The 125,740-nt window shown below is 43.7% G+C and overlaps 1 protein-coding gene across 2 annotated transcripts; it reads right to left on the bottom strand.

Moving 5' to 3' along the window:
* Positions 1-5,353: 5,353 nt before the first annotated feature.
* On the bottom strand, positions 5,354-124,730 carry SH3RF2 (SH3 domain containing ring finger 2). 2 transcript variants are annotated; one of them, XM_029942179.1, is made up of 10 exons: positions 123,903-124,730; positions 111,147-111,633; positions 60,939-61,208; positions 57,647-57,742; positions 49,302-49,625; positions 19,809-19,900; positions 18,380-18,550; positions 12,056-12,291; positions 8,225-8,583; positions 5,354-5,698 (listed from the first exon to the last, which is right to left on the bottom strand). In XM_029942179.1, the coding sequence occupies exons 2-10, from the start codon at positions 111,522-111,524 to the stop codon at positions 5,423-5,425; spliced, it is 2,202 nt and encodes a 733-aa protein (XP_029798039.1). In that variant the 5' UTR covers positions 111,525-111,633; positions 123,903-124,730; the 3' UTR covers positions 5,354-5,422. The 2 variants fall into 2 exon arrangements, with proteins under 2 accessions (XP_029798039.1, XP_029798038.1); XM_029942178.1 differs by having other exon boundaries at positions 12,038-12,291; positions 123,903-124,729.
* Between the last annotated feature and the right edge of the window lie 1,010 nt (positions 124,731-125,740).

Raw genomic sequence — 125,740 nt, 5'->3', positions numbered from 1 at the left:
GACTCTGAGGACCTGCTTCTGGTTTCTGTAGGTGGCTCCCCAGAGGTGCCAGGCAGGGCCCGGAGGAGAGCTGCCTAGAAAGTCCTGTAACTCAAACCATTTGGCCACAGTCACAACCCATATTTCCCCTTTTGGGGAGCAGCTGGGTCTCTCTAAACAACTGTACTGGGAAGAGTTCTAATAAAACTCCCTCTCAACTAGAACTTCTTAAAATCTGACACGTTGTACATCAAAATCCCAATTCCCAGCAATGACCCAAAGCCTTAGAATCCTAGTGACAGAGGCCAGATGGGAGTTGGAATATTCAGCAGGGTATCGATGGCCTCAAGTTGTAATAACCGCTTTGACTAGTGTTTACTGAGCAGATCTATGAGCTGCACTGAAAATTCCATATGGTACATGTGTGGAAATCTCACAAGGGAATGATAAGCACTGAGTTCAGGACAGTGGTTGTGAGGGAAGTGGGGAGGAGGGGAGGAAGGAGTGAAGTTGGATGAAGCACACAGCAGGCTTAATTGGGATTGATAATGACAATTAAAAAAAAAGCTAGATGGTAGGTGCATGGTTATTTGTTTTATGATCAGTTATATATGTATATATATGTGTGTGTGTGTGTGTGACACACATACCATTTAATTTAATAAAGGGAGAAGGCAGAAAGAAGTCCCCAAATCCAGTGAAATTAACAACACCACTCTGTGAGGCCCATACATATTTCATCTCTCTTGAGAACCCCTGAATCCCCCGTCTCTCAGAGCCTGATTCAGGATGAGTGGTGGATAACAGTTACTGAATGAATGTACAGGCGGACAGGAGAATCTGCAATGCTCCACCCCCATCCTTGTCACTTTTGGTCCCACCTCTGTGGTGTTCTATGTGTCAAAGTGAAGGTCAGCAGGCAGAAGGGCTTCCTGAGAACATTTTGTTTCTGCTCTAGTCTAGGACACAATACTATGGCCTGGCAAACAGATGGCTTGCTCATTTAACATTGTTCTATTTCAAGTAAAATGTCCTTGCAAGATTTATTCTCAGGGACACCAACCTGCTGGCAAGGATCTTTGGAGTTAACTCCTCTGCTTTGGTCTTGCCTGCCAGATGCATTCCCTGAGCGACTGTCATTCATGGTCACCTGAGAGGCTGCTGAAAGAGCTACTCCCTTCTCTTGGCCAAAGGCACAACCAGAGTCTTTACTGCAAGACGTAAACAAGAGAAGTACCCGTGGCAGCAGCTGCTGGCCCTGGATAGCCTAGCTTGCTCAGCACTTGCTCCCAGTGGGGAGAATTAATAGGACTCTGCTCTTCCGCCGGCCATAGCTACTTACTGGCTGGGAAGGGAGTCCAGGGGCTGTGAGGCTGATCTGTATGGGCAAAGACAAGCAAGTAGATGAGAATCATGCCTACTCATCATACTGGAACAAATGACTTCCATGACTGCCCAGCTGATGCTAGAGGAGCTGGGAAGCTAAATGAAATGTTTGCTTAAAGAGGTGGACCAGTGAGCAAGGAACTGCCCACCCTCCAAGTCCATGCCTTTCCTAAGCCAAGGGCCTTGATAGAAGTGATTGTCTAGGGGCTGGACAGTGGCTAGGATTTGGGCTGGGAAGAGTGCTCACTGAGGGACCTCTCTGGGCCTTATTCTGTCTAACAGGGCAACAGTGAAGATATTTAACAACTACTATGGTGTAGTCACTAGCCAATGAGAATGAAGAAGAGCTTTACTGTTGAAGATCTCAGCTGTACCTGGCCTGTGCCCTTCAGCAGTTGATGGGGAAAATGGGAGGAAAGGATGAGGGGGCAGGAGTGGGGAGAGGCCTTGGGGAGCTCAGGGCATCCACTGTTCACTTATCACGATAGGCTTAGTTCAGTACGTTAGCAACCAGTGTGGCCACATTCCCAACCAACTATACAGTATGAGAAAGGTGGATCTGATTCTCATATATCAGAATCACTTGGGGAGTACATTGAAAACACAGGTGCCCAGTCCCCACTTCAAAACTGTTGAGCTCTGTCAGGCTAGGCCTACTATACTTGGGAGACATGAGTCCCTGGATCTGCTGCTCTCTAAGGGTCCAGCTCTAACTGTCAGTGCATCTCTGAAGATTTTGCAGTGAAGTCCAGCTCACAGACTATAGGAGAACATGCCTCGTTCCAGTAGAGGTCATGTGAGTGAGTGAAGCAGGCTGATGGGGCTGTGGCAAACTGAAGAGTGCATGTCTGTCTAACTAAAGCTTGACCCTGGCCCAGCACCCCTGGATCACCGTTGCTCTGGAATGAGGGCCTGACATGTGAAGTTTCAAGAGAAGCTGGAAGCCAGTGAGCCAAGTGTTGAGTCAGTCCTGAACCTCACCAATTCACAGCTGGGGCACTGCTTCAAAGTCTACCTGCTCCAAAAGCCCTAGGTGAGGTTCCTGATGCTGTTTAAGGAGACTTTTCCTCAAGTGTGGCCCTAAGAGTCTGTCCCTAGCTGCTTGCACTCGTCCATCAACTCTCAGATGTCCCCCTGACCCCATCCTCCCCAATCGCAGTCTGCCCTCAGCAGCTTTCCCAGCACAGAGATGCCAGGGTCTTATGAGGCAAAGGGGTCTCTTCCTAGTGACTCTGAGTCTTAGCTGAGGAGTGGAGCTCTCACAGGATGAGATGCTTGGCCTCAGAAATTGCTTGTGTCTACCTAGGATCCCTGGAAGGTTCCACAAAGAAGTGGATTCCTCTGACAGAACTTGGCTTGATTAATACATTTAAACCCAAGGGTTAAATGCTTCTATCTCTGCTTGGGATGCCATTCGCCATACACTTTTTTCTGACTCCTACATGTCCTTCAGGACCCAGTCTAGTCTGTGTTCTGAACTCCATGATGGAGCTATTCTAGTTTCCTTCTAGCAGCTTCACCCTGGTCATGCCCTTGCTTTAGATTTTCTCACCTGGAGAAAATCCACCTGGAGTCACCCGCTCCCTTAAAAACATCCAAATTTGACATGGGGTGTGCACCATGTCACTCTGTAATTTATGTCAGTTAATCCTTATGTAGCCCAATGAGATTGGCACTATTATGATTCCTATGTAGGAAATCTAGGATCAGAGAGGTTAAGTAACTTTCCCAATATTACATGGTTAGTAAGTGGTAAATGGGGATTGGATTTGAACTTAGCCTGTGTGTAGCAGAGTCTACACTTGTAACCACTGTACTGTGTCATGTCCCTATAGCCTGAAGTCAGTGGCCTGAGATCAAGGGTAGTCTCTTAATTCATAAATTATAGTTTCACATTGGGCTATGAAGTCAGATACCTTGAACTCAGGGTGTGGGCAGCTGTCAAACTCAGCCGGCTATAGTCTGTGGTTAACTTTCAAGCCTTGGTTTCCTTGGCTCTATACTGAGGACAATAATAGTTGCCTTATAAGGTTACAGTGGACATTACAGGAGAGGATGTATCTGCTGTTCTCGCTGCAGTGCCCTGCACACAGGAAATGTCTGAAACACATTGGTGGAGCGAATGATGGGAGGTGCCATTTGGTTCAACTTTACTTGGAAAAGAAACTCTCCTGCTCCTTTCAAATCCTCATATGTCCTATAGAGATGGGGTCTGGTTTGGGAGGGAGGAAGTTTGATGTTGGGTTTTGGTGAGTCTGGACGGAATGAGGGTGTCACCCTTGTGGAGCTGTTCACATTTCTCAGAAAGGCTACCCTAGACAGAAGGTGGGCAATTGGAAGAAAATTCTTTTTTATTTGGTTGTCAAGGATTGTCTCCATTACTCCTGTACAACACACTTGTCAGCCACAATAATTAAAAATTAACTGGATCCGTTTCTACTGAGGCACAGACTAAATGTTTGCTTGGCTGGTCATCTCAGAAACCTGCCACTCTGGTGGTAGAGTAGCTTGCTAAACTCATTGCTCAACTCGAGGGTGTTCTTGTGAGTAGAGAAGCAGCTTAGGTACTGACACACACTGTGTGTGCGTGCGTGCATGCGTGTGTGTGTGTGTGTGTGTGTGTGTGTGGTGGGGGTGTTATGTAAAAGATAAATATTTCAATCCCAGAATTTCAAGAGCTGTCCATGGAAAAGGTATAATTAGGCCTGACTGTTTTTTTTTAAATGACATCCAGCCTTAGTGGCAAATGGCATTTACGCACTAAGGTGCCCACATTGATGGGCATGTTATAAATGTTAAATCACAACCGTTATGTCTAGTGAGAATTAGTGGGTTGTTTTACAACGTTGCCTCAGCTCTCTGGGTTGCCCCCTCAGCCCTGTTTGTAAGGTGTTCGCTTCGGCCCCATCTCTGTACAGTCACCTGCTTTTGCAGACTCCTCCCTTCTGTTCCCAGGCATTATGACTGTCAAAGCTGCTCTTCCGCCTCCCTCTTCTGTCCTGACGCTTCCCTCCAAAGTGTCTTTTTCTCTCCTACTCACCATCCCCCACCTTCTCTCTGACTGCCTTTATTCAAGCCTCACCTTCTCCTCTTCCCTTCCCTCTTTCCTCTCCCACCTTCTCTGCTGTCCTCTGGGGAGTGTCCCCAGTCCAGCCTTGGACTGGCATCTTCTCACTGACCCTGCTGCTTTATCCCACAATGGGTGAAACAGCTAGTCTGCCCCAATGTGAAGAAATATGAGAAGGTAAAGGTTGTCATTATGCAAATGGAATGTCTAAACCCAAATGCCTTCCAGAGTTGTTTTGAAGCATGCCGTGTTTTCTTGGGGAAGTCAGGCTGGAGCCAGGATAAATGAATTAGCTGTAGTTCCACACAGGACCCTACCCACAGCTCTGTGCCTCCTGCTTCATCTGTCGTGTGGGATTATACATGGGAAAACATTTTAAAAGACTTAAAATGTGATCAATCATTGCTTTCTCTCTGACCTTGTTTGGACCAAATCCAATAAGCTGACTCCCTTTGGCTTTAGAGGCTTCTCAGAATGATCAGAGTATCCACCTCACATCCTTCCCCCATGTCCCCTTTGCGCCAGGATTATGACTCTATGGAGGAAACAACGTGTGGCAGCCACTAATGGTCAGCATGCAGGCTCCAAAGATGGCAGAAGCTGTCCTCATGCTTGTTGAGAACATGGTGATGAGGTCAAAGAAGCAATGTCAACACTCCCACCATTGTGATGGCCCTGGCTGAAGCCCCTTTGAGGGCACCATAGAAATGCTATAAGGGATGAGGGAAGAGGGGAGGGTGAACCAGACTGTCTCCCACTCCTTGGTCTGCGTTGTGGCCTTGCTGCATCAAAGCATTATGTGTGGAAGGTCACACGCTTTCTCTTCCCACCCAGGGCAGGAACCCCGCTCCCGCCTTTCCTCTCCCACCCACTGGAGGAACCAGGACCTGTGGTCGAGCACCCAAAGAGTGGCAGGACGCCATCAGTGGAGGCAGACTGTATTTAAACGCAATTCACCTCTTTGGGGTCTGGGAAAAGCCACCCGTAGATTCATTTGCTGGGAAACACGGTCTGTGTGGCCGCGGCAGTAGACACTGGGGTGATGGTCTTGCCCAAAGTCGACTTTCTCCGGAGGTCTGTCTGCTGTCCGGAATGGCAGCCGCTTCGGTGGGCGAATAGGACGGTCATTTCTGGGCCTGAGGGGGCTGCTTCGGGCTGGGACCCCTTCGGGGTGGCAGGCTGTTCAGGCTTTGCTGACGTGGGGTGGGCGGTGTACTGTTTGGCTGGAGGAGGGCTGTAATTCTGAAATCTCACGGTTTTGACTTGCTGCAAGAGAAAGGAGAGCACAGGCCCTGGTGAGGTGGGAGCTGTGCAGTTTTCCCCGGGACTGGAGTCCTACTGTTTCTCCACACAGGTCCCTACTTAAAACGCCTCATTTCTGTGTTCACCCTGCAAACACCTGAGTCTACTGTGAGGTTCTCCAATGCCCTGCACCCTCTGTTAGGTGCTGCGGGTCCAAGAGGGAACAAGACTGCCCCGACAGACAGACGGTGAGGACACGAGGACACGCGCTTTGGTGGCAGAAGTGGAAGACCGGAGGGGCACGCACAGGCCTATTTAACAGCAGCTGCAGTCGGGTAGTGGGGGAAGGCCTCCCACAGCCACACGATTTAAGTGGAGAACTGAACAACGATTAGAAATTTCCCAGGAGAAATGGGAGAGGCAATAACTTGAGCAAAGGGCTGAGGCCAGAGGCTACAGCCCCTTCCAGAAAGCACAAGAGCGTCACCTTCCCTCTCTCCTCGCCACCTGCTGTTCAGGCCTATCTCCAGGCCCACCTCCTCCTTGAGCCCCCCCACCCCCTCCCCAACGCCTGCCGACTCCAACTCAAAAGTTTCATGATGGCCTTCTATCATCAGAGTTTGCAAAGTGGACTCCTGCTGTTTGACTTTAGTCTGAATTTAGCATGTTTGAGAGTCTGATGTAGTTGCCAACACATAAAAGGGGAGATTGCATATTAAAGGTAGAATTTCATATGTCTCTTAAAAAATCAAGGAGCTGGTACGTTGAGGCCTGTGTCCCATCCAGGCAATAGCTGCCTGGAGCTCATGAGCCGGTCCCCCTTCATATGGGACGCATGGTCTCCTGTCGCCCAAGCCCCTCTGTCTCTCTCTCTCTCCTTTATCTTTTAAGGATTTTTTTCCTCCCTCTTTCTTTGAACTCTCCTTGTCTCTTATATAGCTACCTGTGCCAACAGGTATTTCTTTAGCGCACCCCTGATTTAGGCCCGAATAGTGTTCTGTGCTACTGCTTAGAAATGTTTTCTTTTTACGACATTGGATCCCAGTGTCCCATACTGAGAGTCCAAGTTTCTTCATACTTTTGACCCTCACCATATCTCACAGAGGTCTGGGCTCTTACTAAATGCTGACAGTGTGAGGGCGGTGTCTAACAGCTTGGAGTAAAAGGCAACTGGGGTCTAGGAAACTCTGAATTATCTGAATACTAAAATTCAGAAAAAGAATTCCCAACATTTATATCAGTTCGCACTTTTTGCCAAATGCCTTTCCTTACAAGCTTATGGCTTAGTGTTAAGAGCATGAGGTGTTTTTTTTTTTTTTTTTAAATCAGATCCAGATTCTACTCCAGACACTCAAACGTCTCACCTGTGTATCTTTGGGTAGTGCGCTTTAACTCTTTAAGCCTCCTTTCCTTGTTTTAAAATGAGGATGACAATAATAATATCTACTATAGAGGGTTGTTGAGAATAATAACTATAGAGGGTTATTGTCAGGACCCAATGAGATGAGGCATGCGCAGTACTCAGCACAGTCCCTGCCAGTTGTTAGCATTCAGTAAATGCTTAACAAAGAGGAAGAAACCACATCATCTTTTTTTTTTTTTTTGTCCTAGAATGGGTAATGGTGGTGATGGTAGAGTTGATGGTAGAGTTGATGGTGGCCATGGTGATGGTAATGGGATGGTGGTGAAGGTTATGATGATGATCGTGGTGGTGGTGGAGATGGTGTTAGTGGTGATGGTGGTGGTAGTGGGGATGGTAGTAATGGTGGCGGTGGTGGATGTGGTGGTAGGGGAGGGTGGGGGGTAGTGATGGCCAGTAAACTAAAAGATAACAACCATCTAATTTTCTTCATGTCACCTCCTCTATCTCACTCTTCCTCCTGCCTCAAGAATATTACTGAGAACATAAAACTTTTGCAAAAACTCATGGCTTCCGGCGGGAGAGGCTCTGGACTAGAAACGACAAGATCTGACTTCTGCCACAGAGGTCATAGTAAAAGTTAGTTGTTTGGGTTCATTATAATTTGGTGTGACTTTGTTAAGTCCCTTAAGTTCTTCTGTGTCGCAGTGGCCTCTTCTATATCATGAACACTTATGACCGAGCTCTGCTGAAGCACTTGACACATCCTGTCTCATTTCATCTCCATGTCAGTCCTGGGAGGCTGTTACTATTCTTACTGCCATTTTACAGATGAAGCAAAAAGAGTCTCAGAAAGGTGAGGTGTTTTGGCCAAGATACCAGATAGCAAGCAGCTGATCTGGAATTCAAATCAAGAGAAGGCTGATGACAAAGCCACATTTTTTTCCCAACTCACTCCTGGGCCTTGAAAGACGTATGTACGAAAGGTTCCTGAGGCATGAAGGAAATACAGTAACACATGTGCAGAGGAGCCTGAGGGGGTTTGTGTGCAGGTCACTGTGTGTGAGGATTCTTTTCAGGCAGTTTGAATGCCTCGTCCAGGTAAAACAAATCTCAGGAGCTGGGACACTGTGCCAGGATAGGGATATAAAGACCCCGTACCCCCACCCCCCATGACACCTCACTCCTACCTTTTCGCTGCCGTTTCTGGAGTTTTCTGGTTTCACTAGGATGGATGGTGGGGCGGAGGCAGGTGGTTTAGGTGGAGGCTCGCTCTTGATGGGGATTTCCTTGCCTTCCATGATGAGGGAACCGGCTGCGGAGCGGGTCCTGGTGTCGCCGCCCCTGCTGACACACGTGAGGGCAGGCTCCCCGGTGGGAGTGGGCTGCGGTCCCAGTTCGACCACCACCGTGGAGGAGGCAGGGGGGACCCCCTGCGGCTGGTAGAACGGGAACTGCTGAGGCCGCACCACCATGGTGGGGCTGCGTCTGAGGGAGCCCACCACCAGGGCGGGGGTCCCTGCCTGGACGGGCCTCTGCAGGGATCCATCTGGGGAATCACAGGACACAGGCAATCAGCACCGGGGGCTGCTGACGGCGGCTTCGCTCCGACTTGTGTGTGGGCCATGTGTCCTGATAGCCCAGAATAGTTAAGTGCTTTCCCAACTTGAATGTGCTCACATTCTCCCAGGGTCTTTCAAAGGTGACCTTATTCTTTTTTTAGTGCTGGTTGCTGATGCCGGCAGGAAATTACTGGCTAGCTGAATGTTTGGAAGGGGGTTGGGGCTAGTGTCAGAAGGTACATTACTTCTATTTGCCTTCTCTCTCTCTCTCTCTCTTTCTCTCTCTCTCTCTCTCTCTCTCTCACACACACACCCCACTCCTACTCTCTCACTTTGGACCTGTAAGTTGCAAAGCGAGGAGCGAAGAAGACAGACCTAAGGAGGAAGCTTCACAGTGAGAAGCAAACAGAGGCATAAAAACCAAAGAGGAAACAAAAGAAAGAGAAGGAATTGAGAAACACAAGAGTCAGTCCGCTGGGGAGGGATGAGGGGGTGGGAGACAGGGAAGCAAAGAGGGCAGGAAGCAGAGGAGGGGGGATCTGACAAGCTTGAAGAAAATCCCAACAGGAGCTGTAGGCATGTGGCGGTGAGAGGGAGGTAGGGCGGGTAGAGTTAAGGGGAAGGGTGTGCAGGCAAACGTGACAGCACATGGAAGTAAATTTGGAAAGACTGCTCCCGAGTTAGGACTGTGTATGGATGAGCTTTGCAAAGTCTCATGGCAGACTTTCTGGCGTCAGACTTCCTCCCGGGGAGCCTGAGACAGGTCAGTCACATTTCCTCTCTGCATCTCAGCCCCTCGTGGGTAAACCCAGCACCTGACGGGGCTGCTGGGAGGCTGACATTTTGCGATGTGTGCAACCATTAACACAGTGCCTGGAACATAATAAATGCCCCGTGTTTCTAAGCTTTCACTGTTTTTGGGTAAAGGACAGCAAACCCCCAAAATAAAAGGTCCAGGACTATGGTTTTATCCCTTCCTTGAGCTTTTTTTGTTTATTTTGTTTTTGTTGCTATTAATGGAGATGATCTTCCATCAGTAAAAGGAAGCCATTCCTACCCCTCAGATTCTCTAGAAGATGGGACATATGCCATTGGACATGTGTCTTGTATGTGGTAGGGACATCACTGCACTCTGGGGTGACAGGCACACCCCTGGGAAGTACCTCAGTCCACTTTTCCAAAAGCGTCTCTCAGCATTTAGGGAGCATCAGTGACATCCAGTCAGATATGTTAGTCCTTTGTGATAGCCTCTGGACACGTGTGTGAATCACAGGCATTTGTGTCCAGCACAGAGGACCTGAGCCAACATCATATTCTGCATCAGGACCCTTGATCAAGCCAGATGTGAACACGAAAAGCAGAAGGCTCGAGAAATGCAGTCAGTGTTCTCAGTGGCCACGATCAAGCCAGGCGCCATTTATACAAATCTGCCCTTTCCATGTAGACATTTATTTTTCCACTGACAGCCCTACGGGGCGCACAGTCAATTCTCCTGTCATCTGTCTTTGCTGTGGGGAGATTGATAGCTTGACCAGCCTCGCCCTGGGAAAAGGGAGAGAAAAGGCCTCTGGAACCTGAGAAAGTCAAAGCAGCACTGGGCAGACCTGTCCTTAGGCTCCTGGAAATGTGTGAAAAATCGGTTTTATGCCTCATCTATATATCTTGTCAGTTCTTATTAACAAGAGACTTAATGCTTTCTTATTTACATGTGCATACAGTGCAGTCACAACTCCAGGTCCATCAGGATCTATGCAAAGGTAGAGAGGGAGTGGGTGAAAGGAAGTGTGAGCAGTTGACAGTGGGGTACAGCCTTCAGCTCTCATAAGTGGTGTAGACTGAATGTGAACGTTCCAACACTGACTCACTGCTCACACTGGATGGGCTAAAGAGCACCTGCTTAGTGGTAGTAGCAATGATGGTACTAAAAAAATGATCACTCTATAAAAATAGCTATCACTTCTTGAAGCTTATTATGTGTCAGGCACGTTTCATCAGTCTTACATGGATTCTTTTATTAAATTAATCCAGTAGCTCTGATGAGCCCTGATTTTAATGTTTGTTTGAGAGAGAAGGAGAGAGCATGAGCAGGGGAGGAGCAGGGAGAGAGGAAGAGAGAGGATCCCAAGCAAGCTCCACACTGCCAGCGTGGAGCTCGGTGCAGGGGCTTGATGTCACAACTGTGAGATCATGATCTGAGCCAAAATCAATAGCTGAATGCTTAGCTGACTGAGCCACCCAGGCACCCTAGAAAGGTATTATTTTTATTTCCATTTTACAAATGAGAAAACTGGAGACTGAAGAGGTCCATTTGCTTGTCCAAGGCTGCTGTGGTGGGATTATTTAGTAGGTGTTTGTGTATGAGCAGGGAGAGGGAGGGGGAAGGTCATGGGGGAGTGGGGAGGAGGGGAGGCTAGGTAGAGGCAACACAGTGGGAGGTCAAGTACGTGGTGGTGGAGCAGGTGGTCAGGTAAGATCACTGGGGACGGGCAGGCCAAGATATCGGTTTTAATTTTCTAGGGAGCTCTTCTTGTGTGGCATACTGATCCACATGTTACTCTCTTGTTTTCAGTAGTCTTACTGCATTTTCCTATTTAATCATTTTTTAAGATAGCGAGAGAGCCTGCGGAGCCCAGTTTAAATCAGAATGCAGAATAAATCAAATTAACTTGGTTGGCTCATGGTCTTTTAGAGAGGTACACAAATAGAGAACCTTCGTGTTTTGTAGAACAATGGGTTCCAAACACGTTTGAAAATGCCTGAAAATGAAGCCTTATGTAGCAGTTTGATATGTTAGGAGATAAAAGCATTGCCATGTGAGCAATGTGGATGTTACACGGGTAAAAATAACAGAAAAGTGCAGAACAGTGCATGCGATGGGTATGATTCTAAGATACTATTTATACACACAGAAGCGCACTGGGGACAGGGGTTAGAGATATGAAGGAGACTTCCTTTTGTACAATAAAAAAAAATTTAAACCTCATGGGTATATTAATTAAATAACAAAGCAAGATTTGGGGATTCTAAGCATTAACTCTTCAACCCTCTTTACCCCCCCTTCCACCCAGCTCCCTGATCTTTCCCTTGTTTCCCTTTTGGCACCCCTGCGGGGTTCCTTGGAGCATAGTCTGAGAAGCACTGATCCAGCAAGTACTTTGCCCCTTTTGTCTTAACTAGAGCCAGCATCCGCCTTGGCTGTGTTCTAATTATATGCTGGCCCTCAGGGCTGCTATCATTCCACCCATTCAGTTTACATGTATGGAGTGACCAAGGGCAGTGACTTTAAGTCAGTCTGGCTTCATCCACTAAGACCAGTCACTATTTGGGAATTAAAAACTATCTTTCCAGAGGTTTATATTAAGGCCAATATCTCGCTTTTGCAAAATGTACTCTGCCTACCCCAGAGTCAGATCCCGCCATTACTTAGCTCTAGGCACGTACCTCTCTGCCACCACTTACTCTTTCTCATGCTGCTCCTCCCAGATTTCCGAAGAGAGCCCTGTCCTAAAGTCCCCGGGCTGGCTGTGTTCCTCACGGGGTTGACTATGGCCGTGGGCACAAAGACGGACTTGAAGGGACGGTTCTGGCGGGGATCACCGTCTGAAAAGCTGCCTTGGGAGGACACAGAGGAGTTGGATAACGTCCATGTGGTGTAGAGACCAGGACTCCGAGAATCTGGAAAACTAGATGTCTTTCTGGTTGTTGGAAGCGTTTGAAAGAGAAGAAATAAAGAAAATGCTCATTAAGAGTCCTGCTTAAAAAAGCTCTCAACCATAAGTGAATGTTGCCTCTTTTCACCCTCTTCCTACCATATATGCTCCCTTTATTAACCACACAGGCTTGGTCATGTGGGCCTCACCGCCTACAGCTGGGCAACGGTGCAGGTGTCAGAGGGCAGGGAGAGGGGCTCACACTGAGGCCCCACTGGAACGAGAACACTGGACTTTTGTCATCTTTCATTCTAGCTCTAATCACCCCTAACCCCATGAGTTTGGGGCACAAGGTCTTGTATGTGTTCAACTTATTTTCTGATTTCCTATTCATTGTGACTTATTGCATTGGATTTTAAACTCTTTGAAGGCAGAGATATTATATGCCTTATTTTATATCCTCTGTGTTCTACATGTATTGCATATCAAGAAAGGTTTGTTGAATGACCTCCATGATGCTTTCAGCACTGATGCCAGTCATTTGGGCTAACACACATTAAGCACTTATTGCATGCTGAGCATTGGGCATTGCTTTGGCCACCTTATCTTGTGGGTTCTTCACAACAGCCTTCTGAGGTATGTACTATTAGTGCCACTATTTTATGGATAAGAAAACAGAGATTTAGAGTTACTTGGCCAAGCATCCACTAAACCTGAGATTTGAACCCAGGTCCAGGCTGGCCCTCTGCTCTAACCCTGAATGATTAGTGTTCTACCACTGAGCACACTCCCTCCTGGCTAAGGAGAGTGTTCATCATTTAGGTATAAGGAAGCCCTGCATCCTGCTGGAAAGAAACAAACTGAAGCAGTGGGTAGGCCCTACACATGCTTTTAGAAGACCCTCCTTTTTCAGTCTTGGGCTCTGATTTTTAAGACTAGTATTAAAGTTTTATTAAACAGCAATCCCCAGTCAACTGCTTCCAGATTGCAACTCCCTGAAACCCCGTGGGGGCATGGCTGACATTTTAGGTGTCCTTCTTTCCCTTTTATCAATCCTACCCCAATATCACAGCCCCACATGAGCAGTCCATTAGTATATGAATATGTTGATATTCATATACTAATAACCTCCCTGGGAATAACCAACTCAACCAGTGATGCCCTCGCTGGTAGCCTTCCCATTAATGCCTACAGTCATTTTCCTTTATTTCTACTCCTCCTCTTCTCTCCTTCTTTTGCCAAAAAAAGTGATATGGAGCTTAACAACAAGCCAGCCAGTGGTACAGAGATAGATAAGGCATCATTTAATGTGGCCACCTTTGCCCAAGAAGCATATGCAGCCAAATGCCCAGGAATGATGCTCTCAGTGAAGGAACTTCAATCCACAGCCATCAACCTGCCTCTGGTCCCCGGTGGTGTGGTCAGTATAGGGGTGTGGGCCACCTTCCAGTTAGAGCTCCTGGACCTGAGGGCTGCAGTGGAGGGAAAGCCCTGGCCCGGGCCTCCACGGCTGCGTGCTGCATCTGCCTGTTTTTTGAATGGAGGGCCTCAAGGTGTGATGGGCTGGCAACAGGAAAGACAGTTTCCAAAACCATTCCCAGCAGCAACAAGCACAGAGTATAGCTAAGTAGGCCCAAGCGAGCCCTATTCCACAAGTCCCTTCTCTGAACAACTATTTATAGACCAAGCTGCAACCTGATTTTTCTGAGCTCAGCACTAGACCAGATTCCAAAAACTCCTAAATCCAAAGTTCTGCATCCAACACCGAATCCCTCTATGTCTTTTGGCAAAAAGCTCAGCACTTACCCAATGCTTTCTTCTAACATCACAGTACTTTGTGAACATATATTAACTAATCCCCATGACACTCCAGACCTGCAAACATTCTGATCCTTGTTTTCCAGATGGAGAGACTGAAAGAAAGGGTGTAGGGGGGAAGGAGTGCATGTTGGTCCCTGACTTGCTACACTGTGCTGCTTTGAGTGTGCGGGTCCGTGTCCCCTTTCTTCCTGGTAAGGTAAAGCTTGCAACCTGGCAATCTTTATATAGTTCTGTGTAGAAAGTTAAAAGAACTGAGTGTTGGCCCTTGTATTGCTTTTTCCATCCATAAGGCACCAGGTGGACATATGCGTCTGGTGAAGATTGCAAGAAAGAGGAACGTCCTGGCTACTGGGCAGAAGGGAAGATGTTGGGAGAACATGAAGGGCAGAGAGGCCTTGGAATCAGGACCCAAGGGAGGCTGGTGAGAGTCTGGCAGCAGGAACCTGAGGTGGGAGGTGGGGGGTCTGATCAGATGTTGCTGACTGTGCTCTTGCCATGAAAGGTCTTCAACTTGCACCCACGTTCTTTCCTCTCTGGTTCAAGCTTCCAAGCCCCAAGACAGAGCCTCAGATGGGCTCAGGCTGTTCCTTAGCTGGGGTGATGGGAGGAGGAGGAGGAAGAGGAGGGGGAGGAGAGGGCCAGGAGGAGGAGGAGCTGGTTTTTTGAGCTTGCAAAAAGGGAAGGTACTGGTGCCTCCCACCATGATTACGTATAAAGGAGGAAAGTATGTTGGCACTATTAGGAGGGGATTTGGGTGGAAACTTGACAAATGTTCTGCACAACCTGAGCCTGTGTCTGCCTCCTAGGCCTGGGGAAATATGTCATGGTGGCAGAGATTTACTTGTGATCAACTTGGCTTGACAGGTGGGCGTCACTATATAGCTCAGAGAAAGAGCTGGTGCTCTGGAGGCACAGCAGTCTTTTCTTCTCTTGGGAATTAAAAGGCTCACTTGCTGAATCTTAAAACCCTGGTATTTGGGTCAGCTTTAGTCTTCCTATATAGTTAGTCCCCAAACTCTGGCAGGCCCGTTCATTGGGACCTAATGCTAATAAAGCAAAGGTTCAAGTGCTCAGGGGTTACCTCATGCTTTCAAGCCCTGGCTCTTTTATAAAAGGCTGCCCTCTAGCCCAGGGGTGCTGGTGGTGGTGCGAGGCATCACTGCAAACAGAAAACAGAGATGGGGGAAAACCTCTCACATACACAGAACCAAAGAGCAGAAACGGGCCTTGCACATGTAGTCCAACCCACTTAGTCCTAATACAACCTGCTAAAAGTAGAAAAAACTAAGCTGACAAAGGACCACATCATTCATCCTCAAGAAGCAAACGGAGCGGGTGGATAACAACAAGGGTGATCTGCTTCCAGGTAGATAATTTGGTCATCTTAGACCCATGTCTCGTATTAGTGGTGATGGGGCCTTCCTTGTCATCAGGGGACCCTCAAGGAGAACTTCACACATAGAAAGCATCAATCCTCTGTCACCTAACAGCCTTCAGGTGAATATACTCTGGCAGGGATTTGCTCTTCTAGGAAATGCTGGTTCCCTCGAAGCAAAACCCCCATCCATGTAAATAGCTCCTTAGTATCCACATACGTTCAGGATTCTATCACCTGGAGGGGAGGGACAGATTGAGCGGCAACCTACAGCTGAAACTCCATCCACTGTCTGACATAAAGTGTCTCTGAACAGGTGAGTCTAGATGCTCATGGCTTGCCTAAGGACAAAATACATGTACCTAGGAGAAAAGCCAAGAAGGAGACAAAAGGAAGCTGGAGCCTTGAAATACACTGGAATGGAATTCTCCATGCTTTCTAGTGAGGGGTAACATTTGTCCAGATTTAGGAGAGTCTCTGTTTATACCTCCTCTCCTTGTATATTAAGAGTCTCAGTCTCTCTCTCTCTCCCTCTCCCTTCCCCCCTCCCCCTCCCTCCCCCTCTCCCTCTCCCCTTTTCTCTCCCTCTCCCTCTCCCTCCCTCCCCCTCCCTCCCTCTTTTTCTTAAGTGTCCTAGTTTGGGGGCAACTGGGTGGTACATTCAGTTAAGCATCTGACTTTGGCTCACTGTCATTCTTCCCAATGCAACTGATCCTACTGCAATATGGTCTCATCTCGTCCTAGGATTTTAAATATGTTCTCAAGCCTGGACCTTTTTGCTTAAATGCTGGGCTTGTATACTCAACCATTTGCCAACATCTCTACCAGGATTGCTAACAGGCATTTAAAACGTAATCCACTGCTGAGCTATTGCTTCCCCTTACATCTCAGAATCCATTCCTCTTGGTTCCCCCCTCTAGCTCAGTAAAAGGCAACTCCATTTTCCAGGAACTTGGAGCAAAAAACTAGGATTCACCTTGACTCCTCTATTCTTTCACACTCGATATTTGATTTGTCAGAAGATCCTGCTGTGTCTACCTTCAGAGTATATCCAGAATCTAACCCCCTCTCTCTCCATTCACCGTCACCTCTCCCCCAGAGTATCACAGTATCCTCTTAGTCTCTGTTTACATATTTCCTTTCTACAGTTTACTCTCAACCCAGCAACTACAGGGATTTGGGGTAAAATGTAAGTTAGGTTATGTCATTCTTAGGCTCAAAACCTTGCAGTAGCATTAAAACCAAATTCCTCATTATGACCTAGGAAATTCTATATGATCTGGCCCACCTGTTCCCATTCTGGCCTCATCTCCTGCTAACATCCCCCCCATTTGCTCTAACCCAGTCCTACTGGCCTTCGTGTCAGGTACACGCCTACTTTAGGGCAATTGTATTTGCTGTTCCTGGGTCTGGAATATACTTGCCTCATTGCCTTTTTCTCAGTATGGCCATTCCTGACCAACCCATTAAAACTTTAATCACCCCCTCTCCACAAATTCTATCCCTCTTTTCCTCTTTCTCTTCTTTGCCCTTACCATCAACACACCATATATATTACTTATATACCTTGTTTATTATCTGTCCCACTAGAATATAAGTTCTGGTGGGTGGAGATTTTGTGTATTTTGTTCACTGATGTTTCTCCTGTGTCTAAAAAGGTGCCTAGCACATAGTTTGTGCTCAATCAATATTTGTTGAAAAAAGCATCAGTTATAGACACCCTTAGTTTGCTTTTGGAGATTTTTTAACTTTCTAACAAATTGTAAGAACCTTTTATTGAAGGAAATAAATTCTGCTCCAATATTTTGCCATGTGAAGAATCTTTTTATCTAAGCCTGGATCTTTGAAACCCAGACTTTGCCTGTACTTTTCCTAGAAAGAGGATTCTACCACCTCACCAACCAACCTTATTGGAAAAAATCTGTGTGTTAGAAAGTGCAACCTTTTACAGAACCAGCTTCTAAGTTGTATCCGCTGGTTCCTTCCCCTCATGGAACGTATTTCCTGTCTCCACAGCCTGTTATGGTCCTTCTGACCCTGTCTTCTGCAGCTTTACCCCAGTGTCTCTATGACTGTCTACTGTGGTGTAGTGTTCTGTCTCCTCACCATCCTTGTTGCCCTCCTCCGGACACCATGCCCCAACTATATGAAGGTCCCCCAAACTGGACATATGACTCCAGCTCTGACCTCCCAGAGAGTACAATGGGTAATCACTTTCCTTGAAGTTATGTCATAGAGACAGTGTTTGATGTGTGCTGATGGCCTCACTGCCTTGTGATAGGCTATCCCTGGGGGGATGTGGGGTGGAGGAAGGAGGAGCCATGGGCAGTGCTGGGATCTATGGTGGTGGTTTAAATGAAAGGGTTGGGTGTGCCAGAGAAAGAAAAAGGTTGGGAAAGATCTTAGGGACATGGACCTACAGGGTAACAAGCCTTTGGCCTAGGGAGTGGATGGGCAGGTGGTCTGAGTCATGGAAACTCTGCCTATTGGCTTAGTGTCTTAGGAAGTTTCCTGAGGTGCTCTGGGGGGTCTTCTGATCATCACAGGCTCCCATTACTTGGCTAGACAGGAGAGCTAGGGTGCAGGATATGAATGGGATTTTGGGTATTTGTACTGTAGAAAACCTGAAACCCAGCTCTTGAGCAGGTTGCATAACTCTGTACATCAGTTTCCTCATATGTAAAAATATATCTCCCTTACAGGAAAGACTCTTGAATATAGCCAGTGAGTTAGAAGATGTGAAAGTGCTTATAAAATGTAAAGAGTTCTAAAAAAGATAACTTTCTGCAATAAAAAAAAATAAAGCGTTGAGGGTTACTAGGGCCATTTCTTGGCTCACACTCTGAAGGAGCACTGAGTCCTTGAGCAGTTGAAGCCCACAGATGGCCCCTGGCCTAGGCGACCTAACAGCCACTGCCTGAGAATGAGGGGACGCACCTGAAAATGGGGATGACGTAGTTGTTGGGGAAGATGCCGACCCGCCCAGTGACCAAGGAGACACCCCTGAGCCAGCCGTCCGGGTACTTGCCCAGGACCCTGATGCCTTCTCCCTTCTGTAGGTCCAGCTCATCGGGTCCATGGGCTGAGTAGGAGTGCAGGGCCACAAACCTGGGGAGACAAAGGGACTGGGTGAAGAAGGGGAACTTGCCTGGTGGAGGGCATGGAACCATCAAAGGGCTGACCCAGTGGTTAGTGATAACAAACTTCTTAAAGGTGAAACTTTGGTATGGAAGGCAGGTAATAGTGATAGAACCTGGTGAAGTAGTAGTGGATGGGCCCACATCCCTGCTCCTCCATAGAATGCCACACAGCTGTGGATCACTAGTGTAGACCACTTTGGCATTTTGACAAAGGGGAAACTGGCCAAGGATAGAGAAAGGAGTTGGTGACATGGAATTAGTGGGAGAGCCTTGTCTCAAACCTAGAAATTATGGCTCTGCTCAGGATGCTTTTTCATACTGCCTAGAGTGTCACCCAAGGAAATGGTTGCAGTCATCAAGTGAAAGGAAAAGAGATGTCAGAACAGAAGCCTCTCTGATCTCCTTCCTCTCCTGAGAGCGGGGATGTATTTGATCCCTGGGAATGACCAGAGGAGCTAGCTTAATGTAGGCAGGGAAGCAGACATTGGGAAGGGGAGGCAGGAGTTGATTTTAGTTTGTTAGCAGACAGTGGAATCCTGGCTGCATTGTGGGATGGAGGGTGATTGGCTTGTAACGTTGCAAAATGTCCTTGGTTTATGGCAGTGACTCTCCACTCTGTAGTCCACACAGGAGTCAGACAGATAAATCCAGTTATGAGTCAGGGGTGAAGACACTAGCGAGGGTGTGGAAGTGAGAATATATGCTTGATTAAACGCATTAAAAGTAACCCATGTTGGCTTGCTGGATTCAGGTTACCAATGTATGGCCTCAGGCTGGACATCAAGAAGTCCCTCTGGACTCCAAGGACTATGAGACATTGGAAGGTTTTTATCAAATGCATTGGGCAGGGTGTTCTCCTTTTCAGTTTTCCCCTGCTAAAATGCTATATGTACTTTCTGCTGATCCTAAAACAACATCTATTTATGACCCAACATTTTGAATCTAGAAGAAGACAATAGAAATTGCTCAGTATCCAATCTCCCAGCAATGTTTTGGTGTCCAATCTTCCAGTTTCTTCCTATTCTTGTAAAATAATCAGCTAGGATGATGTGTCTTGCCAATTTGTGTTTTCCGCCATTATTTTCTTTCAAGGATATAAAGGAAGGGGAGTAGTTGTCTCTCTGGATGGGATGGTTTGGGAACTGTGATGCTTGATGGCAGAGGGGTGGCAAAGGTGACCTCTCTGGCCAGGCCCCAGAGAGCGGAGGCCTGAGCTTGTTACTCACATGTTTGCTGAGAGGTGTTGCTGGGAGCCAGGCAGACTGACGATGGCTGTGGAATGTCCTGGGGAGGCAGGTACGGGGTGGTAAGTGCTGACCTATACAAACAGAAAAGACAGCCAAGCAGAACAAGTGAATGCCAAGCCAGACACACAGCAATGCTACTGCAGAAAGGCCTGACACAGCTGAAAACCAAGAGTCTTGACCACTGCCATGCATTGTGATCTTCTCTGTAGTTTGTGGCTACAGGCAGAGTAAGGTAGGGGTGGACTGGTTTATGGCCTGCCAGGATGGCATGCCAGGGCTGCCTTCAAAACGGCTGCTCTAATATGATAGAAGATGAAGATTCATCCAGTCACTAGTCAACAGGGCACTGCCAGGCTCCTCGATCTGTTCCCCTAGCCTCTTCTGACCCACCTCCCTGTGCCCTCGCCCCCTCTATAGAAACCTACACTCAGAAAATGATAGCATGGCTACTAATGAGAACTTGACACTGGCCAGGCATTTTTAAGTGCTTTACAAGTATCAGCTAATTTAATCCTTACTAAAGGTACTATTGACATCTCTAATTTTGGAGGAGAAATGGAGGGAAAGATCACCCAATTAGAAAGAAACCAAATTTTAAACCAGGGTAATCTAGGTTGTGAGCCCACACTTGTACTGATCACAGTATTAACACACTCATGAACGCAGACACACCAGTTCATCCAGTGACTTATGAAAGTGAATCTGAATAGTGTTTACTTTGCCAGGATGAAAGAGGGAGCAACACTCCTAAACATACTTGGAAACTACTATCCTGGCACCTTCCCTGTTTATATTATCTTGTTTATTTCCTTCTTGGCACATATTGCAGAGTTGACTACCCCATCACTAGACTGTCAGTTCTATGAGGACAGGGACTATGTCTTGTTCATCACTGTGTTTTCTTTGTGCCCAATATATATGTGTAGCCTAAAGAATAAATAAATAAATGAATGAAAAGATCTTCCTACCCAGTACACCAAGGACTAAGGTAATCTCAACCATCTCCATGTCATCCAGAGTAAACACATTCAATCTCTCTTCAGTTATCCCCGTGTAAGTGATGGTAACTATATATGTCTGCCCTTTTTAGGACTCTGCTTCTGTGGGCATAGCTATTGTTTGCATATGTGTTTGGGCAAGAGTGAGTATATTATCAAGTGCATGTGTCCCTGGTTCTGCATGTATGCTTGTTCACAACCCATGACAGTTGTGTGACAGCACTGGTCTGCATGACTAATTGTATTCACACATGTGAGTCTATGGACTGACAGTCATGTACACTGTGCGTGACTGTACATGAACTTGTGATTGTAAATGTCTCTGCAGGGTTCTATGTATGTACGTACGTATGTATATATATATATACATATATACACACACACATGCACACACATGTGTGAACTCTAGAGGCATGTGCTGGCATATGCCAGTATGCATGACTTGGTAGTTTTGTGTCTGTTCTGTGGTGATGAGTATCTGAATATATGTGTGCTGTGTATGTATGTTTGATATTTTGCAGTTATAGTTGCAGGATCAAAAAGCCATTCCAATCAGATAATAACAAGTGTTGGTGAGAGTGTAGAAATCAAAACTTTCATGCATTTGCTGGTGGGAAGGTAGTATGGGGTGCAGCTCCTTTGGAAACCAATCTGCTGGTTCCTTGAATGATTAGCCAGAAGTAGCATGTGCTGCAGTGAGTCCACGCCTAGTCCATACCCAGGAGAAATGAAAACATGTCTACATGAAAACGTGTACACAGACATTTATAGCAGCCTTATTTATAATAGCCAAAGGTGGACATAACCCCAGTATCCACTCACTGATGGAAGCACTGACAAAATGTGGTGTATCTGTACAGTGGCACATTATTCAGCCATAAAAGGAATGAAGTATCGTGGCGTGTTGGAACATGCATAAATCTGAAAGACATTACACCAAGTGAAGGAGCCAGGTACATGTGACCATATTATATAATTCCATTTACGTGAAATGTCTAGAGTAGACAAGTCTGTAGAGATAGAAACTAGGTTAGGAGTTGAGGATGAGGACGTTTATGGAGTAGTGTTCGAAGAGTACAGGGTTTCTTTTGGAAGTGAGGATACGTCGCAAAGTTGTGGTAGTGGTTGCACATATCTGAGAATGAATTAAAAACCACTGAATTGTACACTTTTTAAAGTAATCTCCACACCGAAGGTGGAGCTCAAACTCACAACCCTGACATCAAGAGGTGCACACTCTTCCAACTAAGCCAGCTAGGCACCCCTGAACTGTACACTTTAAAATGGGTGAATTGCATGGCATGGGAAGCATATGTCAATAAGCTCTTTAAAAAACTGCATAGTCACCATCCAGTGCTCTCTAACGCTGTGTAAAGTGTCTGTGCTTTGCAATCAAATACTGTCATACCAGTTCTCTTAAAGAGAGAGGAAAAGTTTGCCAGCTTTGGGCCGGGCTGCTCCTTTTCTGTGACTGGGCAAAATAAATCCTTGCTGGGTTTGGGATTTGTGCCAAGGGAGAGTCTTGTTAGGTGAACAATTAATCTTATGTTTATGGAGACTGTTGGATCACTGATTAAGCCTGATGCACTTCACGTGACACGCATGACTTCCCAGTGATAGGCTTGAGTAAAAAGCCCTCTATCTATAAACACTATTAATCATTCAGAGGAGAAAAAGATGTCAGAATGCAAAGCCATCCCTCTATGACACCAGGGTATGTCTTCCAGAGAGGGGTGGGTGGATCCTTCTTCCTGTTTGGAACACGGAACCTAGCCAGGACTGAAATCAGTGGGCTTGTGATTGGCAGATTCTTTCTAATAGGAAAGTATAGGAAGTGAGGACAGATTCTCAGGTTTTGAGGTGCCTCAGAGATGAAAGGAGAGCATCCATGAACAAGAAGGAAAGAGGCAAAGAAGGAGGGAGGAGAGAAGGGGAGACAGTGGACAGCTCTGGGGGTGGGGGAGGTGTCAGAATCTGGGACTGGACACAGTGGGAGAAAGAAATAGAGCCAGAGGGATAGAGGGAGGAAGAAAGAAGAAAAGGCATATAAAAAGATAATGGAAAAACTCTTACAACCCATAGAGAAAATGACAAACAATCCAATCAAAAATGGGTAAAATATATCACCACAGAAGATAGAGTGGCCAAGAAGCACATGAAAAGATGCTCAACACCAGTAATTATTAGAAAAATGTGAATTAAAACTACCATGAGATACCACTACACATCTATGAGAATGGCTAAAATTAAAACAACTGACCATACCAAGAATTGTTGAGAATGTGGAGCAACTGTAATTCTTACATACTGCTGGTGGGAAGGTAAAATGGTGCCACTGCATTGGAAAACAAGTTGGCTATTCATTATATAGTTAAATATACAGTTAACACACTACTTAGCAACCCTATTCATGAGTAGTTATCAAAGTAAAATGAAAACGTGTGTTCATACGAGTTGTACATGAATGTTCTTAGTGGCTTTATTTACTTTAGCCCCGAACTAGAAATAACCCAAATGCCAATCAACTGGTGAATGAATAAACAAATGGTAGTATAACCACAGGGGAATATTCCTTGGCAACACATGCAACGGCATGAATAAATCTTAACATCATCCTAAGTAAAAGAAGCAGGACACAAAAGACTACGTATTCTACTTTGCCATTTATATGACATTCTAAAAAACACCCAAACGAGCGACAGAAAACAGATGGAAGATTGCCAGTGGCCAGGGTTGAGGGGAGAGGATTGGTGGCAAGAAACTTTCTGGGGGGATGGAGATATTCCATGTCTTGATTTTGGTAGTCATCCCACGCCTTTATGCATTTGTCAGAAGTCATTGAACTGTAGACTTAAAAGGGTTGAACTTTATTGTATGTAAACTATGCTCAATAAAGCTGATAAAAACAGGAGCATGTGACCTAGTTGCACAGGAAAATCCAAGGAGCCTGATGTTGACCCATCCCCAGCTCTGGGATTGGTTAGAAAAGAGGATAGGGATGCTTCAGCTTATTACTGGGCAGTTAGCGAGCAACCCTCAGAGCAGAGGGCTACCTGAATAGGAGAGAAATCAGGAACAGAAATCTATAGATCAGACACCAGCTCAATGAATGAGGTGTAAATGAAAACGAATGAATGAAGGAACAGATAAGTGATAGGAGAAAAGAGAGCAAGGTAGCTAAAGGCCGAGAAGAGAGAGGCTGGCAGAGAAGGAGGATGGACAGAACAACACAGAAATGAAGGCCCTACTGGATAATGGGGGAAGACCAGGTGGGTGGCCAACTTCTGAGGAGGCAAGAGTGTTTCACCAGACTGAGCAAATAGGCCTGTAGCAGGTGGTTCCCTGCGGTCAGTTGTGACCTCGGGTCCCTATGCCAACAAGGAACTGGAGGCCAGATGCAAGGTCCTCCAGCAACTGGTGCTTCCTGGCGTAGTGTTTGGGGGCTTGAGCAGGATCAGGCAGGATGTGTTTTGAGGGTGAGGGTAGATATTTCTGCTACATTCTGAAAACATTTTTTCCTCTTTTTTTGAAGGAAATGACTCATTTAAAAGAAGCCTTTATCAGTAGCAGAAGAATCTGCAGCTGTGTAGCTTCTGGCTGGTTTTGGGTCCTGGGGTGTTAAATGAGGGAGGAAGCAGGCATGCAGTCTGCAGTGTTATTGCAACATTCTGTTGGCCCCATCGCCTTCACTGTCACCCATACGGGTGTGCAGGATGTGGAGCTATCTCAGAAATCTGGAGGGGAAGTCTAGCTTAGTATTTGGCCATGCGGTTCTAACATTTACTAGGGTTTGCGATTTGGACAAGTGACTCAATTCTGAGGATCCTCTATTTCCTCATCGACAAAATGAGGGCAAGAATGGTATTTCTCTCAGAGTTGTGAGGAGGATTAACTGAAGTAATCAATGTAAGTTATTTAACACACTGTAAGAGCTCAATAAATATTACTTATTTCAATGTGGAAAGAGATTGGCTACTGCATAGGGTGAGGGTGGGGTGGGTGGAGCATCCATCTCCTTTTATGCAGTAGCCCTGCAAGATTTGGCCTGACAGCGGGACCCAGGAATGGGATGGGGAATGGGAGGAAGCAACCCTATTCATCTGGAGGACAGTATCTCCAGCCGTCCTAAATGCAAGCTTACTGTCCGCCTCCAATTCATACTGTGGCCCTCAGCCATTTCCTCCAGGGCTCATGTCTTTCAGTAACTTAGTGGGCACAGGGTGACTGTCTTCCTCCAGTGTGAACTGCTCTGGAGCCTGTTGTGTTTCTGCATCTCAGTGTTCCCAGGAGCTGATAAGGGCCTCAAACCTACAGAGTATTCACCTGGGGTTAGGAGAGGGGCTGCATTTTCAAGGCAGAAAATTAGGTATTATATGATAGTTTCTGTACCTACCACTATGTATAATCTGGAGTTGGCCATCAGACTCCATAAAGTTAACTCATTCTCCTTTACAGATTAAAAGAGTGTTCAAGAGTCACAGTCACAGTTGCCTTATGTGGACTTTATTTGGTTCTAGCACTGGGGTTAATGCAGTCAACAAGACACACAGGTCTTTTTCCTCATGTGCACTTCACCTCATATACCAGGGAAGACAGTGAAATCCATAATTATGTAAGCATGAGGTGTGCTGGGGAACGGAAAGTTCAAGGTGCTCTTGGAACTGCCAGGAGAGGCTTGCCTTGATCTCCAAGAGGTTTTTCACTCTCACACCCTATGATTCCAATGTTAACTGATAGAACATTCTCATTGTTATTATCCCCATTTTTACCAAGAGGAAACTGAGATAAAAAGATGGCATGATTTTGTGAAAGTGGCCAGCAAATGGGTAGCCAGGAAGAGCTCCAGGCTCAGAGCCTTTTCTGTAGGACGCCAAAGCTAACACTTAACCATTTCTAGATCTCAGTATGGCTAAAGGGGTCAAAGATATATTCTATTCATGATGACTTCCATCCATGCCCAGGGCCCCGTGAAATGTGGAATAGATCTGACGGCAGGTAGAATAGTGTTTGTTTGTTTGTTTTTCTTTTCCCTTCTCTGGCACTACCAAGGTCCCAACAGAGTCAAGGTTCCTCCTGCCAGACTGCTGTCACCTTCCTTCTCATCCTATCTCAGAGGATGAGAATCCAGCCTGATGAGTAAGGAGTGGCCACCGACTGCTACTTATCTCTCCTCTGAGTGTTTTTACTTACGAGAAAAAGAGCTCATTTATGAGCTTGCAGCAGGTCCTTTTAGGTCTATGTCAAAAAAAAATCTTTTAAAGTACATAGATAGGTCAGCAAAGTATCTGTGAAGACCATTAAGTTTACATCTCCTAGGTAGTCATCAAAGCTTAGAATATTCCCTGTGATCTGGCTCTTGCTTTCCTCTCCAGCCTCACCTTTCTACAGTCCCTTGCTCACTTCTTCACCTCCTTCAGCCTTGGGGTTTTTGCTCTGCTCTCTGAGCAGGTCACACTTTCTGCCCCCTCCTGATCTTTGTGCACCTCCCATCCCCCATCTCTGTTATTTTCCTTTGTTATGGAAAGTTTAAATTATATTATGCACACAAATAAGTGCATATAATTTTATGTATCATTGAAAGGAGAAGAATAAAACTAACACCTGTATACATACCGCCCAATGTAAGAACCAGAATAAAAATAGAAATTGAACACTGCCTTCTACCTATTCCTCCATAATCAGATCCTTCCCTCTGCCTGCTGTAACCACAGGGCTGAAATTGGTGCTCATCATCCCAGTGCTTTTCTCTGTAATTTTACCACGTTGGCATACATCCCTAAACAACATGTTGTTTAGATTTGCCTGTTTTTGAGCACAGTATGAATGCATTCACATTGAGCGTATTCTGTGAGTTGCCCCTTTGGCTCAATACTAAGTTTTGTGGTTGATTTTCACCGCTGTCGTCTATTTCATTGTATGCATATGCCACCATTTAACCATTCCATCATTTATATGTCATTTGGGTGATTTTCAGTTTGGGGCTCTTATGAACGATGTTGCTATGAACAGTCTTGTATAAGTCCCCTGTGCCCCTATGCAAGAGTTTCTCCATGATATATACCGACAAGTAGAATTGATGGGCCATAGAGCATGAGCCTGCTCAGTTTTATTAGGTAATAACAAATTGTTTCCCGGTGTGGCTGTAACAATTTACATTTCCACCAACAGCAAATGGCAATTCCTGCTACTCCATAATCTTGCCAGCATGTGGTAATGCCGAGCTTTTTAATACCTGTCTATGGTGGGTGTGAAATATCTCACTGTGGTTTCAAATTAATTTCTCTGAGTACTAATGAGCTTGAGTTTCTTCTCAAACATATATGGGCCATTCTTGTGTCTTCTATGAAATGCCTGTTCATATCCTTTGTCTATTTTCCTCCTCTGTTGTGCTGTTATTTTCTTATTAAGTTATGTTGTTCTCATATTTTAGAGGTGAATCCTTTGTAAGCTTGTATTTTTATTCTGTGGTGTCTTTTGATAAACTGAAGTTCTTATTTTTAGTAGAGTCAAATTTACAATAAACCTTATGGTTTTTACTTTAAAAAATCTTGAATATGACTTTTTTTTTTAGTCCAAGGTCATAAAGATGTACTTCTCTATCATCTTCTAAAAGTTTTATAGTTTTGCCTTTCACATTTAATCCACCTGGAATTGATTTTTGACAAGGGAGGAATCCAATTTCATTTTTTTCCACATGGATACCCAATTAGCCCAATGCCATAGTTCATCCTTCCCTTCTGATCTGCAAAGCCTGCTCTGCCATAAATCAAGTCTCCATGCTATGTCTGTTTCTGGGCTCCAGTATTTTCCATTGGTTTAATAGAATCCCTATGCTAAATCCATGCCATCTTAATTACTACAGCTTTGAAATAAACTTTGGTATCTGATAGGGTAGGTCCTCCCCCTACCCAAATTCCATCTTCTTCTTTAGAAATATCTTGGCGATTTTCTTTTCTTCCATTTGAATTTTAGAATCACCCTTTAAGTTCTAAACAAACAACTCCCTGGGATTTGAATTTATGGATAAATCTGAGGGGAATCAACATCTTTAAGATTATTGAGTCTTCTTACTCAAGAACATGGGAAAGTTCTTCATTCATATTAGGTCTTCTTTAATATCTTTCAGTAAAGTTTTACACATTTTTCCCACAAAGGACTTGCATGTCTTTTGTTAGATTTATTCCTGGAGATTTAAAAAATTGGATTGCTGTTTGAAATGGTATTCTTTTTAAGAAAATATTTTCTATGTGTTTGTTTTCTTTTTAGAGTACAGAAATGAAATTAACTTTATTGTATTGATTTGTATTTAGTAGTCTTGCTAAACCCATATTTATTCCTAATATATTTTCCCAGATTTTTCTGAGTTCTCCATACACATGGTATCATTCACAAATAATGAATGACAGTTACATTTCTCCTTTCCAATACTTAAGCTTTTCCTTCTTTTTCTTGCTTTCCTATATTGGCCAGGTACCCAGAAGTGACAGTGTTGAGCAGAAACATAATAGGCATTCATTCTGTTCTTTTTCCGAATCTGAAGGGGAATGCCTTTAACATTGCACCATTAGGTATGATGTTTGCTGTAGATTTTTATAAATACTATTTATCATGTTAAGGAAGTTCCCTTTTATTCCCCTTTTGTGAAGATTTAAAAAAATACATAAAATGAATGGATATAGATTTTTTTCAAACATTTTTTTCTATAGCTATAGAAAAGATCACATGGGTTTTTTCCCCCTTTCATCTGTTAATGTGATAAATTACATCAATTAGTTTTGGAGAGTTAAACCAACCTTTCAATCTTGGGAAAAACCTACATCAATCATGATGTATGCTATGTTAATACCTTCCTGGGTTTGGTTTGCTAGTAAACACTTGAGAGTTTTGCATTTATGTTTAAGAGTGATGTAGAATTCATAGTTTCCTTTCTTACATTTTTGTTTTCTAGTTTTGATACTAAGGCTATCTTGGCCTCATAAAATGAGTTGGGGAATGTTCTTTTCTTCCATTCTTTGGAAGAGTTTGTAAAGAGTCAGAGAACTCACCTGTCAGGATCTGGGGTTTCTTTGTGGGAAGATTTTAAATCTTTTATGGTTTATAATACTATCCCAAAGGTCTGTTGACAGCTGTTTACCAGATGTCAAATGTTTTTCATAAATCTTGTTTGCTGAAGATAAATTTATGATCAACTTATTTTCCTGAAGACTTCTGTTGGGGGGAAAAAAGGTGGTGGCTGGAATGTCTCATAGAAGCTTGGAAATCCCTGCCACCATGGAGCCCTATAGTGTCAGTTCAAGTCTCTAGAGTCTCCAGAGTCCTACACCTTTAGTCAAGAAAAACCCTATGAGACAGTCACTGACTAGAGGATTTTTTCACTCCATGAGACACTATGCAGCCACGGCTAAGAGAATGAACTATTGGGCTGTCTGAAGTGAGTTTGAATTTTGGTAAGCTCAGACTTAATTCCTCTGAGCCATAGTTTCCTCATCTATAACAGGGGGAGATAGTCATAGGTACCTTGTAGCATTCATGTGACCATTCAATCAGAACATGCAGGCCAAGTACTTTGCACAATATCCGGCTGATATGAAGTACCCAGTAGATAGTTTCTGTTTTAACTCTGATGTGATGGGAGGCAGACAAGACTGATTTGTGAGACTAGGGTAGCAACTTTCTTAAGGGGACTGGATGTAAGAAGGAAATATTTATTCTCTAGGACACAAGGGCCAGTCACAGTAGTCCAGATTCCCTTTGAGGAAGACTAGGTTACAGGTGACTGACTGTGTGTGTGGGACAGGAATTTAGGAGCCTCTTTCCTGACCCTGGATTGGGCTAATCTCATGTATCCTAAGGCTTCTGGAGAAGGGTAAAATCTAGCACCTCTCTGTAGATGTGCTCTGCATTGGCTTCTTGGGACAAAGATGAAAATGCAACCCATGCCTTAAACCACAAAGACAGGATATTCTCTCTTTTTTTTTTTTTTTTAAGTTTATCTAGTTTTCAGAGAGAGAGAAAGAGAGAGAGAGAGAGAGAGAGAACGATCAGGGGAGGGACAGAGAGAGGCAGAGAAAAATTCCCAAGTAGACTCTGCACTGTCAACATGGAGCCCAACACAGGGCTTGAACCCATGAACCATGAGATCATGAACTGGGCCAAAACCAAGGGTCAGACACTTAACTGACTGAGCCACCAAGGCATCCCCCAAAATCCTCTTCTTTAAGCTGGGTCTTTGGTTGGGCACAGTGACCCTGGCCCCGCCACTCCACCTTTCATTTTTCTACCTCATGCTTTCCTGATTCTAGCAGCCTGCCTTGAAGGTAGGTTTTAGTACCAAAGCGGAGTCTGATGGGGTGCATACTAGTAAGGATTATTTAAATGCCAGGTTATATCTAAACCTTAATTATGACCCTTGCCCTCCTAGTCATAACAGTCCACTTGAGAAGGAGCTGCATAGCAATAATTATAATTAATCCTCTCACTGGGCTTCATTAGGCCATAAAAATTTAAACAAGCAAAGTTCCTCTTAAATTTGGTGTGTGTCCTCTCATGGCAGTTATTCGCAGAAGATGCTTGTTATGTAGCTTCTAAGTACGGAGTCCTGTGCTCACCAGCTGTAGTGCAGGCTGTATGAGAAATCTATCTGTCCTACACCAGGGTCCTGCCCTCACATTTACATCCCAAAGAAGAACAGTCTTGAATATTTAGAAATTTAGAAATACTCTACTCACTTTCGATAGACTGCATATAGTCTTTAGAAAGTGGCTTTCCATGCTGGAGAGAGTGGGGCTGACAGTTTTTGCCAGAGCTAAAGAAAATGGACCCACAGGGAGAGTTGGACGGGGAGAGTAACAGACTAAAATCAGCCAGGAGACAACATAGTGTAATTGTGAGGCACTGGGGTGCTGTGTTCAGATTCTCCTGGGTCTGGCTCCCCACTTTGTCACTCTTTGCCTAAGAAACCCTGGGCAAGCTATTGAACCTGTGCATGCCTAAATGCCTTCATCTGGTCTAGGCAAAGTTTGCTAGGTTTCCCCCAAGGACTTGTCAATTTTTATGGGTCTGTCTTTGGGGAAAAGAGCGAGACAGGCCAACTGAAGAAGCACAAAGAATTAATTTTAAAATTCCATTCTAAAGCATTGAGTGAGCCCAGAAATCATTTGACAATGTCAAATTCACTTGGTGTCTTCAGAAGGTTAACTCCTTGCCATGTGCTTGTTGTCTCTTAATACTTTTTTAACTTTCTCAAAGGACAGTACCACAACCACAGTGGACATTTCTATTAAAAATGTTTTAAATGTTTATTTTTGAAAGAGAGCATGAGTGAGGCAGGACAGAGAGGGAGACACAGAATCCGAAGTAGGCTCTAGGCTCTGAGTTGTCTGCAGAGATCCTGATGTGGCTCAAACCCACAAACCATGAGATTATGACCTGAACTGAAGTCAGATGCTGAACCAACTGAGCCACCAGGTGCCCCACAGTGGATATTTTTAAAAAGAGAAAAAAAAGAATTACTCAGTGGCCCACCACATTCTCACAGCAGTTGTCTTTGCTCCCTTTGAGTAAGTCCCTTCAATAAATGAAGGATTTATGATCTTAGAAACTGTAGGATCTGGAGACCTCATGGGCTGATACCCTTTTTGTCAGCAAGTGTGCCTTTCTCTCGTGCCTTGCTATCACAGGTGACACTTGGGAAAGCACCCCATACAAAGGGTAAGCCCACTGATGTGGTTGGTCATGTGACAATTTTTGCTTCTCATGGGATTGATAGGAAGTGGCTGCAAAGTCCTTTCTAAAGACAGGCTCAAGGATCTACAGTAAGTGAAAAGGACATGTGATAATTTCCAAGCCAGTGCTTTAAAGTCCCCTTCTGGATAGTGAGCTGGTTATCTTTGTGATTCTGCTGAAATCAGGAGAAGCTTGTCCTCTCCTGTATCAAATCAGATTTAAAAAGTTCTGATTGGCTACCATTGCAGGCCACCATCCCTGCTCAGGAGGCCCAGCCTGTGGTACTGAAGAGGCTGACTGCCCTGCGGGTGAGCACTCTGCTGTCTGCTCCCTTCCCTGAGGGAAACACACAAGCCCAGGGCCCCATGCCGTTTAGATAATTGATGCATCTCACCTTCCAGGGCACTGCATCTGACAGCAGATAAAGAGTAAAACCTTTCCAGGTGTCATGATACATGCTAAAAGGGGTTGGAGACACGGACTCAGATTCAGGATGGGATCCCTAATTTTGACCTGTCCTTCGAACAACAGTGGAGGTATTTGTATCCCCAGTCTTTCGAACAATACCTCAGCAGCAATAAAGAAGGTCAGCGTCTAAACCCTCTGGGGAAGATGTGAGGAAACCACGCCTTCTCCCAGTTCTCTCTCCTGCTGGTGGTGAGAATTTGCTAACACCAAATAATCAAGGTATATTTTTGGGAGAAGTTTTACTTCTTGTTCTTTACCTTCCCTAGATGTTCCCTAACTCAGCCTCTTCTCCCAACAGTGGTTTTCCACAAAAGGTAGATGCTATTTGTCTCAAAAGAAGGCTCTATGCCATTACGTGGAGTTTGACTAGCAGATCTCTGTTAACATTTGGAGGGCAATGATTTGTGAATGTCTGATGCCCTCTACTCAACAGTGTTCCAATCCCTACGTGAGGCAAGGTGAGCTTGAGGTCGAGGTCAAAAAGAAGGCATAGCCCCTGCCCTTGAGGAACATGTAATCTCACTGAGATAAAATGGGAGCACTCAAACAGGTTTTGGAAATCACACAACTGCAAGGGCTAAAACATATTCAAGTAATTTTTCTAAGGCCATAGCGCCAGCAAGTAGGCTGAGCTGGGAGTCAAACCTAAAAATCCTGAGTTGAGAGCCGGCTCTCTTAGAGGTCTCTTCAGTACCCAAAGCAGTGTGTGTATTTTGGAGGTTGGACCAAGCGGCCCTGGCTGTGAGGGTGGGAGGGTTCTCAGGGTTCAGGAGTCAGTGAGGGCTGAAACCCCCAGATGAGCCCTCTTTAGCTCCCTATACCTCATTTGCTGGGCTAAGCCGGGAGGATTTTGTAGGATTTCTGAGAACTCTACAAAAATATGTAAAAAGAGATTTCCCAGCCATGCAGTTTTTGTTGTTGTTTTTACACTTACATTCATGTTAGTTAACATACAAAGTAGTCTTGGCTTCAGGAGTAGAACCCAGTGACTCATCTCTTACATATGACACCCAGTGCTCATCCTAAAAAGTACCCTCCTTAATGGCATCACCCACTTAACCCACCTCCCATGGACACTCCCCGCTTCCAGGAATCCTGTTTATTCTCTATATTTAAGAGTCTCTTAAGGTATGTTTCCCTCTCTGTTTTTATCTTATTTTCTTTCCCTTCCCCTATGTTCATGTGTTAAGTTTCTCAAATTCCACATACAAATGAAATCATACGATACCTGTCTTTCTCTGACTTACTTGGCTTAGCATAATACCCTCCATTCCATCCATGTTGTTGCAAATCAGCCATGGAGGCTTTAGGGCATTCTTTTACACCTTTCTTGAGTCATGGGCAGCAGGATGTCAGGTTGGGCTTTGGCTCTGTGCAGAGGCTAGGCGCAAACCCTGAGGGAGAGGCCACTGGCCAAAACAGAGATGTCACCACCCCCAGGGTCACTTTACCCTATCACAGGCTGGATAAAATGGTTGTCCCTTTAATAAACAAACTTTTTGTCCTTGCGTGCTGTGGCCAGGGCACTCGGGTTCATACTAATGATGTGCATCTTGAAAACTACAAAGGCCCCTCCCCTTGGCTTTAGAACCCTAGTGTGTGGGAGCTGGAAGGGACCCTGAAGATCATCTCATTTGATCCCCTGAGCCTCAGAGAGGGCAAATGGTGTGCTGAAGGTCACATGTGCCAGTTGGTGGTAGAGTTAGGTCAGGCCTGCCACTGAGCGAGGGAGTCATGTCTGAGTAGCTGGTTCAAGTGGCTGATTTAATTTTTTTCCAGACAATTTTTCACTCAGTGTCCCCAAATATTTATTGAGATTACCATGTACCTGTCTCTGTCCTTATGGAGCTTACATGCTAGTGAGGGAGCAGGCAAGACAACAAAAAACACACAAAACAAAAAGCAAGAAAACAAAGTACACACTCTAGCAGCTGCAGATTAACTGTAGGCACCTGCTTTAGATAGGGTGTTTTTGGTTCCACGTTTTCCCACCTGGTTAGGATGACCTTGGCTATGAACTTCACCCAAAACCAACATGTTGTCCATCCCTTGTACCTGGAAAGTGTGCCTTTGGGGGATGCCCAGCTTCTGGGGTAGGTCCTATTCACCTGTAGCCCCTGGAAGAGAGGGAGCTGAGGACGCTGAGGATGCATGTATTTTCCCACGTACAGGAGGGAGGACGCAGTCGCAGAGGCAGAGCTGTCTGGCTTCGAGCCCGCGAGCGCAGGTGTTTTTGTCCTTCTGACAGAAGCTCCAGACACTAAAGCTCTAAAGCATGGGCACACCCTCAGCAAGGGAGGGCATCGCTTAAGCTCAAAACCCCACACCAGCCATGAACAAGGCGAGGTATGAACAAGTCAGGCAAAATGACGAGCTCAGCAGAACTTGGTGGTGACACCCTATGTCCTTGTTATGTGGCATTTGTAGAGACAGTAGCCTGCACTTACTTGCTCACCCATCTGTCCCATGGACCTTTCCTTCCTACATTCACCTACATACTTATTTTTGTCCAACCTCTCACTTTTACAAGAAAATCCTCACTGATACACTCATTTCTGTCTTCTTTCATCCCGCACCTCGGCCACTTAATCATTCATTAATCCACACATGTATTCGGTCTCTTGTTTACATTTATGGACTCACTTATATTGGTACATATACATTCACTGGGTTGTGCTCACTTCTCATTCAAACATTCTCCTGACATTTACTAAACATCTCTCCATGTCAAGCTCAACTGGGCTTAACCCTGGAGAGGTCAGGGGCCACCGCTTACGCTGTCCTTATGGAGTTCTTGGCAATAAAGCAGGATTTAGATAAATTCCAAAGCAAGGTGTGAAATGACAGATGTGCATCTGGAGGCAAAGATCACTCACTGTGGGGGTTCGGGTGGTGCTCTCTCAGGCATCCAGGGATCCTTCTTCCCTGCTGTGCCCTAGGTGACCAGATACACATGGTCTCACACAGACAGTAATGGCTTCAAAAGTTGCTAGACCCGTGGGTATTTTCATTTTAGAGGAGGAAAGAGGGGTCAGTATGCTTTCTCTCTAGAGGGTCAGGTAGTAAGTACTTTCAGCTCTGTGGGTTTCTATCACAACTACTCAACGCTGCCACTTTAGTACCACAGACAAGTCATAAAGAATGAACACGGCTAGGTGCCAATGAAACTTCATTTGTGGACATTGAAAATGGAATTTCATACAATTTTTGCAGGTCATGGGGAATTTTTCTTATTTTGATTTTCTCCTGTTTCAAACTGTAAATGCCAGGGCACTGGCTGGCTCTGTCGGTGGAGTGTGCGACTCTTGATCTTGGGGTTGTGGGTCCGGGACCCATGTTGGCTGTAGAGATGACTTAAAAAAAATAAAATCTTAAAAAAAAAAGTAAAACCTTCTTATATGGTGGGCCATACAAAACCAGGCTATGGGCTGCACTTGGTCTGTGGGCTGTAATGTGTTGATCTCCTGTTAGCTCAAAGAAATGAATGAGTAATGGATAATTTCCTGGTGCCACTGGTGGAAAGAGTTTTAGGGTCAATAGTCCTTCTCCTGCTGGGCATTTTCTCTGCTTATGTAGAGAGATGAGAGCCCAGTGAGCCCTTGATCCCAGGCATAGGGAACGTGACCTTGAAAACAAAGGATAGGTATTCTCCAACCTCATTAATGGCCAGCCCACTTGAAACTGACCCAGGAGAATGACTGAAATAATGAACTCTCTCTCTGACCCAGTGGATGCTGGTTCTCATGTCTAGGGTTTGTCTCCCGCTGCTCTCCCAGGACTTGGCACATAATAGGGCCTCAGTAAATCTTGAATGCCTGGCATGTGGCAGTCATGCCATGCTTGTGAACAGGACCACAAGGGAGGTGAGACTTCTGTAATCTGTGCTAGCTCAGGTCAAGGCCAAGGTGGCCGAGAAAGACCTACGAGCTCAGTTAGGTATCCTGAGCTGAGCCCAGTGAATGGGGATGATTTGTTCGCATTTCTGACTCTGCCCTCTGTGTCCTCAGGGTGGCCCCAGACTCAGCTGTGAGAAAGCACACCTTCCCTAGCTCAATTGTCTGCAAACAGACACACTGGTGTTTGCAATGGTTTCTGCATATGTAAGCAGGCGTTATTATGTATCTTGTGCAATTTTCCACCAGGGCTTGATTGTTTTGGAGTGGGAAAAGAGGATGAAGGATGGATATTGCATGTCCCAAAGCTTGTGCTGTGAAATATAATAAACACTTTTTTTCTCAGAAAGAAAATGGCCCATTTCCTTGGAAGTTGCCTTTTTCTTTTCTTTTTTGAGAACACTGTTCCTCTCAAAAACAAAATTCATGAAGCATTAACAATGCATTGTGGTAGCGGCTCATGTCTTGCTTTTCCACAGAAATTATCTAAGAACATGGCCCTTCTGCGCCTTCTGCAGAAATCCTTACCTATGAATAAGATCTGTTTTTTAGCTGATGCCTTGAGAAAGTATATAGCACAGTAGCCTTTTTTCTGAACAAACCCAGATGTACCCTTAGCTTAGTGTAGTTCCCGAACAGTGCCAGAGAGGGAAATATAGGATCACTGAATCATGGATTATGGGCCTGGACATGACGGCAAACTCATGGCACATGTACCTCCATTTCCTGTTCATGGGCCCATAACAGACACTGCTGCTCAATCTCCTCATTCTTCCACTGAGCCTGCTTCCTGCCCCGGAACTTCTCCTAAATTACCTCAGAATGTGAGCAGCCCCAGTCTAGCCACTTGAGTGGGGAAACAGCATCAGCTTGAAAGAGAGTCAGACCCACGTTCTGACCCAATCCTGAAATGTAACTTGTGAGTAACTTTGAGTTAGTTACTTCGCATCTCTCAGTCTTCGTTCTTCCATCCAATCTAAAATGGAAATAATAGCATCTATTCACAATACTCAGAGGCCAAGGTGTATGTAAGACCCTGGCACTGGGTCTGGTCCCTGCTACCCACGCTGTAAAATTAACTCCTGGAGCAGACTGGAAAGTAGGCTTGTTCCAACCTACTTGGTATACAGCTCCCTCCAACGTCTCCATCCAGGGGCACGTTCATCTCTGCACAGTTCAGTGACGGCACTGGCAAACCTACCCATCCCACCTTTGTAAGCTCCAGGTTTCCCCAAGGGCCTTATATTCTTGGCACGTGTTTGGAAAGAAGGGTCTGCTGTGGCTACCCAGAAAGGGCATCTGCCTTGCACAAGCCTGATGTCCTTTATCCCTTACATCAGTGGTTCCCAACTAGGGCTGATTTTACGTTGGGGATTATTTGACAATGTCTGGAGACATTTTTTTATTGCCACAACTGAGTGGTGGGTGCTACTGGCATCTAGTGGGCAGAGACCAGGGCTGCTGCTAAACACCAGACGATGCATAGGTCACTCCTGCCACAAAGAATTGTCTGGCCCAAAGTATCAACAAGGCAGAGGCTGGGAAATCTCATATGTGAGTATGTCACTTAATTCTCTAATAGGTCTACATGAAAGATGCTATTAGTTTTACCACTTTAAAATGAAGAAGCTGAGGCTTTGTAACGTCGAGCCACACAGCCAAGGTCATTGTGCCATTAAGGGGACTCAGTGCCACACATGTTCCTGTATACTGTCCTCCTTGTCCCCCGACTGCTGCTCTGTAACCCCTCTTTCTTTACCCTTCTAGTATTCTGATTATGGGAGGGGGTGGGGGAGAGGGGGTGCAGGGATGCATGCACATGTGTTGCAGCCCCAGTGGTCTTGGATATCAGTTACCCCTGCTGTTGGCTCCCAGAGCTGAAGACTTTGTGCTAAATGCCTGAGGTTCAAGCTCGGCCGCTCCGTCTTTCACCTGGGCAGGGGCGGGTCTCCTGAGTGGCTCACCTGCTGGCATTAATTAGGAAAGTGATGATGTAAAGTTCAACGTCTCATTGGAGACATGCTGAATCAAGGAAGCAAGCTGAACAGCAGGGCTAATTAGTGAACCTGCTTTGGTCACAGAAACCAGAGAGGCTTCTCCCCAGAGGACCCAAGGGAGCTTGGGCAGGGTTGGGATCCCAGGGTGGGTGTGGCAGGTGGACCCAGAGTGCTGGCATTTGCTGGTGTGACTTCAAGATAAAGGGAACTGGGATGCTGGGCTGACGAGGGGTATACTCATGAGGTCTTGCTTCACCTGTGTTTTGCTTGTTTTTTTTTTAGTGAGCTCTGTGCCCAACATGGGGCTCGAACTCACGATCCTAAGATCAAGAGTTGCATGCTCTACTGACTGAGGCAGGCGCCCTGCTCCACCTGTGTTTTTTTTTTTTTTTTAACCTAGCTGCCTTCTGTCATCCTACAGTCTCCACCTGGAGACCCCTTTGTCAGGCGGGTTTCTCTGACCTCCCAGATGAGGTGGGCCCTCTCCCACAAACTCCTTTCGGTCCTCATCCTTAGCTCACAGGATTTCACACACTCAGCAGTCTCGGATTCAAGTCTGTACAATAATTTTTTTCCTTTTGTTCTTCCCTAGGAGTCTGCAGGCTCCTAGGATTAGGGACCATGTCTGTTGTCCACTGCCTCACGTGTTCCTGGTGCATGGCTGGCACCCAGAAATTTCTTTATTGGTTACTTCACTGATGGGCTGTGGGGAGCTGGGGCAGCCACACAGGGGAGGATGGGCCTCACACCAAGAGCAGAAAGGTACATGCAGAAAATGGCGGACAGGCGGCCCTGTCTCAGCCTTCACCTGGTCTCCTGTGTCCAAAGCCTTTCTTCCTGGAGTCATTCTTGGCTTCCTTTCCATAGGTTTCCCTTGGGATTTCAGTGGGGGTTTGAGCTGAGCAAGTACAACTGCCCCAGGAGCCCCATAGATAGGAGCCAAAAGTCACACCCTTCCCCACTTCCGAAATGGTCACTGCTTACCGAGGGAGCAGAGGGGCTTTTGGAAGCATCTGCACTGAGGCAGGCTCTAACAGATCATCCTTCTGAAGCGTGTGGCTTGTGAATGTCATTCTCAGCAAGGCCTGGGCATGCGGGATGTTACAGCTTCATGACCTGACCCAACATTAATAACAGAGTGCACGTTTATTAAGCTATTTATCACGGCCAAACCCAGGCCATTATCTCATGGACATGTAGTGCCTCGTTTGATCCTCGTAGCAATCTTATACAGTTAAAAAGAAATTTCCACCAATTCCATTTCACAGATGGAAAATTGAGGCCCAGAGAGATTCTGTAATGTGCCTCAAATTAAACTGCTCAGTAAGAAGCCGAGTGAGAGTTTCAGCCCAGATCCGGGGGCTCCCCAATCCCACGATTTCTCACAATACTGCCTGTGCCGAGAAACACTGTTAAAAAAGCTCTTTGCCTCAGAGGGCTCTGCCTGACACCTGCCGGGGCTGGGAAAGCTTCGCAGTAGTGGGAAGGAACGTAGGTCTGTCTGTGATGGGGTGCTGGAGTCCAGGAGGGACTGCAACAATGACCTTCCTTATAACAGGCGCAGGTTTTCACGGTGCTCCCTAGCTTCAGAAAGCACTGTTAACTAGGTAAGCACCACAATCAATTCTCTTTCAGACGAATTTTATCACTCCGTCTAACTAACAAGAAAACTGGGATCTGGAGGGGTTGTGCAGCTAGTGGGTGGGCGTACTCAGATTCTCTTTGGCCTCCCTGCTGACGTAATCGCGCATCAGTGATGATGGCACCTGTCTTGTGCTAATAATGGCTACTGCAACCTGGGACTGTGTGACTCAAGGATGAGACATTAAATGATATGTCGTAAGGACTCCTAATTCTGTCTTACCTTGCATTTGCTGTACTTTTTTGGGGGAGACCTTGAATCTGTCACAGAAGCACCTTTCTCTGCCAGTTTTCTTATGTATAAAATGAGACAAGAACCTCCCCCGAGCCCCCCTGCCCCACATCTGCTAGTAGTTGTGAGAAATGTACTTTAGGAAAGTCAGGTGGGAAAAAAGGACCCCTGGGTTTTCAAAGCTGTGTGGTTCATTGCCTGCTTTAAGTCAGGGCTTCTGCTCAGTCGCACACATGACGATTTATTCTAACAACTCTGCTTGGAGGAAAGAAGGTAGTAGCAGTGGCTATAGGTAGAAGCAGTAACCCTGCCTGGAAGGACCTGCCCATTTTGCAGATGAGGACACCTAGGCTCAGTGGGGTAAGGTACTCAGTTCACTGTTCCTCGGGTATTAGAAGAATACTCTGGTTTCTCATCAGATCATATAAATCATTTGCCCTTTGGTGTTAGATGGCAAAACTATGGCATGAAGCTTTGCCTGACTCCGAGTCTTCTTCTTGGTACTAAGCTGCCTTCCTCTGTTGGGAAACATAGAAACCAAACTAACAATAAGCTCCTTCAGCATTTTCAGTATTTCATTTCTCACAATCGATGCGATGGGAAAAGTTTTTCCTTGGAACTCATGAAATCCTTCATGTTCTGATTTATGTTCTGTCCCTCTTCTGGACCCAAGGAGTATAACACCAGTATATAAGCCTAAGTTTGGAAAGATGAAATCAACATTCATTCCCACATGAGTCCTGAAGCCCTTTCTTCTTCAGGCTGGAGAAACCTAGGCCTTTTCTCCTGGCCGTAGCCCAGGGCTGGGGTCCAGACCTCAGGACAGGCCGAAGGGTGAACACATGACTGACGAGGCCAGGATGATGAGGCGGGCCTGAGGGCAGCGATAAGGATGTAAACAAGAAGACTGGCACAGGCAGGCGGGGGGAGATTAGCTCTGCTGGCAGCGGCCAGTGGAAAAAGGGCAGCAGTTTAGGGATGGCAAACACGCCAAGTCTGAAGGTGGTGAGAAGTGAGTTCTGTCTTTGAGCTAGGGGAACGCCCAGGAACAAACAAGAAAGAAAGAGAGAGAGAGAAGCAGAGAGAGAGAAACAGAGACAGAGACAGAGACAGAGACAGAGGGGATATAGTGGTTGAGGCATGAACTTTGGATTCCTCAGTATATGCTGAGCACTTATGGTACACAGGTTTGGAAATCACTGTGAAATACTTTAGGTATGACTCACAGTATAGCATGTTACATATTTAGCACTTAGAAAGTAGTAGTCAATCTTGTAGAAGGATTATAGCTTGAAAAAATTTAGGAGGAATGATAGATTTGGCATCTCACCATTTTGCAACCTGAAATGAATGTTCATGAATAGCACCTCAAACCATGAGATAAAATGCTAATGGGGAACCTTATGATGGAGAAGACTGACAACACCTGAATCTGAATCAACTTTAATGCAAAATGAGAGACATTCAGAAGAATGAATCTGGACCCCTACCTCACAACACAAACAATAACTAACTCCAAATGTATCATATCCAAATATAAAATGATAAAACTCTTAGATGAAAATGTAGGAGTAAATCTTTGTGGACTTGGATTAGGCAATGGATTCTTAGATATGACACCAAAAGTACAAACAACAAAGAAAAGAATAGATAGATTGGACACCATCTAGCATTAAAACTTTTGTGCTTCAAAGGAGACCACCAAGTACATGAAAAGGCAACCAGAGAATAGGAGAGCATTTTTGTAAGTCATATATCTGATAAGGGACACATACCTAGCATACATAGGTACAGAATTCTTTGGTTTATTTATTTATTTTGAGAAAGGGGGCAGAGAGAGAGAGGGAAAGGGAGAATCCCAAGCATGTCCCGCATTGTCAGTGCAGAGCCTGATGTGGGGCTCCATCTCACAAATCATGAGATCGTGACCTGAGCTGAAATCTCACACTTAACTAACTGAGCCACCCAGGTGTTCCACCCACAGGTACAGAATTCTTAAACTCAATTATAAGATAAGTGACCCATTAAACAATAGCAAAGGATATGAATAGACAGTTCTCTACAGAATGCATATCCAGTAAACACATGAGCAGATGCTTAGCCATCAAGGAAATGCAAATCAAAACCACAAAGGATACCACTTCATACCTATTAACATGGCTATAATAAAAAAGGCAGATAATAAAACAAGGGTTGGTGAAGATGTGGAGAAATTGGACCCTCATAAACCATTGGTGAGGATGCGAAACGGTGTAATCTCTTTGGGAAACAGTTGGCAGTTCGTCAGTTAGACATAAAGTTACCATATGATCTAGTAATTCCACTCCTAGTTATATAACCATATGAAAACATGGGCCCACACAAAAACCTGTACACAGCAGGATTGTTTATAATATTAAAAACTGAACAAACTCCAGATGTCCATCAACTGATGAGTGGATAAACAAAACGTGGTACCCCGATAGTCTACACAAGAGAATGTTATCAACCATAAAAAGGAATGACGTACTGATGCCTGCTCTAACAGATGGACATGGAAACACAACGTTAAGTGCAAGAAGCTAGCCACAAATGACCAAAAACTGTGTGATTCCACTAAAATCAAATTAACAGAATAGGCAAATCTATAGATACATAAAATAGTTGGTGTTGCCTGCGGCGGAGGAGGGGGTGGAGGGAAATGAGGAGCATGGGGGTGATGGATAAGAGGTGTGGGGTTTCTTTTTGGAAGAATGAAGATGTTTTAAATTAGGATAATGGATATATCACCCTGTGAATATATTAAAAGCCAATGAATTGTGCACTTAAACAAAATTAGACAAAGCCACAAAAAAAGTATTTAGCACTGTCGATGAGGTATTCTTGCCAAAATCAAGTCTGAAGCTGGTTAAGCCTCAAGATCTAACTACCAGTTTACAGAAAGCACAGGGGAGAGAGGCATGTGTTAAACAGTGCTGCAAAGAGGCAAGTGGTATTACCCAGAATGCAAAAATCCAATAAGACAAATGACTTGGCCTCTGTAACATATTCATGGCAAAGGACAAGACAAGGAGAGAGAGGGAGCTTGTGGAATAAAATCTAAAAGCCATATCAACCCAATTCCAAGTGTTTACCTCATTTGGATGCCATTTTAACAAGCCAATTGTAAAAAAAAAACATTTATAAGGCAAATATGGACATTTGAACACCAAATAAATTAGGGCAAGTGCTCTCAAAAATAAGCAAATAAAGATAAAAAAAGAAATCATTGCCCATTTTCTAATGTGCAATAGTGGGATCATGGTGATATTAAACTCTTAGAAAAAAAATACTAAAATTTGCAGAGAGACATTGAGATATATGTGGATGAAGTAATAGGATGTCTGAGCTTTTCTTCAAAACAACCCAGTTGGGGAGCAGGTTCATGAGTGGGGATATAACTGAAATAAGACTAGCCCATGGGTGGATAATTACCGAGACTTGGTGTTATGTATATGAGGGTTTATTACAGTCTTCCTTCTTTTTACACGTTTAAGATTTTCTTATAAAAAAGTTAAAAAAAATGTACAGCATAGTGATTGAAGAGAAATCTAGCAACCGACTAAGAAATTGTGATGTGATGGCTAAAAATTTTAACAATAATCACAAAACTCCAAATGCTAGCCAAGCACTTAATATCCCCTTTGCATCTTCTGATTTTCCCAACAACCTTTCAAGGTCAAGGTTATTCCTATTTCTGATGGGCCCCTAAGCTCATAGTGGCTACTGACTCTCGCACAGTTTCACCATTGCAATGGGAAGGAGGCTTTTGGGTCCAAGGCCAGAGGGATTTCTCCTGCACAAAACACTGCTTGTCTAGGTGGCTCCTGATAGTTCTTTCCCTGGTTGGGGGGTGGGATCTGGCACAGTAGAGGGCAGTAGGCACTGTGTCGTCTTAACCTGTGTCCTGTTTTTGCTTTCACACATCCACCAGGAACTCCTGCTAAGGCATTACTGATAATCTATGAGAACAGTTTAAGGGGCTGTCTCCAGCCAGGGGTATACTCTTGAAAGTTTAACAATTTCCAAGCACCTATTAGGTTCCACACAAGGCACTTTGGGGCAGATAAAGATGACATGGAACCAAATGGTTTGATGGGGCAGGTATCTATTAAATGGAGCCTTCCACTTTTTACCCGCAACCCTTAGGGACCATTCCTTCAGTTCACCAGTGTTAGGATAACTTAATTTATAAGTAGGGATTTGTTGAGTGAAAATTGTAAGGATGGAAAATTTATATCAGGAGATATTAACATAAGACTATAAGCATAGGCTATATCTATTTCTGTAAATTACCTTAGAAGCAGGGTTAGCTAGAATCTTAAGCATCAGTTAGCCCTGAGATGGTGTCCCACGGAAAGAAATGGTCTTAACACTAAGTAAACGCCATCTTTCCTGGTAGTCCTGAGTACCATGAAGTTGGGTGGAGAAACTCCCATGAAAGACAAAGGGAGGGGGTCTAGACTTGTGGTTCAAGATGCTGAAAGTTACTTTATTCAGATTATTTCAAATATAGGATTTAAAGAAAAGACAGCTTTACAGAATTCAGAATTCCCCAAGTTGTGTGACAGCTCATCTCTCCAGGAGCCCAGGAAGCATGCTTGGACTTGTCATTATCAATGGGATTGAAGATGTATGGGGAATGGAATCACACATCAGTGATCTGCCTTTTTCCTCTCTTTCTTATTTCTTTTGTTTTTTGGGTAATGAGAAGTAGGGACGGGGATTGGTGATTATTTTAAAAAGTCAGAGGTCCCTGACTTTGTTTTTAACTCTTGAGGCAAAATGTGTTATTAGAAACCTTTACTGGGGTTTTGGAAAGTCAACTGTAACATAAGAGAATAAAACACCATCTGTGCGCTTAAGAAGTATTCAATCTTAGTGAGCATGGTGATAGGATATACATGGGGTATTGATGGTACGAAGAAGAATGTGTTATAACTTGAGTATAAACAGTGTGCTGTGAACACAAGGGGAGTATTACTTTGCAGGGGAGACCTGGCAAGAGGTTCCTTGAAGAAGAGATGCATATATGGGTTTGGGGTGTGATTAAGATTGTGACAGGTGAATGCACCAAAAATAAATTCCAAGAGAAACAGCCTTTTGTTCATTGTCCATAATAATGCAGGCACCATACCGGTACAAGGACAAAAAGCAGAGGGGTGGCCTAGAATATACATACTGTGCTTAAAAATGTCAAGTAGATCAGGCCGCCTGGGTGGCTCAGTCGGTTGAGCAGTCGGGTCAGGTCATGGCCTCACTGCTGGTGGGCTCAAGCCCTCCATTGGGCTCTGTGCTGACAGTGCAGAGCCTGCTTGGGATTATTTCTATGTCCTCCCCTGCACATGCTCTCTTTCTCTCTCTCTCTCAAAATAAATAAATAAACAGTAGTCTGTCCTCAAATCCTGTTTCTAATTTTGAGACTTTGAACAAACTACTAATATTTTGTCCCTGAATTTTCCTATTTGGTAAAATGGGCATACCAGTGCCTACTATGAATAGTGTGAGGATAGTCATAATGTCTGTAAGTCATCATTATAGATTCTAGCTTTTAGTGCCCATTCAATAAACAGCAGGTATCACTTCCACTGGCAGTTTGGGCAGGAGAAGCAGCTTAATGGATTGGGCTTTCAAGACATTGCGGCAGAGTCCACAACTGGAAGAATGCATGGGAGGAAGGGGTGCATAGGGTGAGGTGTAGTGATTGAGCATGAGCTCTGGGAGACCAGGGAGGAGACTGAAGCAATAGTCTAGTCAAGAGATGAGGACCAAAGGAAGGCACTGAGATGGAATGGACATGACCACTCAGTTGGGAAAATGAGCTTGCTGACTAACTGATGTAAGAGGTGAAGGAAAGAGAAAACTCTGGAATGATGACAGGCTTTCTAGTTACCCAGCAGTTCCACTAATGTGCATCTGTGATTCAGGAGGAACGGCAGGCTGAAGGAGGGGGTTCTGGGGATTACTAGGGAGGTGGCAGGGCAGGATGGGAGGTAGAGGGTATATGTAGGGAGCAGAACCTCTTAGGAAGCCTGGCGTTAGAGAAAACAAGAATGCCTTGTTGTTCTGGAAGTGTGGGAGACAGGGGGCAGGCACCCTCCACATCATGAACAAGTGAACTTTACAGTCTCTAGGGTGGGCCTGGCCGTCGACTTTCACTGCTCAAGGACATCTTTCTAATGCATGCCCCCTGCAGTTGACTTTCTCCTCCTAAGGCCTCCCCTCTCAGTGCAGACCTTGAGATCATCTTCAGGACTCTCCCAGAGGCCACTGTATGTGTTCCAGACCTCCTATTTTAACCTCCTTGCCACAATTTCCCAGGGAATCTACTGAGCCTCTTCAGGTCTCCTCATGAATTGTTTTCAAGTACACTTGTATTTAGTGCAAAGTTCATCTTTGAGGCCATTTCTTGACATTTTGCCAAGTGTGTCATGTGGTTTCCCACAGGTGAGAAGATACAATGACAACAGGAAAACAAAATTCCTTGCTCTGGCTTCTCTTTTCATATACCTCTGTGAACATAAAACTGGTATCATTTATAATATATGGAAGATAACCATCAGACCGCATAATAAAAACATACAGTGTTACTCAGTTCAGAGATGGGTAAGAGCTTGCTTGAAGCCCTGGACCCCAAGCCTCGCTCTCTCCTCCTTACAGAGGCGGATTAGCAAGCACCAAATTGGGACCTTCTTGATATCATCGACGGGCTTGGAGAAAATTGGAAAGGAGCTGACTTTCTGAGTCTACAGTTCTGTGTTGTTAAATTCTGAGTCTCTGTACTGCTTATGGCAGTGAGGGTGCCATCAGGTCCTCAACCCATGTTAGGAAGTCCTAACTCCACTGTAGGCAGTCATTTATTTTTTGTGGCGCTGCCAGAAGTGTTCCTTGATGGTGAGAGCTTACTCTTGATGCCTTCAGCAGCATATACAATGAACAGAGTTGGTAGTTCATAAAAGAACAAAATGATAGTAAACAAAAACGTTTAGGTGTAAAAGACTTAGGGCAAATTCTTTACTGGAGAATGGGGTAGGCGGTGAAGAGAATGCTGGAGGGCCTGGATGTCTAAAGGGAGTCAGGTGATGAGTCTGAGAGAATAGAGGCTACAGACATCAAATATGAACTCCACTGACATGACAGTGTTGCCCGATGAGGTCTCTGTTGATGGCATAGTGTAGTGACAAGAGTGTGTGTTCTAGAATCAGACAATTCTAGGATTAATCCAGGCTCTCATTGTTTACTAATTACATGAACTATGGGAGTGTTTTTAACAACACTTGGGCAAACATGTAGAAACACTTATGATCCACAGGCATCTGAATTGAGAAAGGCTATCAGGACTGTGCAAAGGTTCCCTGGGAATAGGGTATACAGATGCAAAATTTTGGAATTCTCACCATCTGTGAAAACTAGGAAGAAACAGTATTTTACTTTATATGTTTTAATTAAAAATTTAAAAGTACTATTTATTTTAAGTTCTACTAGGATTTTCCACTCTGCTCTTGCCTCTCTGTGGATGAGGTAAATGACTGGAAAGAAGAATTTAAAAGGCACATGAAAAGTGACTCTTGGTTAAATCTCTTGGGAAACCAACTTACAGCTGAGTGAGCATGCTTAGATCTCCTGAGTGTGGGCTGTACTTTGTAAATATCTAGCTATCTATCTGTCTATCTCTATAAAAATGGCTTTAGAAGAATTCTGTTAGTCTTTGGCTTAATAGTGAGTCACCAGGCCCCTCATGTGAGAAAGAGAGAGAGGGAGGGAGGAAGGGAAGGAGAGAGAGAGAGAGAGAGAGCGGTGGAGGGAGAACTCTAAGCACAAAGCATGTATGTACTTATAAAAAAGCATTTGGAATGTGTGTGTAGGAAGGGAACTTGATGGTTTCTTTATGTAAGGAGAGAGTACGTGGAGGGGAAAATGTATGTGTGTGTGTGTGTGTGTGTGTGTGTGTGTGTGTGTGCGCGCGCGCGTGCGCACGCCCGCATGTGTAGTGTAGGCAGTGGGCTGAGGCACATGAACAGCCAGCCTCTTGGAGATCCAGACAGTGGTATAAGATAGAAATGTTGTAGATGGTGATTGTTTTCATTTTAGACCAGCACACAGGTCTTTGAGAAGCCCTTGACTTTCTCCTCCTCCTTGTCTTGTTAAAAATGGATTAGAGTCCAATTAAATCCTTTAATCCTAAGGTAGAGATTCATGTTTAAAAACAAGATTTATGGCTTTAAAAAAATACATCCGTGCAAGTTGAAGTTTGTCCTTTCAAGCTGCTACCTGCCCGGTTCCAAAGAGTGTTTTCAGCAGAATCCCCAACATGCGGCTGTTCTTAATTACTTCGCCTCACTCCTGCCGTCCTTCGTCGTTCAAAGTCCCCTCCAACCTAACTAGCCACATGCTGTTAGAAGTACTTCTGCCTCTGGATTCCCGCAGTTGCCCTGTGGCGTGTCTCCCTTCATTTGGCAATTCACTGATTGGGCTGAATAATAATAGTATTAAGAGCTAATGCTTATTGGGGGCTTAGCATGTGCACTGAGCACTTTACTTGTATTATCTTACTAGGTACTCATATGAAAACATGCAGGGTTGGCTTCGCACATGTGTGTGTGACATGTAGAGTCACATGGGGCTCTGTATTGGGAAGGGCTCTTTTTCTTTTCTTATTTATTTATTTTTTTTCTCGCTTTTTAAAAATGCCTTTTATTTATTTTGAGAGACAGAGAGAGGCAGTGCGAGCAGGGGAGGGTCAGAGAGAGAGGGAGGCACAGAATCTGAAGCAGGCTCCAGGCTCTGAGCTAGAGGTTAGCACAGAGCCTAATGGGGGGCTCGAACCCATGAGCCATGAGATCATGACCTGAACCGAAACCAGATGCTCAACTGACTGAGCCACCCAGGTGGGAGGGGCTCTTCACTTGGTTTAAAGCTCTGCTGTTGCCGTATCAAAATTCCTAATCACTTTTGAGCAAGGGGCCTGCATTTTCACATTTCACTGGGCCCTGCAAATTATGTAGCCAGTCCTGAAAACACAGTAACCCACAGTTTCTCCTTCCCTCTTTTCCTTCCTTTCCACATGATGCCTAAGACATTGCCAGAGGATGGAACAGAACAGTGAATCTCTAATCGTGATGCTAAAACCCTCTCTAGAAAATGGGTGCCGTTATCTCGTGGGAAGAGAAGTTCTTTAAGGGGCAGGAACTACGTCACGGCTCTCAGTATGGGAAAGCACAGTGTATGATGATCTGGCAAGTTGTTTAACTCCTCTTGGCCTCAGTTTTCTTTATCTATAAAATGAGGAGAACAATAATACTACCCTAACTCAAGAAGCTCTTTCAAGGATGACGTGGGATCATGTATCTACAGCTCTGACACATAATACACATGACATTAGTCATTATTAATACATTATGGATGCTTAGAAGGTACTAAATATCTAATATTGCATATGACATGGCTTGCATCCCCTGCCTAACCCCAAGGTGCTCTGGTCCCCGGCATTTATGTCCTACCTGTCCCACGGAGCTGGGAGGAATGTCTCCTTTCTCCATGTGCTGGCTGATCACAGAGGGGTTGCTGGAGCTGATGAGCACTGGGGTGCTGATCTCCACCATGGGGCGCCCCGAGGGAGCATGGACCATCCTGTTGAGAGTGTTCAAGGCTGTTGTGATGGAGAACTGCCCGGGCCCCTTCCTCCTGGACCCAGGGCCCCTGTGGAGGGTGGGCGTGTTGGCTGCTTTGCCTTGGGAAGATGAGGGCACCAGGGTCAGGCTCTTTGTGCGGGCCGACTGACGACCTTTGTTCTTCTCTAAGAGGTGTCTTGCAGTGAGGTTGGGCTGAAAATAGAAGGTCCATGAGAGGTTAGTCTTCCTGATCTGGTGTGAGTGGCTAAGTCCTACCCAGGCTAGTCTGAAACCAGTTCCGATGCATCTTCCTCCTTTGATCAATATGTCCCACTACTTGGCTATATCAATAAATTCTGACAACTCTCTTGCAAAGTAGGTACTACTTTTCCTCAGTGAGGTCAGCGGGGGTTAAAAAATAAGCCATGATACTCTTCCCTGATTGTGAGCACTCTTCCTTTATGCATTTTTCCCAGGCATGCCCCTACCCTTTTCCTCCTTCAGCTGCTCCTGAATGCCACTGCATGGGCTGCAGCTTCTGTGCTTTTCTACTGTGGTACTTTATACACCACGCTGTGGTCATTTCCTTTCTTCCCCCCACTGGACTGTTAGCTACCTGATAGCAGCAAGCCTGTACATGTTCGGCTTGGCCCTATCCCACAGTGGATGTTCAGTGAGTCCTGGTGGAATCCCATGTGCATGGACTTGCTCAGGTCTTCCCATTTTATAAGCATTTGAACCATAATGTAAATGTATTTGGGACTTTGAATCTTTATGCTACTTTCATTACTTCCTTTAAACTCTTTCAACTCCTCGCCTTTCTTTCATGCCTCTTAGTCTGCAATATGCTGGTGTATGGAGAAAGAAAAGCAAAGAAAAAAGAAAAGTGCAAGCCCTGATTTGTAGAGTTTCCCAATTTCTTTGGTGTAAATATCTACCAATGGTTTAACGACCAGCTAGCAAAATTCCTGAAAATGTAAAAGCCAGATCTGACAGGCTAGTATCTGCCAATCTAGCTGGGTCTAGCAGAGCCTCCGGCTGTGTTATATTTTGAGTTAATTTCTTTTGGAAGGCTGAAGTAGGTGGACAGAGTTGTTCTCCAAAGCCATGTGTCTCATTCTACTTTAGAGATTCAACTATAAAGGAATTTGCCTATTTAAGAACTTTTTAATGACAATGTGCATAGGGTTAAAAATAGTCAAGATAGAAAATTTTATTTTATTTTTAAATGTTTACTTATTTTTGAGTGGGGGGAGGAGGTGCAGAGAGAGAAGGGGACAGAGGATCCACAGTGGGCTGTGTACTGACAGCAGCCAGTCCCAGGCAAGACTCAAACTTATGAATCATGAGTTCATCACCTCAGCTGAAGTCAGATGTTCACCTGACTGAGCCACCCATGCACCCCCCAAGATAGAAAATTTTTAAAGAAGATGCAGTTCCTACCTCACAAAGCTTGTAATATTGTGAAAAAGAAAATCATTGAGTAGGGAGAAGGGGTATTATTATGTCCAGTTTATTTTCTTTATTAAAAAAACTTTTTATTAAACCCTTTTTAATAATGTTTATATTTTTTTTGAAGGAGAGAGAGCGTGAGTCGGGGAGGGACAGAGAGAGAAATGGAGACATAGAATCTGAAGCAGGCACCAGACTCGGAGCTGTCAGCACAGAGCTCAATGGAGGGCTCGAACTCACAAACTGTGAGACCATGACCTGAGCTGAAGTCGGCCCCTTAACTGACTGAGCCACCCTGATACCCCTATTATGTTCACTTTATTTATTTATTTATTTATTTATTTTTATGTTTATCTTAGAGACAGAGACAGAGAGACAGATGTGAGTTGGGGATGGGCAGAGAGAGGGGGAGACACAGAATTCAAGACAGGCTCCAGGCTCTGAGCTGTCAGCACAGAGCCTGACGCGGGGCTTGAACTCATAGACTGTGAAATGATGAGCTGAGCTGAAGTCAGATGCTTAACCGACTGAGCCACCTGGGTGCCCCTATTATGTCCACTTTAAAGATAAAAGAGCTGTGGCCCAGAAGGGATGATTTATAAATGGCACATCCAGCAAACAGACAACCAAACATGAAAATATCAGATAAAAGTAAATGCTTTGATGTGATAGAGATGGGTTGGGGGAGGTGCCTACTTCAGATGGGGGGTGGGTCAAGGACTTAAGGGGTGAGAAGGTGACATTTAACTGAGACACAGATGACAAGACAGAACCAGCTGTGTAAAGATGGGGGTAAGAACATGCCAGGCAGAGGGATTATAATCAAGTGAAAAGATCCTAAGGAGGGGAGAAAACATTCTGTTTGAGAAAAAGACAAGAAAGAAACAGAAGCTGGAATGGAGAGAGTGAGGAGCAGGTGGTAACAAGACCAGAGCGACAGGGAGGGGCCGGGTCACAAAGGTCCTGGGAGGCTCAAGTTTATTCTAAGTGTAACAGGAAGCCTTTGGCAGGATTAGGAGAGGAGTGACACAATCTGATTTTTGCTTTTAAAAGCTCATGCTATGCTATGGCAGTTTCTTACAAAGCTAAACCCATACTTAGCATCTGACCCAGCCATCCCGCTCCTAGGTAATTACTGAAGAGACATGACAACCTATTACCCCTCAAAAATCGGCATGCACCTGTTTATGGCCTCTTTACTTATAGTTGCCAACAACTAGAAACAATCGCTTTGTCTTTCACCTGGGGCATGGACAAACATCCATGCCGTGGAATACGGCTCAACAATAAAAAGGGAAGAGCTGCTGATATACCTAACAACATGGATGAATCTCCATTGCTTTGTGCTAAGTCAAGGAAGCCAGACTCAAAGGCTACCTTTTGCAGGATTCCACTGCTGTGACATTCAGGAAAAGGAAAAGTATAGGAGCAAACACCAGATCAGTGATTATCTGCTATTGGGAGTCAGGGAAGGCGCTGACTGCAAAGAGTCAGCATGCTGTTGTATTTTTGGGGGGTGTGAAACTATTCTAGATCTTTTTTTTTAATGCTTATTTTTGAGAGGGGTGGGGTGCAGAGAGGGACAGAAAGAGAAGATCTGAAGCAGATTCTGCACTGACATCAGACAGCCCAGCATGGGGCTCAGGCTCACGAACTGTGAGACCATGACCTGAGCCAAAGTCAGATGCTTAACTGACGGAGCCACCCAGGTACCCTGGAACTATTCTATATCTTGATGGTGGTGTAGGTATACTGTCTGTATTTACCAAAATGTATAGTAGTGGACCTGAAAAAAGTAAATTTTTGCCATATACAAATAAAAACAAGCACATAACAGCTCTGATGGCACTGTGACTAGGAACAATGTCTGCATTCCCCAGAGCACCTGTCTCTCCATTGTTGACCTAGTAAGAGGGCAACATATACTCTTTGAGTTGAATGAGTCAAGTTCTTTATGGTCATTCACAGCTACAATGAAATAAGCTAATTTTTTTTCCTGCTTCCTAATTGTTCTTTCCCCTGGTGAGCACCACCTTCAGCATTTTCATCAGCCACATTGACAAAGGGCTCCGTGTGACTCTTGGTCTGCCCTTTGCTCTGCCAACGTGATTAATAGCTCAGTTGGGGAAGGACTGCACATCTCCTAAATTTGTACCCACTCATTTGAAACAATATCCTTGAGGTTCATTGGGCTGAGCAAGGTTCACACACCCCGGGCAGGCCTCACTGGAGGAGTCCTGAGAAGAAAGGGTATACGTTCAGTGTTTGTATTACCACCTTTTTATTCAGGTGTAATTCAATAAGTCAAGGCGTACATTAACAAGAAAAATCCTGTTTAGCAAAAAAGAAAAAAAACAACCCATGCCACTCTTACAAGAAAGCTTTCCTTCTTTTTAGCTGCTTTGCATAGCCCTGATAATTCAAAACTTGTTTAAAGAGTTCTTAGCAAGTGCTAGTCTTAATGAAATGACTGGAGTCAAAATTTAAGTACTGCTTTAAAAAGCTCAATTTAGATTTCAAGTAATTTTTGAAAATCAGGTTTCCAGATTAGAGCAACCACTTGATTATCTTTCCCCCTCCTAGCAATTAGGAGAACAAATGAAGCAATGGCTAGTTTGATGATAATCTTGAGGGTTCTCGTAATCACTAATTTTAGAGGTGAAGTGGTGGGGAGAGTGTCCAAATGAATAATCATTAAATGTAGAAGTTTTGGAAAAAATAGTACCAAAAAATGGGTAATAAAATCAATGGTGCTTCCCCCGCCCCACCAGAGCTGTGGAGAAACCTCTTGAAATTATGCAGGAGGCCATGCAAGCTCTAAAATGCAAAAATTTAAGTACCTCCTATGTATCCAACTTGGTATTAATCGTAGCTCCTCTCTGGCCTTGGAAACTTAACCACTTTCTCCCCATCACTGTAATTTTCCTTTTTTTTTTTTATTTTTTATTTTTTTAATGCTTTTTATTTATTTTTGAGAGACAGAGAGAGACAGCTGGAGCAGGGGAGGGTCAGAGAGAGAGGGAGATACAGAATCTGAAGCAGGCCCCAGGCTCTGAGCTAGCTGTCAGCACAGAGCCCGACGCGGGGCTCGAACCCACGAACCGTGAGATCTGACCTGAGCCGAAGCCGGAGGCTTAACCGACTGAGCCACCCAGGCGCCCCTGTAATTTTCCTTTTTAATAGTGGCTCTACTGTTAACCTAGGTGCCTAAAGCAGAAAGTGGGGAATGCATTCTTGACCATTCCTTCTCCCTGTTCCTCACTTCTGTCAACCTCCAAGCCCTGTGGATCTACCTCCTAAGTAGTGTTTAAAAAAAAAAATTTTTTTTTTATGTCTTTTATTTGTTTTTGAGAGGCAGACACAGTGCGAGCAGGGGAGGGTCAGAGAGCGAGGGAGACACAGAATCTGAAGCAGCTCCAGGCTCTGATCTGCCAGCACAGAGCCCGATGCTGGGCTTGAGCCCACTAACTGTGAGATCATGACCTGAGATGAAGCCGGATGCTTAATTAACCAACTGAGCTACCAAGGCGCCCCATCCTAAATAGTGTTTGAATCTGTCTGCTTGTTTCTAATCTCCTGGTCCAAGTCATAGTCATCTTCCAGCTGGGCCATGCACCGGCCTCCTAACTGATAATTTCTGCTTTTTATTCTCTCCTCCTCAAATTATTCTTCTCAATGTAGCCAGAAGAGCAGTTTTTAAGAAAACCAGGTCTGGGGGCACCTGGGTGGCTCAGTCAATTAAGCATCTAACTTCAGCTCAGGTCATGATCTCATTGTTCATGAGTTTGAGCCCCGTGTCAGACTCTGTGCTGACAGCTCAGAGCCTGGAGCCTGCTTCAGATTCTGTGTCTCCCTCTCTCTCTGTCTCTCCCCAACTCATGCTTGCTCATACATGCTCTCTCTCTCGCTCGCTCTCTCAAAAAAAAAAAAAAACCATAAAAAAAAGAAACCCAAGTCTGATGGAGTTACTGTGTCCCTTAAAATCTTTCAGAGTGTCTACTGACTTCTGGATCAAGTCCAAACTTCCTATGATATGGCAGAGACCAGCATACTTCTCCGATGGTCCTTGTGCTCCCGTGTATTTCTCAGCTGCCTGGAAGACAGGTGGGGCTAGGTGACTGGTTCAGGCCGATGGGCAATGAGTGGAGTGACAGGTGTCACTTCTGAGCTGAGGTATTTGCTGATATCCAGCTCCATTTCCTTACTCCTCCCCTGCTATAAAGACTGGGGAAGTCCATAGTTCCACACGGCAGTTACAAGGTGGCCCAGCCTCCTTGTGGGTTTCTGGAGTGAGTATGTGAGCACAGCTTCTCACTGTTCTTGCGCCAAACATGTAATGTGGGTGAGAATAAGTTTTTCCTTGTTAAGCCACTGGAAGTTTGGGGCTGTTTATTACCATAGCATAACCTCGTTCATCCTAATACTGGATGATTTATAAAGCCCTCAATGACCCATCTCCCACTCACTTCCCTAGTGTACCATGTCATTGTTTTGCTTTCTAAGCTCCAGTTCTATTATTCTTTTGGTCATCTGGGTACACTTCCTCAACCTGCCAGATTTTTGTGTATGTTCTCTCCACTCCCTAAAACACTCTTGCCTCTGTGCTTACCTACATAACTCCTAACCATCTGTCTGATCTTGGCTTGCAAGGTATTCACTAACCCCCTTCCCAGGTCAGTTGCACGTCATTCCCTCCCTTTCCCTTTATGTCCCTCCCCTTCATTCTTTGCATCATTCATCACACTTAACAATTACTTGATTAATGTCTCACTTTACAGTCCCTGAAAGTAGGGACCCATATCTCTCTGTTTCTTTAGAACTTAGCATAGGACCTGACTTAGCAGGTACTCAATGAAAAAATTGTTGAGTGATTAAATATATGAATACAGGACAGTGTCACACTGAATGGTTTGTTTTCTATTATTTTCCTCTTCATTTGTTAAGCTATTTTTTTCTCTTCATTCACTTGTTAAGCTATTTTTTTTTAACAGAGCATTTCTGTGTCAGTCTAGCCTGGGAGGTATAACCAATACACGCCTCAGGTGTTTGGAGAAAAAAGATAATTGAGTGTTCAACTAGTAGTTGGAAATTTTATGGAGAAAGTAGGCTTCTAGTTGAGCCTTATAAAATGAGTGAAATTTGAACAGGTAGAGAGAATTGGGTGTGTGTGCCTGAAAGGGGCCTCAGCAAGAGAAAAAGGACTGGTAATGAGAATACTGTTGACTAGAGATGATAAGATGCCCAGACTCTCTGGACCCATCCCCCATCCTTTCCTTCCATTTTTCATCCCTTCAGCATTGAGTCAGAAGAGCTATAGAGAACCTTGAAAGCTCAGAACCTGCTTTGGCTCTTATGAATCAAAGAACTGGTCTCTATTCTCTAACTCTGCCTCCGGTCTGCTTTCACCCTACCTTCCTTGAGAGTGGAAAACATGGCTTTTACTTCTCTCATAGCTCCCCACTGCTCACTTTTAATGCTTTATGCCTGGTAAGCATCCAATTAATGCAGTTAAACAATGAAATCTCTCTTAAATATGTAATAACCTGCCTCAAGCTAGGGTGAGGCTCCCGGATAGAGAGGTTAGGAACTCCAGGTTATAGTATTATACTTGAGAAACAGGTAAAGGCTAGCATGTGCCCTTCTTCTTCTTCTTCTTCTTCTTCTTCTTCTTCCTCTTCCTCTTCCTCTTCCTCTTCCTCCTCCTCCTCCTCCTCCTCCTCTTCTTCTTCTTCTTCTTCTCCTTCTCCTTCCCCTTCTTCTCCCGCTTCCCCTTCCCCTTCCTCCTCCTCCTCCTCCTCCTCTTCTTCTTCTTCTTCTTCTTCTTCTTCTTCTTTTTTTTTTTTTTAAAGTAGAAAAACCTCCAGAAGTAATATATGCTCATTTCAGAAGATTTACAAAATACAGGTCAGCAGAAGAAAATGAAAATTACCTAGAATCTCACTATCTGGTGATCACCACTGTTAATATTTTTGTACATATCCTTCCTGCCCTCTGTCTATTTATACACACACATATTTATGAAGCTGGTTTAATAGAGACCCATTTGTTTATTGTGGTAAAAAAACATGTAATAGAAAGTTTACCATAACAACCATTGTAAAGCATACGATTCAGCAGTGTTGAGGATGTTCGTATTGTTGTGAAACAGATCTCTAGGACTTCACTTTCTAAATCCGAAACTCTGTGCCCATTAAACTTTACTTTCCTTAACAACAAATCATAAATATCTCCTTATAATAAGCCAAATACTAAAAAATATTGAATATTCTTTAACATTATGTTTAATGGGTATATATATTTTTTCCTCACCATAGTTTTAAAAAACAAAATCCTATGGTTGATTATTTTTATTTATTTATTCTGTTATTATTCTATTAGTTATAACCAGTTAGATTATTTCTGGTTTTTCACCTTTACACACAATGGATGGTGAACACATGTATTTTTGTGTACTTATTTGAATATATGTTTACAATAAACTGTTAGATTGGTCTAACTGCTGAATCAGAGGAGATGTAGGTTTTTAGTGTCATTAACATGGGTTTCTCTGAGTTTGGGTATGAGGCACTGCACAATTTACACTCCCATCAGCAGAATGAAAAGGCCCATTTCCCCACGCTCTTGCCAGCACTGGATGTTATCCTTTGGCATCCTTCCTTTGGAGACTTTAGTTACTTCTGCAATAAAACTCGTATCAAAAAAGAATTTCCCTCAGGCATCCCTATGGCACATGTCTATTTCTGAGTGGGCCCGAGTCAGATGTAGACTTGATGCTCACGTACCTCTACAAACAAGATTGGGAAGATGCCGACTTTATCCCCTAACTTGCCTTCTGCCCAGTTCTCATCCACCCGGCTGATCACGGTGATGATATCGTCCTGAAAGAAAGACAGGTTCATGGTCAGCATTCAGTCTCAGTTTCCAAGTGGTAAAAGCCTTTGGTGGAGATTAGCTTGGATTCCCAGATGGTGTAAGGTATGAGAAATGTAACTCTTCCATAATTTATTTCTAAAATCTCCCTCCGTAAAGGACAGTATTGGGCCACCAAGACCACAAGAGTAGTGGAAGTAATTTGGAGGACCAATGGAACCCAACAGAAAATTTGGAAATGTTTCTAATTTTCAATCCCTAGCAGATTCTGAGCTTTCATTTATATTCATTGGATGGAGAAATCAATATGGGAGCTACAGGGAGATAGATTTTTAGCTTACCAAAAGGAAGAATAAATTTCATTCTTATTTTGAAGACTTTTCAGAACCTATTCAATTTTTAATGTATCATATATAAGGTGGTTTTTATTAAAAAATTTCTTCTTAATAAAAGGTTATAGGGGTGCCTGGGTGGTTTAGTCGGTTAAGCATCCAACTCTTGATTTTGACTCAGGTCACGATCTCACGGTTTGTGGGATCAAGCCCTGCACTGGGCTCTGTGCCAACAGCACAGATGCTGCTTGGGATTCTCTCTCTCCCTCTCACTCTGCCCCTCCCCCGCCTCTGCCTTTCTCTCTCAAGATAAATGAATAAACATTTAAAAAAGTTATATCAAGACTTGTAAAAACATTTGAAAATATAGTATGCAAAACAAAGAATTCTACCACAATATATATACAACCATTGTTAACACCCTAGTTAGGACATTTCCCAGCCAGATTTGTCTCTATGAAGATAAAACATATACAGTATACTTACAAATGCATTGATTTTTTAAAAAAAATTTGCTGAAAACACACACACACAACACACATATGAACTATAATGTTCATAAAGTTTAGATGTAAAGCTTAATGAATATTAAAACTAACATGTACCTACAAAACCCCCATCCAGATCAAGAGACATAGAGCATTTCCAGCACCCACAAGGCTCCTTTGTGTCCTTGGACATTGTCTGGCAGGAAGTAACTACTATTCTGACTCCTAGCATATATACTCATTCTGACTATGTTTGTATTTCATACAAAAGAAGTCATGTAAGACACACTGACTTTTCACTGTATACCATATCAGGAATTCCTTTCCATATCTGTACCTGTTCATCAATCTAAATCTGACTATCCATCCGCTGATTGCTCTGACCTTCTGATCCATGCCCCTCAGCAATGTAGATGAATCAAAATCTAAGTTCGTTACTGCATTATACTTTTCTTAGCTTTCTCTGCCCCTATCAAAATGTACAATTATACATTTATAGGTTATGATTTCTTCAATGCCTGTGTCTACCCCCTGAGACTATAAACTCCATGTGTTCAGGGCCTGTGTCTGTTCCGTTCCTTTCTGTGTCCCTAGCACCCAATACAGTGGTTCCCAGTTAGTGGTCATTTAATAAATTTTTAAATGAATGTGTGCATGCACGAATAAGTCAATGCATGAGTAAATTGTACAATATACTGAGACAGAAAACACTAAGAAGAGAACAGCTTTGGGAGGGAAGGTCTTTGGTTTAATTTGGACATGCTGAGTTTAGAAAGACCATGAAATTTCCCAGTGTAGTCTAAGCCTTTTCTAGCTTCCAGCGTGGCTCAAATCCTTTCTTCTGATTCCCTTATCATAATTTTCCAGTCACATGTGTGTTCTTTCCACTCGTCTGCCAGCTCTGTGAAGGTAGGGACACTGATTCATCACTTTATTCCCAGCAGACAGCTTGGCACATGGATGAGCTCAATGAATGAACAAGCAGGTGGAGTAAGTGTCCCAGTTTGCAAATTCCCACAGAGGGGCAAAAATGAAAATGATGCTTCCTGACTCTGCCTCTTCCGGCAGTTTCCCCAGAGCTTAGCATTTAGTGCCTGGCACAAAGTAAATACTCAATGAATATCTGTGGGATTGTACTGCCCTTCCTCTAAGTGTAATTGAAACACAGATTTTGCAGTTTGGGCTACAGAATGACCTTCCCTAAGGGTCTCACTCTGAGTGGGGTGCCTGGGTGGCTCAGTCGATTGAACATCGGACTCGATTTTGACTCAGGTCTTGATCTCATGGGCCAGCACGGGGCCTGCTTGGGATTCTCTCTCTGTGCCCATCTCCTGCATGTGTGTGCACACTCTCCCTCTCTATCTCTCACAAAACAAATAAATAAACAAAAAAAAAAAGAGGACTCCCTCTGAGGTGCCAAGACAATAATGGCCAGTATTTCAAAATATAGCACACAGTAAGGTTACCTCGTCTGAGGCAGTCTGCAGTAAATCTCATTTCTGGTAGTGGTGGAATAAAAGTGTTTTACAAAAGAAAAGACCTTTCCTGAGCTACTATACCAGCACCACTTCTAGTACTGATGTACTTTTCATAAGCGGCAAAGGGTGAAAATAACCTCAACTTTGGCTTCTCTGAGAGAATGTAAATGTTTAAGGAATCATAAATACTGAATACAGAGAATTAAAGTAGTCGAGACTTTAGCAGAAGTGCTGTAACTTGTACATGGTGAAGATTTATCTGATAAAAAAAAGCAAAAAAAAAATCTTAGAGTAATTAATGTGCTTGGAAAATACAACTTATAAGAGGTTATTTATATATAAAGGTATAATTATGTTGTGTATGTTTGGAGTGTTTCAGATACAATGTTTACAATAAAATAGAATGTTGTGAAGAGTAGAATTAGATGCTCAGAACTTGGTCAGCAAGAATGCCCTTAGATTAAGGGTAAAGAGGGAAGAGTTGTAGTTTTGCACAGTACACGGTCAAAGTGTATTTGTAAACTGTTGTCCACCAGTCTGTCTATCCTGCTACTCTGCCCTTAGGCAGAGACTGGGACTTGTTGAGGCTGCATCCCCAGGGCCTGCAAAGAAGAGGTGTTCAAAAGTGACTAGAATGAATGAGTGAATGAATGGGTGAACTTACTCTTGTAATTGCAATAGAAAAAAGGTTTAAGGATTTGCATCAAACTGTTTCATAGATTTCTCTGGCAACTTCCATTTAGTTTTGGATTATACACACACACATTACATATATACATGCACACATATAAATATTTCTGTGTAAAATATATATACATTTTTAAAATTAGCAAGTATTAAACTCTCCAGGTTGTGGCATAGTCTCTGTGTGGTCGCCGGTGACCTCACGGCTGCCTAGAATCGTACCTTGAGGAAGCTCAGGCAGTCCTGGTTCTCACTCTTGTCTTTGTCCCGTAGGTCAAAGTTGTAGAGGGCCCGGCAGAGCGGGGGTGGCTGTGGCAGCTGCTTGATGACTTCCACAGAGCTGGCTGGGAAGATCCCACTGACTCCATTGACCTCCCCCTGGTACCAGTTCTCATCCAGTTGTCTCCGGAGCAGGATGACATCTCCCTTATTAAACCTCAGGTCACCGGGATTCTGCCCTCTGTAGTTGCATAAGGCCTTTGCTCTTGGCACCTGCAGCGGCACAGACCAGTGAAATATGTACTTAGCTTACGGATTAGAGGGATAGAGGTATGTGTAGCTTTAGTAGCTGATCACTGAGCACCCCCCATGTGCTAAGTGCTGGATCTAGGTGATCTTCTTTAACCTTTGAGATCGACATTGTTATTAGCGTTATCCAAGCAGGGCAACTGAGGCACAGAGTGGTTTAGTACCTTGCCTAAGGGGACACAGGTGGGAAATCACACTATCTGATTTTAGATCCCCTGTTCTTAATCCCTCGACAGGGGACAGGATTTTGGACACAACTGTGTGAACTTGAGTGAATCAGTGACTATTTCTGGAGCCTGAATACTGATTTGGAATTCTGGCTTGACCTCTTTCCTGTCATGTGACCATGATCAAGTCACAATTAATCTTGCATAAATCTATCCATTTATAAAATGGGATAATAATAGAATATGTGCTTTACCAGGGCAGTTGTGAGTACTATATAATATTCATAAGGCATTTAGCATATTTCTTGATACATACATAGTACATAATAAATGGCATCTCTTACAATCATCATCTGTAGGGAAAGGCTAATATTATCAGTTCTACCTACTCTTCGGTGTTGATGGGGAGAAAATTGAGGTGAAAAGTCCCTGAAAATACAAAATGTTGTATGAGGGGCATCTGGCTGGCTCAGTTGGCAGAGCATGAGACTCTTGATCTCAGGGTTGTGAGTTTGAGACCCACGTTGTGTGTAGAAATTACTAAAACAAAGTTTTAAAAAAGAGAGGGAGTGAAAGCGCTCTATGAGAGTGATACAGCATGATCTGTCCTCAGCCTTGTCTAGAAAGTGTAAACCTTGTGAGAGTTTGCATCATTAGGGAGCACTGAGACAAAGAAACAATTAGTCAGAGATCAGTCATCACTTTAAAAAATCAGCTAAAAAGCTGTCAAATTAGTTGTCCGTCTCAATAATTATTTCAGTCAAGTGCATTTTTTTTTTCTAATTGAAACTGGTTTCTACACACTGAAATGGCTTCATTTTGGTCTTGCTTGGCATCAGTTCCCTTCAGGGTCACCTGGCTTGTATTTTATTTTGTGCTTTCCTCAGCAATGGGGTGAAGTAGTCCCCTCTCTCAGGCGGTCTTGCTATTCATAAGGGGATGTAAGCTGGCAGTATTTCAGTTCTCTAAGGATCTTCTGAGGCCACAATGGTGTTTGAAAAAGAATTTCAAGCAGTTTAGGAGTAGAGACAAGATCTAAACAGTCCCTTGCTGACCGGGTGGTAGAGAGGTGCTTGTCTGCTGGCCCCTGGATACAGTAGAGAGAGCCCAGGGAAAAAGAAAACCACAGGAACTAGCTCATCCTTGGGAAACTTGTGGACACGTGAGCAAAGATGTGTGGGCTAGGAGGTTTAGCACGGCATTGTGGAGATTATAAATGGAATTGGTTGAATAAATTATGATACACCCACACACAGTGGAAAACCCTGAAGTCATTAAAATTGATGAGAGAATCTATATGAGAATTACTCCTGATACATACTAAATTTAATAGAAGAGGTTAAAAATGGTTTTGTTTTCCTTACAAATGAAAACTCGGCTTTCCTTGTGAACACACGTGTATATTTTTACCTTGAGCAAATGCTGGAGGCCCATCCCAGCATTTTAAGAGTGATTATTTCTAGGCGGTGATATTTTTGAAAATTAAAAAAAAAAAACGTTTCTCTAAGTGCTCAGCCATGCTTTCTAACTTTTCTACCATGAAATAATTGCATTGTCTATTAAAATTGGATAGTATAAGGGTGCCTGGCTAGCTTAGATAGTAGACCATTTGGCTCTTGATCTCTGGCTCATGAGTTTGAGCCCCATGTTGGGTATGGAGATTATATAAAAAAGTAAATTGAAAAAAAAATATGATTGTAGAAATAAAACAAATAAAACGGGGGAATGAAACATAAAAGGTATGGAAGCAATTTAGGAAGAGAACAAGCCAAGCTGAGTAGGATCAACAGACTTTACAACTACTTTTTTGGAAAATTTTCTTATCTAAGAAAGAAGCAGGTGGAAGCAGAATGAGAGCAGAGATTTCTGAAGAGAGATCTGAATCTGTTAGACTCCCAGGGTTGGGTATAGCAGGGAACAATTGTGGTCCCTCCATACTCTTTCTCCCAATTGTCCATTGTAAAATAAATCACATTTTGGGGGGTCCACAGCCACCTGGAACACTGGTCACATTTTCTAGCCCCCCGGGAAGTTAAGTTTTGGCCATTGGGGTATAAGTGAATTTTAGGAAGTGTTGTTACTGAAAGAAACTGTGTTTTTTTCTTTCCTTTCCTCCACTTTGCTATATGGAATGCAGACATGATTGCGGGAGTGCTAGCTGCCATCCTGAACAGTGAGGATGAGGGTCACACTAAAAGAGAGAAGGAAGTAGTCTGGGCTGCAAAGCTGCCACACAAGTCCTGGACTACTTTTACTTCCAGACTTTTGTCCATTTTGCTAAATGCCCTATTAGTTTTGGATTTGTAAAAGAAAGGGAGGAAGAATGAAAAAAAAATTAAGAAAAAAGGAATGGAAGCCCCTTTCTTTGACTTGCACAATAAGGATAGTGTCAGTTTATTGAGTGCTCCTTCCTATGGGCCAGGCATTGTGGTAGGCACTCCACACTGTATCTCAATATGTCTTATTTACTCTCATGCCAACCTGTGATTAGAAAACCATGTATCAGAGAAGTTACAAAATTGCCCAAGTTCATGAAGATAGAAAGTGATGGGTTCAGGATTTGAGGTCGCGTTTGTCTATCCCGAAGAGCCCAAGTTAGTGTTTTTCAAAATAAAGGTTCACCTGTCTCAGACTCCTGGGAGATGTTCAAAATTCAGACTCCAGGACTCCATCCCTGATCTACTTGACCAGAATCTCTTGGAGTGTGATTCAAGTAGCTACATTTGCATCAAGCTCCCCCGTTTCCAAGTTTGATACCCTTGTCTGAGTTACACCTTATTCTAACTGAAATGGGAGCAATGGCATTTTGATGCAGGCTTTGTGAATGGCTAAGCTGCCTTTTTTCATTCTTTTCTGGAAGACATTCAGTGCAGGTGGCTATATATTTTAATGACTACTAAGCAAGTATATTAAAACTGAAATGGCACTGCATCTTTTTGAAGATGTATGAACTTTGAAACCCTGAGATAGTTCTAATTGTCTTGTCATCTTCATCTCTTCTCCATCTCCCCTCAGTACAGGTAGATATTATGGAAGCGAACTGTCAATCCATTTTTAACATCTTCTTTCTCTTCAACCTCCCCTGGTATTCTCAGTTCTACATTCATACTTACAGGAACTGTTGACTTCCTGCTGAATAAAGGCTGGTGAGGAGGGTGGGGGCAGAGAGAGGGAGAGAATCTGAAGAAAGGAAGGAAATTAACATTTACCCTGGTACTGGCAGGCCACAGAAATTTGTCTCACATTACAGCTTTCCTGCACTCTCCATGTATAATGTCATTCATATGATCTCAAAATCCTATGAAGTGGATGGTGTCACTGCATTGTATCGATGAAGAAACAAAAGTTCTGAGATGCTCAATGTTATCACGCAGGGTCACGCAGCCAGTGTGTGGCAACCCTGACACTGACTTAGGCTCTTTTGACCTCAAGTCCTGGTGTTTCTATCATCCTCATTCTCTTTCATCCAGCAGAAGTCACCAAGTATGTTTTTCGATCATAAAACTCATTTGGGGCTCTGTTTCATAATAACAATCTGAATATAGTGTGAATGCAATTTGCTTGCTGCTGGCTGCATTAGCATGAATTATTGAACCCCTGAGCCCTCACATAAAAGTTAAGCACCTGAAGAGACTCAGCTGGTTGATTCTATCCGGTTCTCAACTATTCTTTCAGGGGAAAATGACTCTGAGTTCCACATCAGCTATCACCCGTCACATTGTTGGTAATAGCTTTTATCACCCACAATTGTTTTCTGTCTCTATAGGTCTGGGTGGGAGGGGGAATGGGGATAAAGTGGGTGTGGAGGTCTCAAAGTCAAGCCATTACCAAACTCTTTTTCCTGGTGATTTTCAGAAAGCCAGATGATCCAATGGAAGCTGACATGTGCCCCAAAAGCTTTCCTTTTCTGAGATTCAAAAGGCCTATGGTCTGGTACTTTTTCTATTCATTTGTCATCGCAGTAGGGTCTGAGACCCCTGAGGGCCATGGTTTTGATGGAGGAATAATGCATGGAACCAAGAAACAAAGAAGCAAGGTCATGCAGAGGCATTAGCATGGGATGAGGACTGGATGTTTTACGGAAACAATAAATCATGGGAATCTACTCCCGAAGCCAAGAGCATACTATATACACCACATGTTAGCTAACTTGACAATAAATTGTATTTTTTAAAAAGTATGTTGTAGTGATGAATGTTAGTAGTAAAATTATTGCAAGCATTCCTTCTCCGAGGAACCACCTGTTTGCTCTCATCTTCTGAATGGCATACCATTCACTCTGGTCATACACACACAACGGGTATGTGGCTCAGGCCAGCCAGGGCACCCAAAACTCCCTAGCATAGTGCTTTGTACAGAGTAGTCATCTGCCACAAACAGGGCCAACCAGAATCTTCTCAGAGGTTTTTTTTTTTTTAATGTTTTATTTTATTTTTGATACAGGGAGAGACAGAGCATGAGAGGGAGAGGGGCAGAGAGAGAAGGAGACACAGAACCGGAAGCAGGCTCCAGGCTCTGAGCTAGCGGTCAGCACAGAGCCTGATGCGGGGCTCGAACCCACGAACGTGAGATCTGACCTGAGCCGAAGTCGGAGGATTAACCGACTGAGCCACCCAGGCACCCTTCAGAGGTTTGATATATACATGCTCTCTTGGATCATATGCCTTGAGGAGATACACCTTGGAGTATTAGTGGTGACCAGTAGACACATCTTCCTGAATGAAGTCACAGGAAGCAGCAGAAATAGAGGAATGGATAGATAAAAGAACTAGATAGAAAAGAGCCTAGACAATAAAATTTGAATGCCTAGATCCAGCTGTGCTTGAAGGATATTTAGTCAGATAAGATCATGTCTGCAATGTTTTCTTTATTACTTAAACTACTTGGGAGTTACTTTCTGACACTTGAAACCAAACAAGTCTTGACTAGTACATATTAAAAACCCAGAAACAATAAGACTGCATAACAATGGAATAGCCAAATAATAGAACTGAGAAACAGCAGGAAGTCTATTTGCCAATAAGCTCTGAGCTTATTTCCAATTTGAAAATACTGAAGGAGGAATGCCGATGATAGCAGGGTCAGAGAAAAGGAGCCCAAGTGGGACAGAACCACCACTGTACAGAGGAAAAGTTCCAGCTGGGATGAGAACTCCATGTGCTACTATGTACTGAGCTCTTCACCATGTACTGGTGACACTCCCCACTAGTTTAGAAAGGGTTTGACCTGCTTCTCTCTTCTCCTGGCATCAGATGGAGCCAAAATCAACATGTGGAGCCAAGTGATTACCTCCCTGAGCTGGTCGTGAGATCACCCATTATTGGAGAATGGAGGCAAGAAAAACCATCCTGGCCTTTGGCTTGAGTTATTATACACTAGGCTATGAATTCTCTGCTGGAGAGTTCAGATGTGTGTAAAGCACCTCTGTATCTCTGTCTCTGAGACCTGGAGACAAGCAGGTATTTGATAAATGCTGGAAGAATGAATGAATTTGTGAATTAATCAGGAAATATCCAGAAATTGCCATTCCTGGAGGAAAAGGATATGTGCCAGGTGAATAAATATGACTGATAATAATAATTTGAAAGTAGGTTTATTGGCATAAACTGGGAAATAAAGAAAGGATGTTTGGACCATATTTTCCAAATTGTCCTAAATTTTAATAATTTATCTACACATCCTCGGAAAAGCATTCCATACTCAAGTACAGGAAACAGTGAGTTAAAAAAAGTCACATAGGTTTCTTTGCTGACTGGCTTCTCAGAAGCTTTATCTGCTAATGTCATTCTGTATTTGCATCTGGACCACTCTGCAGGATTAGCAGAACAGGCCATGGGAATGCTGGGTAAGATAAATGCGATTTTACTCTATCAGTGAGACAAAGGGTCAACTAACTGTCCTGGATCTCAACTTCCTAGCTGCTGCTTAGCCAATTGGACCACCCTCCCTCCCTCCCTCCCCATGGTAATCTTTTTAAAGATAATTTTGGGCATTGGAGTGTATGTTAGAAAGTGCTGGCTGGCCCTTGTGCACGTGCTTTGTCTCCTCTGGTGAGAAGGGAGGCTGTTCCAGTGCCCAACAGGATCAAGACCATCTGCTAGTTGAGGATTTGAGATCACCAGAAGGTTCATAGTATTATGCTTTTCCTAAGTGGAAACCTGTGAATCTGGGCCATTCATACTTGAGGCTATGCTTATGAGACACTCTTTGTGAGTTACTTTCTTCATAGAGAATTTTACTTGTTTAAGGGAGATACAAGAGTGCAATGGAACATAGATGTTAGCATCAAGTAGGATGCCTGTTTGCATTCTGGCTCTTGTAAATTTGACTAAATCACTTAGCCTTCATGATCCTTAGTTTAGATTAGCCACAAATTGAGACTAACACTATACCTCTCTGTGCAGTACACTCAGCGAGTATGGGTTATTCAAACCCTGCCTATTCCAATGAAATATTTGGCAGTTGACCTGGGTGATAGCCTCTAAGCCCTGGGAATATCCTGCCTGTTTAAGAGGGATTTTGTGTACTTGGGACCTTGGGACACATCGGACAGTCTAAGCTAACACTGTGATTTATGGTGAGAGGCTGGAATCATGCGCTGGTAGAACCTTGACCTCTGGAGGAAATAAAGACTGAAGTCAACCACAAGGGAGGCTGGTCATGCCTACCTGATTGGCCTCCAATAAAAACCCCAGACATCAAGTCTTGGGTGAGTTTTCCTGGTTGGCAATACTTCATGGGTGCCACCATACATTGTCATTGAGTGAAATAAGTGTTGTCTGTGGAACTCCTTTGGAAGAGGACCACCAAAACCTTGTGACTGGTCTTTTCTGGACTCTGCCCTAAGTGTTTTTTTCAGATTCTGACTTTAATATGTCTTCTTTCACTGTCATAAATTGTGACTGTGAGTGTAACAACATGCTGAGTTCTTTGAGGCCTTCTAGTGAATCACTGAATCTGAAGGGGTCTTGGGGACCTATGAACACACTTATTCCTGGGTTTGCTAGGAGGACTAATGAAATAAATCACAAAGAGTGTTTGTAGGATGCTTGGAAAATAGGTGTTCAGTAAATTTTGCCCAAAGGAGGAGAGGAGAAATGAGCTTGCTGTTACATCTTCTGGCCTGACTTTTCCAGTCCTACTTGTCATTCATTCAATAAATGATTCATTTAAATGCCAGGTATTGTCTAGTTGTGGAAACAAAGATTAAACTTATAACTAAAGATACAATTACAATTTGGAGTAAGTGTTATGGAGGAAAAGAATAGGGCGACGAGAAATGGCAAGGGAACCAGTGTAGGGAAGGTTCTTTTTATTGGTCCTGTATCTACATCCAGAAGTCCATTCTGTTCCATGACTTTTGTCATGGATCTTTCTCTTTATATCATCTTCCTTTGGTCTTTTGTCTCAGACCTCTCTCCTTCCAGTCCTGGGTACAGAGCTGTGACACTGAAGTTTGATATTTTTCTTTGTTATCTATCTCTTGCCACTTTTAATCAGTGGGCAAGGCATTCTTGCCTTCTTCTCTCAATCAAATATCAATCAAGTACCAAGGATATGCCAAGCTTCTTTCCTTTGGTTCCTCCTGCCTCTTTCCTAGGTTATCAAGGGTCTTAGAGCAGGAAAAAGTATGAGAGGCAGAAGTTCATGCCAGGGGACAGAGAAAGAACCATTCACAATCCTCAGCCCCATTTTAGCTAAGGTTACCCTTAGCATGCTTTTGTTTTTCTCCTGTAAACATTTCTTTGAGATTGCTTTGAGGTAATCTCATTCTCCTATCATAGGAGGTAATCACAGATATGTTCATAGCCATATCCCTGACTCCTAACATAAGCTGGTTCTTAATAAATAGCATGGGATTGCTTTTGAAATGGGCTGGGTGCCAGGTCCCAGAGCTGCTCAATGGGATAGCATGGAATTCTCTAGTGAATCAAAACGTTTCCATTGTAATCTCTTTTCCTAGGAGAGCATAGGCACCTGTGAGGAAGGGCCAGAGGTACCTGGGAGGCTGACGGACAAGGCGGGGGGCAGTATTATCATACCCTAGGAGGAAATTCTGCTCCCTTCCATTATCCTTATTTCCAGAGTGAGCTTTTCCAACAGGTGTGGCACATGGTGAATGAATCTCTTTCCATATGACTTAAAAGCCTGAGCCAAATCCAGCATGCAGAGGGAGGAAAGATGATTCAAATGACTCTCCTACCATCACCACCTTCCTGGCTGAAGAAGAAAAACATAAAAAGCTCTGCTTACATGTACACTGGCTTCCTCCCCCAAGCTTTTTTTCTCACCGTCATGTGAAGATTTTTGCAGCTGACGGAGGAATGGCCAGGGACAATATAACCCAGGCAAACAGCAGACATTTCTGAGGCTGAGGCCATATGGTTGGGAGTTGGAGGTGTAGTCTCTGGAATGTGATACATAACTTACAAATTTGTGTCCATGAGTGAGGCTCTGAACCTCTCTGAGCCTCAGTTTCCTCAACTTCAAAGCAAAGACAGTAATTCTTACCATTCCTCCCAACTCTAAACATAATAGGATCCTAAGGTGAATGGTTAAAGCTCCAGGAATACCTTTAAAACGTTCCAGAAATAAAGGTGATGGATGCGACAAAACCAAATGAGCAAAATGTTGGTAACTGTTGACATGTCAGTCATGGATAAAAGGTGATTTATTATGCTACTGTTCTCTTTACTTCTGTGAATGTGGTCCCTCTTAGAATTGCCAATGAAGCCAAGGACTAGCAGGACAGGCTGTGGTGGGGAGGCATGAAGTGACCGGAGTGCTCCCAGACCCTCGGTGAAAATGACTTCAAAGAGCATCATTGAGATGGCTGAGCTTGCCCTCTACTGTCACAAGTTACATCTTGATTTCAGTTTCTTTCTTAATTCATCTCAGTCTTGTAAGACTTGCACGTTGTGTGTGTGCACACCTACTAGCACTTTAATTTGGTGATACCAAAGAAAACGCCTGCATGACCCCTGTTGAAAACAGCAAGCTCTGGAAGGTTTGAAATCTTTTCTTTCATTTAGGCTGTCTTTGAAGCCAAGATTTTCATTATAAGGACCTTCAGCAAATCTGCCGTTTGTCTGCCTCTGTCAAATGAAAATTTAGAGCATTCCTCTCATTTATACCAAGTGGGACAGACATGACCTTGGAGAAGACGTACCTGCCTGCCTATAGAGCCGTTCCCCATGTAGGAGTGAGTGATGCTGGAGACCTACATGTCATCTGTTGCACTGGGCAGAGAGTCATTTGTGAAGAAATCCCAAATTTAGGAAAACCTTCTGAAAGTCCCTGAGAAATTGAAAATGTCTCTGATGATTTAAGCTCTAGAAGTATTCCAGAAGTTATCTGCAATCCTTTTTCACTCTGAGATAGAGCCCATATCCTCCTAGGAATGTGAGATTCTTCAAACTATGGGAACAGTTTTCTGTTTTTCCCCATAAAGCCATACCCGGATAGGTGCCAACATCTTTGGTATTGCCTCTCTGTCTTCAGACCGTCTTCACTGTCTCCTTTTCTTGTGAGCCATTGCACCCGGCAGCCCTGCCAGGCCCTGTCACAGCACTCCTCTCCACATGGTGTAATTGCTGGTTTCCTTGTATGCTGGCCTCCAGACATTGAACTCTGTAGCAGCAGGGCCTATGGCTTGTTCATCTCTATACCCTGGACTACTGGCAAAGTGATGTTATCCATGCATTCATCCAACTAAAATGTATGGACACACCTACGGTATATAAGGTAGGCATGCTCTCTGCCTTTACGGCAGGGAGTTTACATTCTAACAGCACCCAGTAAGCTCAGTAAGTACTTGTTGAATCTATAAATGAAACATGCAAGTAAGTAAATAAATAAAGAAAACACTATATCATGCCATTTAACCTCAGTTCCAACTTCAGTATTTTGCCATCGCTGGTCGTGAGGTAAATTTCTAACCTGCTCAGGTACTTATTTTTCCAGGATTGGGAGTATGCAATAGTATTAGCCTTAGATATCCACAGATAAATATAGTATTTTTCTAGGTCATCCTTTAGAAAGGTCCCATTGTTTCAAATATGTTTTGAGCCATATCCACATCCCTGTTTTTCCAGTAGGTACCTGCCTTAGAGACTCCCACTGTCGAAGACTCTTTCCCACATGTTCTCTTCACCAACTATATAATCTCCACTGCAAGCAGCCATGGTGAGTGACAAAAAGTAGCAGCTGGTGGCTCCAGGAAAGGGAGCAAGGAGATATCTTTTTCTGCCTATTCAGAACATTGAAATCCAATTTATCGCTGGCCCCAGGAGCCAGAGAAAGCAGCTCTCAGCAGCTGTTGATCTGGGAGGCTCCAATCTCACTTCTGTGACCTGGGTGTCACTGACACTCCTTGGGCTCATCTGGGGATGGGCTGGCCTGAAGGAGCGGCTCTCCTCTTCTCTTTCCTAAGGGCTAGCTTTGGGTAGGCCGGTTTCAAATGGCAGAAAAAGTGATAAGAGTCACTCTTTCAAAACTATTTTTTGTGATGGATGGCCATTCCTGGGTAATGGCTGTGCTAGGTTCTTATTCATATCATTACTTTCACCTTCACCTTCACGGAGTGGTGTGCTGGTAAACTAGCTCTCAAAAGCAAGCAAACAAACAAAAGGCTCTGATTTGTAGTGTTTGCCAGTTTTCATGGTGTAAGTACTCCTGCCTTGGCTACCAACCTGACATTACTGAATATGAAGTTGGGAAGACATAAGACATGTGCCTTATTGCCTTTTGTGAATCAGCAGTAGTTTTTTCCAACACTAGTACACAGCTCCCTAATTAACCCATGTCCAGAGGTGGAATTGGACCGTATTAGAACCACTGTCTTTCTACAACTTGGATTTTAGGATTTAGTTTGGAAAATACTTTTGCATCTGCTATGTCACTGGGCTCTACCCACAACAATGCATGGTCAGTATTATGCCTGTTTTGTCAAGGAAGAAACTGAGGCACGGGAAGATATGACCTACGCTTACACTGTGGGATTTACTTAGTTCTTATCTGTCTACTCTTTGTTTAAGTTTTTAATTCCAGTTAGTTAACATACATATTAATTTCAGGTATACAGTATAGTAATTCAACAGATACATACATCACCCTGCTCGTCAAGACAAGAGCACCCCTAAATCCTCATCACCTACTTAACCCTCCCCTCCACACTACTCCCCTCTGCTAACTGTCAGTTTGTTCTCTATAATTAAGAGTCTGTTTCTTGCTTTCTCTCTCTAATTTTTTCCCTTTGCTTGTTTGTTTTGTTTCTTAAATTCCACATATAATTGAAATCATATGGTATTTGTCCTTCTCTGACTTATTTCACTTAGCATTATATTCTCTAGGTCTATCCATGTCATTATAAATGCCAAGATTTCATTCTTTTTTCATGGCTGAATAATATTCTAGTGTGTGTGTGTGTGTGTGTGTGTGTGTGTGTGTATAACATCTTTTTCATTCATCAGTCGATGGATTATCTCTCTACTCTTGACTCTGGTCATTCTCTTCTCACACTGCTGCTGCAGCCAGACCACACTTTGTCTTCTGCCAGTGCCTCGTGCACGCTCAGTTCTTAAGCTCTTCACAGAACATTCTTCCTGAACTCCACCCTCTCCTTCTGTCCAACTGCTACTTGTCTTCTAAGTCTCAGCTTAAACTTCATGTCCCTCCACAGTCATGTCTGGGTCAGGGATCCCTCCCATGTCGTTCTATGACACTCTCTAGTCTCCCAATCATGGTGTCTGTCAGGGGTGTTAAAGTATTGATCTGCCTTCCCCAGCAGTCTATAGATTTCATAAGGGCAGAAACTTTAATCTAGCTCACCACTGATCTGAGTGCCAGGCGCAGTGTCTGGCCCAGTGATTATTTCTAGAATGAATGAATCCATGAATGATGGTCTATTAACCTTCACTGAATGTTTTGTTTTCTGTAGTATCTCCTATGAACTCCAAAGCACCCATGTCCTTATAGTTTGGTTAACATTTTATCAGGAATCTGTGGAGGCTCCTGCTAAAATGCACAGCCAGTCAGACTTCTCCATTGTTGGTTGTAGCTGCTCACCTCTCCTACCTCCCCATGGTCCTTCTGCACTTTGCAAAATACCACAGAAGCAAGTTGAGAAACCTGTTTGGTGCACTATGAAATATGCTCATTACCCACACGCCAAGACAAAGACACAGTTCAGAAAGAAGGCTCTAGCCAGAAGCACCTGCACCTCTGACAAAGGAGAAATGTTTAGGAATATCCTGGAACCAGCATGTCCTGCAATAATTGCAAGATTATCGTGGATTTGCACTGATACCCTTAATTTCCCTCCAAGGGGGCAGGAAAGGATCAGGGCTGCTTGCATGCCAGGGAGCTGCTGACCTTTGACACCACAGAATCTCATACATACCTGAAGGCACTCATTATAGGCATCTAATCATCTTCTGAAAACACAGGCAGCTGCCACTTACAACAGGCGGAGTAGAAGCTGGCACACATTAGTTCCTTCCCTTACATTACCTGAGAATGCCTAGTAATGCAAACTCCAGGGTGTTCATCTTTGCTCTGAAGCATATATGAGAAAAAAATAGTAATTTATCAGTCACCAGAGGATCCCATGATGCCTCTAGAAGCATTCTGTCCAATAGAACTTTCTGTGATGATGGAAATGGGATATTTTGTACTAATACAGTAGCCACTAGCCTCATGTGGTTACTGAGCATCTGTCATGTGGCTAATGTAACTGAGAAACTCAATGTTAGGTTTTATTTACTTATAATCAATCTAAAGTTAAAGTAAAAGAGCCACATGTGACTTGTGGCCCCTGTACTGGGGAGCCTAACTCTAGATCTAATGATCAGTTATAGGAAATACAGAGGACTGAAGAACTTATTAAATGATACCAGAGGGATGCAGTAAGAAACTTCACAAAATGGGAAACTGCATGACAAAATGACCCAATTCCTCTAATATATTACAAGAACAAAAAGATGAGAGTATGTATGTATTTGAAATCTAGAGATTAAGAGACTTAAGAGACATGTCAACCAAATGCAACATATGAACTTTGGTGGATCTTGATTCAAACAAACCAAATATTAAATTGGGGAAATTTGAAAACCAACTGGATATTTGATGAGGGATTTTTAGCTGTGATAATGGTACTGAGGCTCTGAATAAAAAAATAGAGTTCTGGGATGCCTGGGTGGCTCAGTCAGTTGAGTGTCTGACTCTTGATTTCAGCTCAGGTCAGAATCCCAGGGTTGTGGAATTGAGCTCCATGTGGGGCTCTAGCCTGAGTGTGGAATGTGCTTGAGATTCTCTCTCTCTGTCTTTCTCCCCCTCTGCCCCTCTCCCCAGCTGGCATTCTCTCTCTCTCTCTCTCTCTCTCTCTCAAAAACTAAAATAGAGTCCTTACCTTTTAAAGGTACTTAATGAGTTCTTTATAGATGAAAGAGAATGACATATGGGCTTTGTCTCAATTTAACCTAGTAGGGGGAGAAGGTGAATTGGGTTTAGATCAAAAAAGATTGGCCTTATGTTGATGGTTGTGGAAGGCACATGATTGGTACATAGTGATTCAGTACTATTGATTTCTTTATATTTTATGTGTAGACATTTTCATAATAAAAAGTTTTAAAAATCATCAGAGGATTGCTAATGTCAGAGTATGGACAAATAGTCACTTCCCTTCTTGAATGTTGGGAACTTAAAATTTCACTTTGAGAAGGCAATTTGGGCTTATTCATCAAGATTTAAACAACAACCAAAAAAAGATTTAAACTATTTTCTTTTTGATGCAAGAATTCTAATTTTAGAAATTTCTCCTACAGATCTTTGCAGGAATCTATATAAAAGATTGTCAAGGCAGGATTGTTTAAATAAATGATGGTGTGTTACCACTGTGGATGCCAAGCAGATTTAAGAGAATGAGATATATCAGTGTGGACTGCCATCAGAAAGATGTCCATGATGTATTCTTAGGTTAAAAAGAAAAGCAAGTTATAAAAAAATGTTACTATTTCCCAATAAGAAACTACATATGAGTATGTGTACATATATATAAGCCCAGATAATACCTGGAAAAAATATACACCAAACTGATCTGGCAAGAGGAAGAGGAGCTTACAACTCTAGCATGGAGAATCTGAGTTGCTGTGTTCTCTGTAACTATTGCCTGTAGGCACACTTCTGTTTCATGAACAGCTGGTTCTCCCTTTAGGCAAACTGGTTGACATGGTCTGACTGTTGTGTGTCCCCCAAATTCCTGTGTTCCAATCCTGACCCCCAAAGATTATGTTCTTAGGAGGTGGGGCCTTAGGGAGGTGCTTAGGTCATATGGGTGGAGCTATTATAAAAGGGATTAGTACTTTTATAAAACAGACCCCACAGAGATGCCTAGCTTTTCCATCAAGGCCCTGCTGGTGCCTTGATCTTGGACTTCCAGCATTTGTAACTATGAGAAATACACCTAAGCTATTTATAAGCTACCTACCGAGTCTATGGTATTTGTTAGAATGGCCCAAATGGACTAAGACACTGGCCCTTCCTCTCAGAATAAAATGAATGTGGCTTCTTTGACTGAGAAGTTACATTTAGTATGAACGCTTGATTTTTCCTTTCAAAAGTACAGGGGGCATTTAGGAAGTTCATGTCTATCAAATAGCTACCACTTCCTGGGTGAGGCCTTGTGCCAGTCACTGTGCTAAGAAGTCTATGCACATGTCTCTAACACATAGGCTCTGGAATCAAGCGGAGACTCTCCCATTTCCTGGCTATGTCATTTTGGATGTGTGACTTCAGCTGTTTCCCCATATATAAAATGTTAGGAATAACAGCAAATTTATGGTTAAGCGGATTCAGTGAGATAATACATATTTAGTGCCTGGCACATGGAAGTGCTCAAGAAAAGCCCACTGTTACTATGTTTTCACTTCCACGTTCCAAAAACCTATGAGGCAAATATGATAATTCATTCCTATAACAGATGAAGAAACTGAGTCTTAGAGATAGTGGTGGGCTGACAGCAGCTCACATGGGTAGAGCTAACTGTTCAATTTTCATGAATTTTGTGAGTTGACTGACCATCATGCTGGTAGTCTGAAATTAGCCAAGATGGGAGTGTTCACACCACAGCAATGGGAAAACACTACAGTTCCCACAGAGAGCTGTTTGTTAAGCAGGTGTCAGCACCCTGCTGCTTAGAACAGAGAAATAACTTGTCTAGGGCTCCATGGCTCCTGAGAGGAAGAACCTGAATCTAAATCATTCTCTGCTCTACTCCAGAGGTCTTAATGTTGAGATACGCATCGTCTGAATATATCTCTCTTTAAAAGTTAGGACTCTCACCTGGACAAAGCTAAGTAGGATAATGCTCTTCTACATCATGTTCCTAGAAGTTTTTCTCAAATTTCAGGGCATATCAGATTCACCTGGAAGCCTTGTTGCAACACAGAATGCTGGGGCCTGCCCCAGAATTAGGTTTTTTGTTGGGTTGGGTTCAATAACTTCCATTTCTAACCAGCTCCCAGGCGGTCCTCATACTGCTGGTCAGGGACCACACTTGGAGAACTACTGTCTAGTATGAAATCTGAAGCTTTTGGCTGTACATTTTGCCATAAGCTCATTAGGACCATGGCTTTCTGAATTCTTCTCTGATCTCAGGATGAGAGGATTTAGGCCCCAAGCTTCCCACAGGAGACCATTTTGGTAAGATAGTTGTGTTCCCAGCAGCATGAGCACAGGAAAACAGGAACCAAAGCTTGGTGCCTCCCTCTCCAGTTGGCCCCCATTTAGCTCTGGCCTGTGTCCCAGGAGCCTGAGCCGCTCCCCACACACAGCAGGAGGCAAATGAAAAAAGCAACATTTCAAAGTCTATCTTTAAAGCCTGGCAGAAAGCTGCCCTATAATTACACAAAGTGAACTAGTTACAACTTCTCTCCTATTGATGTAGGATTATTAAGAGATTGCTCACACAGTCCTGTGGAATTCAACGAATGAATTTGGAGATTTTTTTTAACACTCTTCTCTTCAAACCTCCTCCTGCCTCCTAAATATTATAGAAAACAAAACCAGGAAGGAAAATGAGTTAAATCCTGAATTAATGCTCCTCATCAGAACATGGCTGTTGCTTTTAGGAAGAGCAGCTTTCCCCGCCAAGTTTTCTAACTTCAGTTTCTCACTTTTTGTAAACCCTTAGACAGGGAGAAAGTAGGAAGGCATGGAGGTCCTTATAAAAACTGGTCTGTGGCTTTTGCTTCAAAGGAATCTAGAGAAGCTAGCGTGCGGATCTGGGACCCTAAGCTCGCACAGTTTAATTTATTCTCCCCGCAACAGTGTTCTATGAATACACTCAGCCAATGGTGTACACAAGGCAGTAAACGGGGCCAGCGGACCTTGGTGGGCCACTTTTATAATCCTGGATTTGGCAGACAGGACAGGCACTCTTGGCTCAAAATGTACCATGGGCTTCTACCATTTGGGCTTGTGTGAACAAATAAGAGAATATGATTCCAGGAATATGAATTCTTGCAGACAATTGCTATCCCATTTTTTGAGAGTAGGGACTAAACCTTATTCATCTTTGTAGCTGTAGATTCTTGAGTACATAATTAGAGATGAAAAAACTCCACAAATGCTCAACACTGACTGAATGTTACTGTGGAAAGAACAAGAGCTTTTTTTTTTAATGTTTATTTATTTTTGATAGAGAAAGAGGCAAAGACACACACACACACACACACACACACACACACACACACACACACAATCTGAAGCAGGCTCAAGGCTCCAGGCTCTGAGCTGTCAGCACAGAGCCTGATGCAGAGCTTGAACCTACGAACCACGGAATCCTGACCTGAGCTGAAGTTGGACAATCACCCAGGTTTCCCCAGAACAAAAGCTTTCAAGTCAGAGTGATCTGCATTCAAATCAGCTATTATCTCCTACTATCAGGGTGACCTTAAGCCATTGAGGGGTCAGTTAGTTAACAAAATTTACTTAGTGCCTGACACTGTTCTGGATACTAAGACCACGTCAGTGAATAAGGCATTCAGAATTTCTGTCCTCAAGGAATGTAATATTAGAGCTTTTCTCAAGCCACTCTCAAGAAGGCCTTGTTTTGGGACTAGAGTCAGAATACCTGGGTTAAAATCCTGCCTCTTCCACTGTCTAGCTATGACAGATCAGCAAGTGAATGGTAACAGGATCAGCCACATAAGCATGACATCAAGACCCCTAACCACACATCCCTGTGTGCCTTTGTGTATCTTTGGAAAGGACATCTCATTGGGCAGTTGAGTCACACAAAGAGGTACTCGAACCACAAGGCTGATGTGGTCATTTCCGGGCGTGGTAAGTGTCCGCTGGATTCAGCCTCCTGTGTACATCCTTGGCCGGGGACCTTATGCAAGTACATGTAAAGTCCCTAGAACAGCACCCAGCACATAGTAGGTAATCAGCAAATACTAGCTTTTCTTACTGCAGGTGTGTAGTGAGAATTTAATGCAAGCAAGGCATCAGTTGTGTATAGTTGGTGTTGGATAGTTGTATACAGGTCAGAGCAAAGTGCAGGTGATGGGCGCCCATTAGCTACCTTGTCCCTTCTGCATGTGCAGGAGACAATATGACCTAAAAAAAGAGCCCCAGCCCGGCAATGAGAGTTGAGTTCTGACCCTGGCTCACTCATCCCTTGCCTCTAATTGCCCAGCCAAACTTTACCAAACCTCATTTCTCTCATGTGAAAATGAGAGGAGGGTGTGGGTTGGCCTAGGTCACGTGCAGGTGTTATCACATGAATGCATTTCACTCTAACAAGTTCTTACTTTGCCTAGTGTGTGTAGAGACAGAGAGGTAGGAGCCAGACTCGGGCAAGTGGTGAGTGGGTGAGCAAGCCTTAGAGGGACTTTCCAACATGCTTGGTTATAAAGCACTAACTGAGATGAGAGAACCTGCCCAGCAGCACACAGTGGGTCAGTCCTGGGTGGTTTCAAATGGCCTTTAACTTGGAGAACCATGGGGAGAAGTGACTAGAGAGCCTGGCTGTAAAGTAGATGGCTTGGGCATGTGACATTCTGTTTCATGTTCTAGGCCTGCTTCGGCTAACTGGGTGACAGTGGCTACATCGCTTCGGGCTAACTTGGTCTCAGATTCTATCCAGCTCAGATATTCTATCAGCCAATGACTAATATCATCTATTTCTCCTTGACTTTTCCAGTTAGAACATGACTATTTAAAATTCCTTTCAGGCATATGAATGAGGCCTTCTTTCTCCCAATTTGGGGAATTCAAGGTCGTTTCTAAGCACTTAGTGATTTTGGCCTTTAGGCAAGTGCATTTCAGATAATCCCCTTTTTGTTTTTCCTCCTTAACTCCGTGAGTGTGTAAAACAGCTTACAAGAGCCACCATTTAATAAGTGTTTGCTGTGGGTCAGGAACTGGGCTAAAATATATCTAGACTGAATATCTCATTCAATCCTCACAATCAGTTTAGGAGGCAGGCGTTACTGTTAATTTACAGGCGAAGAAATTTGCGATTCAGAGAGAAGTAAGCTGCTGCAGGTCACACCGCTGATCAGTAAGTGGTGGGATCCAAGGATAAAACCGGCCTCCTTCCTCTGCAGCATCCTGCATTGATTAGTGATCCCTTTCCTTGTGGCCTTCTGTGAGTGCCTTCTCTGCTGTAGTTGCTTACTATTTCAGGTCAATTAATGTTCCACAAATATTTACTAAAAATCCACCAAGTGCAAAGGAAGGCTCTTTACTGGTGTGTGTGTGTGTGTGTGTGTGTGTGTGTGTGTGAGTGACCTGTTACTATCTTACTAGAGTTGCATAATTATGTATTTATGCTGTTTGTTGCGGATGTTGAACGTTTACAAAACTCAACACCATTCATTCCTTATTGAGGGCTCCTTATAAATTATATTTACTGGTCAACTAGTCCTGTGTTCTAATGCAGTAGCTCAGGTAAGCCTCAGAACAGTCTATAAGGTTGGTCTTTTCCTTTTATTATCCCCACCTTCAGATAAGGGGTGTGAGGCACAGAGCAAGGGTAGATGTACAGCCCACAGCTTGCAAATGGCAGGGCCACGAGCTGCCCCAGGTATGAGAACATGTGTCCTCTGTTTCCTCTGACTCTGCACCAAGAACACAGGGTGCTTGAACATAGGTTGAAGCTCTGCATAAGGTTTGAATTTAATATAAGTTTATGGCTTGATTGGACTCGGGCAGGGTTGACCATGAACCACAAGATCAATGCTTTTACTCATCTTGCTCTGGGCAGGCAGGGGGGGGGGCGGGGGGAACCAGCTGGAGGGCTTTTCAAGTCAAATAGCTGCAGGCAGCCAGGATGGGGGCTGGGATTAGCCAACCTGCCTGCTCTGAATTGGTGCAAGACAGGTCCAGTCTTTAAACCCTGGTTTTGCACTGCACTGCAGTGAGTGGCCTTGTATTGAATGAGGAGGGTTCCCATCATGCCTGCAGCCGCTGCTCCTTTAAGACATGAAGTGGTGCGTCAGGGGTGGGCCATGTTTAGCCATTCTTCTTAGAGCAAGTGTTGGAAAATGCTAGTTTCCAAGGGCTTGACACTGAGCAGCACTTTTGGAACTATCTAGTTAAAGTGACTATTGGGAAACTGAGCTCCAGTGTCAGTTGGGAAGGACAGAGTGTCCAGGAATAGAACGAGACATTGCAAATGAGCCATGAAAAACAAGCCCGGGCCCCGCTCAGCCGCCCAGGCCCAGATGTGCTCCTGCAGAAATTTGGCAGAATGCGAGTATCGATGCTGCCTGGATAAGCCAGGCATCTCCAAGGTCCTGGGTAAGCTTGGCAGTCGTGTTTAGCTCTAGATTCTCAGGTGGGTCAGCAAAGGGTGCAAAAGCAGGAGACTCCATTTGTAGGCCCATTGGCTTCAGCTCAAGAGAATGTTTTTCTAATTGGCTGCTTCCTGCTGAAACCAAGCCAGTATTGTCCACCTACAGGTTTCCTTATTGATTACTAACTCTTTTAGGAACAAATTTGCATTTGTTTGGAAACGCTGTTCCCTCTTATTTCTCTATTCTCTCTTTTATCTTCTTTTAATCTCCCTCCCCTGCTCTCTTAAGTAAAGCATAGTCGTTCTAAATTCCAGCTGTGGAATCTAATAGAAATGAGCATGAACTATGGCTCTACTTTTTACACTATGGGAACTTGAGAAACTTGCTTCTCTGAACCTTAGTTTCCTTTTTTGTACAAGAGGGATAATAGTAACACCTATCACATGGGGTTTTGAGGAAGATAAAAGCAGAAAATACATAAAGATAACTGGCATAATTCCTTCACTACTTCACGACTTGCATAATTGCTATGTATATTTCTCAAGTAGAAAATGTGGGAGGACCACATCCATATATCCCTTGATGAAATACTTGGGAGAAGACAATTTTGTCTTAAGGTCAAAACAAACAAACAAAAATTGAAAAACAAACAAACAAAAAATAAAGAACAAACTGTTTCTGGTTGAATGGGCTCAAGTATCCATGCAGAAAGACCTAGAGAAGCTGAGTTGTTTTCATGGCATAATAAAAGTGGCATCTGGTTCCTCATATATGAGTCTATAGATTTCAGCAACTTCTCACCTTTCTTAAAACGGTACATCTATTTTTGGACATTTCAGCTACTACTATATACATAATGAAAAGTTAAAAAAAGACTCAAAAGACTTATTTTGGAGAGAATCTCAATTGCTTTCAGATCCACTGTCTTTCTTGGATGGTGTGGAAGATAATATTGAAAAATGTCCAATTCCTAAATGGTCATATCATTTGGTCAATAGAATTGGTCAGAATTCTTTAACAGTCTCCTCATTTCCCCCTGAGATAGTCATCACTCCTTAAAATGGCCTAAGGCCAATGTCAACTTCTTCAGCCTCATTGTTCTTTCCTCCTCTGATGTTCTGAGTTCTCTCATTTCGGAACTTTTGCACATGCTGTTGTTATGCCCAGATTTCAATATTGGCCCCCAAAACCAGAGACTGCCAGGGAAACCAAGTCACGCATGCAAAAGCAAAGGGCTTTATTATTACGGGCTTAGGCGCGCCGGGCCTAAGCTCAGGCTCACAGACTTTACCAGCACAGTGGATCCGTACTGAGAGCCCCGAACAAAGGGGAGGTAGGGCCTTTATGGGGTTTGGGAAGGGGCAGTTACAGGAAATTGTGACACAGGTACAGTGATCCAATCATTATCTCCTAACATCATTGGCAGTAACTTTAACCACACACATTGCTTAGAGTGTTTGTTACTTTTGGCGGGACCCAATCACAATATTTAGAGCATTAACCAATTACAGAGTGAACCTAGGACCCAGGACCCAGGACCCTCACGTAGGGTGTGACTAGCCTTAAGCAATAAGTGATTATCTATAGCTTCTATCTCTAGGCCTGCCCTTAGAAATGTTAAGGGTGTTAGCTGGCCTTTCCTGATTGGGTGTTACAAGGGTGGTCCCTCCTGCCTTGGGCAATGTGTGCCCTTTTATTGTCTAATGATTCTGAGAAACTGACACCTAGGCCTCCAAGGTCAGAGGGAAACTTGAAGCCTTTCCTCAGGGAGTCAGTTTGATTCAGACCTGCGTCCTTACACTGTCCCTCTGCTCTTACCCATCTTTCAAGTCCTAGTTGAGTCATTCCTCCAGAAGGCCTTTCTTGACTCCTAAGCACAAAATCAGGTGTCTCTCCATGGGGCCTTGTACCTCTCGAATCACAGCCCTCATTAAAGTGTATTTTAGTTGTGTGTTTACAGGTCTGTCTCACTGCAGCAGACCATGAGACCCTTAAGGGTAGGGTTCATACTTGGTCCTGCTACGTGCCTACTGTGTGCCTGGCAGTATGAATAAAGCTGCAAACAGGACAAAGTCCCACCTCCTTGTAGCTCAAACTAGGACTAGACGAACATACATGACCAGCCCAAACTCACTTCGGCCTCCACATCTCTCTACCAAGTAGACCAAGTAACTTCCATGATGCTGTACCATGAGTAGTAAAGATAATATATGCCATAATATCCTGGAAAGGAGCAAAGGTACAAAGAATGTAGGAGCAATGGCAGAGATGCCTTCCTCTGGGGTGATGTGGCTCAGCAGATACTTGTGCTTCCTGTGACACTCAGCCCTTGAGGCAGCACTCAGGTTGGGAGAGGACTTCGTGTCCAGTCCATTGCGCCCCCTATGGCTCTGTGCCTAGTGATTTCCATGTGAATGGCACTCTGGCACCTAATATACAGGGAGCCAGCCAAGTGTCGTGGTGGTTAGTGGTCGTGGGGGTGGGGGTGGGGCCCATATCCTCCTAATGCCTTTGCTTTTGCACTCACTCCTTTAGGAGGCAGCAAACCAAGTTGTCCTGAAGGGTAGAAACAGAGCCTCTGCTATTCTAATGGGATGCGGAAATATACTTTGTCCTCTCTACCTACTATAGATAATTAAGAACATGACCATTCTTGTTTTTCTTCTTTCTTTTCCTCCCTTCCACACTCCCTCCCTTTCTCTTTTTGAAGTTTGTTTTTGAGAGAGAGAGAGAGAGAGAGAGAGAGAGAGAGAATGCACAAATGGGGAAGGGGTAGAGAAAGGAGACAGAGAATCCTGAGCAAGCCCCCCCACTGTCAGTGCAGAGCCCAGTGTGAGGCTTGAACTCATGACCCATGAGATCATGACCTGAGCCAAAGTCAAGAGTTGGACGCTTAACCGACTAAGCCACCCAGGCGCCCCCTAGTTTTATTTTTTACAGGTGACTTGAGGTAAGATAAGTTAAATAACATTCTCAGGGGCATCAGGTAATGAGTGGTACAGTAAGGATTTGAACAAAAGCTCTTTGGTTCTAAATTAAAGAAATGTGTTCTGTGAAGACAGATCTTTTCCACTTCTAGCTGGGTGACCTTGGCCCCATGCTCTCCTCTTTAAAATGAGGATGATAGGGGCACCTGGGTGGCTCAGTCAGTTGAGAGTCCGACTTCAGCTCAGGTCATAATCTCCGGGTTCCTGAGTTCAAGCCTGACATTGGGCTTGCTGCTGTCAGAGCAGAGCCCACTTTGGATCCTGTTTCCCTCTCTCTGCCCCTCTCTGGCTTGTGCTCTCTCTCTCTCTCAAGAACAAAAAAGTAAAAGGAGGATGATAATGGCATCAACCTCACAGAATTTTTGTGGGACTAAGTGAGCTGGTCCATATACAATGCTCAGAGCTTATACTCAAAACTGTTAGCCATTATCATTATTATTGTTACTTCTGGACTATTTCAAGCCTCATGTTTCACTTTAAGTCCTAACCTTTGGGACTGATCTTAGTCTGGCCATTCCAGAATTGGAGGTCTTGTTTATCAACACTGGGATCAGATAGGACCATGCAATTTTCTTCCTGACACTCACCATAGCCCCTAGCACAGAGCTGGCCACAGCAGGCTTTGTGGACTGATAGAACAACTGAGCTTCCTTCATTCTGACTTTGGCCTGGATGCTTTCTATTCCTGCTTGGCCTCTCTTGTCCTAGAAAACAGCACAGTATTGGGGAAAAAAAACACAGGTTCTGGGGACATTTGCCAGCTAGGAGACTTTGGAAAAATGACCTACATCTTTCAAGCTCCATTGTCTACACTAGTCAAGTGGAAATAATAACCCCCACCTCATACGGTCACTGTGAAGGTGAAATAACATATGTGAGAAGAACTGCATGTGCTTGTCCTTTTTCCTTGTCCCTCTACCATCTCCTGTGACTACGCAGTCACCTTCCCATGCTGGGATCCAGAGTGAAGGAGAGAGGCAGACTACTGCTTATTGGCTTGTTGCTTCATTTACTTACAAACCAATAAAGCCTGCTCATCAACTTTTGGCAGGTAGGAAAAGTTTCTAAGCCCAAGGGCTCAGTTTGTAGATGGAACAAATATGGCTTCTTGCAGAGCTGTCAAGTTCAGACGCAGCCATGCAGGTAATATTCATAGATTGTTTAGGGCTGGATTTCTCAGTTCTTACAAGAGAAAACAGATTTGGCCTAAGAAGAGCCATCCCAATGCAAAGGAAACCTCAAGGCTAGAGACTGTTTAGGTTTAGAAGCCTTTGGAACCAGGTTCCCATTAATATTCCTTATGACTCGAAAATGACTCAAAGTTACATAAAGGGGTTTGCTTCCTCCCCCCCCTGCCCCACCTTTTCTTCCCAAATGCTCTGAGAATAGTATGAAGATAAAATTGTATTTGTGATCCTGTCAGTCAAAATTGGGTGTTCATTATTAGAACATCTGATATACACCAAGTCTATAGAGTTCACTTCCCTCTTTAAAAAAAGTTCTCGAAGCCCTGAACTCATGTGGTTTCCAGTGGGCTGGGAAAACTGAAAGAATATTTTTCTTACACTATCTTTTCAGTTTACTAGGGTAAGATGGGAGCCAGTCAGTACCCAATAGGAAAGGAAGCAGATATAACATAGTGGTCAAGAGTATTGGTTTGGGTCCAGATTTTACCAAATTCCAGCTCCAGCTCTTGCAGCAGGAATTTGGGCAACCAAGCCACGTGGTGTTCCTGAGTCTAAGTTTCTTAAAATTTAAAATGATATAATGATGGTACATCTGCCAAAGGTTTCTATGAGGATTAAGTGAGTTAATGCATGTAAAGCCAAGATGAGTAAGGGCTAGGTCACAATTAGCCATTATTATTATTATTTGGCAATATGAGCAGATTTCTCTTGCGTCAGAATCTCTTCTTTCTTGGTAAAGTGGAAAATGTTCAGATTAAAGGGATGGAGAGAGAATAACATAGTGTATATGCTCATGATGTGCAATGCCACCATGTAACCTTGGTCGTTCAGAATCCTAGGAACCACACACCAGTGTTAGACTGTATACTGACCACCCTGAGCCTGATAAACTTGGTACACTTTATGGCTGGGGTGCCCTTTACCCTCACCTGCCCTCTCACTTCTGGAGCTGCTCGATCCACAGGTAGAGGGTCAGGAGGTGTTGGAATCTGCCCTCTGTGCCTTTTCCATCAGCACTCAGTGACACGGGGGAACCGGGAGTCAGCCTGCCCCAAGATGCCCATAGTGAATAGCTTCCGTTTCTCCCCTCTCTTTTTCCTTTTCTCCCACCAAATCCCCTTTCTCTGAATTCTCATTGCACTGTCAGACTTATTTGATGGTCACATTCAGCCTTGAGTTTTTTCTCAAATTTTTCCATAAATCGGCCTTTCTTCCATCAAAATTCTAAATTCAAAGGAAGGAATTCTGCATTCTGCTTCTTCATAACCTCCACGGGGTCTGGCTCTCAGTGTGATTCTTTTCACACTAAATTTTTAATAAACACTTGATAGCTTAATTAATTTCTTGGAGTTATCTATATGTGTATGTGTATACATATGTATAGGTATAGGTATGGAGGTATATATATTTACATACCCTTGCTAATGAATCTTCATATTATCAGCCTGGGTGGGTTATCTGAGACCCGAGAGGCAAATTCAGGTACCTCTATGTTGCTCCTGACAATTATTTAAAATATACATAAAAAAGGAATTTTTCTACTTTATAAAAAACTAGGCACTATAAAATTAGTAAAGAAATTTAGGCACTATAAAATGTGTAAAGAAAATACAGCTCCCCTTTTTGCTCTCTTCTCAATCCTACTTCCTGATCAAGACAACTTGTATCCTACTTCCTGTATCAAGACAACAATCTGATAGATAAACTTCCAGATTTTCCCTATCTAACATGGAAGCCACTAGCCACATGTGACTATAAAATGCTTCAAATGTAGCTAGCTAAATTATAATGTGCTGTAAGTGAAAAATACACACTGGATTAAAAAACTTAGGAAAAAAATGTAAATTATCTCAATAATTTTTATATTGATTATATGGTAAAATGATAATATTTTGATATACTGGATAAAATAAAAATATTTTGAAGATTAATATCACCTTTGTTTTGACTTATTTAAAGTGGCTACTAAATTTTTTAAATTACATGAGTAGCGCACATAATATATTGGAAAATGATGTTCTAGATTTAGTACTGTGCATATACAAACCTGCATACATGCACAAACACATATGAGACAGTTTTTAACAAAAATATGTATATAGCACATGTAGATATGTTCTCAACTCGCTTTTCTCATTTAGTTGTATTTATGGGCATGTTTTATTAGTATATGTAGAGCTACCTTATTTTTAACAATAGCTATAATATCTATATCATTGTTTAATTAAATCTCTACTTATGGAATTTGGGGTTGTTTCCAGTGTTTTATTTTATAAACAACGATGCAATATTTGAGAATGCACAAATATAGTTAAGCATTTTGCTAGTATTTCACAAGTGAAATTATTAAATTAATGAGTACATACATCTTAAAGTTTGATAGTTGATAGTTTGATAGTTGAGGCCAAATTTTAACATTTTGTAGGGTCATGAACTTTTTGACAATCTGATGAAGGCTATGTATGGACTCTTGCCCCAGAAAATATCACAAAGGCACACATTTACATGGTTGTTTGTTTTTTTTTTTTTTGTAGAATGTCAAGAATTCACAGATCCCCTGAAATCAAAGTTGAGAAGTCCATTTCTAGGGAAATAATTCACCATGAATTCAGTTCCTAAGTGTCCTCATTGTTGACTACGAGAGAGAGAGAGAGAACATTGTTGACTACAAAAGAGAGAGAGAGAGAGAACATGTCACAAAGTACTCTGCAGATAATCCTACAGAGTAATCAAGACTGCATCCTACCATTAGATAGACCTGGGTTCAAATCCCCTCTGCCACTTTCAATCTCTGTAACCACAGGAACGTTCCTTAAACTCAGTAAGCCTCAGCTTCTTCCCTCACAAAGCAGAGGAATAGTGCCTACCTATAGGGTCTAGCACTTGGCATGCACTAAAAATAAATATTCCTTCATTTTGGGCACTTCTGCTGAATGACTTTTTCCTGAGGCACCTTATTCCACCGACAGAGCGAGCAGATGGCTTTCAGTGGCCAGCCACTGGTCACTGACTACCTTGGACAGGAGTCCTAAAAGGGCAAACTGGGAGTCAACTGATAGCTATTTAAAGTTTACTTAAATAGAACATTTTCTCCAACAAAACTCTTGCTTGGAAGCAGCTGCCTAAATGGGAACCTTAAACAGTATTCAACTTATATTTGGATTTCTATTTCATTATCATTGTTCCTGTTGGCAGGTTTTAACCTGAAGTATAAAAGCTAAACAGTTCTTATACCCTTAAAGGGTCTACTTATAATTACTCCTGTTAGTGTCATGAGTTTCTGTCTTACATCTCTTCATTCCCACCTATAAAATTTGGATCGTTCTTAGTGCCGGAACCCTATCTCATCTTTCTTGGGTTCCTCCCAGTGTTTGGTACAGTGCTGGACATAGAATGTGTACTTTAATTCTTGTGAACTAGAACCCCTGTCCAGAGGGTTCTTAACAGAGAAGGGAATTTTTATTCGAAGCATTCCCATTGGTCTGAAAATAATGACAATAGCTAACATTTACTGAGCACTTACAATGTGTCAAGCATCATTATAAACTCATCACATACGTTGTCTTCCTTGATTCTCACAGCCTCATGATATGGCTTATTGATTCCACTTTACAGTTGAGGGGGACCAAGTCTCCAAAACAGAACTCAAATATGTCACTGCTGTCTCCACTGCCACCACCACCTCCCTATGCCACGTTCTCCTAATAGGTCTCCCTCTTTCCACTTTGCTCTCAGCCCATCCTTCTCACCAAGACATCCAGGAGGATCTTGAGACAATATAAACTGTATCATACTGTTCTTATCTGAAATGTCAGTGGCTTCCCATCATCCTTAAAATCTGATTGGGTCCCTGCCACTCTCTTCCATGCCCTGTGACTCCTTTTCCCTTCTTTACAAGGCCTGGGCCCTGTCTTCTAACAGTTCATTGTCCCTTCCTTAGCTGCACAAGCCATTCCCTTTGTTTCAAATACCTCTGCCCACCTCTTCAGTTGCCTCATCCCTACTCAGCCTTTACTTCCTCAGAAAGTACATTTTTTGGTCTCTGATCCTCATTTTAATTATGTCTTTCTCCTCAAATACTGTCCAAATATCTCTCCTTGTGAGGAGGCCACAGCTTTTAAGACTTTTCTTTGTTATGACCAATTACACCTTAAATCACACCTTAAAATTATGTATTTATTTGTGTGTTTCATTCCCTAACACTAGACTTCATGCTCTGTCACAGAGGTAACTAACTGCATCTACACTTTTCTCCACTGTGTCTCCCCACTCCCCACAACGCCCCCAGCCTGGCAATCTGTCTGCCATATGGTGGTGGCTGATAAATAAATATTTGTTGAAAGGATGAATGACACTTAGAGTAGTTCATGTAAACACTGTATTAGTTCTTCTCAGCTTTAAAAACCCTACAATGCACAGTCTACTGCTGTCTGTGCAATAGGCAATGTTTGTTGAAATGACTACAGCTGAACTTCAGCTTTCTTTTTCTTGTCTTAGTTTAACAGACTGCCATCACCCTTGTCCAAAACGATGATGGCTCTAGATAGTAAAATGATGATTGCTCAGAACAGCTTTCCAGTGATTTGTAACATAGTGTGTGAACTGATTGTTGACTGTGGGGCTAATGTAGCCCCTGATAAACCAGTGAACTCACATCAGTCGTCATTTGATCAGATATAGCCTGAGGGTAAACACCACCAACACAACAGGGCAGTGCCATTTCTAGGAGAAAAATTGCAAAACTGCAAATGGCTGAAATAGGGTCTTCTAATTTTTGCTTTCTGAACAGCCTTGTCAAATAACAAATCCTCAAAACTGCGTTTGCTACTTAGTTTCATTATTCTCAGAACCTACAAAAAATATGTTTTTCTACTGGACCAATTTTCATGAGAATTATGTGGAGTGCTGAGGTGGATCATTCAAGGATCCATAGTCAAAATTGACAGGGGCAAGTCTCTACAAACTGCTTACTTCTTTTTCTGTAAGCAGAACTTAACTAGAACTACAGTTTGGGTGTGCCCTGGTGATATGGAGATATTGCAATAAAAAACCCCAAACAGTTGGGGGGAACTCCAAGGAATCAAAGAACTGGTGGTGAGGGACATAGTTACAGGTCACCTGATAATATTTAATCCAGACCCTTGTTGCCAGGAAACTTGGAAAGTAATTACAAGTGATAGTAGGAGGTGTTCTGGCATTTAATCAGCCTGACACGAGGGTAGTTTTTCATTATGTTAAAAAAATTCTCTTTTGCAATAATTTAAATGTATTATGTCCTATTTGTCTCTGCGTGGTTACGACACCTGGTACTATAAAATTTTTGCTCACTCAGCTGATTTTAATCCCTTCATTCTTTGGACTCTTTCTTATTGGTACATTGGGAAGGTTTATGCCAGCCTATAATTAACTCTACAAGTCCTTTGTTTATCTCTCCCTTCCTCCCTCCATCCATCTGTCCCTCCCTCCATCCATCCATCTGTCTATTCCTCCACCCATCCATCTATCCATCTATTTATCCATCTATCCAGCCAGCAAGCCAGCCATGTACTCAGTATTTATTTTGTGCAACACATAAAAAAAGGAAGAGTTGAACAATGCAGAGTCATTGCCCCACTAAGAACTGAGTACGGGAGGAAAAACAGATGAGAAATACTCAGCCTCTTTTTTTCCTCCTTCTCTTGCCCCCTTCTTTCTGTTTCTTTTTAAAGTATTTTCTGGAATGTCTGTGTGGTTCAGTTGCTAAGCATCTGACTTTTGGCTCAGGTCACGATTTCATGGTTCATGACTTTGAGTGGCACATTGGGCGAGTTCGAGCCCCACTCCAGGCAAGCAAGAGCCTGCTTTGGGTGAGCCTCTCTTCTTTCTCTCTTTCTCTCTCTTCCCTTTCCCTTCTGTCCTTCCTGGGATTCTCTCTCTCTGCCCCTCACTCACTTGCAGTCTCTCTCTTTCTCAAAAAAAAAAAAAAAAAAAAGTTTTCTCTGAGTGGAGGGAGCAGAGGGCACAAGGCAAAACCATGCATATATAATACATATGAAGGCAGGACAAGGTAGCACCAGTTAATGCAGGAACTGAGGAGGGAGACAGAATCTCACAGTGACCAACTGAGAAGATTTTCTCAAGAGGCAGCATTGGAACAGGACCTTAGAGAGTTGAGCAGGATTTTGATAGACTGATTTGTGCAGTGGTGAAGAGACTGGATGGAAAGTGAGAGGGTTCAGGAAAATAATAAGGTATTGGTGGGGCACTTTGAATTTTGGTTCCTTTTTGCTTTTAACTGCTGTACATAAAAAGTTAATAACCTAAAAATGTACCCAGGCTTTAAATGTATTCTTACTGAGACATTTGTCTGCACAGACTCTCTTCTCTTATGAACTACCTCTCCTTTACTCACTAGTAATTCTACTCAGTCCCTGACGTGTTCAGGTGAACTGACCCTACCCTGCCCTCTGCCTTCAGAGTTGGCCATGTGACCTAGTCCTGACCAGGCAGAGAATTCCTTCTATCCTATTCCTTCTATCCTATTCAGTTGCTCTCAGAGAAGCACTGCGGACCCAAGGTAAGCTAATTGGTCTCCTTGGTAGGGCTGTCACAGAAGAAGACACCCTCAATTTTTCTAAGATTAAGAGCTTTAAGAATAGACTTTGGCGGCCAGTATCTTTCTTCAGGAAAAAAACTTTCCTGAGAATGAAAACAGCTACCACAGGCAGAGGCGAGAGCCAGAGAGGTGGAGGGTTCAGACGACTGTGAACTCCTGATCCCACCATGCCTAAGATCCACTTGTCCATCTCCATGAAACCACCAATCCTCTGATCAACCGCTCTCTCTCTTTTTTTTTTCACGTTAGTTTGGCAAGGAAATTTGCAAATTACAATGGAAAAGGTCCTTGTACATACAGCTGATAAACTGGGTTTATACAAGAGAAGTTTCCTTGGACACATTGGTTTAAACAGTATCAGTAAAATCTGACACTTGAAATTAAGGCCTCTGGGTTGGCCAACTGCTCTTTCTTGCTGAATTGACAACCTCAGTCAGCAACGTCACTTAAAATGACAAAACCACTGTGGTTATAGTACATGCCTCCAAGTGGATGCCTAGATTTCTTCTATTTTTAGCTAAAAAATTATTGTAACCATCATCACAATGAGTATTTCCTGTGTGTCAGATACTGGAGTCCTTTGATTCCAGAGAATCCTGAAATAGTTCTCTCTCTGCACCTAGAACACTGAGCATGATGGCACCCGCTTCTGCAGGGATCTCTCTCATTGCCTCTCTCCCCTTCCCCAGGCCACAGTCAGGAGTAGTCTGGAGAGGAGTTGAAGAATGTGCTTTCCTGAGAAATGAGAAAATTCTCATGACTCAATATGTCTTGGTCTTACTACCGAATTAGGGAGACTGTCACAAGTGATATCTGAAGATGACCCCCTCGGGATTTTTCCCCACTGCAAACTCTTTTGACATGAGTGGGGTGGTGGTGGTGGAATGCAGGGGTTCCTGAGAAATCATCCTGTCTTCAGAAAGTGATATCAGTTAGCCCTCTTCATTTTATCTCCGTCGGCGACTTTGCGAGAGTCAAGGCTGGGTGGTGCTCACCACAGGAATATGTGTTAGTAAAGCTAATTTCAGCATCCGTATAAAAATTTCCATCAGTTTCTTGCTGCTATCAAATATCACACTACCTGTGAAAGCTCTTTGAGGGATTGCATTTTAACTTCCTGCCCTGTTTTCAATGAAACTGAGAATTGTATTTGCCATCTGTCTTGCCTAGCGGGTTCTTTTTGATCCCAGTTTTGACCCTGCTAATGTATCTTGAAGTGCCAGTAGCAATTTTACATCCTGTTAATATTCTTCCTACGTAAGAGTCTCATTTTCTATTTCAGTAGCCTGCCATTGGTAAAAATGCCAGATTTCCATTTATCAGAAATACTATGTCCCTTCCCCCTACCTTCAAAAAAGAAATTAGAAAGCCATAAAAGACCAAGTGAGGCAGGTCCACCTGGCCATCTTAAACAAAAGGGCAGGGAACAAATCTTTCAGACACCGAGAAATGAAGAGAACAAATGACTTTCATTCCATCTTAGTCTTGTCAGGATAAGACACAAAGGAGTCTTAGGATTTAGAATCCGGCCTTATTTGTTAAAGCTTCTGGATCATTTCAATCTGGCAGATATTTACTAAGTACCAGGCACTGACCTAGGTGGTGCTGAAAGAGACTTTCCTTCTGTCCTGGCATTGTGGGGCTGGAGCAGTGTAAATCTGAGCTGCTGTCACGTTTCTTATCGTATGTATTTGCGATTCCTTTGAATGCCTGCATCTGAATTCCTTTTCGGTGTTTGGGAACTCACCCACCTTATAAATCTTGGTGGGTGGCAGAAACTGCCTCAAAATTAAGAAGAGAAGATGCAGGCTTTATCAGTATGGCTTTGAGTCGGGGATTTAGGCTTTGCCAGTTGCAGAGGCCTGATGTGAATTTCAAAGTGGGAGCTAGTGACACAAAGAGGGGACCAGGGTGGACTTGCCCCCACTCTTTGGGACGGTCGGTCGTAGAGTTTGCTAAAGCCAGGGCGACCTCCCGCTGCACTAGTAGGAGCAGGGCCGGGGAAGGCCTCCGTATTTGGGGCCAGAGAAGTCAGTCAGCCCTTGGTCTTTGGGGGGCACTGTTCCTGGCAAGGTGGCCTCAAATCATGCTTTGCGGCCCTCCTACAAGTTCTGTGAACTACCTCATAGCCTTTTTTTTTTTTAAGCTAATCCTGTCTCTTAAATCTGTTTTCGGAGTAGATTCTATTATTTGTCACTAAGAACCTGGGAGGATGCACCTTCTTCATTGTGCACCATGGAAAATGGCCTTTGTACCTGGAGTGAATGATCCCAATATATAGAAAGAGGTGAAATCAAGACAGAGGAAAGCGATCTGACAGGACAATCTGGGTCCTTAGGAGGCCCTGCGGCTCCCATTCTCTGAATTAACACATCCGCACTTTAAGTTAAGCGGTTGGAGGTGGGTTCTGTGACTTGGGACTGAAAGAGCCCTGTGAACACAGACGATGTAAGGGAGCCTCACAAACATTCATCCCCTGTGACCCAGTAATCACTTTTCCATTCTTTGGAAATCATTTCGAATATCAAAAAGCAACACCAAAAGAGTTAGGATTAGGCAAAAGGCTGCCGACAAAAGTGCTTTTTGGATAACAATATCCATGATTTTGGAGGAACTTGTTACTGTTTTCACGAGTCCCATTTTCAGACCTTTGGCTTTTCATTTGAAACATGTTTTCGTTGCCACTAAGTTTTATTGTATGTCTCTTTGTATTGCTTCTCCCTTTTTCTGTCTCCTGAGTCTTTGGAAACTGCCTTTTGAGGCTCAAAATTGGCATGAACTGTGAGGCTGTGTAAATGGTTATTTGCTGCTCAAACCAAATTGCAGTTGGGCGCCAGAGGTCTGAAAGTGCCCTGAAAAGGCCACACTGCAAAAACACTATGTATGATTTGAAGGTGTTCATGTTTCTAAAAATATCCTTTACACTGAAATCTGGTTTGGAGGCCTCTGACCCAAACCCAGCAAACTAATTACAATGACGTGGGAAGATGCAAGGCACTTTGGTAAAATACAAGGTGCTCGGACTGAGGTTCAGGAGACCTGGACTTTGGTCTTCATGCCATTTACTGGCAAATGTGAGGCCTTGAAAGTCTATTCCTCTTGTTAAGCCTTAGACTCCACATTTGTGTAACATATTGGACTAGACGTTTTTTACAGTCCTTTGTAGCTCTCAGAACCTATGCTTTTTGATTCCTTATAAGGTGGCATTTTTCAAAAAAGCCTGAGATGAACTTGGTTCAGGAGTGCCTTTATGTGGTACCCAGTTCAGGTCAGGCCGCAGGCAGTCATGGGAGGAATTTGCTTGGATGAGTTCCCCTTTGAAGGAACCTGTTCGCGAGTCCTCAGACTCTTCTGAACCAGTTCCTAAGCATGGGAGCCTGATTTGGCCTCATTTCTGCTCCTGGCTGGGGGCACCTGGAGATGTGGTCTGAGTGGGTGCTGGGACACCATACTGCTTGAGCTTTACAATGTACCATTTAATCTCAAGAACAACCATTTGAAGTTATGTGACTTTATTGGGAAGGAAACTGAGGCCCGGAGAGTTATAATGAGAGTCAGCAAGTGAGAGAGCTGGAATTCAAACCCCGTCTTCTGGTTTTAATGCCTGTGATTGTCTCTCTGCCTTATAGATCCTACAAGTGAACACTGTTGAAGTGAACAGTGACATGTGCATTCAGAGAGGGTGACATGCAGCCGACCCCCACCTCTCTGTTTTAATGCTACAAGAGAGCTCCTTATGAGCATCAGTTTTGGCCAAATCCACCTTAGTCTCTTATTCTCGGTGTGACCTTCAGCAAATTAATCTTCCTGAACCTCAGTCTTCCCACCTACAAAATGGAAATGAAGGTAATACCTCACACAGCGGTTGTAAGAGTTAAATGGAAGTGCTTATTAGTACAGTAAAAGTTAGTGGCACATAAAGAGTCCAAATTGCAGCAACTTCTCTTTCTACTTCCAGATTTGGTCTCATATCCATCCACTTCTCTCCATCACTGCCACCATTAGTCCGGGCCACCCATCCCAAAGACTAAAATTGATCTTCTGGTATCTGTGTGATATTAATTTCTCACACAGGAGCCAATATATATATTAAACTGAAAACCAGGTCAAATTACTTCCCATCTTTGCTCTTTCTCACTGCAAGTAGGATCCAATCTCTTTCATCACCACAGCACCCTGGTCCCTCTAGACCTTCCCCTGCAGCCACCTGGGTCTTCCAGTCAGTTCCCCAGACTCACTAAGTTCCCTCCACCTTCTGGGAATAGGGCTCAAGATGTTCTCCAGAGCTGTACCCCAACTCTCTGCCCTTCATGGAACTGTCTTCCCCCCTTTTTTGGGTCTCGGCAAAAGTGCCTCCTTGTAGCAAGGCATTCTTGACTACTCCGGTCAAAAGCCGGAATTCCCTTTCACCCTCTATTTTATACCTTTGTGTAGTTAGTTTCTCCAGCAAACTCATCACAATTTGTGATTATTTTGGTAATTCAGTGTGTATGCATGATGCTGTTGGTACTCTACTCACATCCTTTCAGACTGCTTTACCATCTTTCTGTAATCCAGCCTCACTTCCAATAGTCAACACCTGCAAGTTTGTAGGAAGCTTTCCCTTGAGCTTCTAGAAACTATTTTGCTCCATGGGGCATCTCTTAGCCAATGAGTGACAGGTATATGGGTATAAACACCCCAGATCTTTCACCTATTGGCCAGAATAATTCTGAGGTCTGAGTTTTACACTGTTTCCCAGAGCTTTCCTGAAGGATTACACTCTAGTCATCCCCTGTGGTAAATGACTTCATAACACACTGTTACTGGCTACCATCCCTCCTTTGTATGACATCCCCACACTCCTGCCAATGTCATTATACATCCCAAATAATCTGTAAGCACTCAGTATTCATGATAGGGTCTGATTCTGGGGGGACCTAAGACCATGAGGGCTTTAGTTCTTTTTTATTTATCCTAGGAGAGTGTATATAATATGTGTTTCCTGTTTATGGTTACATTGCAGTGCCTAGTTTAGGGTCTGGTACCTAGTTAAGCACTCAATATATATTTATTTAATGAGTGAATACTAGTGGTATTATTATTGCAATGCAGAATTTCTTCCTTTTTTTGAGTTTATTTTTTACCAATAGCCTACCATGCGCCCATAGAAATGTTAAATGTGCCCTCCAAAATTTGGAGCAAAAAGAAAAAGGTACTTTCTATGGTGTTTTTAAGAGTAACATTCCTATTAAAGTGTTGTTTTAGCAAGGCTTGTTATAGCTAGAGGCTCCCTACCAGGAAGAGATCCCAAGAGAGATTCTCTAAAAGTGTGGCAGTTCCTCCTGAAGCTACCTGAAAGCTAGTGTGGAGGTAATTCAGAGAACTTTCATAGACAAAACTCTGTCATGCTTCTTTGTGGGTGGTTTAAGCAGAAAGCATCTCAACTCTGGAGCAAGTGCCCTCAGTGAAATAAGATGGTTACCTATGCAGAGAGACTGGCAATAATAATAGTGAAGAATAACAAAAATTATTAACATGTCCTAAGTATGCATTGATGGATCAGTCCTTGAGTGTGTCACATGTACTATCTCATTTAATCCTCAGAACCAATGCATGTGGCAGGTACTATGTTATCCCATTTGCACAGGAAGAGATCAGGGCTCAGGGGGATTAAATGACTTGCTGGAGGTCACACAGCTAACAAGAGGTAGAGCTGGAATTTTTAATCAACTATTATGACTTCAGAGCACCTGCTCTTCTGCCTTGATCTCACCCCCTGGGTTAAGAACACTTAAAACCAGCTCACCAGGTCAACTAAGTGAAGTACTTCAGCCTGGAGAAAATAAGACATAGGAATAAAATGCACTTCTTCTAAGTTGTCTTCAAAGACGTGCGGTCTCCCTATTCAAAGAAAGGATAGCTGTGTCTTGTTGGCTCAATTTCAGGAAGACTTTTCTTATACTGATGCCTAGGGGTTGAGGGAATAGCGTGTGTTCAGGCATAGAAAACTCTCCCACACAGGAGATTTGAATGCACCGTTTATATGGGAAGTCCAAGAGAGGACTGAAGCATAGGAGACATGGTGGTCTGGCTTTGAGGACTTTTAAGATCCCTTTTAGGCATGTGATTCTAGAATATAAAGGAATGAGAGGGCTCACTCAATCCCTGCGCATGTTGGTACTATGTAGTTCTAGAGTGACAATATTTACAAAGGTAACATGACTTGGGAGAAACTTAGAAAAGCCAGTTAATCAGTTAAAGAAGTAGGTTCTATATATACTCCTTGTGTAAGGGAGGGAGAGCTACTGTTGCTGCAAGGTTAACCAGCATAATGTCAGGAATGGTCAAGAATGTGGGCTTGCAGTTAGCTTATGTGAGTAACTGTGGGCAAGCTACTCAGTATTCCTCAGCCTCATTTTCCTTATCTGTAAACCACTGTTGCTCTGTGGATTTGAAAGCTATTGCAGGTAAACATTTAGCACAGTCCCTTGAGGATGGTAAGGGCTCAAAAATGGTACCTATTTTTCCAAAAATCCTTATATTTTATTTCTTAAAAAGAGAAATCCCATCTCTTTTGTATCATTTGTATAGTCTGTAAAATATGAAAAGGATTAAGTTTTAAATTTGAGATGCTAGTATCTAGAGATTTAAAGAATCTGGGACTTTTTGTATAAGTACAGTAATTGCTCATATGTATTAAGTACTCAGGTACATTTCATGTTACATGGTTGGTTTTCAGCTAAGGCAGGATTAGAAGTTGACTATCCTGAATTTCAGGCTCTGTTTGTCCCCACCTAGGACCATTTTGCCAATCCAGATGACAGGTTTCCAAAAGGAATAGAGCATAAATATTTTGTTCTGACTCTGTTTGCATTTCTAGGCAAAGCAGACCAGTTCTGGGTCAGAGCTTGTCATAACTTGTGATCACATGGCTCCCCAAGTATTCTGCCCTTGTGCATGTGGTCTCTTGATCAGCTTTCCTTCCTTTTCTGCTTCTCCCTCAGTGGTTTCTGTTGCCCCAATAGAGGTCACAGATGCAGACTTTTCTGCCTTTCTCTTCTCTACCTTTCTCTTTTCTCTGACTCTGTTCCCTCTCTCTTATTTCCCTCTCTGTTCACCTTAACTCATTTCTACTACTTAAAACCTTAAATTTCTGACCAAGTGGCACCCAGTTAAGACATAGCATGTCGTTAACATGGAATTGGCTTGGTCACAGATGACATCATGTTCTGGAAGCTTATCTACAACATTAGAATGGTACTTTTGGTGCCAACAGGTACAAACAGCAGTGGTAGACAGTGCAATGCTGTGCTGAGTTCCAAGAGAACTACTGTACTTGGACAACCAGTCTGGGTCACCTGGACTGACCTGGTTAAGAGCTTAGTCCTCGGATGCAGGCAGATCTGGTTCATATCCTGGTTCTGACACTTCCTAACAGTTTCCTCATCTATTAAGTGGGAAAATACCACTGACCTCTGGGGTTGGTAGGAGGAGTCAAGGAAAACCATGGTTATTTCACACAGTGTCTGGCGCATGGTGTAAATGATATGATGGACATTGTTGTTAAGGAGCTAATAACTACTTCCACCTCCTGTATGGCTTCTCTCCTCCTTGCCCAAGCAATCAGGACAAGCACTCCACATGATGAAGTCTGCTGGATTTGCTAGGTAGGCCTTGGGAGAGCAACTAGAATGGCCAAGTTAGGAAACCCAGAACATGTTTTCTGATTATAAAAAAAATCCTAGTGTTTCAAAATCTTTAGAAAACAAAAACAAAACAATAAAAAGATATTTAAGCAGAAATTCTTCTTTAATACAAAAGGAGGAGATGGGACATGTTCTTACTGTTAAAATGTGGGCTTCTAGATCCTGGCTTCTTTTATGATCTCTTAAGAAAAAGAGAATGTGACCACTGCCTTCCATTCTTCAACCCCCCTAGGCCCCCTTCCCTCAAAGCATTGAACCAATCTACGTGGATTTCCCTCATCTATGGGGATTTGCCAGTCCAAGGAGGAGTTTGAAAACCGGAAGCCTATCTCTCCTGCTTCTCCAGGGAGCCAGCAAGGGAAGTTTTCTCCTCTGCCCCTCCTTTTCTCTGCTGTTCTTGTTTATTAAGCAAAAGTCCCAGCTAAGATTTATTGCAGCCTTGCCTTCCTCAGATCCGCGCAGCTTGTTGACATTGCAAACACCCCTCCTGAACACAGCTCTGAAGGGTTCTATTCCTGCCCCCTGCCCACTGATTCTGCCGCATTGCCTTGGCAACCAATGAAAATACTTCCATGCGTGTACCAACATTATCCTTAATTCTGCAAAACGAGGGCAGCTTGCTCAGAGGTTTGTAGCACATCCATCAGTTGGTGTTTCTATCGGGCTCCATTCTGGTTGAACTTCTTTTTTCACCTCCCAATTACTTCTGAAACCCCTGAAAGCACCTACGTGCCTTTCCTAACATGCCTGGCTTGACATCAAGAAACACCCTTGTCAACTAGACGGGCTGGAAATGATTCTGGGGACAAAATGGCTGGCGTATTCCTTCTCCTCTAGCCTCAGGGAAGGACACCAGGAGCTCCTCAGCCATGAAGCTGCTGAATCTAATTGCAGTTTCTTGCAACATGCCTAGCAGCATGCCTTCAGTAATTAAATATTTACTGAATGCTGTTTGCATTTCAGGCACTGTGCTAGGTACAGAGGAGACAACACACCTCCTTAACCACATGGAATGTACGGTTTAGCAGGAAAAAGGCGTGGAAAATGCTATAGAGTCTGATGCGTGCAGTGGAGGCCAGGGGACAGCGCTGGGAACTCTGGGAACTTGAGGAGGAATCTATGGCTAGCTACACTGAGACCTAAGGATGGACTGTGGCCATGTGGGCCAGGTTTCCAGACTGCTGGGCAGTTTCGTCCTTGCCTTCTCTAACACTGGTCGTTTGGCTGAAGCCCCAAGCAAGCAGAGGTGATCTGTTTCAGGCACCTCAGAAGTAAATGCCTTCTTTCTCCTGATCTCCAGACTAAAGTTTTCCCATTAGCCTCTCAGGGAAAGGTAATGGTGAATAGTCCAAGTTCTCTCACCTCTTCTCTTGTCTTTCCATGCTGTGCATGTGAATGATGGCTAACAGGCATATTTTCCAAAACCAGCAGCATCAGGACTATGACGCCAGAACTCACCACCCAGTGTATGTGCCTCTCAGTTACCCTGAAGGTCGTAATCCTCAGTGGCATGGGTTTCTGCGAATGCTGGGGCTATTAGGAATTAGACCATCAGCAACCTCCATAAATGCCCCCCACACAAATAGAGGATGCGGTAAATTTTTATCTGTAACCATTTTTTCCCATTTTTTGGTCTTATATGAACCTATATTGAGCACAAATCTCTTACGTGAAAATAAAGGCAACAGTGGCACCCATCTCAGTGGCTTGTAGAAAGCGTTGAGTGAGATTCCGTCAGGTAAAAACGCTTCACCCGGTGTCTGACCCACAGTAAGTGCTTTAAGATTTACTAACTGCATAATAATGATGCGTTTGCCTGGGCTCTCTCAAAGGATCCTAAGTTCTCTGAGGACAAGGCTCATGTCTTACTTATTTCTGTTCGTCACTAAAGCCCAGCAAAGAGTCGTAGTCATAAAAAGCATTATATGTGTCTGTTGGATGAATGGGAAATAATAACAACAGTGCATCACAATCATTGTCACTGGGCTTACTTTGTGTCATGCCCTGTGCTAAGAACTTTACATGAAGTATCTTGATTTATCCCTGATTGCTGGTGCTACATCTCTATAATGCAGTAAAATAGCAGTCCCAATGCAGTGAGTGTGGTAGTACTTTAAAAGAGAGTGCAAGCAGAAAGTTAACCTTTACTAGAAGCTTTCTGGTCCAGACCCTGGCTAAGCACATCACAGGTATCACCTTGTTAAATCCTCCCAATAACCCTATGAGGTGAGCTTACGGTTTCTGTTTTATAGCACTGATGCCTGGAGTCATTAAGTAACTTGCCCAGAAGCACATAGTCAATACATGGGCAGAGAGCCGTTGTTCTGAATCACAGCAGTGTCTTATTTACTTATTTTATTGGAAGACTAAGGTCAGAAGCAGCAGAAAATTGGAATACATGTTTTACAAATGATACTAAAATGTCTATTCCTCTTATTCAGAAAGAAGGTTTTTTTTTTTAAAGTTTATTTCTTTATTTTGAGAGAGATAGAGGGAGAGAGACACACACAAAGAGAGAAGGAGAGAGAATCCCAGGCAGGCTCTGCGCTGTCAGTGCAGAGCCCCATGCACGGCTTGATCTCATGAACTGTCAGATTATGACATGAGCTGAAACCAGGAGAGTCAGATGCTTAACCAACTGAGCCACCCAGGTGCCTTAAGAAAGAAGTTTAAAAAAGATACATAAATACGTATTAAGGGCAATGCAGAGTTACCACTTAATTGGTACAGTTTCAGTAAAGAATGATGAACAAATTTTGGAGACCAGTAGTGACAACAGTTATACAATGATGTCAATGTACTAAGGCTACCCAACCACACACCTAAAATGACTGAAATGGTAAATCTTAAGCATATTTTATATATACACCATATAGGTTTGGCAGCATGAAAGGTACAAGAGCCATGTTCCTATTGGAAATGCTGCCTTCCCTTCACATCGGAGGCCAGGTCAATTCAGCTTATAACGCTGGTGGTAAATTCTGTTAGAGGCTTTACATTTCTGTCACTGGTCTCTGTGACTAAGTCTCAATGAATTCAAGATAATGTTTCTCCCAAGATCAAAGGAGCACATAAAATTTGTGATATCTGGCATGAAAGTTTAGCCATACATGGAGTGTCGTTTCCTATGTTCTTAGGGTTACCAATTCTTGAGCCAAGTGGTTTTGAACTTGGCCCACTGCTTTCTGGAGAGTGCTGTCTGTCACCCAAAAAGGTATTTAATAAGTGATTCACATCTAGAAGATTTCAGTCACTGGATGACTTTACGCCTAATAAAACGTGCTGCTCATTCCTCACATAGCTCTCTAATGGCTTGGTCCATGAAGAATTTATTTCTGCATCATTAGGAGTTATTTCATGATTTCATGAACTCTACCATAGACATGAATGTATTTATTTTTTTATTCACTCATTCACAAAATATCTGGGAGTTCCTAATATGGGCCAGCCTGTAGGCTGGGTGCGCTGAGCACAGTAATGGAGACACAAAACAAATCACCCATTCTCCTTGTCCTTGCGTGAAAGACTGGAGCAATGACAGAGATCGGAGGGGAACTCAGCTGCTATTTGAGTCCTGGTGTCTGAGTCCATGAGCATCTCTGGTATGAGGTTCCAATGGTGTGAGCTTTCGAGACAGAGCCTGGTACAGAGCAGGCACTGAGGAGCAGTCTTTTAAATGCCCTGGCCTCTGAGCTGGGGATCTGGAGCTGTTTGACCCTGGGGCTGTCACAGACCCAAGTTGCAGGAAGCTGCTCATGATAAACAAACTTGGCTTCCTTTCCTTGCCGTGTTCTACCACTTCCTTTGTGTGCACTGGCTGCCATTCCTACCTGCTAGATGTACCAGGTACAAAAAGAAATGCACTCTTTTTAAGTGTACAGTTTGATGAATTTAGACAAACCTATACACCATCATGTAAAACATTTGCGTTATCCCCCAAATCACTATAGTTTATAGTTTTGCCATTTCTAGAATTTTATATAAATGAAATCAGACAATGAGACATTCCTTTTTTCATATCTTAACGTTTCTAAAATTGGATGTCTTGAAATGAGCATCTAACATGGCACTGTTTCCTTTTTCTCTTAGGAGCTATAACTAAAAGGATAACATATTTTCTAATGGTAATATCTTTAAGTCAGGGATATATATGCGTGTATATGTATGTGTATGTGTATTTACATGAATACTGACTAGTTGGTTGTACCACTAGACAGTAAGCACTGGGAAGGTGAGAACCTTGACTTTGCTCTGTTCCCATTGTACTTACAGTTGGGCATCAATACCAGTTAAGTAAACGGTATAGAGGGTGGTGTTAGTGAGTTTTAAATAGCATTCCAAAAATATCTTCCAATGGCAAGGACTTGCCTAAAACTCTTCTTGGAAGGAGTCAGTAGTCCTAACCACCATAGGGGTTCTCTTTGGGGGTCCAGCTGCCTTTGCATTTGTATGAGACATTTTCTAAAATTTGTTGCATGGGCAATTAATATTATCCAAGGTAGTAATAAAAGGGAGGAGAGGGGCAGGCCACTCTCACAGAAATTTGGGAAACATTTCTTAGAATAGTTTACCACTTAGAGATTCACAATTCATTAGCGTGCTAAAAATTCTGAGTAGTGCCATCATGAAGAAACAGTGTTCACCTCTGTTTAAGCTTAGGTTTGTTTGACCCTGGAACTCTATGGAACATTCACTAATAGTTTGCTGACTATACCTTGTGAAAGACTGTGCTAGTATATGTGCATAATGTGTTTTTTTTTTTTTAATGAGAAAGAAAGAAGACAAGGAAGTCGAGGAGAGAGCTGTATTTGAGCTAGTGCTCCGTAAGCCCAGAGCTATGTTGTGGCATCTGGAATGGGAAAGATGAGAATGCTTTTTGCGAAAAAAGGGCTGAACAAGCACTCTCTGCACTTGTAATCTCTTTATCCTGTGAAGGGATAGGCAGGCAACCTTTTCTAAGAGGAAAGGATAACAACACAAAAATACACATTGGCTAATCCCTCAGGTGAGGTGTATGAGTGCCGCAGGTGGATAAGTGAGGCTGCAGAAGGAGGGCTGGCCACCCCCTCTGCGGGGCCATCCTGTGGGCGCTGAGCTGTTGGGTTCGCCCACACTTGGGCCAGACAGCTTTAACTGATAAGAAAATCCAAAACAGGTAACAGAATGGCTCACTGAGACAGAGAGAAACCGACCTGCAGCAATTACCCTGATCATTCAAATGATGGCAAAGTCCTTCTCAAAAACAGCATTGGCCCAATCCACAAAGAGATGAAAGGAAATCAGAGTGGGCTAGGTGAAATCAGGCAGAGACTAAAAGAAGCGTACAAAAGTTCCCTTTCCATTTTGGAAACTATTTTAAACTTCATCAGGCGGTAAAATAGACTTATTTCTTCTGGTATATATGCCTTTGAATTTTAACAGCTGAATAGACTGCTGTAGCTGCCACCACTATCGGGACAGAATGGTTCCCTCACCCAATCAAACTCACCGGTGCTATCCTTTCATAGTCACAGACTGTCTCACATCAGAGCCTCTGCCAACCACTCAGAACCATTATTTTCCATCACTGTAGTTTCGTCTTTTTGAAAACTCTTCGTCTTTTTGCTTCATGCATGGTGAAGTGTGGGTACAAAGAGCTCCAGATCACATGCCAGTAGACCCACTCCTCTACAGCTCCTGTTTTCTTCTTTTCTGTTGCTAACATTTATTAGCATTCATGATGTGACAGGCACTTGTACTAAGCTTCTTACATACATTATTTCATTTTAATATTACAAGAGCCTGCTGATATATGCACACTATTATTATCACCACTGTACAAATATGGACACTGAGGGTAAGAGAGGTTAAGTGACCTGCCTAAAGCAAATAATTGAATCCCAGCACCAACCCAGCTCCATTCGAGGACTTATCCTTAACATTATGGTGTGCATTAAAAGGGAAGGGATTGTGACTCCGAGGGAGATACACAGACAGAGGTTGAGGGCAGAACCAATTTGGTGCCATATGGTTTTTTAAAAGATTTGCAAAATGTGTGTGAAGGTAGAGAGCCATCTGGGTCTCCTGACTTCTCAACCTCAGCTCCTGCCTTTATGTCTTCCTCCACCTGTCACATGTGGTCCTTGCTGACCCAGGGGGCATCTGCTTGCTGTTTTCAGGGGCTTCGGACACTCTTGCTTTGCAAATTCAGCAGAAACCACTGTCTGTGTCGCAGGACACGGCAGCTGAGACCCAGAAAGGAGCTGGATACCTTCTGGTTTCCACTCAGCCTCAATTCCCTCATGAGTTTTCTGACCTGATTTTTCCCTGCTCAGGGGCTTACAACACCAGCTGAAAAAGTTGCCAGGACACAGTCACCTGGTCTGTGTGCTGGAGGCAGCAGGTGTGTTCTTGCTGAGCTGGAGCAAGTGAGACAGAAATGTATGTGGTTGGCATGATGTGTAACAAAGAAGGGAGAAAGTCAGGCTCTGCAAGACCTGGGGTGGCAACATTTATGTTGGGGAAAAAGAGGCAGGAGAAAAAAAATGAGAGGAGTTAATGAAGAATCAGAGATGCTGGGAAGTGGAAGGTTCTTGCTGTACATATGGTGTTCATTATTCCGGGAAGTCAAGTTTGCTAGCAAGTTATCTCCTTGAATCAGCTCCTAGCTCCTTAAGGGTCTTCGAAATGGGTGACACAAGCTGGGAAAAATCACATATCTGAATCACAGCCATGGACCATTTGGAGGACAATCAAACAGGCTGGAAATCTGGGTACCAGGTGCCATCTCTGGATGACACTCCATTAACAAACTGGTGAAAGAGGATGTGCCATTTAGAGTAAAAAATATTAAGTCACTTCAATAACAACAACAACTAACATTTACTGAGCACTTAGTATGAGCCATTCCCTGTGCTGAGAGCTAATTGGCATGAATCACTTCATTTATTTCTTGCAACAGCCCTCTGAAGTAGGTACTGCTGTTACCTCCAATTCACAGATCCGGACTTGGAGGCCCTCAAGTTTAAGTGACTCACACAAAGTATACAACTATTGAGCAGCACTAGCAGGATTTGAATTCTCCTGTTATTCCTTCTTTTTTTTTTCTTTTATAGTTTATTGTCAAGTTGGTTTCCATATAACACCCAGTGCTCATCCCAACAAGTGCCCTCCTCCATGCCCATCACTCCCCTTCCCCTACCCTACCCCCATCAGCCCTCAGTTTGATCTCAGTATTCAAGCATCTCTCATGGTTTGCCTCCCTCCCTTTCCCAAACTACTTTCCCCCCTTCCTTTCCCCCATAGTCCTCTGTTAAGTTTCTCCTATTCCACTTGAAAGCATATAGTATCTGTCCTTCTCTGCCTGACTTATTTCACTTAGTATAACACCCTCGATTCCATCCATGTTGCTACAAATGACCAGACTTCATTCTTTGTCATGGCCATGTAATGTTCCACTGTATATATAAACCACATCTTCTTCATCCATTCATCAGGTGATGGACATTTAGGCTCTTTCCATGATTTGGCTATTGTTGACAGTGCTGCTGTGAACATTGGGGGTACATGTGCCCCTATGCATCAGCACTCCTGTGTCCCTTGGGTAAATTTCTAGCAGTTCTTTTGCTGGGTCATAGGGGAGTTCTATGGATATTTTTTTGAGGAACCTCCACACTGTTTGCCAGAGTGGCTGTACCAGTTTACATTCCCACCAACAGTGTAGGAGGTGCCCATTTCTCCACATTCTTGCCAGCATCTATAGTCTCCTGATTTGTTCATTTTAGCCACTCTGACTGGTGTGAGATGGTATCTCAGAGTAGTTTTGATTTGTGTTTCCCTGATGATGAGTGATACTGAGCATCGTTTCATGTGCCTGTTGGCCATCTGGATGTCCTCTTGGGAGAAGTGTCTGTTCATCCTTCTGCCGACTTCTTCACTGGGTTATTTGTTTTTCAGGTGTGGAGTTTGGTGAGTTCCTTATAGATTTTGGATACTAACCCTTTATCCGATATGTCATTTGCTTGCAATGATCTTTTCCCATTCCGTTGATTGCCTGTTAGTTTTATTGATTATTTTCTTTGCTGTGCAGAAGGTTTTTATCTTGATGAAGTCCCAATAGTTCATTTCTGCTCTTGATTCCCTTGTCTTTGAATTCTCCTATTTTTCAAACTGAAGTTCGCAAGCTTCACTGCCTTACTGCCTGTCTTAATTCAGAAATGTTGCTAAAAATTACCACAGTGAGGAGGAAGAGAGATCAACCATTGAGGAGCCTGTATTCTTCTGGAAGGCTTGTAAAGATCCTTTGGCTTGACTGCTAGAAGGGAAGGAACAAGAAATGGCGGGATTTTCCCAGCCAGGGGCCGTCCACGAGTCTTTCCATCTCACCTGTTGGTTTGAAATAATTGCATGCTGTCGAAATCTACCGCCATTTCTCAAGCTTTCTTCTTCCCCAGTAGGCTTGGGAGGGTTTCAGGTACATAGGCACAATGGGCTATTTTTTCTCTCTTGGGCTGGCACCATGAGGTGTGACTGTTGGCTCCACCTTGGCATGCTGGCTGGCACAGGAACCACCCGGCCTCTTAGAGCCAACAAAAAAATCCAGGTGAGCCCGTTTATTAGATGAGCCCAGGGGAGCACAGCAGTCTTCGGGCTTAACAAACTCACAGGCAGGAAGTTAAATGAACTCTTTCAGAAGGCCAGGTTAACATCGGGTCTTCTGGAATAGGTGTTTTACAAAATGGTACCCTGTGACAACAGGTTATTTATGCCCTCTTAGGGGAGTACTTTATACTTAGTATTATCCTGGGCTAGACTCATCACAGACTCAAGTTCAATAATAATACCCATTACACTCTCTTGCAAGGGCTATCACTTCTTCTGTGTTTTGTGGAATTCCTCATGCACGACAGGGCACAATAAACAGTCAATAATAATGTTTACTATGATGATGATCTTCCAAATGCCTTTCATCTGAGGATCTCAAAGTGCTATGTAAACACTCATTAGTTAAGCTTCACAATGGCTCTGTTTTTACAATACATTTTCCTATTTTATAGAATTTTAAATTGAGACCCAGCAAACTTAAGTGGCTTGTCTAAAGTCATACAGCAGGTTTCAATTAATTTTAATGATGATGCTTTGCATTTACACTGCATATGTTTTCTAAGGCAATAAGAGTATGTTGCAAAGATAATTTTCACACTATCCTGGAGGAAGGTGGGTAGCAAGTATTATTAGCTGTTGACTAAATTGGGTAAACTGAGGAGGCAAGGAGGGCAAGTAACTTGGGAAGGATTAGACTAAGGATACAAATGCCTCCTCTGACTCGGGGCAGTGTGGCATCCCAGACTATACTCAGTACTCTTGGCAGAGGGGTGTGTGTCTGCTTTTGCCTGCAAAGGAAAGGTAGCTACATTCGTGGAAGCAGAGGCAGGTTGCAAAATGACAGCCATATTTACATCCAGGAGCGGGATTGTTCATAGCCCCGCTGAGAGACGCAAAAGGGTGGAGATGAGCCATTTCAAGTAAGGATGGGTTGTAAAATGAAGGGAATGAGGGCGGTTGAGGGAGGCTGCCAGCACAGCTGTCTTGCAAAACTTCTTTACCAACCCAGAGCCTGCCTGAAAGCAGTAGCCTTCAACAGCCTTCTTCTGTGTTTCAGCCTCATGACAGGGACTTGGTCCGGTGCAGCTTGGATGATGGGCACAGCCCTGTCATTGCCACCTTCGTCTGGTGTTACAAGTCCTTGGGAAAGAGTTCCAGGGACATGCAGTATCTTACCAGCTGGCTCTTATATATTACCAGCTCTCAGTCCCTATGCTAGGAGGGACCTGGGAATCTTCTATGTTCAAAGAGTTGGCAGCTGGGGATACATTTGCCGCTACCCTTTTCTTAGCAAAATAGCCACGTCGAAAAAGATGAAAACAAGAACAAAAATATATGAAGACAATAGGGACTTATCTCCTCCCAGTCTGGCAATGTTTTCTGAGTGAGTGATGATACTCTACTGGGGGGCAAGTCAGACATTGCTGAGTGGGGGAGGAAACGGGCTGCTGGGTCTTAGGAATTCGAAGGGGGATTTGCTGACCCCAGATAGAGCCCTACTCGCTACAAACAGAGCACTTGAGAGAAGGTCGCTGCCCTGCCCCCACCCTGCCTTCTCCAGGGTGTGGATTCTGATTGATGACTAGACCCTGGGCTAAAGGGAAGCCTGAAAGGAGGGCGCCAAGCCCTTTTCTGGAATGTGGTCACACATACATACAAGCACAATGGCGGTAAGATGCCTGAAGGGAAGAACTCACACCAGTGCCCACTTCTTCCCGCTCTCCGTTTTGAATGTTTCCACTTCCCCCTGCTGCGTGGGCAGCTTGGAGGTGCAGTGAAGGGAAAGAGGGGTGAGCTGCCAGAAGGAATAGTTTACAAGAATGTCCTGAACGCACATGATAAACCTATTCTCCCGGGCAGAAGCCCCTCCCACCCACTGTTACTCTTCACAACGGGAGTTGAGGGACTCTGCTGTCAGCTTTAAAGCAGTCAGCTTTAGGTAAGATCTTCACAGAACGCAGCCGTGGCTTTCTAAGTATGCCAGCGACCCAGGTCACAGCTCCCTGTGTCTACTTTGACATGCTGACTCCTGGGGTGACAGTGCACATCGTCCCTTTGGACTCACAGGACTGCGTTCTCCTCTCGGAGATGCCCGTGACCCAGCTTCCCACAAAAGTTCACAGCCAGGTCAGATCCAGTCCCCTGGATCCATTCCCATGGCTGGACAGTGATTGGGATTATCCAGACACCAAAAGCATTCCTATGATCTCCTGCGTGCCACTACTGGGTCCTTTAGGTTTTTATGGCAGCCGCCGAGGTGCATTTTATGTACGTTTGATTCATTTTGTAAAGTAAGACATCTGCAGAGCTCCTGCACACATGGATTGTACTTCACAGCCCAGCCTTCCTGTCAGTCCACCCACACATACGCTTTGCTCCCCAACAGTCTTCCGGCGTCAAGTATCTGGATAGCTTCGAACGGATCATGAATGAGCACTGTTAAATAGCACTTTAGGGCTCGGGGTGGGAAGGTGGAGTTGGGTAAAACTAAAACAAAACCTGACGTTTGCAAACGTCTCCAAGATCGCAAAAGCAAAAAGCAGCTGGATTTGTTTTGTCTCTTTTTTTTCCCCATCCTCTGGTTTGGTCTCAAACAGCAGCAGTGAAAGATGAAGAATAACCACGAAGGCTTTCTTTGTGCTACTATCTTCTAGACAAGGGGCAGGGGGATCCTGGGAGACGTTAACAATTCTAAGAATTCCTGGGTGGATTAGATAGGCTCCGGATTCCACCGAGTTTCTGTAAAATGGCCACTGCCCACAGAAACTTACTTCTGGGAAATCACTGGCAGCCCTCTTTGAAATGTAACCAAAGGAAGATAATCCCTGACTGCTGGTATACACAGATCCAACCTCTAAATGGACACGATATGAACAAATAAGATCTTTCTTACCCCATCCATGTGGATTCTGATATTAGGCACCAGCCGGAAAGAGCTGGACTGCAGACCTCTGGGCTTCGTCCTGCTTCTCCTGCTGTCCTGCGCGGCCAGCACGCCAGGCCTGCGGAAGGAGCTCCCTCTTCCCAGGCTCTGCCCCGAGCGCACGCCGTCTAGAAGACGCACGAGCAGCAAGTTGGCCGGCAGTGCCTCGATGCTGCAAAACACCAGGGTCCTGCACTCGGGGCACCTCAGCTCCTTGTGGGCCTTGAAAATCCTCTGGAGACATGGTTTGCAGAAGGTGTGCTGGCAAGGGAGGACTTTGGCCGTGACATCGAGCTTTTCAAAGCACACGGGGCACTCCAGAAGATCAAGTAACATCAGATCATCCATTTTATTTTAAAACTCCACGCCTGATCTGGAGGGGCAAAGTCCGCATGGTCGGGTGAGCTGAGCTGAGGGGGTCAATCCGGTGGTCTCTCTGGAGCTTCCGAATTCTTGCCTGTTTGAATGAGAAAGGAAGAGAGGAAAAAAATGTGACTGCTCGGAGAGGTGTACTCCACCTACATGGAGGCAGTGTCTCATAAGGCAGTTTGCAAGCACTTTGTTCCAGCACCCAAGTTTCAAATGACTCATTCTGATTCAGTGCTAGCAGGTATAAACCTCAACGCCTGCCTGCTCGAGGATCTGAAGGAGCTCTCAGCGCGGTGACGGACTACTTGCTCGTTGCCTCTCTGTGTGCAAGCAAGAGCAGAGACAAAACGGGCCTGCAGTAGTCCATTTCTCCCGTCAGTTTCAGATTCCACACCGAGGCCCCCTCCGGACACAGTTGCTGTGATGCTGTCTATTCCTCCCTCTTTCCCTGAGTTAATCTCTTATCTGCAGCCCATGTAGATAAGTTTATCTGAACCTCATGCAGAGATGTAGAATGATTTCCTTCACAGAGCACCTGCCCCCATTACTTTGTTCTAACAATGCACACTAAAAATTCCTACGAGAAACCCATTTTCAAAAATTGTTTGCCTCAAGTACAGGCCAGGATGCTTGGAAGCTTTTTTCTTTTTTTTTTTCCTCCTTCCCTCCCTCCCTCCTTCCCTGTTTTCTGTTTTTCCTCCCCCCCTTCTTTCTTTCTTCCCTGATTATTCTAGCTTCAGAGTCAATATTCCACCCACAAGATGAAGTCACACAGCCTGTTTAGTTACTTTGACAATTGTTCTCAGTTCCACCTGAAGCAGATAGGAATTCCGGATTGTGGTCACAACCTGCAAAAATCCAGACGGAGCAGTGTATACAGAGGTGTGTGTGTGTGTGTGTGTGTGTGTGTGTGTGTGGTCTGAAAACATTCTTAGTCCAGAAACAATTTCCTTTTAGATGTCTGGAAAGAAGTCTCCAGTTGAAATAAGTCTCCTGGGAAGAGGTCACCTGTCCCTCACAAGTGGCCAATTTTGCGTGAGCACAGTAAGCACAGTACCGGCGGGTGGGTGGCCCCGCCAGTAAGGGAAGCAGACACGACTCACGGGGATTGAGAGATGGCGCCGTGTCTCCCTGAGACAACTCTCCAAAGATGTCAGCTCTGGGGAGCCATGCGGGGGGCCACTAACCTTGAGCTTGTAACCCCAACTGACTTCTGCTCGGCACGATCCTCTGATCCTCTGTCTGGCCAGGCGCCCTCCAACTCGCTTCCTTTTCCCCAAGAGCGGCTGCCACGCTTTGAAAACTTTAACAACTCCTAGTCTTACTCATTTCAGGGATCGCCTTACTCAGCCCTTGTTAACGCTTTGACTGCCTGGCCGCTAGCAGCACTGTTCCCTGACTTCCCTCTCTGCTACTGATCCTTCCTTCATGCAACTGAGTTGATTTCTGGGAAAAGATTACAAGGGGCAAAATATAAGCCAGCCCCCGGGGCTGAGTATTGACAGTTTATCTTTTCACTCTTCTCATTTTCTCTCCTATCCAAGAGGTTGAAACACGGCCGGCTCAGTTATAAACATGCCAAGGTGATCATGTTTATTTTAAACCTTTATAAGGATTTGCTGAAAAGGTCAAACACATTAATGGTAGCTATAACAAAATAAGCCAGTCGCCTAAAAAGTACTGCTCCTTAAAAAGCATAGTCATTCCTTGAATGTGTAGATTTGAGATGGGCTTCAGTGGTCTTTCTGCTCAATCTCTTTAAATTAAAAAAAAGAAATCACAGGTAGTACACATCAGTGCCCAGAAGGGCTTTGAAAAAGGAAAAGCAATGGTTCCAACCTCTCTCCCTGCCTGTGCCTACTGGAATCTTTTCGTAGCACCAAATAATACTTAGACTTTTATTTCTTGATTTATCAATAATATATTTCATGCAAAGTCACAGAGGTATTTACCAATTAAGTACATAATAATAACAATATTACTGAGCACCACAGTAGCCCTTATCGGCACTAAGCACTCTTCTACCTTTATCTGTATTAACTCGTTCAATCCTTTTAGCCACCCAGTAGTTTAACTATACTCTTCTTTACCCTCATTTGCAAAGGAGGAAACTGAGACACAGAGAGGTTAAATGACTCCAGGAGTCACAGCTAGGAAGAGACAGGTGTTCTGTGCTCTTTACTACCACATCATATGGCGATACAGCTTTAACGGGAGGAGAGGTGGTTGAAGGGAGCTAAACCTCATCTGACATGGCAGGAAGTCAAAAGATAATGACCCAAACTGACCAATCAACTTCTTTTGCAGATGAGCTATGCCCACAGAGATCAAGAGATTCCCTGAAGTTGCCCAGTAAGTTAGGTAGAGCTGAGACTAGAAACTGGTGTTCCTTTTTTTTTTAAACTGTATCTCCTCTCTCAACTTAAGGGTGACACTTCTGTATGATGTGGAAAGCACTTAGCCACAACTCCATGCAAAAATCTTAAGGGGGGACCAAGAGACCTGGGAACAGATGGTGGTGGATTACATGTTTTACAAAGTTCTCCCATGTTAATTTTCTGAAAAAGCAAAGATGCCTGGAGCTCAAAACAGGAGGGCGCTTTAGGATGGAGCAAAGTCACATGTCTTCTGAGCACAGACACCTGATTTGAGTCCATGTCAGTTTCAGAGACCATTTTCAAGTCTTTTTCATTTCTTCTTCCAAAGGGTTTTTTGAGCTTCAACGACCTCAAATCCCATACTCTTGCCTGTCTCCCTCAATAATTTCCACTTTTATAGATTCTCTGCTCATCAGGAAGTCCCCTGTAGTCTGAGACTCTTGTCCCTTAATCTTTTTCCCACTTGAGAAAGCTGAGCCCGCTCCTTTGTGAGCTGCCCCATGGTGTCCTCACAGAAAGATCTGCTCCAGTGCCAGAACTCCTGCTGCGGGGGTGGGCAACATTTCCCCCCCTTCCCTCTCTCTCTCGTTCGCAAACACTCTACCTCCCTTAGATGCCCATATCTACACCTACAAGAACATGCACACACATACTTGCATAGACATACATATAACCTTAACAGTAACATTTATGAAGCACTTGCTGTATGCCATAGACCAGCACTAAGACTTGAAACAGATTGCTTATTAAATCCTCCCAGCCATGCAATAAGATATGTACTGTAACGTTCCGAGGATTGCAAAGCTTATGATCTGAACCCAGGTTGGCCCAATCCCAGGGTCTGTGCTCCTATTATCGCTTCCCACATTATAAAGTTACATACATGCCATACATATACTGATAAATCTTTACTGTTTAAATCCACACACATTTATACATATGTCCAGACTGTATGCACCAGCTGATCTCAGAGCCAACCTAAACCAAAATGATATAACCTGTGCAGTCTGATGGCTTCTCCATGGACTGCGTGGGCAGTGGTCTCAAGTAACTTCAAGCCCTCCCATCCCTGATAAAACTCAAAAACCCAGTTCCATTCCAGGAGGGCAGGATAGATCCAGTAGGCTGCTCTGTGCCAGCATATCTGGCAGTTGATGGTTCAGCAAAATAGCAATGTGAGGGGAGAATGTTAGGCACTAGAGAAGGACAGACAAAGTTTACGCTGAGCAGGACTGGTCTTTTAGCACTGCTCAAATCAAACCCTGTAGGTGGTCCCCAACACCACCCACATATGAGGTTATCTCGAGAGAAATTTTTGAAGCTTTTGAAGAAAGGGGAAAGTTTTAAATGGGGATTTCATCCTGGCTTACCCAAATACTACCTTGGCGTCACATCAGATGAACAAATAGTCCCCCAAAATAAACAAAAAGGTGAACTACGCACGCCTTCCCAGACTCCAGGCTCGGGCCACCACCTCCACGGCTCCCAGTCCATCAACGCTCCGATTTATATTTACTGTTACATAATGATTACAGACCACACTCTCAAAACTCCTGTGTGATATGTTTATGAGTTTCTTGCTGCTTCTATTTACAAGTATATCTCCATTTATGTAAGAAAAAAAAAAGCCAATCTGGTCATATTGTTACCCTGTTCAAAACCTTTCAGTAGACCTTAGATTATACCCAAATCCTTTTTCTGGTGTAATCTGGCTCCTGCCCACCTCTCCTGCCTCAACTTACCCCCATCTTTCCTTCCCTCACCCACAACAGTCCTACTGGTTTTCTCTCTTTACTGAGGACAGTTTAAGTGTTTCTACCATGAGGTATTTGTTGTGCTCTTCTTTCTCTGTAATGTACAGTTTCTACACCATTACACTCTTCCTCTTCCTCTCTTCTGAGTTACTCTCCCCGACTCTTTGCTTTTTTTTTTTTTTAACCCCTTCCTCTGCAAGTTTTAGCTTAAATGCTCCTTCCTCGGGGAAGCCTTCCTTGATTCTCATGACTCGGGAGTTTATCTTCCTATATTGTCTTTCATAGCAGTTATCACAATCGTAATTTGATAATTATGCTGTAATGATTTAATGCCTGATTCCCCAAACAGACAAGCTCCAAGAATGCGAGGCACTTGGGTTTCTTGTCACTGCTCTATCCCTTAAGTCTAACACAGTGACTGGCATGTGGTTGATGCTTCATAAGTGTTTTTGAGTCGTTTATTAATGAATGAATCATATTCTTAAAAACAAAAGTGTCTGGGCAGATGTACAACAAACTGGTTTTTGTGTTTTTTTAAATTTGTTTGAGTAGGCTCCATGCCCAGTGTGGGGCTTGAACTCACAACCTTGAGATCAGGAGTCATGTGCTCTACCAACTGAGCCAGCCAAGTGCCCACAACAAACTGTTGATAATGGTTTTATCTTGTGCACTTCTCGGGTGCCACTTGGAAGATTATTAGGCTCATCTCTTAATCTAGGAAATTTTTCAGATTTGGGTGTATGCTACCTGGCAGTGTCTTTCCTCAGGACCCTGCCATGCATCTCTTGTCTCCAGCCCTGCCACATCTCTGATGTTGTGGTACGGGATACCCCTGGGAGCTCGCTCCACACCCACATGTGTGTGATCCAAAAGTGTGGAACACCTTTGACTAATGGGGAGTCTATGGATAAACACTTTCCCCTTCATCTTTTGGAGTAGGAAGTTCTGAGATTTCATAAGGCTCTCCATAATATTCTGTGGGACAAGTACCACGCATCCATTGAATGGCTAATATGATAATATACCCCCGTATTGTCTCTTCCTCATTCTCTGTGTCACTCCACCATCCCTAACCCTTGCTCCCAATAAGTGGCCTTCAAACAAGCAACCCTTCATTTCAGGCTAAGATAGTTTCTTTCAAATTTAAAATCAGGTCACAAATGAAGTATGCACTTTTTGTCAGATGTACTTATTTATTGGAATTATAATTTGAGAATTTTCATTTGTGTGGCTGCTAACTGTTTGGAGGTCTTAGGCTCTTTGCCCTAAAGTTTATCATTTGTAAAGCCATCCCTAAATCCACCAGAAGGATTCAAGTAGCTGGTTGGAAATCTAAAGCATTGTAACAGAAGGGGTCAGGAGGACTCTGTTGACTTACTGGACTCTTTTCAGCAGGGGCCAAGTTTTGTACTTCTTTGCTCTCTTTCCTCCATATCTAGTATAAATGTGGAAATGTTTAAAATATTTAAATGAAGCTTCATTTTAATGTTTCTCTGATGCTGAGTTTGCCCCTGTGGAGCCTTTGGTAGCATTCAAGGAGAGGAATGATTGGAGGAAAATGGGAAGCCTTCCAGTAGTGGAAAATGGAGTAAAGCAGAATGGCAGGGCTTAAATGCCTACTAGATATTCTTTCCTTCTTTGAAAGATGCAGGCCCCAAATGAAGTTGATGGTGAAATTTCTTCTTCCATCAGAGGATGTTTTGTAGGTGAGCAGAGTACTTTAGGGTATGGATATGCACTCACTAGACCCACAGTAAAGTGACCCAAACTCCTAGCAAGAACTCTGTCTGACATTTTGTAGAGATGACTTAAGGCCCTTATGTTTAATGAGAAACCAGCAGTCAAGAGTATGGTTTTAAAGTCTAATAGACCTAGTTTGAATCTCAGCTCTGCCAGTTGCTAGATGGAACACTTCGCTGAATTACTACTGGACTCTGTTCCTTGAATTCCTTATGTATAAAATGAGGTTACTAATAGGGTCTCTCATGGGGTTGTTCTGAGGAGTCAGCGAAATGATGCATATAGTAAATGCTTAACAGATGTAGGATTCTTCTTATCTTATTTTGTAAGCAGATCCCATAAGAAAACCAAGAATCAGATGGTTCTCCTCTAATCCAAACTGAACCCAAAGAAGAACATGCCAGAACATATGGTTGGTCAGTTCTTTATGGACCAAGATGCTCTAACACCATGCATCCCTAACTTGAGTCATTGCATCCTATTCTTTATGTTGTTTGCCATAGACACATACTGAGGTTTTCTCTTTGGCATAATTAGAAGAGTGAAGGAGGAATTACTAACTTTCTTACTGTGTGATTTTGTGTTAACCCCTTTCTGTTGGGTACCCCAGGCTTTGGGATACTGCTCTCTTCCAGTGTATTCTAAACTCATTACAATGACTGTGAAGAACCTAAAGAAGGGCAGAGCCTTGCCCATTTTCTGTGCTATAAATGGTGGTTTACCACCTGTGCATCTAGTGAGAGATTTTTTTCTTGCATTTTTTCCTCTTCATTTTTAATAGAAGACAATAATCTACTTTAAAATTCTTTAATGTTTATTTTTGAGAGAGGGAGAGAATGAGGGAGGAGGGAGGGATAGAGAAAGGAGAGAGGATCTGAAGTGGGCTCGGTGCTAACAGCAGAGAGCCTGATATGGGGCTTGAACCCATGAACCATGGGATCATGACCTGAGCTGAAATCAAGAGTCAGGTGCATAACCAACTGACCCACCCATGCACCTGAGGACAGTAATCTATTAACATAGTTGATTTCTTCCTCTAAATGATTAGAAGAAAATTCCGTTGAAAAAAAATTTTTTAATGTTTTATTTATTTTTAAGAGAGAGGAGAGAGAGAGAGAGAGAGAGAGGGAGAGAGAGAGAGAGAGAGCGCATAACAGGGGAGAGTCAGAGAGAGGGAGAAACAGAATTCAAAGACAGGCTCCAGGCTCTGAGCTAGCTGTCAGGAGGCTCCCACCCACAAACCATGAGATCATGACCTGAACCAAAGTCAGACACTCAACTGACTGAGTCACTCAGGTGCTCCTAGAAAGAAATTCTAAAGGTAGCTGTGCAAGACGGGAATGTAGGAAAGTAAGAATGCGTCTTACCATTCTGTTAATGTTAAAAAATAGTTCAGCCGGTCAAATTCAAGTAAAATCTGTAGTAACTTACTGTGTTGTGCCAATGTCAGTTTCCTAGTTTTTATACTGTATTATATAGAAGATGTTACCACTTTCTATATAGAAGCTGATTAAAGGAGGTAAGGGACTTCTCTGTGCCATTTTTGCAACTTCTTGTATTCATAATTATTTTAAAATAAAAAATTAAACAAAAAAGAAAAAAGGAAACCCCTAAAAATACTCAAAACCTTGTAAATATGTCCCTATCCTTTGACCCTGAAATAATACTTCTAGAAATTTATACTAATGGTATAGATATATACCCAAGTATGTTTCTCATGTAAGTACTTGTAATAGTGATATGTTACAAACATTCTTAACGTCCAACAACAAGGGAGTGCGTAAACAGTATACATACATGTGTGTCTGTGTATACTATTAAATATACATATTTATATCAAAAATGATAGTGGAGATGTATATTTATTTATTCTAAAGTTAATGTATTTATTTTGAGGGAGACAGAGTCTGAAGTGGGTTCTACACTGACAGTAGAGAGCCCAATGTGGGGCTTGAACTCATGAACTGTGAGATCATGACCTGAGCCAAAGTCAGACATTTAACTGACTGAGCCACCCAGGTGTCCCTGTGGAGAAGTATATTTAATGACATAAAGGACATTCATAATTAACTAAATACAGAAATTTAAAAGTTGTATGAAGCTAAGTTATTTAAGAATAATACAGAGATATATAATATTGAGACTAGAGGAATATACGCAAAACTGCCAGCAGCAGTTATTTCTGGCTTCTAGACTTATTAGTTGACTTAATTTTTTTCCATTTTGTTTGCTTGTTTTTCTAATTTTCCTACAACGAGCATATGTTACTGGTATAAAATTTTCAGAGATAATTAAGATAGCTGAAATCACTTTAGCTTTGCTAAAACATTTGCAACAGGAGTTAAATCCTGTAACACTAATACCCTATGCATTACCATTGATAACACAGGCATTAAAAAGAAAAATAAATTACAAAGCTCCGAAACTGCTGTATATAGATGTTAATCCATAACAGATACTGTGCCTTACAAAAGAAAAGGGCTATGAACACTTTACTCCTAATCGGTCTTCCTCCTCTTCCTTTACTGTTTCCTTTATGATGAAATCGGTAACTGTTTTGATTCAAAATTATGAGCAGGATGCAACCTTAATTCTTATTAAACTCAGGGCAAGTCTGTGCAAAAGCTGACAGTTTGCCTAGGCTATTGGGTAACCACAGTCTTATACTTTTGATCACAGGTGGGAAAGTTGCAAAACTCAGTAATTTCCTAAATGCCATGATTAGTCCTAGATGTCTCTCTTCATAGGTGGGTCTTCTAGGATAAGAAATACATGAGGAGCAAATGTCTTCTTCTTCTTCTTCTTCTTCTTCTTCTTTTGAGGAATTAGAATTATTTTCCTATAATCGACTATAAACATTTGTCAAATCAATTATAGACATTTCTTGAGCCCTCTAATGGTGCTAATTATATATTAATTATGTAATATTATGTTATTTACTCACTTGGCCTTATAAATTGTATCTATCTTCCACATAATCTCTGTTTCCTAGTGCTGGAGCCCTCCTTGTACTGTTCACTTGTGCCTGACACTCAGAAGTGCTTAATAAATATTTGCTGAGTGATGAGGTTGGGAATGCTTAGTGCATTCCTAGGGAGAAAGCCTGGGAATGCCTCGGAAACCCACCTCCATTATGAACAGTTCTGTGACTCCAGGTATTCAACAGCTTAAGCCCCATCCATAAAAGTGCTATCAGTAACCTGTACTTCTCAGGCTTGCTGTAAGGAACACGCCTCCTAGCACGTGTTGGTACCACTTAGAATCCTGTCTGGTGCATAAGAGTTGCTTGAACGATACTAGTTGACAGTATCTGAATTCCTCTCTTTGTCCTGTGGTTTCTAACTTAATGTAGTGGTTAAGAGCAAACGCTCTGGAGTCAGGAGGTCTGTGTCATCTTATTAAATAAGAGTGTGACCTAGAGCAAGTTGATTAAACACTCCGTACTTGGTTTTCTCATCTGTAAAACGGGGACGATAATAACAGCCGTAGGATTATTGTGAGCTTATAGTGAGAAAATGCTCATAAAATGCTTCAAAGAGTGTGACAGAGAGTCAGTGCTCAGTAAAGGTCAGCTATTATACTCTCACCAGGCCTCTTATTATCCATAGTTTTGCATCTAAAGTATGGTTTAAAACTGAGCCCAACTCCTGGTTTCTTTTCCTGAAGGAGTTATTCCTCCCGATTTAGCCATGACGTGGCTGTCAGCTCCGAGTAGCTACCTCGAGGCTTATTTGGTTTTGGGCATTGCTGCACCCTGCAGACCTTTCAGAGCGGGTGGGGTCGGCTATCACGCCAGAATCAATAATAACAATTAACATTATTTTGTGCCAGAGTCTGTGCGAAGAACTATAACCCTATTATTGCTCCCATCTTAATGGATGAGGAAACAGAATCGCAGGGACCGCATTGCCCTAGACAGTGCTCCGGGAAGTCAGGCCTGGTGCCCGGGCAGTCTGCACTGCCGGCCTTCCAGGCATCCCATTAGCTGCGCCTATCATTAAAAAGAGAGGCTCTTTTATTCAATACTTTATTGCAAATTCGACTGCAGATTATTATTTTTACTTCCATTCAGGAGAACCCAAACCTTGGAAACGTAGGCAGGTTAATCTATTAGAAATGGAAAAGGAAATAAGCCTGAAGGACAAACAGAAGGGATATCGGAGGTACTTCCTTTTCATTTATTTATTTATTTTTTATGTTTATTTTTGCGAGAGAGAGCGGGACAGCATGTGAATGGGGGAGAGGCAGAAAGAAAGGGAGACACAGAATCTGAAGCAGGTTCCAGGCTCTGAGCTGTCAGCACCGTGTCCAACACAGGGCTTGAACTCAGAGACTGCAAGATTGTGACCCGAGTAGAAGTCTGACGCTCAACCAACCGAGCCACCCAGGCGCCCCAGGGCTACTTCCTTTTTAGATAAAATAACGAGAAATGCTAAAAAAAAAAACACAAAAAAAACCTGGTCAAATATATTGATTTATTATTTTATTGAAATATATTTGGATAAAAATATCCTTTGGTTTTTAGTAACAAATGAAGTATTCATAAACATAACCAGAGCTGTTAGCTCATTTTGTTTTTCAAGTCCAAGTTATGACAGAATTAATTTGTCAGCCGGAATTCTAATATATGTTTGTACTGTGAGGTCTCATTCTCCATGTTCAGTATCATCTTTGTAGTCATTAGCCAGGGACAGAGTAGGAGGATAGGGGCATGGGTGCTGAAGAAGAGGGCTCAGTTGGTGCCCAGGTCATTTCTCCATGTCAGTCGAGAATGTCAGCCTCAACCACCCCTTGTCCCTTGCTTGGGGCTAAAAAAAAGTCTTGGATTTTAAACCAACTTCAGCATTTTAGCATAATCCATTGAAATTTTATATGTGTGTCCTTTTTACTCAGTAATTTCCAATTTAGAAGTTTATTCAAGAGAAATGCCCACGAAATATGCAAAATTACAAACAAGGGCATTTAGTGTTACACTGTAATTGAAGACAAATGGAGGTGACCCAAGTATCCAGCAGGAAGGGACTGTATATGTGCCACAATGCAGTCATACAGAGGAATAAATAGGTAGAGTTGTATCTACTGACATGCATATAATGAAAGAGAAGACTGTAGGCAGTGCACATATTGTTCATAATATTACAGAAGGACTTTCTAAGGAGAGACAATGATGATTGCAAACTTAGATGCATAAGGGGACCAGCCTGGTTTTATCAACGAGTCAGGTGGGGACTGTGACAACCTTGAGAGAATATCCTATGTGAAACAACTGACACCACTCAGCCTCAGCTAATCTTTGCTAATGGGCTGGCAGATCTTGGATTTTTCCAGAAAACCTATAAATCATGGTCCTGTTCATGCTACTTTGTGATCATCTATTTCCTTCTCTGTCACTTTGAAAGCTCCACGAAACTATTTCAGTTACATGAACTTCCCGATTTTTATTTTGTGGCAACCATTAGAAATATTTTTTAAAAAATATATTCTAAGTAGTCATTTGCAAACTAGATTTGTCTTGCAGGCTCACTGCCTAGCAACCTCTAAATTACTCTTAGCAAATCATGTTCTGGGCCAGTATCAGAGGATCTTTCACTCTAGCATCTATACGTTGCTTTATATTGGAGAGTGTTTTGGTTTGTTTGTTGGTCTAGGGGAGAGGCAAACAATCTATATAATGAAGGCTGAGGGCTGAGCCCCCCAAACCCACCCCAACCCGTGACCTAGAAATTTATCCCTCCACCAGGTCTTCAAGGCAGGCCTTGTATCAGTGGAGGAAAGGGAGATGCTGGAAATACGAGGTCCACAGTGTTCTCCAGTAAGGAGGCACCCCCTAATAGGCCCATGTCTAGCACAGCCCTGAGCCACGTGGGAACAACCTTGAGCCTCACAAGCCTCTTGATCCACAGCTGGTCCTGGGGCCATGACTTCCCCTAGATGAAACAGAGGGTGTAACTTGGGGAGTGTCCACTTCCTTGGAAGAAGACAATAGGATCTGCTAGGAAAGGGCCCTGGTCACACATGCTTCCTTACTGGTTCATAGCCATGTCACCATCAGCCTGTGACCACTACCAGGAAGGAGCTTCTTGTTTACAGCCTAACAGATCTGGCTGGCATTGCTCCAGCCTCTGGGCCCAGAGCTGCTGGCCCGCCCTCCACAGATCTAGCTTCTCCTCCCCTCCTCCCCACCCTGCCCTCAGGCAGGCCAGCAAAAGCCTCACCTGGCAGGTCATGGCCCTGTCAAGGGCACCCTGGGTCTGGCAGTGTTCTTACTTGCCCAGGCCAGGTACTATCCCCTACATCTGACCCCACCACCCAAGAGCCCCTAGGGCAGAAGACAGTTGACCTGGAGACCTGAGGGTATGGGGAGAAGGCGGTAAAAGGTGGAACTTGGAACTTGCACTCTGAGCAGCTGCAGCAGCCCCTCAAAGGGGGAGATTCTGAAGTGTAGGGGGCCCATCGCCCCCACCTTAGCCCCTCCTGGCACTCACCTTCCTCGGCCTCCAACAGCCTCCTCAGCAGGTTTTCAGTGGGTTCTGAGTTTGAGCAGGCAGCAGAGATGCCCAAGTTGGGGCTCCACAAGAACTGAGGGGGGTGCTGAGGGGTCACAGCTAGGCTCAACGGCATGTCATGCAGTAACTCTTCACGCATGTTCTGCTGGGTAGCACAGGCTCTGCACTGCCCTTGTTGTCTGGTGATGTATCTGACTCAGGAAAGTCCCCCAACTCCTGAGGTGACAAATTTGAAGAACTGGCTCACAGGTCGGGGGGGTCCACATTGGGGTTTGGGCTGAATACTGCCATCCCCTCCGGGGGAGGGCAGACCGGAAATTTCTTTTCCCTGTTGAGGGATCAGAGTGAAGGCTCCGAGTATCTGGTCTGAGACTGGGCCTGGAAGAGGCGAAGTACGCCAGCCCGGGGTCCTGCTGCTAGCGGGGTGCCCAGGAGGTGCGGGTGCTAGGAACCTTCCGCGTTGGTCCCGCCAGACCTGGCCCTCCAGCTGCCCTGGCAGCACCCCAGCCAGGTAGGATGCGGGGCCTTCCCCACAGCGGGGCAGGGGTGGGGGCTGGCTCACCCAGGTCTTTGGACTCCCGGCAACTCTCAGAGTTATAGGTTCCTGCTCCCTTACCCACAGGAGGGCTCTAGCATGTTGGGGCCTTCTTGTCTATCTTCTGCTTGTATAATAAAAAATTCACATGCTGATGGCACATTTACACTGGCCTTCGGTTAAGACGGTCTGAACCAAAGGGAGTTTCCTAATTATTGCAGACTAGAGCCAGTTCAGGAATTTGGCCTAGCTGTGGTTGTGTTACCCATCTCAAGAATGTTGAATCGGGCTGGCGGGGGCAGCAGGAGCACCTGAGTGGCTCAGTAGGCTGGGATTATGATCTCATAGTTGGTGAGTTCCAGCCCACTCATTGGACTCCATGCTGACATTTCAGAGCCTGGAGCCAGCTTGGGATTCTGTGCCCCCCTCTCTCTGCCCCTCCCCCATTCATTCTAGCTCACACATGCTTCCTCTCTCTCTCTCTGTCTCTCAAAAATAAATAAACATTAAAAAAATTACCAAAAACAAAAAAAGGAAAAAAAAAAAGAATCTTGAATTTGGTGGATACTCCTGGGCTCATCTATATACGTCTAGATAATGATAAACGGGTTACCTAGATAATATTTTGGACTTTGGTTTCTGTGGTCTTGAGATACTTCTGACCATGTTGGACTATATGAGTGTCTGGGGGGTGGATTTAGCATCTTAAGGATCTACTGAGAGAACAATCACATCTCTCATTTTCAGGGTGTATCCTGCACTTGTGGGAAAATGATTAAGGGATCATCATTCATTCATTTACTCATTCCCTCATTCCCTCAACAAAGATGTTTTGGGTGTTTACATGCACCTGTTCGGCATTGGGCCACAGACACTTTCATGGAGGCTCCTTCTTTGAAGGTGTCCCCGAAGCAAGTAGATGATCACAAAATAGGATGAAAAGTAGTGTCGTGAGGGCCAGCACACTGTGTCATGAGGAGACCCCACTGAAAATCCCTAAAGAGGTGGCACCTGGGCTGAGTTTGGAGGGATGAGCAGGAGGAGAGTCACCCTGGTAAAGACAATGTGGTGGGAATTCCAGGTGGACGGACCCACAGGTGTGAAGGCACGAAAGCAGGAGGGACCTGGAACCTCCTGGGAACGGCCTGTATTTGTATAACCTGAGCATGCAGTCTGTGCAAGGCGTGGCAGGCTTCAGGACTAGAGGGTGGGCTGATGCCTGATCACAGGGGCTTACAAAGCACTCCCGGATGCCTAGGCTCTATCCTAAAAGCAGCCAAGA

This window comes from Suricata suricatta, chromosome 6, assembly GCF_006229205.1.
Source record: "Suricata suricatta isolate VVHF042 chromosome 6, meerkat_22Aug2017_6uvM2_HiC, whole genome shotgun sequence".
NCBI lineage: Eukaryota > Metazoa > Chordata > Mammalia > Carnivora > Herpestidae > Suricata > Suricata suricatta.
This window is presented reverse-complemented; position numbering and strand designations above follow the sequence as displayed.

Excerpts from the sequence above, each read along its gene's own strand:
- SH3RF2 (XM_029942178.1), bottom strand. The coding sequence starts at position 111,524 with ATGGATGATCTGATGTTACTTGATCTTCTGGAGTGCCCCGTGTGCTTT. Across the intron at positions 61,209-111,146 it reads TCAGAATCCACATGGATGGG|GTGCCAAGAGCAAAGGCCTT; the intron begins GTAAGAAAGATC and ends GTGCCGCTGCAG. Across the intron at positions 8,584-12,037 it reads GAGTAAGTGGTGGCAGAGAG|ATGGATCCCTGCAGAGGCCC; the intron begins GTACGTGCCTAG and ends GTGATTCCCCAG.